Source organism: Dryas octopetala, chromosome 9, assembly GCF_963921425.1.
Source record: "Dryas octopetala chromosome 9, drDryOcto1.1, whole genome shotgun sequence".
NCBI classification, from domain to species: domain Eukaryota; kingdom Viridiplantae; phylum Streptophyta; class Magnoliopsida; order Rosales; family Rosaceae; genus Dryas; species Dryas octopetala.
Window position 1 is genome coordinate 15,045,917 of NC_141374.1, and position 127,384 is coordinate 15,173,300.

Here is a 127,384-nt window from a genome sequence, read left to right on the forward strand (position 1 = left end):
AATTTCATTTCGTAATTCGAGGCATTTTAAATGTGTATACCCTTTGTGCATTTCAAATTGTACCTATTGACATCTCAAGTCTTATTTTAACACTTCTATAGTCATACCCAAGAGTTTTTAAGGTCGTTACTTAAGACATATCAAGTCGTTTCTTAAGGCATCCTAAATCGATCATTGTGAATTTTAGTTCGTAGTTCGAGGCATTTTAAATGTTCATACCCATGGTGCATTTCAAATTGTACCCAGGGACATCTCAAGTCATGTTTTGGGACTTCTATAGTCATAACGTAGAGTTTGTAAAGTCGTTGCTTATGGCATCTTAAGTCGTTCCTTATGGCATGCCAAGTCGGTCATTGAGAATTTCAGTTTGTAGTTCGAGACATTTTAAATGTTTACACCATTTGTGCATTTCAAATTGTGACTATTGACATCTTAAGTCATATTTTGACACTTCTATAGTAATACCTCAAGACTTTCTAAAGTCGTTCCTTAAGGCATCCCAAGTCGTTTCTTGAGAATTTTCAGTTCGTAGTTCGAGGCATTTTAAATATTTATACCTTTGGTGCATTTAAAACTTTACCCAGTGACATCTCAAGTCATGTTTTGACACTTCTATAGTCATACCTAAGAGTTTCTAAAGTCGTTCCTTAGGATATGTTAAGTTGTTCATGAGGACATCACAAGTCGTTTTTTGAAAAATTCAATTCATAGCTCGAGCCATTTTAAATGTTTATTCCCTTGGTGCATTTCAAATTGTACCTAGTGACATCTCAAGTCATTTTTTGACTTTTCATTGTCATACCCAAGAGTTTCTAAAGTCGTTTCTTAGGGCATCTAAAGTCGTTTCTTAGGACATCTAAAGTCGTTTCTTAGGACATCCGAAGTTGTACTTTGATAGTTTCAATTCATATATACCTCGAGTCATTTTAAATGTTTATGCCCTTGTTTATGCCCTTTGTGCATTTCAAATTGTACTTAGTGACATCTCAAGGTTGGTTTTGACACTACTATAGTCATACCCAAGTGTTTCTAAAGTAGTTCCTTAGGGCATCTTAAGTCGTTCGTTGAGAATTTCAATTCGTAGCTTGAGGCATTTTAAATGTTTATGTCCTTGGTGCATTTCAAATTGAATCTAGTGAAATCTCAAGTTAGGTTTTGATTCTTCTATAGTCATACCCAAGAGTTTTTAAAGACGTTCCCTAAGGCATCTCAAGTCGTTCCTTAATGCATCCCAAGTCGTTTCTTGAGAATTTCCGTTTGTAGCTCGAAACATTTTAAATGTTTATACCCTTAATGCATTTTAAATTATACCTAATGATATCCAAGTTATGTTTTGACACTTCTAAAGTCATAGCCAGAAGTTTCTAAAGTCTTTCTTTAGGGCATCTCAAGTCGTTCCTTAGAGCATCCTAAGTCAATCATTGAGAATTTCAGTTCGTAGTTCGAGACATTTTAAATGTTTATACCCTTGGTGCATTTCAAATTGTACCTAGTGACATTTCAAGTCATGTTTTGACACTTCTATAGTTATACCCAAGAGTTTCTAAAGTCATTACTTGAGAATTTCAATTCATAGCTCGAGCCATTTTAAATATTTATGCGCTTGGTGCATTTCAAATTGTATGTATTGATATCTCAAATCCAGTTTTGACACTTTTATAGTCATACCCAAGAGTTTCTAAAGTCGTTCATTAGGGTATCTTAAGTCATTCCTTAAGGCATCTCAAGTCGTTTATGGAGAATTTCAGTTCGTAATTACAGGCATTTTAAATGTTTATACCCTTGGTGCATTTCAAATTATATTTAGTGACATCTCAAGTCATGTTTTGACACTTTTATAGTCATAGCAAAGAGTTTTTAAAATCGTTCCTTAGGGAATCTCAAGTCGTTCCTTAGGACATCTCAAGTCGTTCCTTGAGAATTTCAGTTCATAGTTGGAGCCATTTTAATTGTTTATGCCATTGGTGCATTTCAAATTTTATTTAGTGACATCTCAAGTCAAATTTTGACACTTCTTTAGTTATATCTAAGAGCATTTCAAATTGTAACTAATAACATTCTAGATCAGGTATTTGTGTATTTCAAATTGTCCATTATTTTAGACGAAGTATTGTTAATGGATTTCTAAATTATATTGAATATCACTGAGAAAGTATTGTTTACAAGGCCAACTGTTAGAGTGACAGGGACAATATGCTGCTTGGAATTGATCATACTGTCTAGCCATGGCACACTAGTTTTACAACACATTATCAAATGGGCTTTTGTAGGCCCCTTTAACGAGGGAACTAAACGGTGTCGTGCGCCCTTTTTTTCTTTTTTATTTCTTGGGATTTTAATACACATTTTCTCGCTCTTATATTAATCTTTCAGCCTACCACACTAGTCATTTTATACCAGCTCACTGCTATCTAAAACATGCTCAAATTAACCTTCAATCCCATTTTCACGACCTTTCCCGCCAAACCGATATCGCCCAAACCATTGGGTCACGTTATTTTTTGTGCTTTCACACACACTACACCAACCGTTCGACAAAATGCCTCACCCAACACCCCCACCACCATTTTTCCACCACCTACTTCCGCTTACATCCACCTCCCTTTCTGTCGAAAACGTTGTCACTATTGTGACTTCACAATCGTTGCTCTCGGCTCTGCTTCGAACCAAACCGACGACGACCCACGAATGGTGAACTATGTCCAATTACTTTGCCGAGAAATCAATGCGACGAAAGCAGAAAATAAGACCAACCCGCCTCTGGAAACGGTCTTTTTTGGGGGCGGCACGCCTTCACTTGTGCCACCTAAGCTTGTTTCTTCCATTCTGGAGACGTTGAGATTGAAATTTGGGCTGAGTTTGGATGCTGAGGTATCTATGGAAATGGACCCTGGGACTTTTGATGCCAAGAAAATGAAGGAAATGATGGAGTTGGGTGTGAATAGAGTGTCATTGGGAGTTCAAGCATTTCAAGAAGAGTTGTTGAAAGCGTGTGGGAGAGCACATGGTCTTAAGGAGGTTTATGAGGCCATTGAGATTGTTGAGTCCTGTGGGGTTGAGAATTGGAGCATGGATCTTATCTCTTCTCTACCTCACCAGACCCCAGAAATGTGGGAAGAAAGCTTGAGGCTAACTGTTGAAGCACATCCTACCCATGTGTCCGTATACGATTTGCAAGTGGAACAAGGCACAAAGTTTGGATTGTTGTAAGTCATAGACTCAGTGATCAAATCCATAGTTTTAGCTTTTTATGAATATGATGTTGAAATTGGAGTCTTTGCAGGTATACACCAGGGGAGTTCCCATTGCCTTCTGAAGCAAGATCGGCTGATTTCTATAGAATGGCATCTAGGATGCTATCGGATGCAGGCTACAACCACTATGAAATTAGCAGTTACTGCAAGAGTGGGTATCATTGCAAACACAATCTTACCTATTGGAAGAACAAACCTTTCTATGCTTTTGGCCTTGGCTCTGCTAGCTATGTTGGTGGTGTAAGGTTTTCAAGGCCAAAAAGGATGAAAGAGTACATGGGTTATGTGGAGAATTTGGAAAATGGATTGGTGGGTTGCTGTGAGAGTAATCATATTGATGCTCAGGACACGGCCATGGATGTTGTTATGCTATCTCTTAGAACTGCAACTGGTCTGGATTTGAAGTCTTTTGGAGAAGCATTTGGTAGCTCCCTTGTTCTCTCTCTTTGCAAGGCCTATAAACCTTATGTTGAAAGTGGGCATGTGGTTTTCTTAGATGAGCAGAGAAGGGCCATGACTGCAGATGAATTCAATGCCTTGCTATTACACGAGGATAAGATTGAAAGAAGTATTGCCTACATTAGGCTTAGTGACCCGGACGGTTTCCTTTTATCCAATGAATTGATATCCCATGCATTTGCGGCTGTAGCTCCGTAAGCTCAGAGCTCCTTGGAAGTGAATGGATAGTCAACTGCAGCATCTGGTAGACTGGAAAAAGCCTGAAAGACATGGTTTTATAGCATCTTCCAAAGTGGTTTGTGGAAGGCCTCACTACTTTCATTTGCAGAGTAGTCAAGTTGAAATTGGTTAACTCGGGTTCAAAAATGGGTTAGAACACAGGTCTGTATAACGTAAAATTAAGTGTTGAACCAGGGAATATATTATTATGCAGCAATTTGCATGACATTTTCATCTGAGGAATATGTATATTTTATACAAGTTAACAATAGCCAGACAAGCAGAAACAAAGTACTTATCCTCTTATGGGTTATAGCAAATCTTAATCTGATAGACAATCAATGTAGCGCTCATGGTAAAACTAAAATTAATATGCATCTGCAGGTAAATGAGGCAGAATGACAATAAAGTTTTGAGGATGAATTACAACAAAATTTATCCATGTTCATCAACCACCAGAGCCTTTATCGAGGATATAAATATCTGTAGCAAATTTGGCTCTTGCAGCATTCTCGTGCAGCATACTCCTCTGTGTGTTGCACAACATGCAGATTTACAAGGATATATGTCCAATGGAAAGTTTGCACATGCAATCCTTTATCTGTTCATTTAAGCAATGACTCCAAGGGCCTGATTTAAACATAAGAAAAAACAGTTACAAATTCTAGTTATAATTTTTGATGTACTTACATATCCGCCAGTGCTGTGATAAAGATATAAAACACATCATGATCCAGTCACAAGAGAAAAAGGATACCCAATAAATGAATAAATTATAGTTTAATTTTTTTATTTGAATATAGCAGCACATTACAGTTGTCAATAACAGCAATTTTCCGTCAGTCTCAACTCTCAACCAATAATGATTATTGATATAGTTTATAACATCTTTCTTTAGAAGCAAAAGTACTAATTTTCTATATTGTAAAAATAAAGAGGCACTAATAACCATTCTAACAACTTTTTGAATCTTTCAACTGAAAAATTAGCAGACACTGTTATAACACCAAGGGGCATATCTATTGTTTTTTGGGATAAGTACCAAAGGGCATATCTTAGGTCTTGCTTCAACTACAAAGCACCTTATGAGGGTTTTGCTTTCTTCCAACTTTTGGGATGCGCCTTATATAAATGAAATTGTAGATAGATTACCAACTACGAGGGTTTTTTTTTCTGCCCAACTTTTGAGATGCGCCTTAGCTCTTGTGTTCCCATTCTCATCTCTCTGCAAAAGACATAAATTAGGAAATTCTTGCAACTAATCTAAATGGAAATTCTAAGTGGCTAAGAAAGTGATACCTTTGGTGCAAATAAACTATCAGATAGAAAATAGGGAGCAACATCAGAGTCAGTATTGAAATAGCCAGGTAGAATACATTTATTTGCTTCTGCACAGACAAGACAATGTGACAACATATATTTTACTGAGGAAAAAATCTTCAAAAGAAAGAAAAAAGAAATAAAAACAAGATTATAGAAAACCTTTGCAACAGACTGCAGGGGAAAATAACCCAGGAGATATTGAAAGTATGGCACATAAGACTATTGGTAACCACAGTCATTTGACATTATTAGAAGTGCGTTGGCCATCAAAAGAAACAAGCCAGTAGAAAGACAATGTGAATGTAAATGTAAACAGGTCAAAGATTTTGACATGAACAGAACATGTATGGGAGCTGGGAAATGAAAATTGCCAAATCTTTGTTCAAGCACAGTTAATTCTAGATTGCAAAAGCTACCTACAGTAGGAGATTGAAACTTTACCTTTCCTCCTCTAGTAAAAGGTTTCTGTTTCCCTGAGCAAGTGTGAGCATGACAAAATTGGTGCAAGAACAATTCTACAATTACATCAAAATTAAGCATAAGTAAAATAAACTATAACCTATCTGAAGTAGTATTAATACGAGCTTACCACAAGAGAAGGGAGAAAAAAAAAACAGTCAAATAACATCAGAATAGAAATGGAAGAACATCTGCTGGTAAAAAGAAAATACCATTAAGACGGCGTGCTGAGGGACCCTGTTTAATGGGAAAACAGCTATCAGCAAGACCCTGCACAAAAAAAAAAAAAAAAAAAAACAATAAATAATTCAAACAAAGTAATGTATAAGAATCGACAACACAAGCAATTATAGTATTGTTAAGCAACCTCACATAGGTGGTGATTTCTTGCAGCAGCTGCAGGATTGCATTTGGTTTTGCTTGACTTAGTATTCATTACAACATCACAATGCAAAGCTCCGCATAAATCAGCTAAGCACTTGCTGCCACTCTGCATTCATTAAAATTTTTTCATGCAGACAAAACAAACATCAAAAACAAATATGGACATGGTCAACTGAAAATGAAATTAGATGTTTGACATTTACCAATGCACAAGTGACTTGATGCAATATGCAATTGTGCAAAGAAGAAAGGAAGATGAACAAGTTTGTCAAATGATGACAAATTTGCATTAGCATCTTGCATGTACTGAACTAGTGCTCCTAACATATTAAAACAAGAAAATGTGATTCACATACTACATTCAGAAGATTGTAGTGTCTGTTGTCCAAATGCTGATCAAGAAACTTTTCAGCACGGAAGCTTTTCTTACAGTATCCACACTGCCACTCATTTATATCCAAATAAATCTTGTGCTGTTCCTGATCTCTAAATAGATCATTGTCAGGATGAAGCCGACACTTACTTGGAATCTCATAGCGCTCTTGTTCCACAAATGGCATCAAATACTGCATAATTCAAAATCAGAGATGCCCTTTTAGTACACTATTAGACATTAGACATGGTATGATTTTTTGATACCACTCAATTTTTGCCCATACCTGCTCGATAATTCTCCATGCTGCCCTACTTCTTTCTCTGGAACAATGTACTTCATGAGCATGCTCTTGTTCTTGATTAAGAGTTCTAACAAAAAAGAACAAAAAAAACATGCAATAAGAATATAGGGCCAACCGTAAGAACAAAACATATAATCCCAGTTGCAATGTTTAAGGAACCCAACTTTTTTCTCTTAATCTGTTTATATCTCATTTTACAATAAGTAAGATCGACATAACCAATTAGTTGCACCACTTTACTAATTAGTCAAGCAATTAAGCTTATTTCTTCCAACTTTATCTTGAAATCCCACTTTACCATTGAATTGATCATATATGTTCGGAATAATAACTAATAGCTAATGAAAAGTTGTCAAATTAATATAGAGAATTAAAGCCACATTACCTTGAAGCTGCAAAATTTTCAAAATCCTGGGTCACAAAATGCAGAAAATAATGTTACCTTAGAAGGTCCAAAGTGCAAAATATATAACTAAACTCACAAAATAAGTAAAAGTTAAGCAACAAAGTCTTACACATTATGATATGAAATAAACCAAATAATGGCTCTCAAAAAAAAAGACATAAAATTGTGAATATTTTAATAAGCACACTGAGGTAAATTCATTCTTTCTCCATTGATCAAAGCCTTTGCTTTGCTCTGTTTGATGAGGTTCAAAATCTGAAAATTTCAAGCTTTTTACTTGAATAAAATCATTACCGAATACAACCCATAATACAATACACAAAATTGAAGCTGCCAAAGACATCCCAGCATATAAAGAAGAAAAGAACTATATTATATGTACACACACATAAACAGAAGTACCTGGTCAGAGGAGACGTGGACTATTTGTTGAAGGGAAAACGATAGCAAGAAAAGAACTGAAATCCATAGCCGGGTGTTCTTCATCTCTTTCAAAGATTAAAGAGTTTGATCATTTCTCAGCAAAACCATTACTCGGAAAACTTTCGGGGCACCTGGGTTTGCTTCCTGAACGACAATATCGGTCTGTTTGTCTTCTTGGAGCACGAAGCTCTAGCAGGAGATAAGTTTTTCTTATACCGGTCGAGAATAACTTTAGGACCAAGTATATATTGGGTATTTGGGTATTATGTCACTGTACATGTCATAGTTTTACATAATAACATTTAGGCTCGATAAAACCAAAAAATTAAACAAAGTATTTTAATTTTTAAAGAAAAATAGTTTTTAAACTAAAAAACTGAAATTTTATTTCAAATTATTTTAATTTTAATTTTGATTTTAATTATATTTTATTTGTTTTCATTCCCTTCTTTTGGGTTTAAGTTGGAATTGGATTACCCACTTTTATTTGTTAATTATACTTATTTATGGGTTCCATTGGCAGTTGTCCCAAAAGGCAAACAACCCATAACTCATAAGCAAACAATGCCAAGCGATATCAATTATATGCTATAATTTTTCCAAAGCTTGGTTACATATAACAAAAGTAAACAATAAAGTGGGGCATTCAAACTTGATCTTTAAATTGGGGTTCAAGTGCAAAAAAAAAACATTAAATACCACAAGTGCAATTTTTAAGTTGAACTACCGTGTTGTGTGACTTGTGTCTCAATGAGGTTACGGTTTAAGTGAACAGAAAACAATAAAATACCACATAAGTACAAAGAGCCATTGCCATTAGAGACCATCAATTTAAGGATAAATCTTGTATGGGACATGCCCCAGTGGGCCATTTCTCACATGAGCTAGGATCCACATGGTTATGGGTCCCACCTCATGTGCGAGATGCCCCACTGGGGCATGCCCCATTGAAGACTCTCTCCCAATTTAAAGGCGTTCCCACGCGTTCTCTTCTCTCCCCTCTGCCAAGCACATGATCATTTCAACTTTGAAATGCAATCCAAGCAAAATGAAACCCCCATTAGGAACAGGTTTTTCTCCACAAGTTGCACTACCCCCATTGGACTTGCTCTAAATGCCTAATGTGGTTCTTATTTTGTTCATAATTTTCCTTGTTCTATTTCCCCTCTTTTCGTGTTATGCTTATCATGTGTTTCTGCTTGGCTCCATTGTTGACAAAGCATGTAGCAAGGTCTCTGATGTTTTTGTTCTTGCACAAGATTTCAACCCAGCAATTTATTTCAACAGAAACACACCACATTAGTGCGTAAATCTAAAGTTAAAAACAAGTCATTGTAGTAAATTTCATCTTTATCATATTCTACAATCATCTAAAAATACACTCGATGCAGCACTCCATGTGCATGCATGTTTGTCAGCTTACATTCATATGATGAACTAATTTAAATTTTACAACCAAAACCTACAAAATTGTCTTGCATTTCTTGATGGCACATTCTAGCACAAGTATTATCGTTGGGCTCAACACTTATCTTTTCTTCTTGCCTCTCTTTTTCGTACTAGTTTCAGCTTCTTCCTCTACAGCCTTCTGCTCTGCCTCTAATATGGTCAGCTGCAGCATACAAAGAATAATATAAAAATTCAAAATAAAATGTCAATTTAACAATTCAGGGTTTCAAAAAGAGCCCTATATAAAACTTGAGACACAAACCACAGAAGTTACCTCATCAAGAATTGGTTTAAGCTCTTTGTATCGAGCCTCAGCAAGATCAAAACCATCCTTACGGAGCTCCTGTGATGCCAAGACCACACTATGTCACATGACATACACAAGAAAACAAATACCAGTACAGAATGAGAAGTTTCAAATCCTCCATGAAATATGCAGCCTGTTATTTGCTTCTTTGTTTCTTCATTCTTTTTTTTTTTTTTATCTAGTTCATTTGGTCCTCAATAAGTCTATTAAATTAAGGGTTTCTTTTTTGATGAAAAAGAAGAAACAGACCTTTCCAGTGTGTTGAGTATGTTCATGGGCTGCCATTTGCCAGTACAAATTTGTACGCTTGTAGAAATCCCTCAAAGATTCACCAGGCTTCACATAAGACATACGGCAATATTAGCTGAAAAAGTGATGTGATGAAGAAAAGGCCTAACGAGAGATTAAAGCTTAAATAGATCATGTGAGGAATGGTCATAATAAGCATTGCAATACAAGCACGAGTCGAACCCATATATTATGCCATCATGTCATACCCACATTCAATTTAAAAGATAAGGATTGTTCCTTCTATATTTTGTTATAGTCTTAATAGCAATAAAAGAATTTAAAGAATGAAGTACCATTGGGGTTCTTTGTGAATCTGAAAGGCCAAGACTGGCTCTTATCTGCTCTATTCTTGCCCGTTTCTCTTTCCTCCGAAGACTCTTTCCCCCACCCTTGATTAAAGCAACAGCATCCCCCATTTGAAGCGTTCCATCTTTCCCACTCTGTGCACACAGAAAAGTGAAAACCAAATTAAAACAGATAGCACAATAACTTTTCTCTTCCAAAAAGTCAAAGTTCAATAATTTTCCATATGATACAGGCATGGCCAAATAGATGAACTCAAAAAAGATGGTAAAGGCAATCCTTATTACTAACTCCCTCAACCAAAAAATATAAAGAATCAAAATAAAACCTCCACAACTTCAACATGTCTCATAGTATATCAGTTAGAAAGATTGTAATTGGAATCACAGTCTTCACCAGACAAAGACAGTAATAGTTGTTAATCTACAAGGATATATGCAACACTAAGTTTAAATTCCTTTGTTCCCAAATTGAGTTGGCTGAGGAGAGAAGGAAGAAAAGAGCTGACCGAATGGAGAAATAATTTGAAACTTCATGTAAAGGTCAAGAAAGTGTATGATTAATATTTATCTTGACCACAAAATCAGGATGCATTTAGACATTAAAGAAAAGCACATGCACGCTATAGAGGTAAATAAAGAACCTCTGCATCATTATCATCATCGGTCTCATCACTGTTGCTATCTTCATCGCCTTCATCTTCACTATCATCTTCGTCTTCGTCTTCATCTTCATCTTCATCTTCATCTTCATCCTCAGAGGCCTCCACCCATTCAGATCCTGATGCCTGGGAAAAGAGAAAAGCAGAGTCGGGATTAAAAAGATGAAATTTAAAAAGCATAGATTCCCAGCTGTCTAAATTTATTCAGAAAAAGTCACTAATGTAGAATCTTTGGAGAAAATTGATTTTTCTTGATTACGGAATTGCATGACAAAATTGACATATGGGTGAATCTTCATGCTTCCTAGAAGTTATAATAGCTATGTCTAGTGATGCTAAGAGAATTAGCAAACAAATAAGACGATAAAGACTCTCTTAAAAGTATCAAGAAGGCATGATCATTTATATGTAGAGAACAATCTGTTACAAACCGGTATGATGCACTTCCATTCGTCAAGTTTGCTAAGATTTAGGGAATACAAATCATCGAGTGTAATTTCTTGATCTTTAACCTCCATCATTCCCCCATAAACATATAAGGTATCTCTTCCAACGACCATGCAGGAATTGATACGTCCACAGGGCTTCACTACCTAACAAAATAACCAAATTCATAAATCAAATGGATGAATCTTAATGTTTGAGAAAGAAATAAAATTAATAGAAATAAAATCCAGCATGACAAGACAAACCTCTGGGAAATCAGAAATTTGTGAATCCAATTTAACACTAGATTCATGAGGCTTTTCGTCAGATTTAGCAGCTAACCCTCCATCATCAACAGTCATGGTTGTTGCCATTTGCTGTGATATACCACCAATCTTGCCCTCCGAGTCACCTGCTTCTTCATCATACCCAGAGTTCTCATCTTTGTCATTTTCTGCACATTCCTCTGGTTCAGTTGAATTTATCTTGTCATCATCATTGTGTTTTCGTCCAGAATTTTTTTTTAGCTGCAAAGATGAATACAAGCACAGCTATATGTTATTAAAACAATGGAATCTTAAAAGAATAGCTTCCATATAATTCATTCATAAAATCTGAAAGATCAACGGGAAACTACTTCTATAAAACAGTGAAATCAGTACAAATACATGTATAAATCTATAAATTGCAAAACCTTATCTCTGGTTGACTTCCCCTTCCGTAGTTCCAATGGGTACCTGTACCAAAAAGAAAACTGTGATTCTCAAATGTGGCTTGAACAACAAGATTGCATGTTTAGAATAATTTCCTACCTATATAACACAGTCAAACTTCATAAATTGCTGAACAATAAATGAGAGAGCAAAAAGTAAACTGGGTTGGTAGAATATCATCATACTGGAACACTTCATAATGTGTAAACTGCAAAGTACTAGTTGCTTTCTAAACAAAAACATATTAGCTTGCAGCTGACTGTACAGACAACCAGAACTTAATTACAACCTTCTGAAAATACCAAACTGAAGTCATACAAACTGTCTGCCAAAGGGCATGGACAATAATTAAAACAAACTCAAACTGTTCAAAAGAAGGAATACCATGAGATGGGGCTTACCAGCGATGGTTGTCTAATTGGAAGCCATAAAGTTCATCCAAGAACAAGCTCATTAGTACATCACCTGCATGGATTCGAAAAGAAGAAAATAAACCCTCCCATGCTCCAACCGGAAGAAATCCTTATTAGAAGCTTGAAATTCAATGTACATACTTTACAAAATTAAAGTAGAACTCAACATAGAAGTTGGCACAACTAAAGAAAACCCTATCTTCTTCTGCTCAGGAACAAAGCCCTCTCTCTATCTTCTGATACCAGTGACATTAATCAAATTTTACCACCATGACACATGGTCTTGGTCTTGGTCATATATACCAGAAAAAACTAACCTTTAACTTCCATGTCCACCACACCCCCAAAGAGCAAAGCTCGCCTCTTATGAACACACATGGAAAACCCAGCACGAGGTCCAGGAGGCATCCCACTTTTCTTTACCTATACAAAGGAATCAATAATAATGAAAACCATGCACATTGACAGTTATTAAAGAAAATGCTCAAACAAAAAGTTGAAATATATCAGTTGCGTACTCATAATTAAAAATTCATGTAAAGAAGATATAAATACAGTTACCGATCAGACACAAATGTGCAAATTTTGGAGCATAATAATTGTACTGAAAGGAACATTTTTTTTCTCTGCTTACAAGATACAATAGCTTCAGCATTTCCTAATGATCAACCCACAACCATGACATAGCTTCTAAAAAAGTAGTAAAACCCGCATAACTGTTATTTTATTCAAAAATAGTATAACAGGCCTTTTTATTAAGCATAATGGGCAATATCTAAATAAAGAAGAGGAAGTAAAACTTTAAAGCAGAAAATCATATTTTGTTCCATAGCTTGATTGATGAATTTTCATAAAAGAAAACAGTGGTGTGAAGTAAGAACCTTGTTCCATTCCCAAGTTCTAGGATCAAGGGACCACATGTCAGAATGAACAATTCCTTTCTCAGAGCCAGTTTTATCAGATGAAACTTCTTTGGAATAGCCACCATATAAAAAAATCTGTAATGTCAAAAAAAATAGACCACAAGGTCAAAGCCATTGAGAAAGTAACTATATCATAACATTATGAAGTTATTTTGAATCACTCACCTCATCTTGGTTCACAAAAAACTGAAAACCACTTCGGGCACTTGGCCACATGGCCCCAGGCTTAGGAGTTATTTCTTGCCACTGAAATGCAACATTGCACAGGTAGTAGTTAAATATATATATATATATATATATATATATATATATATATATATATATATAGAAAACAGATAATACTGCTCAACACTTGATTAACAGAACTGAGCCGAGATATATTTACCTTGAATTGATCCAGGTCAAATACATAGAGATCATTATGATACCTGCATAAGAGAGTATTATGTTTAAATCCACACGAATACCTCAACTTCAATTGTTATGCAACAAGACATTTCTCTCTGCCAGCTACAAAAAACCATAATACTTTTTTTTTAAAAGAGAAACAGCTAGCCTTAATACTAATACACAATAAAAACCAAATTATTAATTAATAAATTAAATGATTGCAAGTTCAATCCAAAACACAATCTCTGTGGAATCAGTCACCGTAAAAGACCAATAATAGTAACTTATGCTTTCGCTGCTAGTGCTGACAAAAATTAAATATCAAAGAGAGCATAGATATCCTATTCAGTAAAAGAGAACCCTCTTCTACTGTGGTCACTGAAAGATTTGTCATGAAAATCAGTCACAGGCCTTAAAGGACAGTAAATATGTCAAGAAACTTTTCGAAGAAGAGAGATATAATAAAATCAACACAAAATCCTGAGTTAAATAATTATGAAACCGTTAAGAATGTTTATAAAGTTCCATCACCAACCTCACTTCTCTAAGAGTGTCGTAGAAGCCGCCAAAAACAATAATCTTGTGCTTGTACAATATCTGTATTATAACAAAAAAAATATACATCTATAAAAATCTCTTTAAAAAAAAAAGTATATATGAGATGAAAACTGGATTAATGATGTAATGTAAAAGTCTCAACACAAACACACAAATGTATATGGAAATTAGACAGTTCAACTTCATAATCCATACTAATTAAGTAATGGGCACATCAATCTAAAGCAACCTGACTTTACCATTCGATGACCTGAGCGTGGACTTGGACTCCCTTTTAAATTTTGTTGTTCCCATTGATTTGTTTTGAGGTCCAACATCCAAAAGTCCTATAACAGGAAAACAAAAAGTAATATTATATTTACACACAAACTAGACTGATATCTAGATTAAACAGTCAAATCCCAATCTACAATGACTATGCTTTTAACAGGTTTCACCTTGTAGTGATGGAACCTCTCTTGGTTTGGGGAAGTAAACTCACCACCTGATCACAAACAAATGAAATCGTGTTCACGATGCAAATAAATTAAAAGTGTCTATGGTGCACATGTGTTTGTACATTGGAATGAAGTTTTTACAGTATACCAAATATGTAAAGATAGTTCTTCCACGTGACCGCCTGGTGAGCACTGCGTGGGGGTGGACTATTAGGGCTTGAAATTAACTTCCATTCCTGCTTTTCAACATCGCAGCGGTAAAGATCACCATACACAAACGTCTGCAGCAACACAAATTAGCATAACTCAAGGTGAACATTAGGGGGGAAAAAATTCATTTACTTCAAATCAAGCATATAGATTGTAAATCAATCTCAGGACCTAACCTTGTTACCGTTGTAGAATTCACCCCCATAAAGGATTAATTCTGTCTCTTTCAAGGGATTGATGTTCAGCTACAAAATTACCAAGCACAAACGTCTAAGAATTACAAGGGTTAATGCACACATGCATCCACGCACAAAACTAAGACTGGCCCAGTCAATGGAAAATGCTAACAAATACAAAACTAAGAGTGTCCTGAATGGTATTACCGTACAGTTGGATCGCGGAGATGGAGCTGGAACATTTTCCTCGACATGGACTTCCTTCTTCTTGGCTTCCTCCTTTTGTATACTCAACTGTGAAAAATCAAATGCATACCAAATGGTTCAAAAATTGAATTAACACCTCCATTTTCATACTGTCTTGTCAGGAATTGAAAGATACGCATTCAGGTCATAAGTAAAACTTGAATTGAGTAACATCTCTGTATGAACTCCAAAAACAAACAAACACTCCTAATACTCAAAATTTCTATAAATGTCAGCACCCTTTGTTTCTGCATAAAAACCACCACCTAAATGGCTGAGCTAACCTCCCAAAATATCGTCTTGGACTTTCATTTATGCCCAAAAAGCAAATTACAAAACTATGAATGTCTAAAATTCAATAACTAGCAATCAAACGCGTACCAAAATTGTTCAAAATTCCCGGAAACTATTCAATCATTCTCAAATGACCCATTATTCTAAATAACAAGTACACGATGAAAGCATATATCCATGCAAAGTTAGACAATGAAATTACCAAAATGGCGTCGATGTCATCCTCGGGAGATATTTTCTTGGTCTCTCTGCGAGCTCTCTTTTCCTCAGCTTTGGCTGTTTTCTTCTCCGTTTTCTCTTTGCCTTTTCCTGGCTTCTTCATTTTCTTCCCCATTTTTCCGAACACAGATAAAGTATTTCACTTTCAGTGAGTTTCAGATGCTTCAGTTCAGTTCAGAGTTCAGAGCAGACTCGGCGCCAGGAAGAGAGGAGAAGAGAAGCTATCATGGAAGACGGACACTATAAATGACTGTTGCTTTCGGTGCGATGTCGTATTGTCGTTTCTTCTATTACCGGGTCACCAACCCACGTTGTCGTTTTTTACGGCTCTGAGAAACCCAGAAAGCCCGGAGCATAAAATAGGTCTGACTGGACTTGTCAGGCCCAAACTCAATACGGTTTGGACTCAATTAGATTCGGATGATTTTCGAGGTGGGCTAATCGGAAAGGAAAGTGATCCAGCCCAGGTTTGACACATGGCCCTTGCTCTGTCTGGACCAATGGGGGAGACCAGTTTCGTCCAGTTTAATTTTTGGCATAAATTCAATTTTGATACATAACTATATAAGTTATTTCAACGGGGTCCATGAATTTTAAAATATTTCAAATATATACCTGATCTATTATCTAAATTGAAAAATGAATTTCTGTCCATTGATTCGTTGAGAGATCAGTTAAATGACAGTTTGGCTTTTACTGACCGGGATTACTTGGCCACGTGGCGCTATCTCGGCAAACATTTCCCGCCAAATAAGCGACACAGGCTTACAATTTAATAATAATAGAGAGAGAGAGAGTTTTGTGGGCCCGTGTCAGGGGTTAGGTGGACCCGTGTCGCTTATTTCCCGCCAAATGAGTGACACAGGTCCACCTAACCCCTGACACGGGTCTACAAACTCATTATCTCTTTCTCACTCGTTGAACACAAGTGAGGGATTTATATTCGAATTTGGGGAAAAACGTGATGTTTTTTGGAAACTAAATGGCCAGGAAAGCGTTCAACGAGCGAGAAAGAGGTGATGAGTGTGTGGGCCCGTGTCAAGTGGACATGTGTTGCTCATTTGGCGTGAAATGTATGCTGAGTTGGTGCCACGTCGCCAATTAATCCATGTTAGCAAAAGCTAAGCTGACATTTAACTAATCTCTCAATACATTGATGGACGGAATTTCATTTTTCAATTTACATAATAAATCATATGTATATTTGAAATATTTGAAAGTTCGTGAACCTCGTTGAAATAACATATATAGTTATGTGTCTAAATTGAATTTATGCCTTAATTTTTTGTCAAACCAAAAAAATTCTAAATTAAATTAGAGGTTAAATATACTAAATGCCCTTGAATTTTGGTCCCTGAACTCTAAGATTTTCCAATTGAGTCCTTAAATTTTGATTTGTTTTTTTAATAAGGATAAAGATGTTCAAAAACCTGATGGAATAAGGGCAACTTCATCTAGGTGCTACCCGCTAATATATATTTGCACTCCTAAACCTTGCACTTTCCCATTATTTCATCTTCTTCGTCCCACTCTTATTTTTCTTCATGTTAATACCCAAAAGTTAAGTGAAACATGTTGTTTAAGAGACAATAATTTGCCCAAAGTACACATTTCCATGAAGAATCTAAGAGTAAATGAGAAAAAATGCTCTTGTTCCGTTCAAATTCTTGTCCTTACTAAATACCCGAATCAAAATTTAAAGATTCAATTTGGAAAATGTTAAAGCTAATTAAGGGACCAAAATGAAAGTTTAATCAAAGACAAGGAGCATTAGCGTAATTAACCCTTTAAAATATTCAAAGTAAAGCCTCTTCCACCTACAAGTAGTTTGCCTCTCCCTCTAATTGGGGTTGGTTCTTAAACCTTACCTTTTTTTCTTAAGTAATTAATGCCAAACTCTAACACTAATTCTCAGTCTTTTTCCTTTCTAAGATCATCTTAAATCTTCACTTTTCCTCTCCTCTTAGTCTCTCAAAAGGAGAACCCACTGCTGTTTCAAGTTTCAACGTGCATTATAAAATTTGCTCAATTTCTGGCGCATGCGATTCACAAAAAGGACTTGTACTTGTATGAATTGCTTTCGTGGTTTTCTAGTTATTGGCCCTCTTAAAAGAATTGAACACTGAAAATTAGCAGCGTTTGTGCCTCCCCAACTAGCTTATAAATCTTTAATTAGTACCACGTACTCCTTTCTTAATTTAATTGGTGAAATTAATGGAATCTTACAAGTAACAAGATGATGAAGTACGTAGCATATATTAGACTATTAGAGGATTTACAAAATCATGATTTCCTGGTGCCCTCTGGGTATAGTGTACTTAATTTACAAAGTCTTTTTGGGTTCTTATGCTAATGCGCAATATGACTGAAAATGTGTGGCGAAATAAACACTTTGGTTTGCGAGAGATTTTGTGTCGGTCCAACGTAATGTGTCGAATTTTTATTAGACAGTCTTCAATGAGGTAAGACGTACATATCCCTTTAATTCATAATCATTTATTTTATACGTAATATAAAAGAGAAAACATATATAATATATACACAACTGTACTATCTCATAATTTTTTCTCACACTGTCACACATAAGGTGTACACTCATATATAATTAGTAAGTCTTATATATATATATATATCTATCTATTCAATCTAATCATAATCTATCACAATGTGCCGTACACAATAATTTTTGGAGACTCTAATCCCTTGATTATTAGTTTTATAAACAATTGATGGAAAGTCAAGTATAAGCAATACTTTGATTCAGCTCACCTTTTAATTAATTGAAGGATGTGAAGGAATTGATTAAGAGAACAACTTACATGCCCCTCTGATATTGATATTATAGGGAGAGAGAGAGAGAGAGAGAGAGAGAGAGAGAGAGAGAGTGAGAAGAAGGAGAGGAGAGAGAGAAAGAGAGAGAAGGAGGGATACATGCATTTGTTGTATCCCTGACATGCAAGTCCCTCTCACTGATCAATGCACTAAAAGGAAGGCTTTCTTTATTTTCCTTGAACTTTTATATATTAAGGTCGAACTACTTGGATTCCTTTTAACAAGTGGACAACAAGTGACAATGGCTTGGTACCTTTTGCATCTTTGTTTTCATTTATTTAATTTGCATGCGCTTAAGTTAACACATCTTTTAATGTATTTCTACTTTAACAATTTTATTATTGCTCCTATGCTCCCGAACCACTTATTTATAATTAAAATTCATCGTCTACATTTATTTTTTAAGGGCTAGCTATATATGCCACTATTTGCTTGAATTTTTATTGATAACATATATATACGTCACGATTAAGGTACCTTTCACTACAATTTAAAGGCGCAAACCCAATGTTATGTCCAAATGTTGGTTTAAGAGTTGCGAACCCAACACCTAAAAGGGTCCAGAAGAGACTCAAGATTCTGCCAAAGTTTTAGAGAATTGTATTATTAAATATTTTTAGATCATGCAAAAGATTTTGGTTTTGGAATTTTCAAGGGGTACTTGTCAACAAACCAAAATTATAAAGCCATCTATATATATATAAAGCTGAAATCGACACAAAATCATATATATATATATATGTTTTTTTTTTGTCTAAATTATTAATTATATAGATATGAGATTTTGTAGCAAGATATATTATATTTGGATGGTGCAGCTAGATCTACGCCACTCTGAGCTCATATCGTTTAGATGTCAAAAGTTTGAAATTTGAACCTTCTGATGAACCCCAAAACTTTGGGATATAATCAAATTAAAGGAGACTAATTTAATTAGTTTTATATATTTTCGGTATAATATATAAAAAAGAAGAAACTTACCAAAAGATTAGTAGTCTCTGCATGGCTGCATGCTATGTGCAATGTTGTTAATTATGGTTTTGCTCCTGTTGCTAGAAGGCTAGCTAGCAGCACAAGACATTTTAACTCACAATCTAAAATATATATGATTAGCATTGTCAATAAATTATATGTAAGTCACAAGTAGTAATGAGTTTCCTTTTTAATCCAAAACCAGAGGTTGCCATAATTAACAGAATCACCCTCCAAAAACCAAACTGCAATCAGTTTTTCATCCTAAAAGTGGAAAAGTTATTGTATATACATGTGATATTATTCTCACAACACATGTATATATATATATGACCTATATTTGTATAATACAATGTAGAAAAAACTTAGATGTGACTGTTACGTAATATTATTAATCAATATACTATATAATATGAGTGAACGATGAGTTTATATTTTAAAAATATTATGATGGCGTTGCAGATGAATTCACAATCAAACTTATAATTATTCCACAATGTAACTTAAATGAGAGATGATTCATATGCATGTGAGTATGTGACTCCAAAATGGTTCTTGTAACGCCGACTCCCTAATTTCAGGTCTCACTTTTGATGACCCTGCATGCGATGCCCATTTATCCATAATATATCCAAGAAGATTCCCTCCACTAGCCACCCCAAGCATATATATAATTAAGTGTAACCACCACCACCCTAGCAAAAACGTCACACTTTCACACCCACATAGCTAGAGAGAGAGAGAGAGAGAGAGAGAGAGAGAGAGAGAGAGAGAGAGAGAGAGAGAGAGAGAGAGAGAGAGAGAGAGAGATGGGGGTTACTGAGCTATGTGCAGGAATGGGAAATGGGTTAACATTCATCACAAGGATAGGAAAGTCATGGAGCAAAATGGAGAAAGGGTTAAACGATGCCGTTTCAAAGAGCATGGTTGGGAAATACTTCAAGTTGGAAGCAAGGAAGAGCTGCTTTACCAAGGAACTACGTGCTGGCCTGGCCACTTTCCTCACCATGGCTTACATCATCACCGTTAACGCCACCATCCTCGCCGACTCCGGCGGCACATGCTCCATAGCAGACTGCTCCGCCCCGGCCAACCAAACGGCCACCCCAGATTGCATGTTCAAGCCAAATGAAGGTTACCAAAATTGTCTTGCAAAAACGAAGAGTGACCTTATTGTGGCCACTGCTCTATTAGCCATGATTGGGTCCATTGCTATGGGGGTCTTGGCTAATCTGCCCTTCGGCTTGGCCCCAGGAATGGGCCCAAATGCCTACCTGGCTTACAACTTGGTGGGTTTTCATGGATCTGGGTCCATGTCTTATCAAACTGCACTAGCTGTGGTCCTAGTTGAGGGATGTGCTTTCCTTGCAATATCTGCTCTTGGTCTTAGAGAAAAGCTTGCCAAGCTCATACCTCATCCTGTTAGACTGGCTTGTGCAGCAGGAATTGGGCTTTTCATTGCATTTGTGGGCTTACAAGTCCACCAGGGTGTTGGCCTAGTTGGGCCAGACCCATCCACATTGGTAACAATCACAGCTTGTGCTAACACAGACCCAGCAACTGGTGCATGCCTTGGGGGAAAAATGAGAGACCCAAAATTCTGGCTAGGCTCTGCTGGCTTCCTAATCACATGTTATGGGTTAATGAAGGAGATCAAAGGTAGCATGATATATGGTATTGTTTTTGTGACACTGATTTCATGGTTTAGAGGCACACATGTGACAGTCTTTCCCAACACAGCACTTGGTGACACAAATTACTTGTACTTCAAGAAAGTGGTAGATTTTCACACAATCCAATCCACAGCTGGGGCTATCAGCTTTAGCAACTTCAACACGAGTGAGGTTTGGGTGGCCTTAGCAACCTTGCTCTATGTTGATGTGCTTGCCATCACAGGCACATTGTACACCATGGCTGAAATGGGAGGGTTTGTGAATGATGGAGGGTTTGAAGGTGAGTACTTGGCCTACTTGGTTGACGCCGGCTCGACCGTTGTGGGGTCCACATTGGGAGTGTCCCCCATTGCAACATATGTGGAGTCATCAGCAGGGTTGAGAGAAGGGGGTCGCACAGGGCTGACAGCAGTGACCATTGGTTTGTGTTTCTTTATGTCATTGTTTTTCAATCCTTTACTGTCTAGTGTGCCTCCATGGGCTATAGGGCCTTCACTGGTCTTGGTTGGGGTGATGATGATGAAGGTGGTGAAGGACATAAATTGGGCAAATGTGAAGGAGGCTGTGCCTGCTTTCATTACCATGCTTCTCATGCCACTCACTTATTCTATTGCAAATGGGATTATTGGTGGCATTGGGCTCTACATTGCTCTTAGCCTGTATGACTATCTGGTAGTGTTGCTAAAGTGGTTGATCAAGATGAGAAGAATGGTGGTCAAAGAACACAATCAAGTGTCTGCTACAGCTGCTGTAGAGTACTCAGCAAATGAAATTATTGAAGTTAGAAGTTGATTAGTCGTGATGAGGTGATTATAGGAGGACCTTATCGTGATGGGCAGTTTTTATTTGATCTTAATATAGCAGGAAATGCACAAGTGACATTAGAGGTCAGAGTCCAATTTTATGGACAATGCTATAAGGACTCTACTTTCTCGCTTTTTTTTTTTTTTTTTTTTCTTGTACATGGCATTCTTATATTGAGTTCTATAACATCGTTTCTCCAATGTAATAAAGTAACATGCATATTAGTGCCACATAGGTTGAAAAAAAAAAAATTGAGAAAAAAAGTTGAGAAGAGTAATATTTTCCTAATTTTATTGCGACGAAGCAAAGTAGGCTTGGTGAACTCTGGCAGGGGGGCCCAATGCAACTCCTGGGTACATGGGTAGTTTTTCATTTTAATATTTCATCTTAATTCTTTTGTGTATGATATTTTACTCTCCATAACCTAAATGAGAGAGATCAATTTTGTTTTCATATCTCAGATGGATTTGTGCAAACTTAAAAGAATAACTGATTATAGCTTGAAGAGGAACCAAAAGAGTATATGCCATTAGTGCTCATGGATCAACATCTTTCCTACGCAAGCTAGGTCAACAATTATATCATGGACATAGATTATGTTCCAGAACTACTGTAAAACCAACAGTCAAAAGGCAAAGCTACTTGCTCATGAAAGGAGCACAAAAACTAGGTAGCTTTCTACAACCTAATACACGATTCATAAATGCTGGTTTTACAGTTCCATATGAAAAGACTGTACATACAGACTAAAGATTGCCATATCATCTTATCTTCTAATTATATTGACGCTACATATACCTTCAGATGGATTTTCAACCCCAAAAACACACTCATCTCCAGGTTGGATGTTACTTGCCTTGCTGAAAGCTTCCCAACCACTTGTCAAAACTCTGAAGATAGATCTCTGAGTGTAGAGGACTGGCCACAATCTATTTGATGGGTCTCGAAGGAAAACTACCCTACTATCCATATATGGCCTTCCCTTGGTGTACAAGGGTAATGACAAATTCTCTGGCAACTCCTGCATGAGCATCAAAGAGAGACAAAATATGTTAAGAAAAACCAAAAGAATGCTCAGTATTCAGTCAACAATGATTACATAGACGAGGTGAACAACAGGTTAGGACCCCAATCAAAAAGAGCACATCCATTATAGCAATCAGCTTAGTCATGAACAATGTTAATTCCAATGTCAGCCATATAGACATCTCCAAAATTAAGAAGGAAAGATGAAGGACAGATTGATTTGACCAATCAACAAATATGTCATGTCAACCAGACTAAAAGCCAATGGTAACAATGAATATGAGACGAGACATGCTAAATAGGGCAATTAATCAACATACAAGAAAAGATTGACTGCCTGCTGCCACCAAACAGGAGATTTTGGAAGAACTTGGCAAGCTTTCAACTGGATCAACAGGTTCAATTTTTACCACTGGAGCAACCCTGTCATATTCTCTTATAATCACATTAGAACTCTGAAAATGCACCCTGTTAACAACCTTTAATGATTCCCCTGCATTTCATTGTATTACAGTTAATTCAGAGTTTGAGATAGCCAACAGAAGTTATAGTTAACACACTCATGCATCCTGAATCTACAGGTCTGCACACACACAAAGCTTTCCTTGAACAGATGGTGTAAAAATAATATAGTACCATTTATTTCTGGTTTGATCTCCTGACTACATGGATCTGGGGTAATCTCAACAGGCTCTTCTTTAACGATCTTCATCATTTTATCTGTTCAACAAATAATTTTGTTATTAGAGACATCACATGAGATATATCAAAAGAATAATACTAATGACACTTTGCCAAAAACAGCAAAGTGCTCCAACAATAACGCAGGAACATATAGCTACTGGAAGGAGGACAAACCAAAATTTTGGGTTCCAACAGTAATGGGCCCTGCATTTCCAGTAAATTCCTCATTGGCTCTTTGGCAACTGTCGTTGATCAATTTATGTTCCTTTTGGGATACTACCACCTGATAATTGCCTGATAGTGATTCTGAGAGTACAAAACAAACAAAATGAAGATGCTGATCATAAAGAAGACAATGCATACTACAAAGAATATACACTCAAGAAACCCCACAATGAAACATATAGGAGCATCTAACTTAATTGTGTCTTGCCTGATCCATCTGCAATCACGCATTGGTTTATTGCTCTGTTTGCAGAGATGTACTCATTTTCGTCAGGATTTACATCAGGTGTTGGGAAGAGATCCCCCAGGGTCTTCTCGGTGCATGAATCTTTATCAGAAATTGATGCCTCTTTGACATTGCCTTCAGAACAGTTATTTTTCTCAATCCTTTCAAAGTTAAACTCAGGTGTATCTGAAGAAATTGCTCTAGCCTCTAACTCTTTAATCACCGGATTTTTATCAACTAAGCCAGCCTCATTTCTCAATCCCAGTGATGAATCAGCATGATGAGAACATGTTTGGTCCATTGCAGCAGATTTGTTGCTTCCATCACTGCCAGACTTATTTTTCAAAATTTCAAAATTAGACAAATCAAAAATACAGGTTCTCTCCTCTGCTTGTTTGTCTCCCAAATCTCTACCGATCATAACCATTTCTTCAATGTATTCTTCTTTGGGCGTCATTTTTGACCTTTCATTACAATTATCACCATTTGGAGCATTTTCTGTGACAATTGGAGCTTTCTCCATGTCATCTGAGCCAGATACAACAGAGGCGTTTGAAGGCTTTGAACCCTGTTTGTTCATCAAAGGTTTATCAATTGTGTGGCACAAGTTTTCTTTGACAGTAAAATTTAGGTTATCCCTCGTCCTTTTCCTTGGATTTGTGGTCTCAGGAAAACTTAGTTTCTCACACGCAGATGTACCAAAAATCTGAACAATAAAATGTGAACTCATGATGTAATGGAATACCAAATAATCTCCATAATGTATACCATGGGCTGAAAAAAAAGTAGTCCACCCTTGCTGAAAAGCAAGGGAGCCATCAATGCGGGATATTGTAACTTCCCAACGCATCCCCTGTGAATCCTCAAGAAAAACTTTTTGACCAACCAGTGCTAACACATTAGGAGCAAAGTTAGGAGGCAACCACTGCAATGAGATGACATGGTTAGAAGAGCCAACCTCTGGTTCATCATAGGAGAAATAGAGTTGCAAAGTCACATAATTACCAAGTATAGAATACTTAATTATCTCCATGAGGAAAAAGGAAAACGTAGTTTACCTAATCCTTAAAAAAAGGGAGTAATATTGATATTTATATGACATTATTGTCATACAAGGAAAAGCTACAACCAAGAAAAAAAGTAAGGTCTTCCAATGGGAGTGCTATCTCCGTAGCACTTTTTACCAAATTAAAAAAAAAAAAAGAACAAAAAGAACAAAAGGAGAGCTACAATCTGGTTTGTTTATCAAATTGAAGCCACTAATTTGTAAATCTATCAAATATGTCGTAGATTTTTGACAAAGAGAGAGAGAGAGAGAATCCACATAGGTTGTAGAAGATAAAAATGAAATGGATTAGAATTTTTTTTTTTTTTTTTTGTGTTGGGGGGGGGGGGGGGGGGGGGGATTTATCATACCAAAACTTTGTTGAAATCATCTCCAACCATGGGTTTGATAAAGGAGATAACATCAGATGAAGCACTTTTCTTTTTCCCATGAACTAGCAAACATTTCTGAGTGCATTTGGCACAAGCTGCATTGCAACCCATCTCCTCTCCCGCTCTGTTGAATATTTTAACCACTACAAGAAATCCATAGATAAATGAGTAAAGATAGTTTAATGGCATAATAATGTCATTTAAAGAAGAGAGGGAAACACAACCCCAAAGCAGATTATCTCAAAGAGCTCAAACAGAAAATAAAACAAAGCTTGAGGAAATATCCTAAGCTTCAAAGTGATTCCCTACTTTGCCAGAATGTCAGCTGCATAATAAAGAGGCCAGCAAATAATAATACAAGCAAAGAACCAAACAGTGCAGAATATTCATCTAAATGACTCCATAAACAAGGGGAGATCTATGTGATTTTCTTCCAAACAAAACAAAGCAAAGCAAAGTGGTCATAAATTCTGGCATTCACCTAATTCATTAGCCTTCATATTAATCATTCTTTTACAGGGGCAACTTAAATAAATAATGTAGACAGCCTTTAAAGCTTCATGTATAAAGCAAACATGCATCATCAAAAAGAAAAAAGAAAAAAGAAAAAAAACAAAGAAGCAGCTTTTTCACCCATTATTTTGATTCCCGTTTAACCAGATGAAGGCTTAAAACCCATAATTCTTGTAACCAAAAGAAAAACCCATAATACTTGGAACAAAAAAAAAAAAAAAAGAAAAAAAAAACCATAATTCTAGTTAACCAAACACTTAAACTCACTAAAATATAATTCTTTAGAAGAACCCAAAAAAAAGGGCTAAATTGCGAGGGAGAGTTAAAAGGCTAGTCACTGTTCAGCATCAAACAATCCCAAATAATAATAGAACAAAATAGAGAATTAAGGCTAGTGAATAGACAATGTAGATAGCCTGGAAAGCTTCATGAATAAAAAAAACATGCAACTTGGAACATGTATCATAAAAAATAAAAAAGTTTTTTTTTTTTCACCCATTATTTTGATTCCCCGTTTAACCAAGGCTTGATGGTTCTAGTTTATGTACATTGTTCATTTGTTGCCTACATGAAAACCCATAATTCTTGTACCAAAAAAAAAAACCCATAATTCTTGTACCAAAAAAAAAAACCCATAATTCTAGTTAACAAAACACCTAAACTCAGTAAAAAATAATTCTCCAGAAGAACCAAACAATGGGTTAAAGGAAGCGAGACTTACACCAGTTACTGAGAAGCTCTTTTACGAAAGATTTGATTTTTCAGTGAGTTTTGGGTTTAGTCCTCTCTGAAACCCTTGGTCGTTGGGTTTTCAAAGCTTTGGCAAGCAAGGCCTCAGTTTGTCACTCACAGTCACACACACAGCACACCCCCTTGAGACAGCTTAAAAGTGACAGTCACACACACACACACTCAGTTTATGGCCACGTTGTCCAGTGTCCACGCTGTGTGGACACTGTGGGCCCCTTGAAATCTAATGGGCCTGTAATTAAATTCCAAAAGCCCAAATAGAAATTGGCCTAGCCCAAATAGAAAAGCATAAACTAAGCAAGTGGTCCTGTTACTGCATTGTACTTCTGACCAAAGTAGATGGTTTTGATTGGAAGCAGAAAATACCTACTCATAGTCATGGTCATAGCCACCCAACCAATGAAAGCAGTCAAAGGCCAAAGTCAAAAAAATCTAACTAAATTTTAAATGGATAATAAAATAAATTTAATACAAAATTAACAAAAACCAAAAATCAAATTTCAAAAGAGTACAGAAGACCTAGCCTATCTCCCTCTGCACACTGTTGTTATTATAGTGTTTGATGGCGATTAGGTTTTGATGATCAGGGTTGTCCCACTTCTGGCCTCACAACCACTTTTAAGCTCCAAAAAGGACATTTCTTTGCAAAGACCCAAGAATTTTATTGTGTTTTGTGGACAAAGGATCATCCAACTCATTTGGGTTTCTTTTCACTCTTTGATCATCTCTCTGCCTCTCTTTGTTTTTGCTCTAAAGGTTGCAAATTTGACTGAAAAAGTGTGAAATGTTGGACTACTATGAGCAGCTCGCTGCTAGGCCGTCTTACCAAGATTCTCTTAAGGTTCTCGAGGCTGATATTCAGCATGCCAATATACTGTGAGTCCACCCCCCCATTTTCTTCTTCTTCTTTTTTTTTTATTTATTTATAATTTGATTTTTTCTATTTAAGTTAAATTTTGAAACTGTGTTTGTGAAATGTGAAACACAGTGTAGGCTTCTGAATTTGTTCTCTTAGTCGTGTAATGTTTTGTTATGGTTTTCTATATTCTACATTTACTATTTTGAGGGTGAAATTCTACTCAGCAATATCCAAAAGGTTCAACAATGGCGCATGAACTTCTAACTCTGTATTAATTTTGGTTTTGGTTTTGCTTTTGATGGCTTGTTTCTTAGACAAAGCAATGGACACACACACAGAGGGTTTAATTATATTGCGTTTCACGATTTTTCTTTTTTGAGACATATATCCATATGGGTCTGTGTACAATGTGTATCTAGTGTCTGTTGTTTTTGCTTTCATATTTATGCTATACGAATTCCAATATGTTGACCCGAATTCGCAAGCTTTAATATTGATGTGTATAATTAGAATACTTCAGTGAAAGTTTGCAATTCTTCTGCATATAACCTTGGATATACTCTGTTGGCTTCTCCCTGTTATGTTTTCATTAGATTCTCTGTTGCTGGTTAGAATTGAATGTTGGGGGGTTGCAGAATACTTGCAATCTTTAAAAGAAGAGTGAGGTTCAGCCCACAACCATTTATAATTTTAAGTGCACACCATCAGTTTAGATAATGTTCAGCTTCTGTTCTTGCTTACCATTTTTTTTTTTTTTTAATTTGCAACCTTATTTTGAAATATTTGCTGACCCTTTGAATGCTTTGTTGGATTAATAGACCAAGATAATACTTTTGTGGTAACAGTTTAAGTGATTTTTGATGTTACTTGAATAAAAATATGTATGCAGGGCAGCTTCCATCCCCAAAAGCAAGGGTAGTACCTGTCTTCAAATGAAATTGGTTTACAATCACTTGACACCCATTTTCCTGCTTTTGCTTCAATGGATTGATTGCTCGTGTTCATGTTTACTTTCCAGTTACTTAAATCTTTTCCACATAGTTGTATATAAGGTTGGTTTCTGCTTGCCTGTTCATATGTTTCTGAAGTGATTAGATAGTTCAATGTTTTTCCCCTTGTAAGAATGAGATCCAAGTTCTTGAATATATCCGTGTTTGTTGGTTTCATATGTCTTCAGGTGCGCTCAGATGGGAGGCCAAATATCTCTTCATACGGAAGGAAAGCTACCATCAGTGAATTCTACAGTTTGTAACCTATTTTCTAATCTTTTTGGTAGTTTGACATCTGTTTGAGAGGCTATTTGAACATCATATAGAGATTAGATGTTTGCATATGTTTTACAGAAAGCGAGCCTGTCTATTGCGTAGCTTCATTAGGTTTATAGATAATGACTAATTCTTTAAATGAATCTCTTTTGCTTGCTGTGATTCCAATTTTCTTAATGCATTTCATTTTGGGGAATAGGGTTCTGGTCTTAAACTTTAAATGGCATAAAACTTTGTATAATCGTATAGTATTTACATTCTTCCTTGTTTCTGCAATTTATCTTTATTCATGTCTTCCCCAACCTAAAACTGCAGATGTCATATTACCATCCCTTCAGCGTCTCCATGGTGATTCATTGGAGCTGGATATCACCCAAGAGGAAGCTCTAGAGATGGTTGCTAATAAGAGATATGAGGATAAGATAAAGCTTTCAGATGTGGACTTGGAGAGAGAAAATGAATGTGGGATCTGCTTGGAGCCTTGCACCAAAATGGTCTTGCCAAACTGCTGCCATGCCATGTGCATCAATTGCTACCGCGACTGGTATAAATACTCGTTCTTTCTTTGTTTTAGTCTCATCCAGTGTTAGCACATGATGATGGGGGTTCATTACTTATAACCATTGCCACATCTTTGCATCTTTGTGTGATAGGAACGCAAGGTCAGAATCTTGCCCATTTTGCCGGGGAAGTATAAAGAGAGTGAATTCAGGGGACTTGTGGGTTCTGCCATGCGGCAGTGATGTGGTTGACACTCAAACTGTGTTGAAGGAGGATATGTTGCGGTTCTATCTTTTTATTAACAGCCTGCCTAAGGATATCCCGGATGCTCTATTTATAATGTATTATGAGTACTTAATTTGATCAAACATACAAAATGGTGTATAGAAAGAGAAAGTTGCCAACCATCACATGTATAGAGTCTGGTGATGCTTTCACCTCGAAAATTTCTTTTCCACTTCTCGTCGTGCAAAATAATGTACATGCTTTGTGTAAGAGACAAATATATAAATATCAGAAGAATCACCTTTTTCCTCATGCAATTTTGATTTTGTGATGTTGGCCACGTGCTCCCTATCTTGCATTTAGTGAGGAGTTCATTTCCAATGGGATAACAATATTTTTTTTTCTTTTACCTTTGTTGCCTTCAAGCTATTTCTTGGACAATTAAATGGCATGGAAATATGGCATGTTTATTAGGCTACTATGTGCAATACACTTCTCATTGTCACGACTCTGGATGCTTTCTAATTGTGTCTATATTGCATGAGGGACAAAGAGAGTTAGTTCATCTTGCAATTAGAGTGTCAAGCATTTTGTAGTTGCATTAGTTCCACACATTTGTATGTGTCACAATAATCAAGATTAATTAATACCTAATTGCTGTCTGGTTGGCGAATAGGTTGAAAAGCTGATGGGAAAGTTTTTCCCCTGTTTCTACTAATTAGACAGGTCATTAATCCATTCTGCTTGACACTGGTACGAATGCATTCATCTGAAGTGTGTGCTCTGGAGCATTAAAGATTTTTGCACTCTGGTGTATATATATATATCAAGAAGACATCAGACATCAGATTACTTTTGATAGATTGATTATTGTACACGAAAAGGTCCCAAATTATGTCCCATTTCAAAAAGGGTCATATTTCACACCATGTAAATTTTTTTAGAAGATGTTCTAAATTTTGGAAGCTGATCCAGAGGAAAAGAATACTCATCCATGACGCTGTTTCATGTCCAACAGGTAACTGAAGGGAGGGTGAGTGGATTTTCCACTGAGAAACATATTAGAAAGCACCTTGTACATGGCTTCAGTGAGGTGAACTCCATCCCAATTTATGTACTGAGAAGGGATTGGACAGGCACTAGCAGAAGGCGTGCCACACGTAGCAAACACATCGAAGTTGTAAGGGTCACCTGTCCCACAGCAGGCCTTGAAGCTCTCCTTGAAACCATACTGGCCTGGATTCTTCATGACAGTGAAATAGGCATTCCAGTAATCAGCATAGGTGATGACAGCATGGGGAAACTGTCTCCTGAATTCTTGCAACTTGGACTGGAGGACAAGGTTGTGGCTGTAGCTTTGGTTGTTCACACTCTTCACACATCCTATACCGTCTCTGTCGTCTACAGGAGCTAATGTCATGGCCAGTGGCAAGCACCCTGACATTGGCAGACCTTGGACAACAACATACTTTGCACCCTTCTTTAACAATGCCTGCAAAGCACACAAACATTGGTCCATATAGCTAAAATCTAGGTGAAAACAAAAAGAGAATTGAACTAAGATTCCACACTATTTGGGACAGAAATTCTAGCCCTTAAACACAATATGAATATTATTAGAAGGCAATGTCTCCCTTTCATCAAATCTCATTCATTCAAAAAGGAGAGGATCCTTCCACAAATGAAAATCTTACCTTCAAAAAACTAGTAACACTACTGATACCAAGCTTTTGAATGGTGTCACCTGGAATATCAGATCCAAGTGTGTAAGCATAATCATTGACCCCAATTTCACCAACCCAGAAGAGTGAATCATCAAATGCTCCTGCTTTGCACTCTGTTCCACCCACTTTGCAGCCCTGACTTTCCAAGAACTTGTCAAACCAAAGGAGCTGAGTTTGGATAGACTGAGGAGTGATATCAAGGCTGAGATTGTTCTTGACAAAGAACTCATGGTTTATGGCTGTGGAGCCAGCAACAGCAAAGTTAACCCCATGAGATGCACCTGTAGCATTTCTCACTATGGCCTGGTAAGGCTGCAAGTAAGGCAAGGACAGTGACTCAGTTATGAAGTCTATCACTAACCGGCCATCGGAGTATCGGTTTGTGGGGTGGTGGAAGAAGGTGGTGCCATATGGGGGGTTGGAGACATGGCCAAAACCACTTGGACCAGAGACAGACCTTGTGTTGCCAGTGTCTGTGAATGAATCACCGAAGGCATAGATTTTCTTGAAGGGATGTGGGTTTACTTTAGTTGTGTCAGTAGAGGCAGAACAAAAAGAAGAGGAGGAGAGGATGAAGATGAAGATGGTGGTGATGGTGATGGTAATGAGTACAGAAGCCATTTCTAACTCTTAAGGCTTCCAAGTTCCAAGCTTTACTTGCTAGCTTATACTCTGCAGGTACACTTTGTGGCTTATATACTTTTATCTTTTTCAAAATGGCAAATATGTCCTTCACCTCACTAGTAGTAAAGAGTAAGGCTTTATTTGGACTGCATTTGATTGCCATGAATGTAGTTTGGCTTAAGAAAGGCAAGAATAAAGAAGTAAAGAACTTTATTATTAAAGGCGTCAGAGTCTGTTGAAAACTAGCTTACATCTATTGGAAAAATTATAAGACAGCGTATGTGAATTATTCTTACATGCTATATTGGTAGCGATAGCATCTACTTGATGGATTAATTTAGCAGGAAATAATAAGATTTATCCTTGATAATTCAAAACAAGGGGCTCCATCATATTTTTATTTTCCTTGGGTCAAAGATTGTTGAACATATATATATATATGTATGATTGTTTTTATGAAGGATATTTGTTTTAGTATGTTAATATATAGTACGGAGCTAGGGTAAAAGTTATTAGCATAATCCCACATCCATGAAAATTTTTTCCGTATGAATGTAACACCACATTGACATTATACCTATAAGATACATGGTGTGAATATATATGGTATCAAAAGTACCGCATGAATAGACCAAGCTCCTATCATATACTTTGTGTCGAGAGAAAGAGGTTGAGTAGGTTGAGTGACTCTAACCATAAAAACATGAAAACTCTTTTTGTATGAGTCGGTTTTTAAGGATAAGTAATCTTAGTGTTACTTATGTTATAATTTTAATTTTAAATTATTTAAAATAAGGCGGGTGAACTTTATGTAGCATATGTCATATTATTTAGAATTCAAATTGGATACATAAATTTGGAATCTTTAACGTTATTATTTAAGAAAAAGTAGAACTCAAAATGCCATAGTAAATGCTGAAGGTATCGGTTGAGGTAGGATTTGGGTTGAAAAATACAAGTTAGAAAGATCAACGAAGTGGTTCTCTTTTTTTGGGCCTTGGATCCCCAATTCACCAAAAGAAGACAGATCAATGAAGTGGTGGGTGATGAACATTACGGCAACTCAAGATGAATAGTTAAACGTTGCTGTATTAATAATTAGTGTGAAAAGGGAGGTGAGAGTAATAAATGGAGCTAAAGATCTTGAGGTAGTTGAAGGGAAAATAGTTGGGCTTTAAATGAGCATGTGCCAACACACCACACACCCAACTGCCATTCTCTTCTAAAGATAGTGAGAGAGAGAAAAAAAAATGAACACAGAAAATGGTTTTCTCTTTTCTTTTTATATTAGAAGGTTTAGTAGCATTTGCATACACTTTCACAAAGACTTTGGGCGGTGCTTTGAAGCCTTTGTACATCTTTAAATATTGCAACCACCTCCATGACCTTACGTTCTGTGCTAAATGCCATGTGTGTAACGGATGTAACCAAGTCCACAAGAACATCATTTATATGTGTAGGACTCATTTTAAAGATTGGACTCATGTGAGTCCCACATAAATGCTGTTCCATTATTCACATACAATAAGAGATGTAGGTATTAAAACTGTAAAAAACATGGTATCCACTATGTAACCTGTAAATGGGTCGGATTTTGATCCGAATCCGATGTCAATTATAAGATATGAATTGTGAATTCAGTGTTATTGTCACCGACCGTAACTTTAGATAACATCAGTGTTTTGATGACTCGGATCTAATCTGATCTGATTCAACCAGCATGCATGTCATGCATGACATGGCCCTCAAAAAGGATATAAAGACTCGATCGAAGACATGACAGATCACTTGTAGTGGGAACAGCATCAACAAGACCAGGCTACATGCAGGCACTTGATGAAAGAAAATGAAAAATAAAGGACAATTAACATTCAAACATGGATAATTTCTTCTGAGATCAATGTAGAACAAAAGTTCAGCCAAATCAGGAAGTGACAACCTGAAGAATCCAAATCAACTATGACAATTGCAAGTTCATTAGCCTAGCCTCAGAGGTTCAAATACCAGAACTGTGACAGCGTATCTATGCACCTAATGCAAGACCAAAGAAACACAACAACAATTCTAGCACAACATTCCAAGTCTGGTACTGATAGTTCACAGTCTTCATGCATACTGGCTATGTCGTCTGCAGAGAATGATGTGACTGCAGAAGTTGCAAGCTTTACTTCCTCAGTTCCTTGCTTTTAGTTTTACTCTGCAACGCATGTACACTCGACAACTTTTTTCTTTATCAAAATGTCAATTATGTCCTTCACCTCTCGAGTAGAATAGGGTAAAGCACTAAGGCCCTATTTGGAATTTTGATTGTTGGATTGCTTTTGCAAGTCAGCAAGTGGCTTTTGAAAGCCAAGAATGAAAAACGACAATTCGTATAGCAAGAATGCAAGATACAATCTTGCTATGGCCTCAAAAGGATTGAGGTTTGTGACGCAAACCATCCCTCCACCCAACTTTCATGCTGTCGTTCTCAGCTAGAGACTCTCATGATGGATATCAGTGGAGCATATTACGATTCAAAACATGTATTTCCTATATTAGCAAATCTCAAGCATTTGGGATTCATAGCTCAAGCATATTATCTGGGTCTTCATCATTTAGCTTCTTATATGCCTGTTAAAACAAGTCAAGGGGTGTGCACTAGTCCTGTTCTTCACTTACATGAGTGTAGAGCTTACATTGATTGATGATGTTATTCCATTTCTCTATGTTTTGGTTGATTGAAATGAATGAAATTAATTTTATGCCTCGGTGATTTGATTTCTTCGATTTAAGCAAGGGGGTGCAGTTAAAGTTCGATTTTATGTTGACCATTATGAGCAATTTAGATTGAACCTTTGTTTCTTATGTGCTTGATTTTTCAAATAAGCAATAATGGTTGGTATTACTTTACAAAATGCAGAAGATAATGCGTACTCAGAGGGAGTTGATCTACCACTGGAGTTTGTCATAACGTCCCAAGACATAACAGCCACAGGGGCTCCTGCCACATGCTGGTTGGATGGTCCACCACGAAAGGCAACAGGACATCAACACCAAAACTACAATGCACCAAAAATAGACTTCCTTACCACCGACACTCACCAACACCACAATGCACCAGTGAACACCGCTAAGAAAGTTGAAGAATAAAGAACCATATTTCAGTATAAGACTAGAAATTTATCAAATGTAGAGCAAAATGATTAGCCAAATCAACTATTACAATTGTAGATGTACAGTTAGCCCAGTTCACATACCAAAACAAATCTGCACCTAATACAAAATCTACCAAGTCAAATTCTGTCATCAGGTCTCAAAGATGACAGCTTTACTATACAGCTTGCTGAACAATACTGCCACCTTGTTGAACCCGTGACTCGAAAAAGAGTCTTACAGTAGAGTAAATTAAAGAAGGTTCAGCCATTGCACCATTCCCGTAATCCCCGCAAGCCAACCTCTTCGTGACAGGTGGGATGAGTGAGACTCCAAGTTCATCTATTGACATGAGATGTCGCTCTGTGAAGGGATTGTTCCACATTAAGGTGTTCATGGACGGTGCAACAAAGAAAGGCTTGTTGTAGTCCCATGCTCGTACAACACAGGTGAGTAGATTGTCACACAGTCCCCCAGCAATCTACAAGAACAACATGGGACATTAGTTAAATTGAAATTTAAAAATAAAGGAGTCAAATTATAGATTCTGCACATGATCAAACCAGATAGAGGGGATGAGCAATAAAATGGAAGCTTGAGTGACATGCATTTTCTAGTGAAATGAACTTTCACCTATATCCCTATTGCTTTTTCTTTTTGGATAGGAAACAGACATCATCCTGTTTGCTAATCTTTGTATATACTAACTTAACACATTTCTTTTTCGTTTTTTATTTTATTTTTATTTTATTTTTTTAAAATAAGAAACAAGCTTAAAACAACTTTCTAAAGTAACAAGCTTTCCACAGTGCTAAATATTACCTTGCCTAGTGTGTTTGCTGACAATGGGGAAATAACTAGGATATCAGCCCAACGGCGGAGCTCAATGTGAAGCACGCTATCACCTATTTTGTTCCAACTGGCCCATTCATCCTCATCGGTGTAAAGAATTACATCTTTGGGAAGTGATGCTCTATCAATGAAATGCAAAGATGCTCTTGTGACAACTGCTCTCACTTCTGCCCATTCAGAAAAGCTATGGCAGAGGTTACCAAACTTTATGGCAGCTACACTTCCGCTAGCAGCGAGTAGAATCCTTGGCTTCCTCGGAGCACCATTGGTTTGTATTGGCTGGATTTGTGCACTCCCAGATTCAGAGCAAGAAGCCATAACCTATTCAAGAGATATCAGACACCTTAAGCATCCTAGATGCAACAGTGGTCATTCCCTCAACAATGTCTATGGTTCTCCCAACCACTAATACTCCATACAAAAACAGAATATACAAATTGACCAGAGATGATGTGTTCAGAATATCAAAACCCATAAACCCAAAATTTATTCCACTTAGAATATCAAACCCAATAAATATTGCATACATATTATCAAAACCCATGAATCATTTCGCCCTCAATACTCATGAATGTAAAATTGAAAAACATTTGATAAACTACCTAAAATAGGTTGAGAATACACGAACTTTTGACTTGTATGAAGATTTTCAGTAAGCTCTTCTCCTCCTCTGATATCAAAATTAGTGTTTAATATAACTTCCCTCAACTAAACACCTGCTAACTAACTTGACCAGTGTTTTATATATATTTGAACCAAAGAGAACTTGTCAAATTAAATAAAATATATATCAGTGTTTTCAGACGCAAAAGCGTCACGCGAGGTGTTTGCGGTCTCGCAAGGCGAGGCATAAGCCTTTCGGGCATAAAAAATATAATAATAAAAAAATTATATAGCTAAAAAATAGCATTAATTGTCATTCATGAATAAAAATCCATATAACATATTAATCTAACAAGATCATTCACAAAACATAGGAAAAACAACCACTTCATTCATCCCACTCTTCATCATCAATATCATTCAAAAAATATCCCTGTCCAAAACACATCACACATTCACAAATACAATACCAAAAAAAATTTCCAATATTCATTATTCACAATAATTCACAATACTCACAGAATCACAACAATTCACAATACTCACGAGTCACATAATCACAATACTCACAGAATCATAATCCCAATATTCATTATTCACAACAATTCCCAAATATTCATTATTCACAAAAATTCCCAATATTCACAGAATCACAGATGCGCAGAAACAAACATACATATGAGAAGAAAGTCAAAAACAAACATACAGTCGAGAGACGAATGGGCTCCTGCTGCCGAGAATGAGAGATCGAGACTCAACTCTCCAAAGAGGAATGGGCTCCTAGCTGCGCAGAGAGAGATTGAGACTTGAGACTTGAGAGATGACAGAACAGAGATGAGTCCACCCAGCCGCCGTGATGAGAGAATACCCAGCCACCGTGATGAGGGTTGAGAGTTGAGAGAATGCGTGATTCTGAAAGGGGAAGGACTGAATGAGTTTAATTAACTCTCAGCCCAAAACGACGTCATTTTGGGGCTGAGAGTTTTTGAAAAAAAATTCTTGCAGAGCGTCACCCATTCTCGCTTTCCTCGCCTTGCCGTCGCCTTTCAGTACACTGATATATATATATATATATATAAGTTCTCAATTAATGAAACAATATGATGAAAGACTACCGAGAAAAGAAAATTATTTTCCCTTATTTTCTAGCCAACGAAACGGATCAAGCATTAAACAATCTCAAGCATAAGTGAAAGTGTAATTCGTATTCGTTGAGCAAGACGTAAACATTGACTTTATCCCATGGAATTTAGTACTAAAACAAAACAAAATTCCAGTATTTTTGCGTAAGAAACCGTGACTTACTTGGAGTGGTTGAGTTCCCTGTGGTTTCAGTTGCTTTAGGATTTTTGCAGAGAAACTCAGCGAGAGAGGTGGGTTTCAGAGCTCAAAACGCACCGTATTGACCTTCTGTTGCCGTGGACAGGTCTCATATTGTCTCTCCAGAGCACTCCAAAGTCCAAATTTGAGCGCAGATGGGTGACGCGTTCTCATCCTTTCAGACTAGATAGACGACGTAGCTGGGCTTTTTCTTTTTCTCTTTTCCGCCAGAGAATTGGGCTATAAGCCTATAACCCACTCGTATGCGGTCGCACCCGTAGACCCGTTAACAGCCAATTGGGTTTTTTCTTTTCAAAAGTGGTTTTGTTATTTTGTTTCTTTTTGTTTTGGGTTATGAATTTGAGTCTTTTAACAAAATATAAAATTCTAACATTACTCCATTATTTGATTTCAAAATCCACAAAATATTTTTTCCTATATTTTTTCAACTTTACTCCTCTAATTCAAAAACAAAACTCAATAGCCCCCACCCAACACCATCCACCCCGCCGGTGTCGCTGCCTGCTACAATGCTACCAATCCGCATCGCCTTTTTACTCTCTCCATCTCTCTCTCTTTCTCTTTTTCTTTCATTCCCTTTATTTCCCTTTTTTTATATTTCTTTTTCCTCTTTTCTCTCGAGTCCAGTGCAAATAGAGGAGAAATATTATATACAATCTTAGCACAATCACGTGATCTAATTAGATAACTAGTTTATGTATTATAATATGGGTGATCAATGAATTTATATTTATAAAATATAATATTAATAACATCTACTCATATTATAACATATAAATTTTTGACACAACACACCACCAATTTTTAGAATTCAATATTCATATATCTTTGGTATTCACAATTCATACATTTAGTATTTAAAATTCGTATATTTAATATTCAACATACATTTAGTGTTTAACATTCGAACATTTAGTATTCATAATTCATACATATGATGTTTATCATTCGTAATATTAATATTTTTTTTTATATATGGTCATTTTGGTATTCATTATTCGGTTCTTTTAGTATTTATCACATATTATTCAACATTTGTATACTTTTGGTATTTAACATCCTTATTTGTTATACTCAACATCTCGAAGAAAGTACAAATGGTGAGTTTTTTTTCTTTTTTTACTTTTGGCTAAAACTTTTGTATATTCGTGCTTCCATAGTTCTTTAACAGTGGGAACACTTAATCGGGAAGAAAAATATGAGAAAGGAAAAGACGTTACGCGCTTCGCAGACCAAAAGGCTCGATTCATGTTTAAATATTGAAGGGCAGTTTTGTCATTTTGCATCCATCTTCCTCATCTCGCTTTCCTTTCTCCTCTAGTTCCTTAACGATCTTCGTTAAACCTCTCATCAGATCGAAACCCCCTTATTTCATCTTCAGAAACACTCACCACCTATCCGGCTCACTCTCACCGAGTCGGACCATTCAACTCGGACCGATTCAAGATTGTTCAACACTTCCAAACGAGTTCCCCCAGTTCTTCGAAATCTAGAGAGAGCTCGCAATTCATCTGAGCCTGTCTCTCAGACATGGCTAGGGTTTACGACAATTGGGAGCGGCTGGTGCGAACCACGCTGAGGCGGGAGCAGCTCAGAAGTTCCGGCCAAGGCCACGAGAGGGCTCCGAGTGGAATCGCCGGTGCGGTTCCGCCGTCGCTGGTGAAGACCACCAATATCGATGCGATCTTACAAGCCGCCGATGTGATTCAAGCTGAGGACCCCAACATCTCCAGAATTTGTAAGGCTTTTTTTTTTTTTTTTCCTTTTTGTTTTTGAATTTGTTTACATTAATTTTGATTTTTTCAGTGTTCGATTATCGGTGCCATTGAAATTGTTACTATTTCTGTCTCACACAAAGCATTCCTTTGTTAGTGTTAATGTATTAGTATTAAGCTTTTGAGCTGGCTTAGCTAATCGAGCTTCAAATTGATGAGGTTATTTTCATGTAATTGTTTATATATTATTGTGGTAGTGAAACTATGAGCTAATACTACTATGATGCGGAGAAAATGTTGTTGATAAATGACCATGACCGATACCGGGATCATGTTTAATCAATGTTAGCTTCCTGCTAGGGTGTTATTTAGTCTGTTTTCCTGTGAGATTTCTTTTAAAGACTGAGGTGGATGTAATATATCAATCAGAACTAATTTACCGTAAGGATTTTCATGCACTGTTAAATCAAAGTTATTTTTGGCGACTATTTCGTTATTTGCTGGAATATTTGGTTTGATTATGTTATCTTACTTGGTATGTTTATTAGAGTATTTATGAATTCACAAGAGTTGTATTGTTTGGATCATAGTGTGTGAGCAGGCGTATAGTATGGCGCAAAATCTGGATCCAAAAAGTGATGGTAGAGGTGTTCTACAGTTTAAGACGGGTTTGATGTCTGTAATCAAGGTATCACTTAAGCTCTGCCTCTGATTAGATACTGTTCAGCAATTAGTATCAGTTTTATTGATGCAATGGCATCTCAATGATGATAATATTGCTTTTATTTGTTTCCTTTGCTTTGATTAATGCATAAAATAAGCTATGTGTATTTGAAATTTTGTTTCAGCAAAAACTTGCAAAAAGGGATGGGGGGGGTCAAATAGATCGCAATCGTGATATTGAGAATCTTTGGGAATTTTACCAGCGCTACAAGCGACAACATAGATTGGATGATATCCAAAGAGAGGAACAGAGATTGCGTGAATCTGGAACTTTTAGTGCTAACTTTGGAGAGTATGGCCATCATTTTCTGCTTTAGTAAAATCCTTAGTGTTTTCTGCGTCTTATTTCTGTCCAAATATTTTTGTGAGCATGATCTACATTAATGAGCTGCAATTATGCATACTTACAGAGATTAGAATTTGCATGATGGAACTAATGAGTTTGAACTAGTATGGTAAAATTATAGTATCTTTTGTTTGATGGCATTTCATTCTTTTGAGGTCTTTTACATTTTAAATGAGGTGCTTGTCTCTGGATGAAAGATCATTTTTTTTTAATCTCAAAACATATTTTATGTAGATGGCTGACAACTGGAAAATGAAATAAACGACTGCTGGGGGGTTAATTTTTATAGTATGTATCAAAGTCTAATATTTAGTAATTTGAACGCCCTTGTTTATGACCTATTGTTTTGAACAGTAACTTGGATATGCTGGAATGCATAACATAACTAATTTTCTGCTTTATTAGTTGAAGCTGTAATGGGTTTATTTTCTGCATAATTATGTCCATGCACCATATACATCTCTACTCTGTTTGAGGATTATATCGATATCGATCATATAAGGAGTGTTTTATAATCCTCTCATAAGTAAAAAGGGGGGGGGGGTGTAAAAGAGATAATGTGTGTTCTTTTATTGTCATCACTGTTCATATGTGAAGTTTCTCTAAAGTAGTATATTTTCTGTGCTGCAGTATACTGCTGCTTCGTGTCGTGTAGTTTTCTGGTTTACTTTTTTTTTTTTTAATTTTCAACTAAAAAAATTGGTTCTTTTGCTTGTATAAACATTTGGAAAATGGGGAAGTCCTTTTACTTCCCTCTTTTGTGGTTATGATTTGACCAATATGTTATTTGTTAATCGTTTTGTTGTTTCATATTGGAGCTCAGTTACTCAGAGATGAAAAAGACAATTGCTACCTTGAGGGCTTTGGTTGAGGTGATGGAGGCACTTAGCAAAGATGCAGATCCTAATGGGGTTGGAGGACTTATTAAGGAGGAGGTATTTGTTCTTTTACCTACATTTGGATGTGATCCACAACAAATGGTTTACTATTGACAACCTGTTTGTCTCCTAAATCCTTTGCACTTAATTGTATTTTAGAGTTTGTCTTCACAAGTTTGACCATATACACTATACTAAAAATTTGATCTTCTTCCAATGACTTATGTCAGTTGATCTTAGATGATCAGAAATAATGGGGATACAAAATTTGTTTCCAAATTTCTGTTCCCAACTATTTTGAGCATTGCTGTTTTACCTTAGTTTATGATTTTTCTAGGTAATTGACTGTATTCATTGAGGTTAAATCTTGTTCTGTGGGTTTCCAGTTGCGAGGAACAACATTATCTGGAGAGCTCACAGCCTACAATATTGTCCCTCTAGAAGCACCATCATTGACAAATGCAATTGGAGTTTTCCCAGAAGTAAGTTTAACCTGAATTATATATTTCTTGCCATCCGTTCTCCATGCCCTTTAACAGTTCTTTGCACTCACCTTTGTATCTTGTCTTTGATTATGTTTGATCTAAAAATATTTTATTTTAGTATTCATAAATCACAAATAACAAGTACCCTTTGTGCTGTGAAATTTGTCTTATTCTCTGGGATGCAGCTTTTGTATGTGCTGTTTAGTCAAACCATTAAAGGTACTCGTGACTCACAATTTTTAATTTTTGGGTTATCTCTCCAGGTTAGAGGTGCAATATTTGCAATTAGATATACTGAGCAATTCCCCATACTTCCTGCTAATTTTGAGATATCTGGACAACGAGATGCAGACATGTTTGATCTTCTGGAATATGTGTTTGGTTTTCAGGTTTGTGTTTCATTACATTTTCTTTAACCTTAATAATACTGTGGTTAAATGAGGTACGGTAAATATAAATCTATGCATAAATTTTCAATTTTAATTTCTGTTCTTATGCATCTGTAATATAGATAAATATTTTTTAAATTTAATTTTCCCCTCTTTGGTAATTATTCTGGTTAATTTTGCAGAAAGACAACGTAAGAAATCAGAGAGAAAATGTTGTGCTTACAGTTGCAAATGCACAATCTCGCCTCGGTATACCTGCTGTGGCTGATCCAGTGAGTACTCCGGATGGTCTAACTCGTTATCCTTTATTTATGTGAACAGACATGTCATTATTTGTTATTACCTATTCTTATTCCTATGTACATTTATATAAAGTTTGACTGAATACTTTTCTGCATGTAAGGCCATAACAACCTCTAATAGATTGTGAAGAATTAATGAGTTTCTGAAGCATGTTGTGTAAGATCCTAGGTATTCTATGGACTTCTGTTGAAGTTGATATTTATACAATTCTAGTTTCCTTTCATGGAATGGAAATTCTAATATCAAGCATATTTGAAGGAAATATTTACATGAACAAGTATCACCATTTGTGGGTGGTACTTGTATTGGTTAATGGAAACAACCTCTTCATAAGTGGAGTTAAGATTGGACACACCTTATCCTTCCCAAATATGCAATGTCATGAGCCTTGCGCACTAGCCTGTCTCTTTTTTTTTTTTTTTTTTAAGAGAAGATAGTTTTATTATTAACAAATATTCACCGCCAATTTACAAAGTAAGACAATAGCAGCTACCCATTTCTATCAAAACAAACACAATTCAAATAGCTAACGAACAGCTGCCTTCCAATCTAATAATATATCAGACTAGAAAACATCTTTAGATTCCCTTTATACAGAAGCCCAAAGAGCTGACCAGTACCAAAATTTCTCCCACAATTCCTTCACTTTCACACTAGCCCACCTTTTTGAGGGTTAGATCTGGCGCAAAGGTATGGTTGCTCCATTGCAATGTGGAGGTCCCAGGTTTGAAGTGGGAAACAGCCTCTCTGCAAATGGGGGGTAAGACTGCATTCAGACGACCCTCGCTAGACTCCGCAATGGCAGGGGTCTTGTATTGAGCTGCCTTTTTACTTGTGTTTGTTAATGCTCGCTTCGGTCTTATAACATGCATGTGAAATTGTGAATTTGAGATTCATTTTTCTGTTAGAGGTTTAATAATCTAATTGCTTATATTTCCTTCTAGATGTCTAAGTTTACTGATATATTTAAGTTTTGACATCCCAGAAAATAGATGAGAAAGCAATCAATGAGGTATTTTTGAAAGTTCTGGATAATTATATCAAATGGTGCAGATACCTGCGGATACGCCTTGTATGGAATAGGTCATTTCAGCAACCCAATGTTTTCTTGAAGTACTTAATTCGCTGGTACATTGCTTATTGTATATATACTTTTCTACAGTTTAGAAGCAATTCATCGGGACAGGAAGCTTTTTCTGGTTTCATTGTACTTTCTCATATGGGGAGAAGCTGCTAATATCCGCTTTCTTCCTGAATGTATTTGCTATATATTTCACCATGTAAGCCTCCAACATTTCTGGTTAATTCAGTTCGCAGTTTGACCTGCTCAGTTCATTTAGGGAAGCTTTACTTATTTGTTTATTTATTTTTTTAAAATTTATTTAATTTCTTATTTTCAAATAGTCTTGGCATAGAAAAAATAAGAACTTATTGAAATTAAAAATAATAGCGGGAGGCGCTTTGCATAGTAAAAATTGCATAATTTTTGAAATTATTACTCATGAGAGAGATAACATCATCAGTTATCTTTTTGCAGATGGCAAAAGAGTTAGATGCAATATTAGATCATGGAGAAGCTAATCCTGCTGCCAGCTGCATAACTGAAACTGGATCTGTGTCCTTTCTTGAGCAAATCATTTGTCCTATATATGAAACATTGGCAGAGGTCAGTGGATCTTTATTTCAGATTTCTCTGTTTGTATATTCATTGTATCTCGCTTTGTTTTGTTGATATTAGAATTTGATTTGCTGTTTCGCAAATTAATATATGTATGTTAATGGGAAATTAAAGGTTCTAGAATTTGAATCTTCAGGATCTGGAATTGCATTCATGTCAAATTTTGCAACAGGTTCTACTTGGAATATTAAAGCACTAAAACCACTAAATGGAAACTAGATATACCAAGTTTCAACTCTACCGGAGGACTTCTCATTGACCTTTTATTCTTTAGGTGTTTTTTTTTTGCTTGCTTTATATATTCTGAATCAAGATCACGCTTCTTTTAAAGATCTGCCAATAGCTTTCCAGAGTTTGCTTTATTTATCTATATTTTTTAAGGGAGCAATGCTGTATTTCATTGTGTTATACGGATTCCCCATAGGATAAAGTTGACTAGTTTTGGGAGATGATAGAAAGTTTATGTTTCTGAATGCACTGCATCACCCTCATTTTTACCCAAAAAATTAAAAGAAAAACAAGAAGAAACAAGAAAAAGTCTTACTTTACCTTTAGGTTCTTCTAGAAGTCCTTGAGGTAACAATTATTCTTTTCATTTCCAGTCCTTTATTATCAAATATTGGTGATAAGTTATAGACATTTAATGTTTCGTCTTTAGTTTTTAATGTTTTATAGTCATATACTGTATCTGATATACTCCAATTGGTCTTGCCAATTCCTTTTGCATGCAGGAAGCTGCTAGAAACAATAATGGGAAAGCTGTGCATTCAGCATGGCGGAATTATGACGACTTCAATGAATACTTTTGGTTTGTTTGTCTTTTATTTTATGGATGTATGACATGATTCCTTCTGCTTGGCATGTGAAGTATTTTTGCATAATATAGGTCACCTGCTTGTTTTGAGTTGAGCTGGCCTATGAGGAGGAATTCATCGTTTTTGTTGAAGCCTAAAAAGGGGAAAAGGGTAAGTTATACAGATAATCTGTGGCCAAATTGATACATGGGTTTTGTATATCTGATCCTTCTATTGCTTGATACTTGACATTTCATATTTTTCTATTTAGAATTTTCTGTTAAAAAAGTCTTAATGAGTACATTGACAAGTAATATGGCACTAATGCTGACTAAGAGTTGTTTGAAACTTTGAAGGGGCCCATGTTTAGCCTTCTAATGTCATCTTATACAATAGATATTTCTACATTTAATTTCTCTCAAACCTATGGAATTCAGTGCTTATTATTCTCTCAAAAATGGCAATAAGAATCCTATTTCCGTATGTTCTCTATTCTTTTGTTCTTTCTTCCTTTCTTCTTCTTCTTTGAATGTTAAAATTCATTTTGAAGTGTCTCTGGTTTGATTAAGCATGTTGAAATTATTGGATAGGAATTGTTTCTGAAAGTCTTGGCTCACTTTTTCAAAAAGTTATTGACGGTAGATCTCTTTTGGTGATCAACATGTGTATTTCAGGTCTTCAAACCTGGCTGGATACATTACATTTTGATAATTTACATTTGGTAGTTAAGGGGAAAAATAGTTAGGGTGATGGCAACAATTCACTATTCAATTCGCTATGCTTGCTTGTTCAATATATTATGTTTCTTCTAAAATAAAAAATAAAAAATAAATAAACAATTCGCTATTCTGTACAAAGAAGATCTTGGTAGTGCTTTTGTCTTTGAGGTTTTGCATCTAGGACTTGTAAATTGTACCATCTAATTGAGAAAACATCCTTTTACTTAAATCATTTGTTTTCCCTCATTCGGATTACTGCTTTGAATTGGCAGACTGGAAAAAGCACTTTCGTCGAGCATCGGACCTTTCTTCACTTGTATCGAAGTTTCCATCGTCTCTGGATTTTTTTAGTTTTGATGTTCCAGGTTAATTTTGTGCTTCCACATATGGTTACTGATTTAATTTGGATTAAACTTCTTCGTGCTGACATAAGTTGTGTTTTCTTTGCCAAAGGCTTTGGCAATTATAGCCTTTAAAGATGGAAAAATCAATTTGGATACTTTTAAGACTGTACTTAGCATTGGGCCAACATTTGCCATCATGAACTTCATAAAGAGTAAGTTTGTTATTCGGTTTTTGCTTCTTCTTCTTTTTTTTCCCCGGTTTGTTCATCGGTTGATGTGTGCATGTGTAGGTTCTTTGGATGTGTTGCTCATGTTTGGGGCTTACACTGCATCCAGAGGCATGGCTATCTCAAGAATTGTAATTAGATTTTTCTGGTTTGGCTTGAGCTCTGCATGCGTGACATATCTTTATCTGTGAGTTTTCTTTCTTTTACACACTTTACCCAAACTATATTCTTACATGATAATTACTTATTATATTTTTATAATATCTGATTGTAATTGCAGGAAAGTTATGCAGGAAAGAAACTCAGATAATTCATTCTACTTTCGGATATATATTCTTGTATTGGGCGTTTATACAGCTGTACGCCTAGTGCTTGCACTATTACTAAAATTTCCGGCATGTCATAGACTTTCTGAGATGTCTGATCAACCATTCTTTCAATTTTTCAAGTGGATTTATGAGGTAAGTCCTTTTTCTTTTTTTGAAATGGCGACCCAATCATTTTTGGATGCCAATATGGTGATTGATTTATTTTTGCTTTCTGAATTTTCGTATTTCAGGAGCGTTACTTTGTTGGACGTGGTCTTTATGAGAGAATGAGCGATTATTGCAGGTTTGTGGGAATTTTGAAATTTGTATTGTTGGTCGTTTGTGTAACACAAATGGTGTTTTGAGCTCAGTTCTTTTGTTGTCATGAGTGATGACTGGCAATTTTATCCTGTTATTAAGAATCCCATGTGGTCAGGTTGAGCTGACTATAAATATTTTGGGATAAAGGGGGCTCAGTTGCCCTTTTTTATCTGGTGAACACCAATTCTTTAATATAAAGGCTTGGGGGATTTTACTTGATTATTTTGTTCTTGCCTTGTCATGGTACAGTTAGATTATATTCTTTCTAGTTGAATATTTATCATCATATTGGATTTATCATGGTTTAAGGCCTTTAGGTGTCCATATTATTTTATAACTTTTTCACTTGTGTAGATGATTTATCGCATATTTTGGTAGATATGCTGATAATAACAGAGGATAGATTCATGGGACCTTTCCATGAGATAGGGTATGCTTTCCATCACTTAAGAAGAGACTAACCTTTTGACTTGTACATAATTTGAGGTGTAACTTCCTATCATATTCCAATTCTGAGTCTGCCTATATATATATATATATAATATATAAATCTTTGTCTCCACCTTGGACCATTTTGAGTTTGTTAAGGTTATTCTGTCCTTTTTCACTTTTCATTTGTCTCCGGGTCTTGAGAATTTCCAAATCTGGACAGATCTTAGTGATGAAGATTTCTATCGGTATGCCGACCAGTGGATTTTAATAGCATGGTTCAATTGGATTTTTATGTTTGTCTATATGTGCATGTCAAATTGTGTATTGGCAGATATGGTGGTTGAATACAATTGAGTTCTGCATCTCTGTATTTAGTCAAATATAATTCAGATGGACCATATTATATTGGATGCTTGTGGTCTTGTTGGATCAGTAACCGTGTTTCATACTTGATGACTATTAGATGTTTGCATGGTCTTGTTGGATTAGTGACATGCACTTCTATTTTTGAGATCTCCACTCCTATGTTTTTCATTGTTTTTTTCTTAAAAAATCTTAACTGCTGCAGGTACGTGCTCTTTTGGTTGATGATCTTCACGTGCAAGTTCATGTTTACCTACTTTCTGCAGGCAAGGCTATTCTTAATCATTCTTGAGTTTTATTGATCAATGAGTATATTTTCTTGTTGAACAACAAGCCTAGTTTTTTCTTATAGTTTATTTAATACGACACTTTAATTTTATATGATGTTTGGTTGGAGAGAAGCGTGAGGTTTTTGAGGAGGAAATATCATAATATATAATGTTCACTTCTACTGCAGATTAAACCCCTTGTTGAACCCACACAAATTATTGTGGACCTTCAATCTTTGGAATACTCGTGGCATGATTTGTTCTCAAAGAGTACGTAACTTCAATTTTTGATAAAAATAAAATTCAGCTGTTATTATTGTTTGTTTGGTGGATTGACAGTGCTTGAAATAGAGTGTTGCTTCATTTATTGATGTATACCTGTGTTTTGGCAGACAACAATAATGCATTAACTATAGCTAGCCTATGGGCTCCTGTTGTGGCTGTGAGTATCTTCTTTCTTTAGCTTTGGACTTCATGTAAATGAGAGGATTCAACTCTTCTTCACATCTGAAATTGTATTATGTTAGACTGAAATTTTTGATTTTGTTGAATATGACTTTGGAAAGGTTGTAGATGTCAATAAAAAAACATATTAAATTTGTCGTGCCTCAAGTGCTATGCTTTGCCTTTCTCAGATTAAGGACTTTCTCCTTTGTTACCTTTTGAATCTGAAAACCATAGTAAAAAAATCCATTAGGATGTACACATTGCATCCACTAGGAAAATTCTCATTTCTAATGTTTTTTCAATCTTCCAGATCTATCTCATGGATATTCACATATGGTACACTCTCTTGTCAGCCGTAATTGGTGGTGTAATGGGTGCAAGGTCTCGTTTAGGCGAGGTATTTAAATACTCTGAATAGTTGCAAATTCTTTCTTTCACATATTGGTAGTTCCTGCTCTTTGTATGTACTGCTTAATATAGACATAATTAATGGTGTTTTGTAAGTCTATGGTGATTATTGGAAAATGTTTGAAGAAATTGTGCCATAACAACTCTATTCTTTCATCTCATTCAATTGCTCTCTCTCTCTCTCTCTCTCTCTCTCTCTCTCTCTCTCTATTTCTCTCTCATATTCTACTTATCTCACTATTCATGTCTTGTGCTTATTCCCATTTCATCACGATTCTTGTAGGGTAATTAATTGTCTGTTGTTTGCTTGTGGCAGATACGCTCAATTGAAATGGTGCATAAACGTTTTGAGAGTTTTCCAGAAGCTTTTGTCAAGAATCTTGTCTCGCAAACAAAAAGGTGGTATTTTGTTTACCTATTTATACTTGTGCAATTTATGGTGTGAGGCTTAGAGGTCTTGGCATTCTTAAAATATGTGCTACATAATTAATGAAAAGGCTGACTCTCCAAAGAGCACCGGAATGATACTTGCTGTTATTCTTTTAGACTCCACAGTGTATTTAAATTTGAACATGTAACACTGTTGTGCATTTCCTTGTCCACTTTTAGATTCATGCACATTTGTCCTTTCTTGACATAAAATTTCCTTCCCTCCCCCCTCCCCCCGAAGAAATAAAATAGAATGAGCGTATAAATTATAAATGTACTTGATAATAAAATGGCCTGCATCATGAATGTGCTTTTGCATAAAGAGAACAATTACTGTAATGCTTTACTTGCCATTCAATTGATATAAGTTTCACCAATTTCTGAAAGTGTAATCATTGAGGGTGAAAATGAAGTCAGGGAAGCACATGGGAAAATTTATCCAGTCCAAAAGAAATGCAACATACTCTTTTCATGCTTGATTCTTAATTTATAAAAAATCCCGATGAGATTTTTGTTCTTATGGCATAATGAGACTGCACATTGATGCTTGATTGTGTAATATGTAACTTGATATCTATGTGATGATACTGGCCCTTGATAACTCTAATCCAAATTATCTACATTTTCCTTTACCATTTTACTTAATAACTTGCATCTTAATTCACTTTTTCAGGTTGCCATTTAACAGTCAGTCATCTCAGGTGAGTGTTTTTGGCTGATTTAAGGCTTTTGATATGCAGAATACACAGATACACATGCTGATATGTGTGCATTTTCTCCCTAATGATGCTGATTTTATTCTATTACCAAAAATAATAATAATATTAATTAGTGTTTTGCAAGAGAAAATTGCTTAAATATACGCTGTGGGCCCTTGTGATTTGGAATTTTTTATTTATTTATTTTATATTCTGGACATTCATCTTATGGTTCTGCAATCTTTCCTATTCTTTTAATTGTTGTTGCTACAATTTTTTTCCCTTTTTTTTCTTCTGCCTACTATAACATTCTGGACACTGAGGTATGAATTTTTTTCATTCAGGATTCTCAGGACATGAACAAGACTTATGCAGCCCTTTTTTCTCCATTTTGGAATGAAATAATAAAAAGTTTGCGAGAGGAGGATTTTATTAGTAATAGGTAATCTGCTGGGGATTGCTACCTGATAATGAGAAGAAAAATCTAAATCACTGTTCTTTGTTATGTTACTCTAATTCGTTTTTTTCCTATGGTTGGTGCTTCTTGAACCTTCAAGTTTTATCCTTCCAGGGAGATGGATTTGCTCTGTATTCCTAGCAACACAGGAAGTCTAAGATTAGTTCAGTGGCCTTTGTTTCTTCTAAGTAGTAAGGTACAACCGTATGGTCTTACCTGGTAAAAAATAAAAGCCAGCAGCTTTTAGTAGTACACTCAATATCCCTGTTACTTTCTTATTTTAATTTTAATTTTATATTTTACAGATCTTGCTGGCAATTGATTTGGCTTTGGACTGCAAAGATACACAGGCAGATCTCTGGAGTAGAATATGTAGGGATGAGTACATGGCATATGCTGTTCAAGAATGCTACTACAGTATTGAAAAAATATTATATTCTCTGGTTGATGGTGAAGGAAGACTTTGGTATTAATTTTCCTTGACCTTTGAAATATTTAGAATATTATTCATCTGGTTTAAAATATGGAATGTTATATAAAATCATTATCAAATTGTTGTGCCATTTGTGCAACCTTCTTTTTGGTAGGGTTGAAAGGATATACCGTGAGATCAACAACAGTATTATGGAGGGCTCCCTTGTTATTACTTTATCCCTTAAGAAGCTTCCACCGGTGTTACAAAGATTTACAGCTTTAACTGGGCTGCTGGTATAGTCTTTGACTTTGACCATTTGCATCAATCAAGTTGTCAAAATATTGCATATTTTAGAACTTTCCCTTCTTTCAGCTACTTGTGGTGGTAGATTGGTTGGCCATCCCTTGTAAATGGTTGTTTTATTTACAGTCCATTCTGGTGCTATATTTTTGGTAACTCGATTTTTTCATCCGCTTTCTTTCCCTGTTACATCTTCCTACAGTAACAAACCACAGCATATGTTTCTATCAGACATTAAATATTTTGTGTCAAGTTCAATAAATGGGAGTCTGTAGATGTCTATATAGAATTTTGATCCTATTTAATGGTGTCTATTTTTTGAGTGTATGTCTGACTGCTGTTGATGTGGTCATTGTATAAATTAAACAGTTTGTTGGATTTTTAGGTTCTATCAGGGGAATTTAGAGATGTGTCTCTGTCAGATATTTTATTAGATTGGAGGGCAGCTGTTCAGTAGTTGTGTTGTGTTCTTTTCTTTGATAGGAATCTGGGCACTTTGTTATAGTATCTATAATGTAAATCTGAGGTGGATGCCTTATCCACTATTATTGTACTGTTCAATCTGTTAATAAAAGTATCTCATTTTTTTTATAAATATTATTAGATATCATGTATTCTAGTGTTTGTGTCCTGTCAAAAAAAAAAAAAAAAAAAGATATCACGGTTTTTTTGTCGGTTTTAGATGGTTTTTTGATATCTTGTTATTCAAATGGTTGATTCGTGTCAGATACGTAATGAAACTGATGAACTTGCAAAAGGGGCTGCCAAAGCTGTATTTGATCTATATGAGGTTGTTACTCATGACCTACTGTCATCTGATTTGAGGTATATGATTTTTACACTTTAATTTTTACCTGGCATTTGTTACTTTGTTGAGATTCTTGTAATTTCCATTATTACCTTCTCCCTTTTAAATGCTCCAGGGAGCAGCTTGACACATGGAGCCTTTTAGCAAAAGCAAGAAATGAAGGACGGTTGTTTTCTAGGATAAAGTGGCCCAGAGATCCAGAAACTGTAAGCATCTTTGAATGGAAGACAAAAATGAAAAAAAAAAGAAAAAAAGAAACCAGGCCCTTTTAATTATGATTGAATTTTTTAGGGTTTTATATTTATTTATATGTATATGTTTTTTCTGTTGCCACAGAAAGAGCTTGTTAAGCGGTTACACCTGCTTCTTACTGTAAAGGATTCTGCAGCGAATATTCCAAAGAATCTTGAAGCAAGAAGAAGATTAGAGTTTTTTACAAATTCGTTATTTATGGACTTGCCTTCAGCAAAGCCAGTTAGTGAAATGGTGCCTTTCAGGTACACATGATTTTCTTCAGACGAGCTTAAATTTAAGAACTGTCGATATAATCATCTTTTATTTATTTATTTATTTTTTAAAATCTGTTGGTTTGTTCGAGAACAGTGTCTTCACCCCATACTACAGTGAGACTGTACTTTATAGTTCCTCTGAATTGCGGGTTGAAAATGAGGATGGAATATCAGTTCTTTTCTATCTTCAGAAAATTTTTCCAGGTATGTCGTCTTGTATTTATGTTTATAATGTTCCTGCTTGTCCTAGAGCAAGACTTATATTGCTCTAGTTCATATTGTCCTGACACTGTTTCATGCCAAAATTAGTACTATGGTATTTGAATCCAAATGATGCTTGTTTTGCTTTATGTACTTGTTTTATTTGATTGCATTTCTCTCTCTTTATCATGTGGACATGTAGTTTACAGAGACAAATGCTTATGAATTTTTTTCCTTCTTGTTGAAAGTGGAGAATCACTTTCTAGATGCTTCTGTTGCAGCTGTAGAAAATTCTATACATACAAATGTGGGTTTGATTTTTTTATTTTTTATTTGTGTGTTTTGATGTTTACTTTGATAGAGTTGTATGTTTTCCCTGGTGTGCATAACATATAAATTTTTCTCAAAAAACATTAAAACACAAAGAAAACAATAAAAGAAAGGCAACCAAAAGAACAGAAACTTACCTCAGAAGAATCTTCGGCAATGGATGAAGAAGCTTACTGTTAGCATTTTTTTTTTTTTTTTTTTGAGAAAGAGGTAGGGGTACGGCTGGGTGATAGATATTGGGTACAGAAAGTAAATGGTAGTATCAAGTGGGTTTGGGTGTTATAGTGGTACTTTTGCAATTAGGATGGGTATATTGAGCAATTGCCTAAAGTTTAAACTGAAGGGGGTGCAGAGAGTAGAGGGGGTATAGTTGGCAAATAAGAGGGTCTAAATAGAGCCCCCTCTTTGGTGTTATTGTCCTGCTGAAGATGGACATGGCATTAATTGCTCAACATGGCAAGCTCTTACATGATCAAAAAATGTTTGTTTCAACTTACACCCTTGCTTCTTTGGGTCAGATCCCAGTTCTACGTCTTGCGAATCCAATCCCAGTGAAAATTTTATGCATTGCAGACAATTAACTGGCTCTAGTTTATACCTGATTGATTTTCTTTTGGTTAATATCCCTCTTTATTTTATGGTAGATGGCTAAGAATTTTTCTTCCATTTTAGATGAGTGGGACAATTTTTTGGAACGGATTGGTCGGGGTGAGTCTACTGGAGATGAGCTTCAGGGAAACTCAAGTGATTCTTTGGAACTTCGGTTTTGGGTATCTTATCGTGGGCAGACTTTAGCCAGGACAGGTTAGATTCACTTGCTATTATCAATGGAATTGTTTTGAAATCTTAACATGCCATGTTAGGCCATCCATATACCATTATATGGAAGTTCGGTTGGTCTCTTATCTGACTTGCACCTGATGATTTTGATGTCCTTGGGATTACAGTGCGTGGTATGATGTATTATAGAAAGGCTTTAATGTTACAGAGCTTTATGGAAACAAGATCTTTGGGAGGTATTTACTTTGAATTGCTCTCAAGTTTTTATTTGGTGGAGCATATGAATTATGAATATACTTTTAACACATTTTCCTGTACTGATAGTGGACGATTATTCTCAAATTGATACCTTCACAAGTCAAGGCTTTGAGTTGTCACGTGAATCACGAGCACAGGCAGATTTGAAGTTTACTTATGTGGTGTCATGCCAAATTTATGGGCAACAAAAGCAGAGGAATGCACCGGAGGCTGCTGATATCTCCCTTTTGTTGCAGAGGTATATGATCTTTAAAATATAATGAATTCTTTAAGTTTTGAGTTCTGTTAACCCTTTTGTAGATTGCAAACAATGTAAATCATAATTTATTTTGTTGTAATGTTTGCTCTAAGACAAGGTCCTTTTTATATCTTAATATGGACAGTAGACTAGTAGCATCCTTGTGTTAGTTAGGTCTGTCATATCAAGGGAATCATATATTCACATGATCATATAGCTGCATATGTCTTATAAGATTTTAATGGGAGTATAATGAAGAAACAAAATCATGATAAATGACATCAGAGTATTTTGGTGTATTTCGCGAACGTGGTTCACTTTTATATGATGGCTTTCAACGCCTCTTCTTTCTAGATCTGTGATCATACCCATATAGGGGACAATTGGGTCATGTCATATTGTGTTTGGGTTTTATCATTTCACATTCGTCTCAAGTACTAGTCACCCAAGTCCCACCTGTTTAAATAATCGTGTTAGATGATTTGTGTCTAATCCAACTGTTAATCCTGTTGTGTTCGGGTCGTCTACCATATCATGTGAATTAGAAACTCAAGACTACTATCTTCTTATTTCTAAACCAAACTTATTATTCATACACTCATCAAATATTTAAAATCCACTTAATCATGATGCCAGAAAAACTATTAAAAAATCAATAATTCTAGAAGGATTCATACAATACGACCTTATCAAGAAATAAAAAAAAAAAAAAATCAATATCTTTATTCAATACCAGTTAAAATTTGCCGTGCCAACATCTGATTTTGTGTTAGCAGGTCGTGTTATTTATGAGTTCATGCCAAGTAATCAACGTTAACCCGTTAACTTCATGTTGGATTCGATTACTGTTGACACATAGTTAAGTGTGATTTTTAAAATTGCTCCTTGGTTGCATGAGTTTAAATTGCACAATTGATATCTCCTAGTTCCTTAGCTAAGGTTTTATGCCTGCTCTTCTCCCATACATATTGGACTTGTGCATAAATTTCTTCAACTCTTTTGAGGAGGTCAGGTCTGGTAGTGGCAATAAGATAATCTTAGACATGAAAGAATCAAAATGAAAAAGGAGCCGATCCAGTCGGGAGTAGTTCCCCCTGAAACCTTAAATTTATTTTTGTGAAACTTGGTGTTCCCCCTGAAACATTTTCTTTCCTTTCATACAATTAGTATATTTCAACTTACATTTGATTCTAGGAATGAGGCACTTCGCGTTGCATATATACATGTGGAGGAGAGTGGTGCAGCTGAAGGAAAGATTTCAAAAGAATTTTATTCAAAGCTTGTAAAAGCCAACATAAATGGAAAGGATCAGGTAATGTGAATTTCTTTTACTTACTTTTTTCTCCCTGCAGTTTAAGTTTTCAGCTAGTTTAGAATAGTTTTGATTTTGCTTCCCAATGTATCTCTCAGTCTTCTGTTTCTGGTTATAAAATTATCCAACTTATAAACTCAAGTTATTAGGTGGACAGGTTGAACGTTTAACTATCTCAGTCGCTTGGCCTAACCAATGTGAGATAGTGTTCAATAATATCCCACATGTAGTACCCCTCTTTTGGGTGGTCATATACGTGGCATGAGTTCTTATGTACGTCCCCTAGGTGACCGAAACATGATGGCTCTGATAATTTATTATCAGAGAGGCTTAAGTATCCTAGCCAAAAGCTTAAGTTATTGTTCAGAGAGGTGCTATAGTTATATATTGTTAAATTAGGCACTTAGCCCGACAATTATGGGACTAGTGCTCAACATCATTCAATGTCTTAATTGCATATAATGCAAATAATTTTTTAAATGCACATGATTTATGTCAGTGTGCTTATGCATTTTTTTTCCTTATCTAATATATTCATAGGAAATATACTCCATTAGACTTCCTGGTGATCCGAAGCTAGGTGAAGGGAAGCCTGAAAATCAAAACCATGCTATAGTCTTCACTCGTGGAGAAGCTGTTCAAACTATTGACATGAATCAGGTGACAGGCTGTTCAAACAATTAAACCTCCTTGTTTTGTGGGTTGTTAATTGGCTGGGTGTTTTACTGCTTTGTTTGTTGTTCCTTTTTTCTTTCTTTTCTTTTTCTGCTTTTGGCTAATTGCCTTGTTAGTTGTTGGGGTGTATGTTCTTCAGGCTCTTGTTGCCTGCTATTTTTGGGTGTTTAAATCAGTGGATTGTTGGTCCGCTCACTTTGGTTGTATCACCACAATTTTTATCTATATAATATTATCAGCGTCCCCTTGAAAAAAGAGAATTTATATTCAAATAATCATCTATCCTAGTTTCTTTTCTGACTTTTTCCAGAGCAATTGGATGTTTGTTGGCTAGTTCTGCAAGCTTCTTTATAGCTTTTTCTAGCTAATGACAGGGAGGATCTTATTTGGTTTGCAAAATGACTCAGTTTTCATTTTGTTGCAAGCTTTTGGTGGCATATACTGCAAAAGAATTGTACTGTGGAAAATAAAAGAACTTTACAGTTGAAAACTTGATTCCTAACCACTCAAGTAGTTTTTCCTCCTAACCACTGATGTCACAAATATTTATTGGCATGAAATACTGAATATGGTGGTTGGGGGAAAGGGGGGGGGGGGGGGTGTTACATAAAATAATTGTTATTAATAACTATCTATGTGATAAAAGTGGTGAGTTAGACCACTTTCATCATTTCATGCTAATGAAAACTTGCCATGTCAGCAATCCGGAGGAAGTTCCTTCTTACTGGTCAGGAGGCAAGTATTGTCTGTTGTTTGAATTTGAGGACCTGTTGAAAAATCATTGGCTTGACCCTGTGTTTGAGCTTGAATTATTTCTTCCCATAAGATGCTTGAGTTTTTCTTGATCCTGTTACTTCTCGGATTTTTCTTTGGTCCTACTTAGTGAGGGAGGACCTTGTGTAATGACATAAAGGTAACACATGAAAGGTAGCTGAAGTGTATATGCATGGAGAAGAGAAAACATGGAAAGATTCAATATGACAACTTGACCACAATTGAAGAATTAGATAATGAATGATTGATGTATGCTCTTCTTTTGTTCTGTAGGACAACTACCTTGAAGAAGCAATGAAAATGAGAAACCTTCTTGAGGAATTTCGCAGAAATCACGGTCTTCGACCTCCAACTATTCTTGGTGTGAGAGAGCATGTATTTACTGGAAGGTTTGGTTAGCTTTTCTATTTTTTATTCATATGATGGCTAGCATAAGTGGTTGCTCTGATAATTGCTTACATGTATTTTGCATGTATCTATGCAGTGTCTCATCTTTAGCATGGTTCATGTCCAACCAAGAGACTAGCTTTGTAACTTTAGCCCAACGTATTTTAGCAAGTCCCCTCAAGTGAGTATTTTTTAATTTGACTGCATCTGCACTGATCATTATACAAATTTGGTTTTGTATTTTATATTTGTCTTGGTTACAAATTACAATCTTGTGGCATGATTTGGGTTTGTTTTCTGTCTAATTGCTATTTCCTGGCATGGGTTTGAGTTTGTTTTCCTTGAGAAATCCATTTTGTGCATTAATTTTTTTTCTTTTTCATTTTACTAATTCTTGAAATGATGAAGCATTGGTCAGTAGTAGTTGGTTTTTCCTTTTTGGCTCTTTTACAAATTTGTTTTAGTCTCCTCAGAAACTTTTTATTATATGATATCCCATTAACTGCCGTTATCTGTTGTTTTACTGGTGTGATTTCTTAAATTCATTTGATATATGTGCACTTGCTTTTGCACTACACCCATGAGCCAAGTAGGTTCAAGATAGATCTCTTTGAAACATTGCAGAAAACAAGAGTATCGTCCGCATATAACAGACGAGTGGTGAAAATAGATGATCTGCCACAATTGTAAAATCCCAAAAGTTCTTTTTGTGTGGCTTCTCTGTTGGACATTTTTTATGGCTGGCACCAAATGCTCCCATAGACATTTGTAATAATGACATTCTGTTTAATGATATCTATATTTCCTTGGCGGAGCTTCCAAATTAAGTAATAAGTTCATGATTTAAAAGTACTATTGAAAACAAGTGATGGATATATATATATATATATTTTGGTTATTGCTCCGGGAAATACAGGGAACAAAATTGGAGCATCTGTTAATTTATTATTCTTCATATGCAGAGTTCGCATGCACTACGGACACCCTGATGTATTTGACCGAATATTTCATATTACTCGAGGCGGCATTAGTAAGGCTTCACGTGTTATTAATATTAGTGAAGATATTTTTGCAGGTAAGCATATAGGATACTTATGGTTGCTTTTTATTTCTGCAAGTAATAACTGATTAGCTTTGGAAAATGGCTACACTATTACATCTTAGTTACTGACCAAATAAAAAGATTTTACCTCCACTGAGTTGTTTTAAAGCAGTATATCTGTTTTTCTTTTTCTTTTGTTTTTTTGTTATGAACATTTTGTTTAGGAAAAGGAAACAAAATAATTTTCTGTTCTGGATTTTAGAGTTATTCCTAAGATGTTATTTTTCTTTGCTTTGATGGTAAAACTAGATTTTCCATTTGCGTCATTTTTCTAAATTTAGTATTTTTTATAATTACATTTATTCTGTAAAGAAATCTTTCAATTTTATATGTGGCCTACTTACAATGCTGATGGATAAATTACCTGAGATGGTATGCTTTATTCTTTCTTTGTAATAGATTTTACCTTGATTCTTTCTTTTGGCTTTATGTAATAAATTTTGCCTTGATTCTTACACACCACAAATACTGCAGGGTTCAACTCCACATTGAGGCAGGGTAACATTACACACCATGAATACATTCAGGTTTCATACTTAGAAAATGCTGTTGTCCATTTAAGTGAAACAAATACTTATTTCTGGTATTATGACAGCCTGCCTTTTTGTGTAGGTTGGAAAAGGAAGGGATGTTGGCTTAAACCAGATCGCATTATTTGAAGGGAAAGTAGCAGGTGGAAATGGGGAGCAAGTCCTTAGTAGGGATGTCTACAGGCTTGGACAACTTTTTGACTTTTTTAGAATGTTCTCTTTCTTCTACACAACCGTTGGTTACTATGTGTGTACAATGGTATTTTGCTTCTATACTCCTGTATATTTGCAATTCATTTTTTCATAAAAATTGTATCGCTCCTTTAATTTATGTTTTCTGGAATTTTCTGATTACACTTTGTTCATGATGCAGATGACTGTCCTCATAGTGTACATATTCTTATATGGAAGGGTTTACCTGGTAAGTGGTAATTTAAACCACCTTGGAGAAAGATAATTTTGTCAAATAGCTAGGCAAGTTTAGATGTTGACTTGCTGCTTGTGTGGGATCATCTTGCATGACTAGTTAAAATGCCTTTAAAATGCTTGAGTGCTGGAGAGCTCAAAAATGTAAAATGCCTTTAAAATGCACGAGTGCTGGAGAGGCCGGTGATGCTAAGGAAACGCATCAACTGTTTGTGTTTTTGCCTTAATATTAATTAGATAGTGTACATACAGAGGATGGAATGTAGAATAAGTTCTTCATTTTCCATTGCATGCAACTTTTAACATTTTGCAAATTATTACCAAAAGATAAATTTTGTCAACATTTTTTTTTCTTATTCTTGTGACTTGTCTGAATCACTTTAACATTTGGGTTGGTATTGCCACCATGTTTGGTGCTCCATCCAAATTCAGCCACCTTATAAAAAGTCTTTTCCATTAATTGTAAAGCACCACATGCGATGGTATTATTTGTCACTGGTTACAACTTACAAGTAAGTTGTATTGCTCTAGCATTTCATTTTCCTTTTCCATAATCTAGGCAATGACTAGATGTGGGTGTTCTTAGAAACCCTGTTACTTTCTATCTACTGAAAGAAAACATGTTAGGTGGTGAAACGACTCAGTATATATATAAATGTGTTATACATGATATCTTTTTGCTAAATCGTATAGGCTTTCTCTGGACTTGATAATGCGATTTCGAAGCAAGCAAAAATGTCGGGTAACACAGCATTGGATGCTGCTTTGAATGCACAATTCTTGGTCCAGATTGGAATTTTTACTGCAGTCCCAATGATAATGGGTTTTATACTTGAATTGGGATTGCTGAAGGTTAGTCTCTTTGATTCTCATCAGTGTCATGTTCATATTTAACTTCCCTATGTGATGTTCTTCAATTCTATCATTCGATTGAGCTGTGTACATTGCTTTGACTGTTAACATATAGTTCATCTTGTAGTTTACCATGGTGGTAATTATTTCTAGGCTTAGCCTTCTAGCACTTTGGCTTTATATTCATGGTTTATGGCTATCAATGGGTTCAATTCAGTGAAAATCTCATAGAAATCCTATTTTGAATCTAACTATTAATATTGATATCTGAATTTGAACTGATATCCAACAGATCTTTACTTTAAAGTTTGAGTTCTAATTTGATATAAGATCAATTGTTTAAATGCGATTTTGGAATTTTTAATATCATCAGTTTTTCTAAGTCTTTTATTGCATTATAATCTTTTAAAAGAAAACAATTTTAAAAGGGGGGAAATGAAAGGAAAACATATAGTTTCTCACAAAAACATTAAATTAGTTGTACTTTGATTTTTTACCCACAAGGATAAACATGTTTTTTTTCTATGCTCTTGAGATTGTAAATATAGAACAAGAAAAAGAAAAATTGTATCATTTACATGGCAACGTGTTTGATAAAAGTTACATTCTTAGTGTTAATGGTGTTAATGTCCAATATTTACATGGCAATCTTGTCCAACTTTGAATCAAATTTGACCCAATTAAATTACAATTTACAGATTTGATGGTTAAGGTCCAATACCGCAATACAAAACAAATTATGATCAGGTCGAATTCATTATCATCAAGATTTGATCTAATTAAGATCTGAAATCCATTAAACAGAAATATAAAAACAAAAATTTTACATATATATTGTTTTCTACATCTATGAATTGTGATATTGGACCTTAACCATCAAATCTCTTAATTTGTAATTTAATTGGGTCAAATTTGATTCAAATTTGGATTTTAAGCCAGACATATCCGTGATATGACCCTGGTCAACTTATGAGTTATCTTATTTTTATTATTGAAGCCTTTTGCTTCGATAGGCATTGCCCTAGTGGATAACCTTTTGTTAAAATTCTTTTATGTGTTGCAGGCGGTTTTCAGCTTTATCACTATGCAGCTTCAATTATGTTCTGTCTTCTTCACATTCTCATTAGGGACTAGAACTCATTATTTTGGACGCACCATCCTCCATGGAGGTGCAAAAGTATGTATTTGCTTTGCTTTTCCTTCTTATAGAATCTGTTATTTGGCTATTATTGCTTTTGTCTTATTTTATGAAATCAATTGGTTATATTTTTGTTTTTCATTTCACCAACAGTACCGAGCAACTGGTAGGGGCTTTGTTGTCCGCCACATAAAGTTTGCTGAGAATTATAGGCTCTACTCAAGAAGTCATTTTGTCAAAGCGTGAGTGATATTTTTCTGTGATGAATACATAATTTATTTTCCCTTTTCCTTTTTGATTTCGTAAACTTCCATTTTTTGGTTGATTGCTATGATGTAATTTTTCCAGGTTTGAAGTGGCTCTGCTTCTCATAGTCTACATTGCATATGGGTCCACAGATGGTGGAGCCGTTTCTTTCGTTTTACTAACTCTTAGCAGTTGGTTCCTTGTCCTCTCCTGGTTGTTTGCACCCTATATCTTTAATCCCTCTGGTTTCGAGTGGCAAAAGTATGTTTGTAGTATTTGTATTTAATTTTTGCGAGATCATTGTATCTAGTTTCTATATGACGTTTTAATTTTGGGTTTAGCTTTCTATATTGTGTCAGTATGGTACATATATCTGAAGCTTTTCTTCTTTTGAAACCACTGAGCTGTTTTACTTATCAATGAAACAGGACGGTAGAGGATTTTGATGATTGGGCCGGTTGGCTTCTTTACAAAGGTGGAGTAGGAGCTAAGGGAGACAATAGCTGGGAGTCTTGGTGGGATGAGGAGCAGGTTTGTAACTGAGAAATGATTTCTGACCTTTGACAAATCTCTCTCTCTCGTTTGTTTTTGTTGTGTATTCAAAAGTATTGTTTCTTTGTTACTACTTTTATTTATTTCATGTGACAAGTTGTTCTGCTTATGCAGATGCACATTCAAACATTGAGAGGTCGTATATTGGAAACAATTTTGAGCTTGAGATTCCTCTTGTTTCAATACGGAATTGTGTACAAACTCCATCTGACTGGAAAGGATACATCACTTGCGGTACACTTCACATCTTTTTTTTGTTCGTTATTTTTCTTATACAGCTTGTATAAGTCCCATATTTTATTCCCAAGTCAACCTAAGTATTTCACAGTTCACCTTGCCAACAAAGTATTGCTGATCTTTGCTTTTTTGAAGTGAATTTGTTAATGTTGGGGTTTCAACTCAGATTTGGTTGGAATCTGTCTACATTTGGCCTTAATAGTATTGAGCTTAATAAAGAATTTTGTGGTTATTTTCTGCCATATTTTACTTGAGAAGTATTTCTATTCTAACACAGAAAGGACAATATACAGGATGGGTAGAAGAAGTTGTGATACTTGGCTTGATCCACGATCCAAAAACGCAGGATCAGGATATAATAATATATAACTATAATATATAAATATAAAAATATTATAAAAATAATATAAATTAAATAATATTATGATTATAAAAGAATATAATATACTAAACTAATATAAAAAAAAAAATTATAAGAATAATAAGAATACACCAATCCTAAGGATCCATAGGATTAATTGTGGATCCAACACAACAATAAAAAAAAGCGTTTGATCATTACTATGATAGTTCCGATTTATACTCTAGTGAATAGTTGAATGCGCATACAGCTTCAGTTGCTGATGTTAAGTTGTTGAAATGCATAAGTTGAACCTTTTTGTGATTTGGGATTGGACATATGCTTTTAATTGCTAGGATGTCCATTCTTTATCTTGACAGTGACATTTTTCTGGGTGCAGATTTACGGATTCTCTTGGGTTGTATTGGTAGCTTTTGTCTTAATATTCAAGGTTTGTGCCAATAAAGTTATCTTCCCATGTGCCTCGTGCCCTTGAGCATGCTTGATTTATGTTAGTTGGACTCGTACTCTTCGTGACTTATTTTCTTGTACATTGCAGGTCTTCACCTTCAGTCCTAAAAAGTCGGCCAACTTTCAGCTAGTGATGAGATTTATACAGGGTGTCGCATCCTTAGGATTTATTGCAGTTATTGCTCTTCTCGTTGTATTTACTAGTCTTTCAATAGCAGACCTATTCGCAAGCATCCTTGCCCTTATTCCTACTGGATGGTCCATAATATGTGTAAGTTAAATCTTTTACCCTTGCATTTTCCTATTACATGTGAATTTGTGTTATTCAATTAGTGTTATTTCTATCTGGCACTTAGTTCTATTTCGTAACTTTCTTTTAAGCCGTTTTGGTCATGCCTAAAACAGCTAGCTATTGCTTGGAGGAGGGTTGTCAAGACTCTGGGCTTATGGGACTCCGTGAGGGAATTCGCCAGAATGTATGATGCTTTTATGGGCATGCTCATCTTTGCCCCAATAGCGTTCTTGTCATGGTTCCCGTTCATCTCCACCTTCCAGTCCCGGCTTCTGTTTAACCAAGCATTTAGCCGTGGGTTGGAAATCTCGCTCATCCTTGCTGGAAACAAAGCTAATGTTGAGGGCTGATCACTATGTTCCCTCGGAAACTTCCAGCTGCTGCAATTTTCCAGAGATTGTCTATTTTCGGCTGACATTTCTTGTGTATGATATTGTATATTGTCGACTGACATTTCTTGTATGATATGGTACTTTTGTTTCTGTACGGCGAGGTTAGAACATGATTGTTTCTGTAAACACTAAATAGAGAGATAGTTGTAAAAATTGTAGCTGTGGCTCTGAGAGTTGTTTTAGTGAATTCTTTGACGGCAGTTGTAGGGAGGTCATTTGGGATTTGGGACTACGTCTCTGCTTATTGGATTACTAACCCTGTTTTCAAATGACAAGATAAGCTCTTATTATGATGCTGTTGTTCCAAGTCCCAACGGAGCATTACCAGTTCAGAAATTGGATCAATCACTAAACTATTTAGAAGATCAACTCAATTTTTAAAGATCAATCACTAAGAAAAATGTTTTCATCCTAGGATTTGGGGAGGTGAATTCGAACTCGGAATTTCAAGTAAATGCTCTTTATAATTATAGTATAAGTTCCGATTGGTCAAACTTTTTGGGTGGTGGGGAATCCAACTCTTTCTTTCGCTGTTGTTATCCCCTTCATTAAATCACTTAACCAATGAGATAATCCAGTGTGAAGTCCCAAAGTTTCAAGATATAATCAGATGACATATTACTATAATATTGTGGTTTAAATCCAAAGTGGTTGTACTTATGTCAGTTATGTGAATGATCAATCCGGGCTGTATAAGTGATCACCAAGTCTTTTGGATATCAAGTTGATGTGATGAACACCTACATTAAGTTAAGACACCAGAATGTCATGAATTTCAGTGAGGAAGATTGTGACATTCCAGTTCCTAATTTGAGAATATATTGAATACTAAAAAGTTTCATTAGTTACTAGTTCTTTGGATATCAATTAAAAAAAGAAGATAATTAGGCTTGGGTTTTTTAGAAATATAGTCATTAGATGGAGATTGGAGGTGTTTTAAAATTTATAAGAAAATTATTTTAATTTATAATAAAGTCATTTAATTTATAAGAAATTTTTTTTAATTCATAATAAAGTCATTTTAATTCATAATAAAGTTCTCCGCCCAAAATGGAGATTAGGCTTTGTAGAGACTACATGTTAGGTTTTAAATCCGCCCAAAATTCTGAAGTTAAAACCTAACATAAAGTCGTCAAAAAGAAAATAAAAGGATTTAATTAAAAATCTTAAATCACTATCGGTTTTAGTCAAAAAAGACTCATAAAATAGACTGAACTTTAAATCTTCTTTAAAAGAGTTGTACTACTATACCTAATTATTAAGGTGACGGTCGGAAATATAAAGTCTTCCCTTTTGATTTTTTTAATAATTAGATTTTCTAAGACGGCTGAGAATAATGGGTCATTGTAATTCATCCAACTTGGTGCGAATCTGTACGGTTAGTACCGGTGAGCGATGTACGTTTCTGATTTATACGTAGCTACATGCAATTACAACAGATTACAACAAGAAAGAGAACAACAAACATTAACAAATAACAACAATAGGGCTCCGCTCCTCATTTTTTTTCTCCTACATTGCCTAACAAATCGCTCCTTCTTTCTCTCTCTGCACAAATCCCTTTATATTTCCTGTCTGGTAGCCTTTACTCTCTCCTCCAAACCCTCCCCAGCCGGCAGCTCCTCCTGCCACCCTCCATTCATGGCTTCGGTAACATTCTCTTTCATGTCTAATAAATTCATTCATTTTTCTTTTTTGTTTCCCTCATTTTGTTTATATATGTATATGCAATATGCATTCCTGTTGTTAATTAATTCCATCATGTGATTACATGACAAACAATCATAAGAACTTTCATTTTTCATTTTTAATTTTTAATTTGTTTTTGGTTATGAAGGAGATATAATTCCCATTTCTTGTTTGTTTTGCTTCTTGTTTTGTATCTTTGACAATTTCTTAGGCCATAAAGGTGGAATAGGAAAGAGTTTTAGGTAATGTTGGAGGGCTCAAACTTAGATTTGAAGCAATCAAGGTTTTTTGTTTTCCTAAAGGCAGTTTCTTTCTAACATTCTTAGGATGACATGTATATGTATAAATGTAATGTGTCAAACCTATTCTCTTTCTGATGAAAAATTATTACCCTAATTGATCTAATTGATACCAATGTTACATGTGAAATTCCAGCAGATCAAAGTAGATTGGGTTAGAATAGGAGATATTCATGTTCCTTTCAAGTTTCCATTACAATTGTATGAGTTGAGTACAGTCAAAATTCTTTTCTTCAGTTCAATAAATTACTAAAGCAGCAAAAATAGATTCATTATTAAGTAGAAACTTAAATGGGAATGATGTCCAAGATGTATTTATTTAATCACATGCATGTATGCCATTATGTATGAAGCAGAGGATTACTGTGAAGGAAAGGTGAAGGTTTAGAGAAAATGAAGAGGTGAAGAATGGAGGCAGATTTGTGGAGAGAATGGGTTTGAGATATGTATTATCAGAACAATGCACGTATGTTGTCAAATCTTTTAGGTGGAAGTCTTTATAGATTGAGTAGTATCTACAGGAAAATATCATCTGCCGGACATTATGTTGCTAATTAGATGAATGACTCTTATTTGAACGTGTGGTGCTAGATTCACAGTCTAACAACATAACATGTTTGACTGTCTGATAATAGAACATTTACTGTATAGATAATGGACAATCAAACCAACATGAAGATGAGACTGATCACCGTAGCCCAAAAACAAAAGATGGAGACTGATCACCAAGGCTTAGCTTAGATACTAATGTAATGGGTGTTGTTTGGATATTTCAGCAGGATAAAGGTCGGCCATTGCCCAAATTTGGGGAGTGGGATGTGAACAACCCAGCATCAGCAGAAGGATTTACTGTGATATTCAACAAGGCCAGAGACGAGAAGAAGACCAGTGCGGCTCAAGTGAAGATAATCACCCCACGAAAAAATGACGGCAGCATGCGAAGAAATGCTCCTAAATACAGCAATGATCATTATCCTTCATATCCTCCCCCAAAGGTATACACACACAGACTCATTAGTCATGAATTAGGAGATATGTATGAGAGCTTTTTTTTTATTTTCCTAATTGAATATTGATATTGCAGAAGAAATGGTTTTGCTGTGGTTGAACCCACACTGCTTTGGGGCCTGGTGATAATGCTATTGTATTAGGTGGGACTGTGGGAGGAGCAGCTACAAAGACACTTTCTGGTGCCTGCCAAACATGTGGATTGTGGAACAGCAAATCTAATATATAAGTTTTCTTTTTTCCTTTTTTTTTCCTTCCACTTCTGCTTGATTTTGGCTTCTTTTGCCTTCTATATATGTATTGAAAGCTTTTGCTTATATTTATAATGTAGAATGTAAAAGAGGAATGGTAAACATAACAAATTTGTGATATAGAAATTTGTTGTTCTCGGTTCTATGATTGGACACAAGAATGTCACTATTTTAAATAAGAGTAAATTATATTACTATCTTACCTGGACTGGACTTCACTGCTTATAGCTTCTATAATTTTGTTGTGGAATTGCACTGAAAAATACGCTTGCAGCAGTTGCTTTTTGCAGGACCTTGCACACATTAATATTGTGACTCCAAAGTTATCAATAACAGAAGCGGCCAACAGAACTATGTCTGTTGGAGTCTGTTGGGTGAGATTATCACCCAAAACAATTAAAGATACTCAACCACGAAATTCAAAGGATATTCCCAATTAAACTTGTATATGTTGGTAAAATGATATAAATAAGAAATAATTACACGTCCTGTTTCCCTTGAGTACCCACATCTGAAAAGATTGTGGCAGCTGGGTGAAAAAGTTCGATAGGTATCCAAGATTAAAAAGAGAACAAGAAAAATTACATGTCCTTGGTGATGCAAATCCTAAGCTCTACCAGGCATTTCATGCAAAACTTATTACACAGGTTGTGGCTGAATTGTTGTATCAGTTCCACTTCTGCTCCCAGCTGTTCCTGCCCCATTAGCAGTCGCCAAGTCACTGAAAGGAAGTTGATGATCAAGACCAGATGTAGTTGAAGTTATATGTAACGGATGGTCAAATTTACAAGCTGGCCCAAATTTGCAAATGCCATAGCGACTGTAATGTGTGCAAATGTTCTGATCCTGGATTTTGAAACAAATTTAGGATCAAACTTTGTGTGACTCAGGAAAAAATTTACTTTCAGTAGGGTATTTCAATTTGTTTTTGATCCAAGTATCACAAAGTCAAAAACATTTCCAAGATCATATTCCAAAATTGTGAATTAATTGTAAAAACCACGGTCCAAAGAAAGTGAACTCACTGGTCTCAAAGGGAGGCCCTTGTCACTGAGAGCGCATGAGGGGGACACTGCAGCCTGATTTTTTGGATGGTGATACTTGCAATTAGATTTAAACTTACAATCCCCCCTTCTTAAGAAGTAACTGCAAACAGGTTGGCCAGGTCGTTCTGGGAATTCTTCAATTTGATTTGGCTGTGGATATTGTTTATAGATGTTGGTTTCAGTCACTGAGTTGTTCATAACATATGGTAGAGGTGGAGGTGGAGGTGCAGGCATGCTTCTTTCTGGTAGATATACTGAAGCCTAAACATGCCACAAGAGAACAGCAATAATTCTATATATTCCAGAGAGCCATGGATTAAAAAAATTGTTCGGTGCATATTGAACAACATTGTAGTTACTAAGTAGCAAAGTTCAAGATCCTATTATTAGTTTTAAGAGCCAAAACTGAACAAAAAAAAGGGTTGACATACAAAAAGATCTTATGTGCTCTCTTATTCCTTAAGAAATTGATTGGTATATCAAAGTGATGACATTTATTCAAACCCAGACTACAACATGGGAGTGACAGATAAAAGTACCTGATAACCATTCCATTCTGTATTCTGGGAAGGGACCCCTTGAGATGGTGGAATCATCATTGGCACATAGAGTGGAGTCTCATTCAATGATCTTGGTGCAGACCATGATGCTACTGGTGATTGTGGTGCACCTTGTAAAGATGCAGGTCCACCAGTACCATATCCGGATGGAGGTTCAGATCCTCCTGCAGCTGTAGGGTCAGGGTGATTAAACCTGCAGTTTGATCCATACTTGCAGGAACCATTTCTCATATAGTAGGGACACTCTCTCTCCCCCTGTAATAAGTTAAAAAATTATATATATATATTCGAATAACTGATTGAAAGATGACAATAACTCCAAGCAGAGATAAAATCTCAAATCTTAAACATCATGAACAGATATTCATTCCTCAAAACTTTGTACATAGAATTTATACCGGTCGGATTGGGAGGCCCAGAAAGTTATGTTCTAGAATTGGAGCTACTGAAGGTTTCCCTCTGCCGTGGTTGTATCTACAAGTTTTTCCATACTTACATCCCCCTGCCCTCAAGTAATACTGCAACAAGCTCAAGTGTTATAATATCATGAAACTGTCAGTAGTCCACCATGCACATTGCAGAGATTTGAATATAAGGTGCAAAGGGAAAGAAATGTCATTGGCTCTGAAAGCATAATTTTAATTACTGTATAAAATGAAATAATTGATTGTCATGAAAACACATTCAATAATTAACAAACTATTTATTATAAGTCGACCAAAACAGATGAGTCACTTTCCCATACACTATGGACATATAAATTCAAGACATCGTGATTCTATATTTAGTTACAAGATAAAAGATTTCAGCAATATTATTCAGTTATGCACACTAACCTACTAACTTTCAGATAACCAGACCCTGAAACCCCATCATCAAAACATGGAAAACTGAGATACTAGACACTGAATACATGAACTAAAACAAAATCTAATGATTTGAGACATGATGATCAAACAATTGCAGTAAAAATCGTAACTTCAAATAGAAAATTTCTGAGAATCATGACAATAATAACCTTGCATTCTGTCTGGCCAGGATTCTCTGGCAACTCTTGCCTTTCCTTTGGTTTGTCCTTAAACACCTTCAATACGATAGAAGTCAAAACACCAACATACAGAAACAAATCAGAAATTTTTCAAATCATACAAGGCCAGAAACATTAATGTCTCAACACTATAACACCCAAAGTCGCCATTTTTTTACGCAATAATTTCACCAAAAGCAAATACATGTAAAAGAAAAGGCCAGTTTCAGCTAAAACCAAAGCAATAAGCAATAAGCATTAAAATGAAAATTAATCATTTAATTAACGCAAAAATCTCCTCTATGGCAATATCATCTTCAAATACGAAAGTGGCTTTCATTTTGAGTCAATTCCACTGAAAAACCCCATCATCACAGCATAATATACCAACCCCTACTTTCTTCACAATGTAACACATGCACACATACATAAACACAGACATGATGAGGGCAACATAAAAGCCCCAATCTTTAACTATGACATACATACGCATATGCATTTACATTAACATAAACGTGCACATATCACATATCACATATACGTGTGTGTATAGGCGTGTATAGATGGATGTAAATGCGAAAGAAGAGAGGTATACGGTATACCTGGTTGTTTTTCTTTTTAACAGGGTGATTAAACTTGCAATGGGATCCAAACTTGCAAGTACCAGTCTTCAGGTAATACGAGCAATCTTCAGCCTCGGGCCTCACTGGGTACTGATACCTTCTGCTACCTTCCTCAACCTTCTTCTCCTCCACGCCACCACCATTCTCACTCTTATTTTCTCCTCCTCCTCCATCGCTCTCTTCGCTCTGCCTCTCACTCCCATTTTCCTTTTCAGTTTCTCTCCCATTAGAGCTCTTCTCAGCCTCTTCCTCTTCCACTCCCTCTCCCTCTCCCTCTCCCTCTCCCTCTCCCTCTACCTCTACCTCTACCTCTCCCTCTCCCTCTCCCTCGTTTTCTTTCGAACCCAGTTCCCGAATCTCATCACGAGCCGAAAGCTCGTCGCTTTCTTTCAAATCCAGCTTCTGAATCTCATCATAGAGCTCGTTGTCGAGATCAGACGGTTCAGGATCGGTGGCATAGGCATCATTGGGATCGAGAAGAGGAGTGAGTAATCCTATTTCAAATTGATCGTGGTTTTGGTGATCGATGTTGTTGTTGCCGTTGCCGTTGTCGTCGTCGAAATGTTGGGGAAGGGAAATGGGTTTAGGGACTTCCATTCTCCCTCCACATTTCAAAACCCTAATTCACAAAACAAAGGCTGACAGAGAAAGAAAGGGTTGGTGTGTTAAAAACCGCTTTGAGCTTGTGTGAAACGAAAGGCACGTTTTAATGTAGTGTACTGGACTCCACTGGAGTGAAGCATAATACAGTCATTAAATACGTACTTTGCTCTAATTTGAAGTTTTCATTTCCCGATAAAACGACGTGTCGTTTAATTAGGTTCTGAGCTCAACATCATATGATTCATATCACATGTTACATGACATGATTCTTTTACTAGTGCATATGGTATATTTCTCACACATTTGATTGCACGCAATCAAAAAGAATTATAAATTCATCACTCTTTCAGTCGCACACATTTTCTCAAACACATAAAGAGTTGGTACAAATAGAACAATCCTATAAATCATACGTTCAAATAACAATTTACAAGATGAATGATTCTGAATAAGCTTAGTAGTGGAATGAAAAATGCGAGGTAAGCGTTCGTTGCACTGTGAGCATTGACTCACTCACATAATGTCACATTCCACATTAAAGAAGGCTTCCTTAACAACATAATATGATAAATTATTTGGTTGGTTCAAAAACATTTTCGCATATAGAGCCACCACCTGCATCATCATTTGAGTGCTCCAGATTGGAATCATCTCATTTAACAGTTGAAGTGATAGTACATATGACTAATTGACCATCAAGGTCCGGCATCTCCTGCTCCAGAAATATTACATTTTTTGAACCTGGGCTTTGTAAACAGAGGCTTTAAATCAATATTCTAAATCCACATGCTAAACATGTTCATATGCACTACTTGCAAAGAGACGGTCTAAGCAGAGCTACGTCTTTGGCATTCAGCTAAAACAGGATTAGCAATTGACCCTTGAGAAAAATGTTCTTAAGATCCAAGCAATTGCTCTTGTTGCAGTAAATGAATGGCCAAATAAAGGCCCACGGAAAATCAGAATCAATAGTTACTCGGAATAGCAATTACAGGGGAAATCCTAGTCCTATCCTTCACCTAGCACTAATTGTCAATCGAACAACAGATTCATTAGTCATGTTACAGGATAACATCTGCCTTCTATCATCAAGTTATCCCCTACCTTTCTTTGTTGAGTGGCCAGTCTTCCGCTTATGACGGCTGAAATCTGACACAAACCGGAAGGTCTGCCCACACCCTGGCTCAGCGCATACATAGGGACGAGCACCCGTGTGAACCCTAATGTGTTCAGTCCGAGCCCACGCCCACTTGAATGTCATCTTGCATCCCTTCCAAGGGCACCGAAGGGGGCGGTCATCCATGTGAACTCGACGATGTTGCACCAGATACTTGTGCGAGAAGAATTTCTTTCCACACCCCTTGACTGGACATACGTTTCTTTTATGGAGGGCAAGCTCTTGCTTCAACCCAAAACTCATGGTGCACCCCTCAATATCACACAAGAATTCTGCTTCCTCTTCCCTCAATTTTGCATCATTTTGGCCAGCCCGAGCCTTCACAGCTGAAGCATTCTTTGCCTTCTTCCTACCAGTTTGCTGCTGCTCTTTTGGTTTGGTTGCAGGCACTTTTAAGGGCTTAGGAGCTCTTTTTCTAAGGCGTGTGCTAGGCCCACCTTCTGGCTCCTCCTCGGCATATACATCAAAGTTGTTCTTCGCAGATTGATTATTCCGGAGCCTAGGAGTCTGTTGCTTCACTTGCCGAGGAGTTTCTTGTTTTGTTAAATGTCGGGTGCCTTGTTTCACAGGATGAGCAGTCCCTTGTTTCATCCGGTGAGGGGTTTCTTGTTTCTTTTTCCGCACGGTCTCTGGTTTTGTTTGCTTGCTTCTGAGAATCCTCTTATTCTGCTGAAGAGAACCATCATCAGGTGTTTCGTCCAGAGCAGCATCTTCTCGCTCAATGATTTTGGCCTGCTTGCTTTTAGAAACCCTCCTTCCCTCCTGATGAGAACTAACCCCATGAAGATCTGCTGAAATCAAATTTTCTCTCCCAATGCATTTAGCTTTCCTACTTCTAAGGATCCTCTGATGCAGCTGATGAGAATTATCCTCAAGGGAATCATCTGAAACCACATCTCTCCCAATATGTTTGGCTTGCTTACTTTTAGCAACCCTCCTATGCTGCTGATGAGAATCAACTCCAAATGAATCATCTGAAACAACATCATCTCTTTCGATATACTTGGCTTGTTTGCTCCAATGAATTCTCCCATTTTGCTGATGAGAATCATCTTCCATTGAATCATCTGAAACTGCATCTTCTGGCTCAATACACTTGGCTTTCTTGGTTGGACCACTTTCAATATATTTGGCTTGCTTGCTCTTTAGAAACTTCCTCTGCTGCAGATGAGAGTTATCATCAACTGAATAATCTGAAACTGCATCTTCTTTCTCAAAACATTTGGCTTTCTTGGTTATCCCACTCTCTACAGTCATTTTCCTCTTCCTAGCATACTTTTTAGTCACCATGGGGTTCTCAGTTTTGTGTGTGCTTTCAGATTTTGCCTCAAGCTTGTCACCTGGCCTTGCGGCCCTTGGCCAAGTAGGGAAGCTCCTCTCTTGTTTTTCTTCTTCTTCTACTTCTTCTTTTTCCTCTTCTTCAGGATCCCTTTTTGCTAGAAAGGGATGAACTTGATTCGACATCCAGACTTTACCGCACCATTTCCCTGCCACTACCTTTTTCTGCTTGCCGTGTCTCCTCCCATAGACATCAGGTCTTGCAGGCGAGATAGCTGGAGAACTACGGCCAAATGCATTGTATATAACAGAATTGTACGGCATCTGCTTACTATAAAGATGAGAGCGGCTAAGGCTGGCACTATAGAAGAGATTCATCCCCAGCTTTACAGCCCAGTCCCCATTCCCAGCAATGGCTTCCTCACTATCCAGAGCTGACTGAATCCTCTCCTCATCCTCCCTGGTGGAATCCCTGAATGTCATATCATTCCACAGGTAACTTATTCCCAGCTCTTCTGCCATTAGTTTTGCTTCATCCTCTATCCTCGGGTAGTCTGCAAACGTTTTTATAGATAATCATAGGAATAATTAGATGATGAATGATTGACCATAGCCATAGCCACAAATGATATTGGCTTCTTAAAAATTTGAGAGATGCAAGTATATAAAATAAACCAGCTTAAGAACTTCTTGGTGTAAACACCATGAACCATAAGTTTCCCCTTTCACAAGACTAATTCCACCAAGCAAAAGAAATATTATGGACACATAGTGGCTGACATATGAAGCTTGTATCCTACTACATTAGTGATACACTACCTAGAAAAACTTTTTCATCCATTGTGTACTGCAGCATGGAACCAAATCCCACCTAAGTTATGGTGCCTCCACGATTCATCTTTAAAATTCAGAGCACACAAATTTGGCACCTAAGGAACTAAATCCAAACATAAGCAGCACAAGGTTTTCATACTCATGCTACTCAACAACATCACACGCTACAAAAAAAAAAAAAAAAAACCATGAATATCCCCCTTGGACAAACTGATTAGAGTGTAAACTGAAAATACAACATAACTCCACCCATATTTCTATAGCTGTTTCTTGCTATTTCCTATATTTATACTCAATGATTTTCACCACACAATGCGCTTTCAAAAAAGTCAAGAACTTAGTTAAAAAGAGAATGAACAAAATAAGCAAAGAAAGTGTATACTTCTTTTATGAACTTCTAGGGCAGCAACAAACCTGGATGACAAAGGAGTGATATATGTACACCTCCAATTGAACGAAGCTGCTGCTCAACCTCTATGGCATGCTCAAGGCAGAAGACATGCATTCTAGAAGAGTCCTCGTCACATCCTGGAGCAAATGATGTGTTTGAGTTTTCCAAAGTGGCTTTACCAAATCCCGTTGTTTGAGCCTCATGGGCATCTGGGGAGCAAGAATGTGAAACCTTCATTGGATCCATAGATGTACCCACCAAACCATTTGTTTTTGTGGAAGCAAAATTTTTAGTTTCAAAATCAACGGAGCAGTCAAAATTTTGATGACTGCTATCCTTGAAATTATCTTTTTTAAGCCCATTTTCCACATAGCAATCAACAGTTGGGAGAGGAAGACCACTCCGACAATCAAATCCTGGTGGCGCGGGACAGTGAACTCTGCTTGTGCCATCATAATGGTCTCTCAAAGGACGACTAGCACTCTCATACTGATATCTACTTCCCAAAGAACAATTTGTCTCATCACCACACACAGGAACATCTGGTTCAACTTGATCTTCCTCTGAGTCAGATGAATTTCCATAGTTCAAAGCTAATAGCCCAAGAGCTGAAGTACCTCTCTGCATTTCAGTATTTGAAACCACTTCATTACTTTGATCTGCCACCTGAATTTGATAATCAGCAGATTGAACAGGCACATCATATAAACCAGCAGGGGCAGTCTTTTCCATCAATCCTGTTTTCAGAGCCATAAACATATAAACGTTCAGAAACTGGGATTCCCAATTAGGAAAACTAGAACCATTTTATAGAGAAAGGTTTGCCAAATAAGTGAAATAATGAGATGCAGGTCAAACGTATTTAAAACTCAAACAACATTCTTCATCTTTAGTTTGCATACAAAATAACAACTCTAGGGCTTCCGTGCATTTAAAAAAAAAAACAGTTCATGAGGAAAGCATAAACCAAAGGAATGCCAGGATTACTCATATAATAATACATGCAAGTTGGGGATTTCATCCCTGAGATAGCATAAACTAAGGGAAAAGCCAGGATTACTCTTAACGAAACCTAATTTTGAAAAAACAGAAATGTACAGCAAAGTGCAATTAACAGCTGAGTTGGCTGTAGTTCACAAGGTGCATTTATCAAGGATTCGGTGGAACAGTAGTTACAGTAATAATGATTCCTTTTTAAAGTCTTTGCGCACAAAGAAAATCTCAAATGGACCACAATGTCAGATCATATAATATGGCTGACCAACAACAGAAGAATAATTTCCAGATGAAACCAACCTGTACAGGGATGATTCTTTGAAGTAATTGGATCTGCATTTGCAACCTGGAACGCCTCACTAGCTAATCCAGAACCAACAACCCAATCATTGAAAAAGCTACAATCTGCTGACATGAGATATCTGGCGGCTGGTTCTCTTGGTTGAATTATAGCAACACAAGCAAAGCTCAAAATTCCACATGTAACACAAGAAAACAGTCTCTGATCTGACAACCCCTCACCTACAACATTACTTTCTCTTTCAATGTTCATGTTCAACATCTTAGAATTCCGATCGCGTACATTGTTATTTCCACTTAATGAGGGAAGCTGGTTACTTTCACATAAAGATGCAAGTTTTCCTTTCACTGAATAGAAACCTTTAACCTGCTTGATTGCCTGCTTCCTGTCTATCATGAGATCATCAGAAACAGAACTTGATGATTTCATTTCTTCCCTGAGATTGCATAAACCAAGGGGAAAGCCAGGGTTTACTCTTAACTGTGACCCAACACGTAATTTTGAACAAACAGAAATGTCTGAAGAACTCTGCGGTAGAAGTACAATTGACGACCCTTTTCCAAGAAGATGAAGCAGGTCATTGTTCTGAATGACATTCTGCACAAATAGCTCTTTAACAACTGTTTCTCCTTCACCCTTTTTCTTATTTTTTAGTCGAGAACTCCGTGGTTCAGCACTAATGTGCGCAGGCATTCTGCAGGGAGAGCATAAGGTAATTCAGGGTATCTCATTTAACTACTCTAGAATTCACGGAACAGATTTTGTGGACTTTCTGCCACGTTAGCAGTAGAAATTTCTATCCTTAAACATTTTGGAGAAAAATAAAATTCTCTGATGAAACCAAACGGGTAAAAAGAAAAAAGACAAATTCATAATACTAATAAAGAACTTTGCATATATTTAGAATTAGCAATTGATGCTTTTTCCTGAAATTTTCCAATCAGTGTCTTCAAACTCGATAAATAGTCAACCATAATACGCGTGTTAATTGTATAGTTAAGTGATTAGGCAGAAGGGAAGTTACATAAGGTCGTGAACAAACCTTGAACATAATGCTAGAGCAAGATCGTAAAGTAATTGAAAATGAGACACCATAGGAGGATAATTGATTGAAGCTCGCCGAATAGCAGCATCTTTAGCAACCCTCAACCACTCAGGAGTTGCAATGTTAGCTGCCTCCCCACAATTAAACCCTACATTAAAAATTCAAATAAATGAAATAGTTATTTTCATTTTAGATAAAAACAAAGACAACAATGATGAAATCAAACATATAATAACTTCATCTCTCACCATGACTGAATCCAGTGTGATAGGCTCTTGGGAAAGTCACAACAAATTCTCCAGCATTTTGCACTAGCCTGGTTTAAAGCAATCAAGGGTGTAAGAAATACATGAATGCATTGACAACACAACTCAGGATATTCCAGAGAATGCTACAAGCAACTTCTAGGGGGCAAAAATTTCCTCAGAAAAGGTAATGTGATTTGTCATGGATCAAAAAGGTTGGTGTTGATTCTTCTTTTAAAAACTAGGTCAAAACTTAGCCAATAGCATCACTAATTCTGAAGGCAATCAAGCTGAGGAACTTAAATAGAAACAATAGGGCATTCAGAAGTAGACAAAACAGTGACCAAGGAATTACCTGCAGCATGGAATCCCTGAACTAATAAACACTTCAGGTGACATCACAGTGGTCTTCTCACCAAGAGTCGCAAAAGTAACTAATGAAGACAAATGCTAATGAAGGTTAGTTTTTCGGAAAGTACAGAGAAACAAAATTCAAGTATCAAGCCTTTAAACTCTACAATGACAAGTCACACCATCACATAGCAACTTTTACCATTATAAAGAAAAGGAACTAAAAACCAAATACCATAAATTAGTCCACTCACAACTTCAGGCCTCTGTAAACTTTCAGTTTTAGCATAAACCCTTTTATAAATGAAAAAGAAAGCAGAGAGTGGAACAACATTAACTCTCAAAATCATGCCTCCAAAACCTCAAATTAAATTCTGCAAATCCCTCTAAACTTTTTAACAATCCATAACTTAAGACTGGGGCTGAGCTTACAGTGCTAGTTGGCACATAAAAGTACCACCAAGAATCCACTCTCTGTCACCAAAATCTTAGGTGTTTCAATCATCCATCCTAACAAGTAGTTCTTCCCACTCTTACTTCCTAACACAAGACAACTCATTCAATAATGTCCAATAGAACTAAAATCTGGAATGGACAAAGTTTGTACACTGCACAGTACTTCACATAGATGAATAACATCACACAAACAGTGGAATGCACATTTCCAACAAAGTTCAAAAAAAGCAGAGTACAGAGTATGCACAAGGTTCAGTCCTATAAAATCAACATTGCTCCGAACTCACCAAGAGGATTGATCTCTCCTCCATAACCCTGAACCCTGACCACCTCCTCGAACGCAACCGCCGCTTCCCTCGGGACTCCATACCAAGTCTTCCCTGCCCCCATATGCAAATAATTCAAGCTATGCAAGTCATGGTCCTCCACATGCCAAGCAAACCAGCTGAACATCATAGCTACGTAAACCATCGGCGACGTAACCCCCGGAATCTCCTCCTTCATGAACCTCAACAAAGACCCTTTTGACCTCGACACCGCCCTCATATTCCACGCAGTCTCACCAAGGGTCACACCCTCCCCTGCCTCCCTACCACTACTACTAGACTTCTTGGCACTCACCGGCACGAAAGCCGAGCCGGGCATGTCGTTCGCGTACTCCACCGAAAAGGGTTTGTCCACAGTTGCTTTCCAATAAAGGGTTTCGATTTCCAGAGCCGAAAGCCCTCCTTTCTTAGTACATTTCCTCAAATAGCTCTTCTCGAAACTTTTCGCTTTGGCTTCGAATTGCTGGAAAGTGTAGTGCTCACCGCTCTGCCACACCGGTCGCTGCACGGGTCGGGGTTTCCGGGGGCAGAACCCGATCTGCTGCTGTCGGGTAGTGAATGTGGGCTGGGATTTCGCGCATGCCGACCCGGAAGGCCCGGCCCGAGCAGCCAGAGACCGGTTCAGGTTAGCAATTGCTGTCTTCTTCAAAGAAGGCGGCACCGGAGGCACGATTTTGCAGATTCCGTACTTGGAAGCCTCCTGCTCGATCTTGAAAATGTAAGCAATCGGATCTTGGAACTCGGCCCAAGTTGGGTGGTACTCTGGAGCTAAAGGTAGGGTTTTGAGCCATGGAGGGACCTCCTGGTTCGGCTCTGCGGCTAAACCTGAAGAAGCTGCCATATTAAGAACTGCAGAAAACAACAATTTGGGTATTTCTGAGATTTGGATTTTGAAGATTTCTCATTCAAAACCCATTTTGTGCACAAACAGAGAGAGAAGAAGAAGAAGCTCTTTAGATTCTTCTATGCTTCATTTTTCGTCTATGCACTTTTTTGGGGGTTTTTGATATTTCCTCTGTTTTCTTTAATATGCTACAGAGGAGAGAAAGAGGAGGAAAATAGTAAAAATTGGGGGCAGGGGAGGAAGGGGCAAGAGTGACTGAGTGAGTGACTGAGTGACTCAGAGCCTTGAGAGCTGAGGTAGACATGTGAGTGGGGTTTTATTCTGGGTTTGCGTCCGCTCTTTCAAATGCCATTGTTTTCTCAATTATATTACTGTTGTGCCATTTTCTTTTTCTTTTTGCCTCCCTATTTTTTGGATAATGTGAAATTGTGAATTTATTTCTTACCTTCTTAGGTAATTTAGAGAGGTTGAACATTTCATGGCCAAAAAATAAAAAAGAACATTTCATTGAACATTTATGCTCCAACTGCCTCTCTATCACGCCACCCATTTTGTAGAAGCAAACTTTGACTAGCCTAAAGAAGAGAGAGAATTGCTACATTTAAAAGGAAAAATACTAAAATATTAACTAAAATAAAGAGCATTATTAGGCTACCATTTTAAAAATGGCTAGCTAAAAATAACTTTTTAGTCATTTTACCTAAAATATAGCAAAACTTTTAAGGACATTAGCCATTTAAGTGGATTTTTGACTTGAGTCTTTGACTCTTGTTGAACGGGGTCGAAAGGGGGCCAACCAGGTGATGACACATCAATACATATATAGTTATTGAGGACCACGTGTCATGATATGATTGGTCCATGGTAGGGCACATAGCACCCTATCCGATACAGTATTTGCAAAACTGCAATCTGCATATCGTGTCAGCGAAAAAAAACAAAAAATGTCAGTTATGATTTAATGGCTGTGATCTGACAGAAAAATAAAAAAGAGTTTTAATGGTTATGATCTGACCAGCATCAAAAAATAACCATCACATTTTGACGTGGCTGAAAAACGCCGCCGTATTCCGGCACACATCTTTGCGTTGACCCTTAAAAACTATAAAAAAAAAGTCAAACTATTTGAGGCCATGATTTGTAAATTGTAACCATAGTCAATTGTGTTGATGTTTCTTCTGATTAAAGACTTTATAGGAATGATGGCCAAAAAAAAAAAAAACTTTATAGGAATGCAACTGGTGGGGTTAGGTCAGAGTTGTCATTTCCACCATTAATATCACTATTAATTTTAAGCTAGAATTATGTTTAGTGAAAATTCTATAATACAAATATATAATAACAATTATCTTATGCTATGAATAAGAATGAGATAATATTTGGGTCACTCCGTCCCTCCATATTTCGATTTCGGCAATGCCAGTGTATGATCGGAACTGTTCACTTTTTAAATAACCAATTAAAGATTATCTTTGTAAAAAATCAAATCAATTGGAAATCGTTTGGTTATATAACTGTTGTCAATTAAGTAGAAAAAATTGATAGTTTTCAATTAAAGAGTGATTTTTTGACCAAACCATTAATTTTTTTATTTATTCAACAACAGTTATATAATAAAACGATTTCCGATTGAGTTGATTTTTTACAGAACTGATCTATAATAGGTGATCTAAAGAGTGAACGGTTCCGATCATATGCTGGCATTATCAAAATTACAATTTTGGGGGAAGGAGTGACCTTGGGATACCCCCTGGGGGTGACCCAAGTAGTGTCCATAAGAATGACTATAAAAATGGACAAATAAGAGACTATCTCAGACCTCAAAATGTTAGGTCTCCAATTTTGTAGATCCTTTATATATAATCACCTTATATATTTGTTCACTTTGAATCTTCATACTCTCTTGGTCAGCCTCGATCATACAACCAATTTTTCACTTTTGAATATTGATTAGTTCATTTTTCACTTACTGAGATATAGATTCTCCCTTCTTAAATTTGTTTGTATCACATTGGCTGCACTATAGATTTTCTACCCTTTTAAGTATTGAAGCTTTGATTTTTTAAACAAAATTCATCGACTCACAATGAACTTTATAACAAAGAAAAATGCTATTTGTATCACTTTTTTTTTTTTTTTCAAATTATGTGCCATATAAGTTGAGAAAAAACAAATTTAAGCTATATAGTATCGTCCCAAAATTAAAAGCTTCGAGTTTCTATGAACTTGTGCACTTGTCAAATGACTGGTTTGTTTACACACAGGAAACTCTTTATAGTTAGAATCAATCCAAGTTGCAATGTCACATTACATGGGTTAAGTTTAATTAATGGATGACCAAGGAAACCAAACAGTACCATGAAGGCATGAAGGCCATAATAAGCTACTTTATAATTGTAGTTTAATTATCTATTTGATAATACAACAAAGCAGATTTTGTAATCATTAGATTCCATTACGACCACCCTCTACCAATCATAGCAATATGCCCTCTCTTTTCCCTCCCTGCGATTGCAATTGGCCCCACAAAAAAGAAACATGTAAAATAAATAACATGTAAGAAGTTGCTCATCACAAGTGACAAAGGATGAGAAAGACAATGCCATAAACATAAATACAAATCTTGTTACGCTTTTAAATTGACTCTACCAAACAACATATATAAATATATATATATATTTTTTCTAATAAGTTCTAAAAAGAGTTGGTACCCATTTTCATGATATAAAGAAGTAAAGAAGTCATCCAAACTCCTTTCTAGTAATTCATTGGGACTTTGCATGAGTGTAGGTTGAAGATACTCTAGAAAATGGCTCAGTATGGCCAGAGGAGCAGAGGCGGATGAGTTGGTCCGTCAAATGTTATCAGTTACAGACCCTTTTTGTTCTCTATGCTGCTATCTCATTTCCTTACTGCTAAAGTAGATTTCCATTTTTCACCTCTTGGGTGTCATTTGCTTTCCAATGCTCAGGGCATAGAGAAGCATAAGCAGACCAAAGTCCAGCTTAACTTGGACAAGCAAATAATAATAGGTGTTGCTAAAATATTAGAGAAGCATTAAGAAAAACTTACATGGTATCCATATTGTACACATAGTAAATTTTCTCTAAAACATGACAGTGGCATTGTAACAAATGGATACAATTTATGCAGATCATTCACTTTCTTTAGAATCGAGGCCTGCTTCTGAAAGCACGAGGGAGACTGGACAATGATCACTTCCATAGAATCCTACAGAGTTTAGAATCAATGTTGGTTATTTATATATTGGCAGCTACAAGCCTACAACACAGGAAAAAGTGACATGGAATGCAAAATATTGACATTATGAAGATAAGGCTATTTCATTTTATCTTTTGAAGTCACAACTCCATAGTTTGAAATGGAATTGCCAGAACATTTGATAGTAAAATCACAGAGCAACATGTGTCAACCATTAGAAGAAAATTGATGCCTTCATAGTTCATACAATGCTATGATCTCCACCAGCTAGCACTTAGGGATGATATGATTGGCATATTAAGTGGAAATGAGAGCCTCTTTTATATTTTAAACTACATCTATGTAATTCTTACCCAAAAAAAACTATATTTACCTACCGGCTCCAGGTATTACAAGGAAATGCATAGCCAACATAAGTAATATTCAAAATGTAATAAGACACCTTGTAGTTCAATCCCTTGCCCATGCATCTCACATGCAACAATCCTGTCTTTGAGTTTCTCTGCAACTACGAAATAGTCTATTCTCATCCTTTTGCCTCGATACCTGCCAGAAAGCCATCAGTATTTTTATCAAGGTGGTGTGCACTGTTTACCAATATATGATTATTCAACTACTCTCCACTGTATACATCTAAATTTTTTTGCAAATTCAAATGGCATGACAAAGATGTACACACACTGCAATGGGTCAGATGCAATGAAAATTATTTCAACATCAAGTTCCTATGCAAATTGATCATATAATACCAAGTTCTTACTTTCCAATCGGGTGTCCAGACCAAGAGAAGCCACGCTCCATGTCTTTCTCCTTGTGTAAGAACCGATATGCATCTATTAGCTTTCCCCTGTAGAATAATCCACAGAACCCAAAGCAGTTAATGTTCAAAACTTCATGAAGGAAACAACATATAAGCAGACAGAAAACCCATCTCTCAAAATTATTCTTTATGAAAGTAACAATACAGCTCCTGTAAGTAAATAATTTTAAACTTAGAAAATGTGTATGCAAATTATTTTTCAAGATGAGTAAATAATTCCTCTTAATAAATGATATTAATTCAAATTCTATACTGGTGAGATCTCTTCCTTCTCCAATCTCTCCCATCCTCCCTCTATATGCGCAGATACACACATGAGTGCATGCGGGCACACAATGTAAGATAGAAAGTAACAACTAAAGAAATAGGAGAACAGGTTAGTTGATGACAAACAAACCCAATTTCTCATGGGATAGAAGGACAAGAAGCAATAACACTTGTTATATAAGTTGGCATCAATCACTTTTCTGACAGACCTCAGTTTTTGGGGAAAAAGAGAAACAAATATCAATAATTTATGGGTTATCCTTTCAACATACTAATTGCCAAGAAAACCATCGAAGCAAAGTTTTCAAGTGGAATCACGTACTCTTTCAATATGTTACCAAAACGCTTCCTCTCAGACAAGGTAAATCCAGGCTGCCCACAATCCTGCAAAATCAAGAAAACAAACCATTTTCTTAGTATTTAGAAAATATACCACACATTTAGGGCACATTTGCAGTTGAAATAATTTAACAGCACCATAATCCTGCATCCTTTCATTATACTAATTGTCTAATAGACTAATACTAAAACTTAGTACACAATTTCATAAAATGAAACAGGGACAGCATTGAATATGGCGACCATCAATATATATGACAGAAATTCTTCATAATGAAGTATCTCATTCCCACAGCAATTACATGGCTTCAGTTCTTGTACCAAGTTCAAAATTTCCTCAAAGGTAAAATACCAAATGATGGATTAAAGCCTCCAAATTCTATGTAAATAGGAATGGAGCAGTTCAAATCCATGAGACCACCAAATGCTTCCTGGCAAAGAAATGTATAGGCATCCAAAAGAGTGGTCCCTACTCATTCAGCAGCTCAACCCTTACATTTTAGCTATTTAGGTAACATATGGCTAGTTAACAAGAACAAAGTACTAATTAATATGGACATGGTAACTTTAATTATGCTCTAAGAGGATTCAGTATCAAATATAGCACCTCCTTATTTGGGGGAACATAACCATTAAGCTTTGCTGCACTGAAAAAATCTGGATGACTCACATCAATATCTTCATGGCTGCATACAAATTTAGATTAATAAAGAACAATATAAGTTCCTCCATAAGAAAATTAATACATTCAATGAGGGTGCATAAATGACCAGACCAAAACTTAGATCATATTACATAAATGATTTCATGATAAGTCCAGAGCAATTTTCAATACGTATTCAATTTACATAACTGCCAAAACTTTTTATTTTGAATTGTCACCAGGTATTAAATATATTATTTTGAATGAAAAATAAACAGAAATTTGTGAATAGCTTGAATAGTAGAGAACATAAAGAAAGGAAAAATAAGAGGATAGAACATCCACAAAAAACACTCGCCTAACATTCAGATCACCACACCATATGAGAGGCTTATCAGAAGATTGCGAAACGAACTCTAAAATCCTCTTGTCCCACTTTCTTCTCCTTGGGAATGAGTTTTCTTCCTCCTTCCAACCATTGTTTGGCGCATATGTATTCAACAAATGAAATGTCTCAAATTCAGCTAAGATGACCCGGCCATCTGGTTCATGCTTTGAAGCTAACAACAAAGAAAACTGTATTAACGGACTGTTTTTCAATGTGCAAGTGAATAGAAAGAGTACTTTCTTTTTTTGAGAAGAATAGAAAGAGTACTTGGGGATAGATATCCAAGCACAAAGATGATTTCCCAGTACACGGATGGGCCACAATATATCCATGCATGCATTCCATCTTCTCAGTTGAAAAATATTGTTTTCCAAGAAAGTTTAAATTAATTTTATACAATTTCTAAAAGAATATAGTTCACATTCTTTACATAATCATTTTGGCACTTACATATATAAATACACAGTCAAACAAGTGAACGAAACAATGAATAACTTATATTTAGGTAGCAAAGATGTTCACAACTTGAAAATAGGGCAGTCAGATTCAATATAGACTTGCAATGGGTGTTTGCTAGTAACAAGAACAGATTATTAACCAGCAAACCTTTTCTGTCAAGATTAAAATATACTTTTTGTGGTTGGAAACACTTCTTTACAAACAATCCAGTTCCTGCATACTTTGAATCTGAAAGGGACCACCAAACACGATAATTTCCAAAGGGTGGACTTGATAGGGCACGCATCATTATCTGCATAATTTGAATAAGGAAAAAGAAAACCAACATATACATTAGTAGTAATCATAGTTTTGAGCCTCGTTGCATGAGAATGACCAAACTTACAAGTGGAAAACTTAAATATGTGAAGAGTATGGAATGAAGGGATGGTGAATTCAACTCAATTGATGAAGCTTAGTAGTATGAGAACCACTTAGTAGTATGCTACCCTGTGAAAACCAACAACTCTCAAGAGAACAAACTCCTTGGCGTAGAACTTGCACGAAAGGTATAAAACACACTTACACTAATCAGCAACTCAAAGCTATCTAGAGTACTAATTGGGTAAAGTATTAATTTTTTGTGGTGTCATCATATAAAGTTATATGCTTTGAGCATGACAATGATCAAGATAGGAATGGAACAGTTCAACAGGCACAATGGCAAACTCCCACCTAAAGAACTTAATTCATAAAAGTATCACAAGTGTAAACCTGCTTTTCTTCACGTGATGAGCTATTGTCATCTTTCAACTCTCCTGGGTTTTTAGGTGCACCCTTTGAACCAGCAGCCGGCATCCTTACTTCCTAATATTAATTTGCAGTTAGAAGGTTCTTGCACATACAATTTCCACGGTGATTGCTTTTAGAATCAATATTTAGCAAAGAAAAGAATATGAACGAAAATATAGACAGAAAAAACAAACTAAAGTAAAGAAGTCCACTAACATGCTTGAGTTGCTTGAGTTTGACTCAGAAATTAGATCACGATAATTACAAAATATACATCTAGGAATACATATGATTTGGTCTACAAAATATAAACTAAAAGCACCAATCTTTCAATCCACCTTATTCCTCCTTCAATGAAAAGAATAAAAATGACATGATAAAGTCCACAAACGACCCTAATAAAATCTTATGAACTAAAACATAAACAGAATGACTTAAACCTTTAAACCTAAAAGAAAAACAAATTACCAACTGTGACCCTTACTGCTACAAGTTCATCAAATTCCCAAAAGCCCAGCTACAAAACTTCCCCTACATCCCAAAACATAAAAAAGACCCAAACATCAAGTACCCATATCTCATTACACCAAAAATAAACGAAACACCATACACAGTTGCCATCACACACATCCATCAATGCCTCTCAAACCCCCAAACGAAAACAAGCCAAATTTTGAAGTGGGTACATATAACTAGAGAGAATGGTTCACCTGTATTGCAATGATATCGGGGTCAAAGCTGGTGATGAACTTAGTGAACTCAGGCCAGTTGTTCTTAACCCGAAGAAGAAAGCTGTTGGCATTCCACGTTACAAACTTGAGTGGCTCTTTCTTGGTGTCCTCCCCCGATATTTCTCCATTTTCTGGAGATGATGAAAGAGCCAGTTTCTTGGCAGAGCCATCTTTCTCCACTGGTTGAAAGAACCGTTTCATCGTCTCCCAACAGTGTTTGCTAAGCTCTGAGCTCTAACAGTGTTTGTTCCCCCATTAAAGTCCCAGTCCTCGTTTATATATTTTTTCGGTAAATAAATACACCGAAATATCGTTACAGCGTAGAGAATTTTTTCAATATGACCCTAAGGCCATGTGAAATGTATATCCATCGTAGACCTTTGAATGAAATAGTTTAATAGTTGGTACTTTTGAATGAAATAGTTTGAAACTATTAAGAAATTTACAAATGACAAAATTTAAAATGATATGATTTAAAATTTTATAATATGTATATTCTTTTGTTTAGATAACTTGTCAATATAATGGAATTTATAGTAATTTTTTTTTTTCGACGCCTCGATTATAAAAGAGTGATAGTAATTGTGGCAACAATAAAAATGATATTTATGGTAAGTTGACGATAGTAATAAGGGTGATGACCCATGGACAGTGGGAGAAATGGTGGCGGCAAAATTTGAAGTGTTGGCGGTGGCTATGACGATGGTGGTGATGATTTTGGTGGTGGCGGTGGTATAGCGGCAGCATGGTGGTAGTGATGAATTTGGTGGTATAGCGGCAGCATGGTGGTAGTGATGGTGGTATTGTGATTAATTGGCAAGGTGATGAGTGGACACAACTTATTTTTCTTTTGTAAAAATTAGAATTTTGAAAATTACATCGTGAAATTTAAAGTTAAAATTTACAGCGCTCAAATTCCAAATTTTTTTCCATATAGAATTTACAAAATTCTATTTATATGCTGAGTTTTGTTTAAATTTCAAGTTTTTTTTCTCCATCCAAACACATCAAAGTCTCATGTACAATTATTAATATATAATTATATAAATATATAAATATCCAATCCTAAAATTTTACCCTTAATTATTATACACATGCATGTTATTATAATTTAAGTGGATTGCTAACACAAAATGAAGAGAAATTTTTTAATAAGGCTATATGATTGAGAAATTTTTAAATAGGATTGTCTAATCACGCATATGGTACAATCACCCAGTAATATATCATTGGATGTCGCACCATACACCCTGTTGAAAAATTTCTTCAACAGGTTTGTGTGAAGTTTTTGGGGAAAAAACCATGATCTTGCTAATGCCTTGTAAATGGAAGGTGGTGCTGCAATCTATTTCCCATTAAAAGAAGGCTATGCAATTTTGATTTTCCTGTAGAAGAATGATTTATTTGCTGTTAATGAGCAAATTCTTATGAGCATGATCTATATATAGGATTCTCTTCAAGTGCATGGTGAAGAGTATAATATTATTCCTTGGATGGTGATTAGGTTTGAGTTTAGATATTTGAAAATGTACGTGGTATATAGATATTCCTGTTAAAGTACAAACTGGCTATTCACAAGCAGACTAAGTTCTCATTGTTGATCTCTGGATGATGAATTATATTATGAGGGATTGAAGGGGTTCTATTTCCAAGGCAAGCTTTTGAATCATAATCTATGAATCTCTTTCGTACTGGATTTATGTCTATCACAACAGGTTATTGTGTGACAAATCTCCATATATAGCCTTTGCACTATAGTATATATCTCAAGAAGACATAGATTCCCATTTGAAGTAGAAAATAGCAGAGGATCCAGGTTTTGTGTGCAAATTGCAACGGCACCAACTTGTTCTTCATAGCCTCTTTTCTGGCTAGAAGGCTCATGCTGCAGTAGGGTAGACTAGGGTGTTTGATGACTTGTGCATAAAATGAAGTCGATGAGATCGAAATGGTCTACTATTCTAGAAATTACCATGCATTTACAAGACATGTGCTAGGCATTTGGAAACAGTGGGCATAGCTTTTCCAATTTCAATCAAACGTTTAAATGCTATGTTACAGCTAAAAAATATGAAACTTATGAATGATATATGTTAATCTACATTTATTAAATAAAAGTTAAGCAATTCTGAAGAATTAAGTTTTTCACAATATAATTTAGCCATTCATCGTTTTCTATTCGAACCATGTTTCACATGTCTTTGACACTTTGTCATCACCCTAATAACAAACAAGACAGCAGATGAGGCCAACAATCTTGCATCACCCAAATTTGAAGAAACTATTCCTAGTTTTCTATTCGAACCATATTTCACATGTGTTTGTCATCACCCTGATACCAAACAAGACAGCAGATAAGGCCAACAGTCTTGCATCACCCAAATTTGAAGAAACTAATAGAGAGGATCCCATCCTATTAGTTTGATTCACAGCAGGTTGAAGAATGTTGTAGAGCACCCAAAGAAGTGCAGGAGTGACCACAAACCACAAAAGTAAACCCTGGTGTTTGATTCACTTGATGCTTCACCAATCATTGCAACCTCACTTGCTGATGCATTTGGCACAAGGAAAAAGCTTGATGCAGCCAGGCCACCAAGACCAAGTCCCATAATGACTAGCTCCTTTCTCAGTTCGCACTAATTACTAACCATATGCACAATCATTTGTATGCATATGAAGGAAGCATGCATTCTTTTCATCTTTAAGGTACAAAATAAGCCCCTTCTTCATAGGAGTATGAATGTAAAACAACTATCACTTTTATAAAAACTTAAAAATAGGAGTGTATGCACATTAGAACAAGATTGTTAATCAAAAAGTGCAATATATGAATCTCATTCTAAACTCAACAAATCCCATACTCTATAATTTTATCAAAGCAGGCCAATAAATCCATTCAAACTACTAAGCATGCAAAATGCATAATGCTTCTCACTGTCAGCCCAAACAAATAAATTAGAGTCCGGCCAGAAACGTATAAACTAAGCCTAAACCTCCACTACTACATCAAGCTCTGGACTTGCGACGAAGATGCTTCTTGAGCTTCCTATACGTACTTATGCTTGTTCAGTTTCTTCTTCCTCTTCTTCTTAACATCAGCCCAAAAACTGAAAAACAAAAGAACAGAAGATCACTTCCAAAAATGTGTCGGACTCTTGGTTACTTACTAGGAAAAAAAAAACATAAAAGTAGTTAACAGACCATGAACGCCTTGTATAAAATCATTGTTATAAGAAACACTTGATCAACCGCATCTTCAGAGTTCACCATCGCTGTTGTCCTTGCCAGCTGGTTGAGTTGATCCACGTCTTCCCCTAAAAGTACAACTTTACCATTAAGATTGAAAGGAAAGCAAAGAACAAGATTTAATAGTTGCATTAAAAGTGTTCCAAGAGACCAAAAAAGATTTTCTTACATTACAATTGCAGAAGAAATTTTTGGAGAACGAGCAAATTCCAGAGTGTAGCTTTTCGTAAAAAGCAGATTTGCACTGAGTTCTGGAATGCCTTCCCTTGGGGTTGACAGTTTGAAAATCCCCATGCAAACCTCTACGTGTTGCTTTCTCCGTTCAGAAGAACCACCAAGCAATATGCAGATATGGCCCTTGTCATCTATAGGGGTAATTAAGATTGGCTCCCAAAATCTATCCCCCATATTGTCAAGGTCTAAGAGCATCTGCTTGTGCTTAGGTATCCCATTCTCATCGACCTTGCAAGCAACAAGGGCTAGGGAATCATCAAGAGAGATTCCAATCAGATGTTCTTCGAATGGTACAAAACCACAACCAGCAAGACCAAGAATGTTCGATGCAGCCTCCCATGTTTCTTCCGTAGTGTCAAACATGTAGGTGTTTAGCCCAGGATAAATGAAAAAAACAATCTTGTTGCCCCAAGAATAATGATAAACATCATAATTACGATAATCCCTAAAACCATAAGGGGATGGTGGATTCGGTAGAACCTTCCACACTTTGGTGACAGAATTATACACTTCAAAAAGCGCGGGCCTATGTTCTTCCACGTAGCCATAAAGAGATGTGGATAGAACATACACTTTGTCCTCAAGGGTGACAACAATGGGATCAATTTTGAGCCCATACATACTTGGAAACTGAGTTGGGGATATGATGATAGATTGTCCATGTTCATCTGGATGATCACAGGAATACATTTTCAAGTTTGCTGCACCCCCGAGCATATACAACTTGTTATCACAAGTCATAAACCCTAGTCCATTAGGTAGTCCTTCTGGATAATCGTAGTTGTCCAGCCTCGAAAGACCCGAAGACCCTTTTTTTAGTACATCAAGGGCCTCAAGACAATACAGACTCTTATCAGTCTGTAAATAAATTAAACAAGAACAATCCTCTTCCATTCTCTGTGGATCAAAGGTAAAAGTACTCAAAAGGAAAAAAAAAAATTTAATTTTGCAAGAGCAAGTACTCAAAGTAAAGAAAAGGAGAAATTGCGATTGCTAAGAATTTGAAATCAACGCATATTGGGCTAACTAAGCACGCAATTCCAAGAATACAGTCATATTTTCATGCTTGGTCCAAAAATTTCAACAGACACGAAAAAGGGAAATTTTCCTGAAATCTTAAGCAAGCTTACCTGTAGATCAGAAACAAAGAAATCCAACGCGGAGATGAGACCAAAATAAAGAGAATTGAGAGATCGAGGCGTGTTTGGCCCTGTTTTTTGAAAGGTTTTCTTGAAGAAGCACATATATATTTTTATAAAAATTCTAAATGATTCATATAAAAATACTTAAAAGCTTGACTCAAAAAATCCTTTAAAAATATTTTTATTTATTTTGTCAAAAACTACCAAAAGCACTTTTATTAATTTAAAAGTGTTTTCGACAATTCTAAAAGTAATTATAATGGCAGAAGAAAATGCTGCAGTAGGGTTTTTTTGGTCTGACGAGATACTTATCTGTTTTTTTTTTCTTGGGAGTTTTAAATGTTTTATATTTTGTTTTTTCAGGTGGCTTTTTCCTTTTTGTTTTGTCTCTGTCTTTTCTTTGTAATTAGCCCTCGTGGCTCCTGTTTTGATTAATGAAAGGGAGAAGCGTTTGTCTAACAAAAAAAAAAGGGAGTAGCGTATTCTATTGCGCATGTGTCAACATTGTCAAATGTTATCGTTGTTGCAAATTGCTCTAAAATTAGTTCATGTGTGATAGAAAGCTTTAATTGTTTTTTAAATGTAGATGTAGCCATGTAGGCTAGGATTCTTAATAAAGAAAATAGTTTGTGAAGGGATATCGCTGTTGTGGCAATGGCAGTCCTGCTAAGTGAAGTGGAATATTTGGAATTTATAGGAGGCTTGAAGGAAGTGGAAGTGAAGCTTTTAGGTAGGTCTTTGCGGGAGTGAAGGGATATCGCTGTTGTGGTTGGTTTACAAGTGTTCATATTTTTAGACTTAATGGTGAAGCCCCGCCCCAACTCGAAGAAAATCAGGGATGGGGTGGGAATGGGGAAAATTTCATTCCCCAACTGACCGTTAGAGAACATGAAAATTAGCACTTATTTTCACTGTCGGCAACATTGAAGCATGAAAATTGTGGGCAAGTATATGTGCATATGGTTAACAATGTAGCACTTACTAACTATATGCACAATCATCTGTATACATATGAAGAAAGTCTGCATTCTTCTCATCTTTAATGCACAAAATAAGGCCCTTCTTCATAGGAGTACGAATGTATGATGACTATCACTACTATATAAATACAAGTGTATACACGTTATACACAATTATGCAAACCAAAAAAAAAATAGAAAGCACATATAATTAATAAAACAAGATTGTTTGTTAATCCAAAAGTGCAATGCATCTCATACTTTTTTCTTTTCTTTTTTTGTCCAAGCAATGAATCTCATTCTAAACCCAACAATTCTCTATAATTTAATCAAACGGCTGATAAATCCATTCAAATTTCTAAGCAAAATGCATAATACTACTCACTGTTAGCCAAACAAATAAATTAGAGTTCAGAAACTTATAAGAACACAAAAAACTAAGCTTAAACCTCCACTAGCACATCAAGCTCTGGACTTGCAACGAAGACGATTCTTGAGCTTCCTATACTTATGCATGTTCATCTTCTTCTTCCTCTTCTTAACATCAGCCCAAAAACTGAAAAAGAAAAGAACATCACATTCAAAGAATGTATCGAAATCTTGGTTACTTACCAGGAAGAAAGAAAAAAACATTATGTAGTTAACAAAGCATGAACGCTTTGTATGAATCATTGTTATAAGAAACACTTGCCTTCATCAACCGCATCTTCAGAGTTCACCAAAGTCGTTGTTCTCGTCAGGTTGAGTTGTTGCACGTCTTCTCCTAAAGTACAACTTTACCATTAAGATTGAAAGGAACAAGCACAGAAGTTTTTCTTAAATGACGACTGCAGATTGAATCCTCCTACGATTCACATCTGGGAAACCATATGATTCCCGATTAATGAATTCTGCAGATAGGAATGGATTCCCTTCTAAGTCGTACGAGAGGAATACTCGAAAAGTCGCTACTCGTACACACCCACCAAAAGTATTAAATCCAGAGTACACTAAGCACATAAGTCCATCGTCGTCCAAAGGCAAAATGAAGCTTGGATAGTATATTTTTTGCAGAGGATCATCGAAAATCTTCGACAAATTGCATAGGATGGTATCACTGGTGGGTAGGCCAGTGTTGTCCACCTTATACACATCAAGTCTTTCCATCCCATATGGCATGCCAATTAGATGTTGGTCATCAAACTTTACAAATCCGGAGACTGAAGGTTGGTCCAAGTCCACTGAGTTATTTGCACACGTCCATTCCTCTTTATGAGTGTCAAACAAATAGAAGGATTGAAACTGCCATAAGTGAACAAGCAGAAAGTGGCCCCAACTGCAGTACTCATATATGTGCCTATTTGCTGAACGATCATCTGAAAAAGAGGAATATGGGAAAGGTGGATTTGGGAGAATTTTCCATATCCCGTTATGCAGGACCTCGAAAAGAAATGGTGGTTGTTGTTGATTCGCAATCCCGTAATGCCTGGTGGACAACACATATGTTTTCCCCTCAAGATTGACCACAATGGGATCAATCTTGGGACCCAAAAAATTGGGAGTTTCAGATGGGTAGCAGTGGATGGATTCATCCTTGGGTTCACATACAAGAATACGTGTGTTACCCAAATCTGTATCATCCATCCTTTTCAGGCCATTGGCATCTACATAGCACCACCTACCCCCCAACAGATATAACTCTGAATTTAGTACAACTAGCCTCGAACCAAAGAGTGATATACTATCTATTGTTAAGGGAAAATTATCCAAAAATTGAAACTCAGACTTATAACTTTCCAGTATTTTTCTTTTTATCTTCCTTTCCAGTAATTTACCGATATATAGACGGCATATTTTATCATCAATCTGCAAGTATAAAAGACTGTCCTTGAGTGGTTGAGATGATTTACCCACACCCCCAAGCCCGGAGCTTGACTCCCCCCTCCTCCCAGACATAATAACATCACGATTTTCCATCGTAAATTTTCAGGCAATCTGAAGCAAGCTTACCTGTAGATCGAAAACAAAGACAACCGAGAGGCATGAAATGAGACCAAAATCAAGACAACTGAGAAGCGATATGCGATTGAGAGAGCTAGTGTAGACCGATTGAAGAGTTAGGGTTGTGCAATCACTTAATTTTTATGTCATTTGATAAGTTGCTTTATTCATGAGCCACACTGTACTTCGTAGATGTGTGTGCAATCTTTAAAGAATAATACTTGGGTCACAGGGTACCTCAAGATCACCTTATCTCTCTCTAAATTCTAATTTCAGCAATATTAGTGCATAATCGGAACAGTTCATTTTTTAGATAACATAATAAAAATCATTTCTACAAAAAATTAAATCAATTGACAATCATTTTGTTATATAACTATTGTCAATTAAATAAAAAAAATCAACGATTTGGTAAAAAAATTACTCTTTAATTAAAAAATATCTATTTTTTCTATTTAATTAACAACAATTATATAATCAAACGATTTCCGATTGATTTGATTTTTTGTAAAGATGATTTTTAATATATTATCTAAAAAATAAACGGTTCCGAATATACACCGACATTGCCGAAATCAGAATTTGAAGGGGTAAAATAACTCAAGTATTGTTCATCTTTAAGTATGTGGTTTAAAGAAGCATAGAGTTCACGAGGCCGTTGGTATCGTCTTCCATATGCTGCGTAAAGGCATTGTTCCTGAGGTTGTTGAAGAAGGGTCATACAAAGTATTATGCCTATAAACTTCAACATGACGGAATTAGAAATAAAAAGTTAGTTATGGGCTTTAGTTGGGTTTGTCAGGCCAGGCCTTGTTGGGCATGAACAGGCCGGGCCTCATTGTGGTATCAGGGTTTCGGATTAGCAGGCCCAATGATGATGCCCAAATATCAAAGAGGAAAACAAGAAACTGTTTTCAGAAACGATACCAAACAAGCCCTAAATTATCCCATACACCATAACCCATCCACCTTAAAAGAGTACTTTAAACAGTACAGAGAGAGCTCATGGGCAACAACAAACATGAGAGAGAAGCAATCTAAAAATACATGTTCTTCTCAAGAAGCTGCAGCCTGGGTCAGAGAGCCATCCGAAGCCAATGATCCAAAGGAGGGTAGGAGCCACCCCTTCTCCTGTGCGTGCTCCACGTAGAAGCGGAATTTCTCCCTCGCATTTGGAATGTCAAGAGCCAAATCATCTAGCCCGTCCTTGATCCGGGTGAAGCCCTTGGTCATCTGGTTGATTGTGATCAGCCCTTCGCCAAAGCACTCCTGAAGCAGGTGTAGCATCCTGTCATTCTTCTTCTCCATGGCCATAACCAGTGCCTTCTTCACCACCTCATGGTTAAAGAAAGGCATCCCGAGATCACGAATACACTGGCAGGCTTCAGCCACAACACCTCCGCTCTCATACTCCTCTAACAGCTTTGCTATCTTGTCCTTGGCATCCTCCACAGCCCAGCCGGTCCCACCTCCCCAGCATCTCAGGATCCTCTCACCAGCATGACGAGCAGAGATGAGTGATTGAGCCATTCGCACAGTTTCACTCCCACTGCAATTTGGTGGTAACTTGCTGCCAATTTCTTCCAAATTCAGCGGAGCTAAGACATCATCAATCACAGCCCTGGCCAGAAAAAGGGCAAGCTCATTTGAAGCATCCAGTATGTCCAGTTCTGTATCCTCTGCAGATTCCAGAAGCAAGACAAAACCATTAACTATGTCCTCGGTTGAGAAGATCTCAATATGAAGGGCAGAAAGCAGAACAGATGCCATTTCCTTTTCACGGTTCTTGCGATCCATTGCAAGGGTGATCAGCTTCTTCAAGAACATTGCATTAAATTCGGGTACCCCAAGATCTTCAAGGCTCCGGATAAGCTCAGGAATGTCATCAGATAGAAAATATTCATGAATTATGGACACAATCTCTTGCTTGTACCGCTTCACCTTTCCATCTTCATCTTGTACCTCACCATCTTCACCAGAGGATTCTATAAATGAAGCATCAAGCCAGCCTTCGGATATTGCCTTGGGGACCAGCGACTCGAACAAGGTTTTTGCTGATGGAATGTCAAGAGCAAGGTCATCAAGGCTCTCTGCCAATCGAGAAAACCCCTTTACCATTTGACTGGAACTAATCAGGCCTTCTTCAGCTGCTTCCTTTAGTAGCTTCATTATTAGTGGTTCTGCAGTTTGAATCTCCATGGCAAGAATCAAAGCCCTCTTCACAACCTCATGATGAAAGAATGGAACTCCCAACTCCCTTATGCACCTACAGGCCTCAAAAGTGTCTCCATTTTCCACGTATTCCCTCAACAGACCAGCAATTTTTTTCTTCATCTCTTCAACAGTTATGTGCGTGCTACCACCCCACCTCCTTTCCACAAGTTCTGCATGGTGTGGAGCTGAAAGATAGCTCTTCTCAGCAGTCTGGATTACCTGAACCCCCTTTGAAGATTCTGGGAGTGCTTTCTTTGCCCTGGAAAGGAAGGCTGGAGGAAGGATGTCATCGACCACTGCACGAGCAAGGAACAAAGCAAGGATGTCTACTGCATCCAGTATGTCCACTGCAAGGTCATCAGCAGATTCAAGAAGCATGAAAAATCCATCTCTAATCTGGGAAGGGCTGATGACATCAGCATACAAAGCTGAAAGCAAAACTGAAGCCATTTCCTTCTCCTTATCATGCCTGTCCAGGGCCATGGAAACAAGCCGCTTAATGAAGTAAGGAAGATATTCACTCGAGCCAAGTTCTTTGAGGTCAGATGCTGTCAATGCCACATCACCAGTGCTGAAGTATTCCTCAATGATGGAAACTACAGCTTTCTTGTATTCATCCAAGGGATCCGTGACAGTTGTCCCAACAAGTTGATATGGTTCCTGTTGAAGCCAAGGGAATCATAAATTTCCAGTTAAACCAGAGGAGGGCAAAGTAACTTAAATATGATAAAAATTATTTTAAACTAACCCCTCCCAAAAAAAAAAAAAAACACACAAGTCCACAAATGGGTACTCTGCTAGTAGCAAAACTGCTGCCTAAACACAGAATATTCAATCCACCTGATCAGAAAATGTAAATTGTAAATGCAAGAAATATACTGGGAAAAAAAATACCTCGCCACTGTCATAGTTAGGGTCGTTACGATCAATATGGGATTCCCCGTCAGTGTCAAGCAGTTTTCCCCATGTTCCCTTACCACCACCTCCCTCTGTTGACATTAAACAAAGAGGAGACATCAATCCCAATAAATAATATAACCTTGAAGACCTTCTATGTAACCTAGATTCCAAGACAATCAAAAACATCTATTTCTACATGTGAGGGGTCATAAAAATAATATAGAGAAAAAAAAGTGGTTATATCTATAGGTGAATATAAACCATATAATACACACACATGATTCAGGGAATTCAAGTGAAAATTACTAATGTTTTCGTGTGAGGAACAAGGACAGCTCACTCACCCAGCTACTAACATTAACACCTCCGAAGAGGAAAATGATACTTGTAACCAATAAAAAGTTTCAACAATTAGTTACAATTTCTCGTAAATTACTAGAATCATAAACAATAACTCCCCCAACCAAGTTAAACTAGAGTACCAATGATTAAATAAAAACAATAATGCTCAATTAATTGAAATAAGAAGTACTAGTATACGTGCACAATGTTTCTTAAGAGCATCTGGAAGACAATAATATATAAGAGTCACATAGGTAAAGCAGCACAAGGACAAATGTAGTTATAAATAAAACCGTAAACATCATCACATGGAAATCAATCTTCAACCACAAACCACCTAACATCTGAACGGAATCCCAATCTCTGCATATTAGCATAAGCTAGCATAAAACAACATAAGCAAGTGCCAAATGGACTTACCCTTCTTCACTCGAACAAACTTCCCTGAGTGTGACCGACGAACATGCCTCACAGCTATCCCAGCTGTTGGTGCCTTGCCACCAGCAGGGGCTTTTACATGATGTTCAGAAAGAAAAGATGTAGGGGATTTTGGGGATGATGACAAAACCTCCACATTTTGGCTGGCAATTTTTAACGTTTCCCTCTGCTCTTCCGTCAGAAATCCCTCACTTGAGGCCATTTACACTGAAAGATCCTATATAAATATTGGTATTAAGTAATTATTTATAGAATTTAATCTTGAAACGCAGAAAAAAAAAAATCAAATAGTTCAGCAACTATACAAAATAATTCGGAAAAATATGAAAAGCTAAGAAATGTGTCTAATTCTCTAATGAACCTTTTTTTCCTTCATATAATATTATCAATAGCGAACACAAAATAACTTCCCATAAGAAATATAAATTATTCTAGTCTCCACTGTTTTCTTCATTAATTAAAAGCTAAAAAATGTTAAGCTAAACGACGGAAACGCCTATAGGCAAATTTAACCTAAGAAATATTAATCTAATCCAGCAGTAAAAACGGATTAAGTGAGTACTAACCATAGAGAGGTAAAAGTATTATTAACTACAGTACCGATACAACTATATGCTGTTTGGCTACTGAGAAACTGAAGGACAATCAAGAAATAAACAATCATAAATACTGTGCAAATAAGAAAAAAAAAAGAAACAAAACCAAACCACAATGTCGTATCAGTCACAGTGAAGCACAAATAATTAATTTCTTGAGTCCCAAACAATGAGGAAACCAACGACCAAATGCATCATTTTCTTTTCGTTTCGTTTCCTTTCCCAGCTTTTCTCATCAACCAAACAAACAACTAAAATACTAGAAGAAATATCCTATAAACACGTCAACAATATTGAGAGAAACAAAACAGAGTACCTGTCCGTGTGAAGCCGAAGAGTGCCGAATCCAGAACCCGAACCCGTTTCCTCTGTTCTTGGCCCGGATCTCGAGCCAAGACAGGAGTAGCAACCGGATAATCCAAATCGGAGCTCCGAAGTCCGCAACACCGACGCGACCGAAACGACGACGATCTAGTAGATCCAGAAGGAGGTCCGGTCCCGTTTTATCACAAACCCGCGCGGATCCGAATCTGTGAGTGTCTGTGTCTCAATCGGTTAGAGAGAAAGAAAGAGACTGGAAATGGATGAGAATGAAAGAAAATCGGGAAGAAACGGAGGCTTTTATAGGGAGGCTACGGTTACGGGTACACGTCATCATTGGGGGTTTGGGACCTTTGGGTATATTAACGATAGGGGCGTCCACGTGGCGTTCGCGCTAAAGCCCACCCCTACTGTTGTGCCCTGTCTTTTGCTTCCACCCGGCTCCGCTACACCCGGTTTAGGGTTTTGGCTGGGCTGTCATGAGGAATTACTGAACTACCACTAGTTTTGTCCTTTTGTCCTAATATTTTATCCCAGATTTTTATTGATGACTTTTTATGCTAGCAAATAGCAATGGAATGTTTTTGCATTCATTTAATTTTGTGTTTGTAAATTTTAGAGCATACTTAACCCTTTATTTGAAAAGAGATTAGATTTGGAATATAGTTAATTAGGAGTGAATTGAGGATTGAAATGTTTGGGATAATGAAGTGTCTAATGCTCCATTAATGTTGATAGAAGAATTACCATAGTAGTATATAGTCAATTAAATTTAAGAAACTCAACAAGTCGGTGTGAATAGTTGTCTTAGTTGAGTGACAAAAAAAAAAAAAGTTGTCTTAGTTGCGTTGCTTGAAATTCCACCAAATTTTTTGACAATCAACCTTATAGTGTTCATGTTTCTAAATGAAGCAACTCGACTTCCATGAACTTCAAGAGTGAAAAAGTGGTAAATTCTAAGTTCAAATTCTATCATTTGTAAAGAAAAAAGTATTGAGCTTTTATTGAACTGAATTAAGAACAAGTTTAACGAGCTTAAAGTAGGTAGGAGAGCATTAGCAAAAAGGTAAACCGGAGCTAATATAGAATAACCATAAAGTTGTTGATGATGAAGAGTGCACGTGGCCAATATTCAGACAAGGAAAGTGGCAGAGGAGGGAGTTGTTGGCGTATGAGAGCCATGGTTGCTCTGCTACTACGGGGCAGTGTTAGAATTAGAACCGACATGATAGTTTGACAACTTTGATAGGGGAGATAGGCCTGAACAAAACGCAGCGTATACAGGTATCTCTTAAAACTTTGTTTAAACGGTGCGCTTGGGTTTCGGCAATGGCAGACAGAAATGGGCAACGGCCCGCCTCACTTTTGGTCTACAATGGTAAAAGCCCAATTTAGTCTCTTCAAAACTTTTTTAAAAACGAAAAATAGAATGTTAAATGTAGCAGATTGATACCACATCTCTAATATAAATGAAACTCACATGAGAAAAATATATAAAAAATATAGTACAAAAAAATTTATCCTACCACATAAATTGCGAATAACTAAGAAACTCTCAAACCATATTGGCCTTCCTCATAGAACAAAGAGTCAGCAATGGACCAACAAACTGAACTTTTGCAATAATAACACTATGCAAATTACATCATATATGAAAGAACAAATGGCAATTACTGGTCATTGATAATACCTTCTAATGTCTCCCTTCACTAACTAGAAAACTGTCTTTTTGTTCTATAAGTTGAGAGTAGCAAACTGGCATCCACTTCTCCCTAATACAGTTGTGTATAAATTTGATCATTTTTGTATAAATCAAACCATGTTAGGCCTCTGTGGAAGCAGAAGATTATAGAACTTTTCATGTAAGAAGAAACTCTTTCCCTTGCTATCAACAGCCTTTTTCCACCCACACCATCCACCGTTTACAATTTTCTTGAGTTCATCATTGCCTGTGTAGTGAGGATCGAGTATTAGAAACGCACAATCTCCACTTGCTTCATTGTAATCAACTCCCAAGAGGGTATATGCAAGAACTCCACCACCTGCATTCATATACCAAATCATAAGAGAAGTTCTTTCCTTTATATGGGAAGAAGAGAAGTTTCCATTATTATTATAATCATTATTGTTTCTTTACAATTTGCACGCAATCTTTAATCAAGAGAAGCATCAAAGTCATGGCAGATAAAAAGAAACGAAAATAAGAGGAATCATATGTCGTCTTGCCAACCAATCATAATAGGAGTTCCTTGATTCTCAAAGTGCAAGGCCAGCTCACGACATTTTTCGGGAAGCTCAGCTCCAGATCTGACATTTATGACTTTGCAACTAACCTGTTCAATAACAGAAAGTACTCCTGTTAAACTCCAGTGCATTTTATTTGAGAAATATTAGTAAACTTCATTGATCATACTTACACCCAATAATTTGTCCAGAACAAAGCTCAACTCAATGGCACCGATCCATTCACGTGACCCAATGAAAGAAGGATCCTTATCACCAATCTCTACAAGTGACTGCTGTATTTCCCTAATATCAATTGGCTTGTTAGATCAAATCATATGGCACTGATAATTAGCACCAAAAAAGAGAGAAAGTAAGAAGGAAAAGAGGAAAGATTATATGATGTTAACAGGTCAAACAAAAGGGTTTTTAATGTTGTGAATTTCCTTTTAGATTCATAATAACTATCTTAATAAAGCAGGGAGTCACAAATTCAATACTGTAATAACTTCAACATACATTAATTATCAAAACCAATCTTTAAACACAGTGGTCACTAGTCATGACGATTTCAAATATCTAATACCTGAGGTCCAACTATCAAGAAAGAATTCAGAAAGAATTAAATACAAAGTATATCATATACTCTAACAAAGTCTACATGGTCATTTCATACCTATGTGATGGAACTTCTACCGACGCATAGTGTTGGAGCCTGAACCATGAAATGATGGTTTGCAGAGAACGGTAAGCACAACCCCATCCCTAGCAAGGAAACAAATTAACACTTAGGAGAACTGCAACTGCTAATAATCATTATTATAAACACATTTCATTTCTGACAACTCTCCAGGCAATGACTGAGAAGTTGACAAAAACAAAGAAAGCAATTCAACGTTGACATCATGCAGAGAGACGGTCCTCTAGAGATACGCAAAAGTTCACAATAGAAAAACTAAACACAAGAATCCCAAAAGTGAGAATCTGAACTTTAATCCCATCAGAAGGCAGCGATGGGCACTCCTAGAGAAAACTTAATTGACAGCTTTAGTTCAATTCATTACGAAATTGAATCAGGTGACAGCTTAACATGTATTCTCAACAAGATAATGTAGCTACTTGGTATAGGAGATTGTCCATTACCGAATCATTAAATCCATCTTGTAGATAATGGTAGTATTCATAAGAGCCTTGCACCAGAGACATAGTGCCCCCTGAAACTGCATAAAGACATCATGGTTCCAATTAAAATTCCACTAAAAGGAAGCAGGGAAAAAGGATAAACAAAGAACAAGAGCAGCCACCAACCCCCACTGCTTGAAATCCCAATGTGTACATCTTTGAGCAAAGTAGTACCTGATATTACCATAAAAATGTGCCAACATAGTTAATACCAAAAAAAAAGGGAAAAAAGTGAAGAAAAAAAAAAATCTTTCTGGAGAGGGGATATGGGGACAATAAACGCCTTGCACAGACTACTGGAGTTGCCTAATTAATGAAAAATGTTTACCCTTCCGTGTTGGGTCACTCCTTATGCCATCCTTCGTTGTAGATAAATCCAGAGCATTAGCAATTCTTAAAAGGGGACGATCGAAAGGTAAACCCAGCCTTAAATGTAAGGATTTCCTAACTTCAACTGCAGAAAGCAAACACAAGACTAATAAAAGACTAACCCATGACCAAATTACATGGGATAAATGTATAATCTGAGTTTTAAATTCTCTGCTTAAAAATCATAGTTTTGACAATAGAAAGAAATAACCTCTCAAAAGCTCAGCAATGAAGCCAAACATCTCAGTAATTAGGTTTGTATACATATTACTTGAAGGGAAAGCAGAATACCTTAATCTTAGTTAACATAGCTGAACCAAAATTAAACTATTTACATGTATTTAGGATCCTGACAACCATGTAATGCAGACATCCAGTGAGGTGCCGCTTGAAAATATTCTACCCTTTTCCATTTAAAAGTAGTACTTTTTCAATAAAAAGATTGTGCCCTGAAGGAAGAAAAATTCAACTTTACCACTGCCTACCTTGCTTCATTTCTGTTTCCCCGTAGTTGAGTTCATAAACAACAGTAATTGGATGCAAAACCCCAGGAGGATTGAAGTGATAGGGATGTAGCTGCAAACACAATAAACCAAATAGTAACTTGAAGAATTTTCTATTTTTTATTTTTAAAAGGAAGGAAATGGGAACAGTAGTTTATAACCATATTATTACACAACAAAAGAGGTTGGGCAATTCTAATGTGTGCACATATGTAGTCCATAATAATATGAATAAATGTGAGAACTAGCACACTGTGAAAGGTAATATATGTGTTAAAGGTTCACGAACCAACAATTGGCCTTAAACCACATGATATACTTGTGTTTCTGAGTGTTGGGGTTTAAGTAGTAGTCAGATGGGTAGAAACGTCAAGAAACAGATATGATATCATACAAGAAATAGTTTGCCTTACCTGAGGATGTTGCGCTAAGAGGTTGGGCAGGACTGTATTTCCCACTAAATTAAACTGATCAACTAACCCTGGGATAATTAACTTTGAAACTGCATACATCAGTGGGAGACCCTTGGCTGCATAGCAGAGCACTTCGAGCTTAAAATCGACAACCAAAATTCTGGCCTCTTCCAAAGCTGAAACCACATGTTTTAGATTCCATTAAACTAAGTAGAGGTATCATCTCCACTACGAAAGCTTTGAACTCGGAAATAATATAACATCATTTAATTAAGATTGACAGCATTACCTGGAAAATATTCTGCCACAGGTGCAGTAGATTTTTGAGATTTATCTGAACTATTAAGCAGAACACTTACTTGGATTCTATCTGCATGCTAAGAAAGAAAGCTATTCAAAAATTGAATTCCCATATTCACTCTTATTGCTGAAAGAATATAAAAACAAACTACCCGAATAAAAATTTTGAAGATGTCACATAAGCAAATTGCATGTCCCAACAAATCTCTTACACTTTTTTTCTTACCTCAGCAGAATACACCAATGAGCTCTTTTTACTTTCCAAACAGAAGTGTGAACAAGATAAAAACTTTGTATCAGTCTCTTGGGCACTTTCACCCAAAAGTTTGACATTTGAGAGATCTGTGTCAAAATCCAAATCTGCACCGCGAAGGATGACAGGTTGAGGTACTTCGGCAGGAGTTTTGCCTAATGTTTCTACCATGTATGCAACCTTTGGGTCTTTGAACTTGGCAACAACTGCTTCGGTTGCACACCGGAATATCTTTTCTGAATCTGATATAATAGTACATTGAGGCCTCAATATAAACATATACACTTACATGTGTAGTAATTATATAAATTCTGTGAATCTACCCTCTACTGCATGCATTTAAGCATTTAACCATCAAAAAAGCCATTGCAGACTGAACTTTTAGATTTATATAAAGGTTACTTCAGCAACCACATCATGCACTCATTTTAGTGAGTAAAAGCTCCTGTATTGAACTTCCCACTTCTGCTCTGAACCATCAGTAGCTCATATAGAAGCCAATAAAATCGCACAAGCAAGCATAACAAGCTATAAACCATGAACCACCACAATTGCACAATCATATTTCCAAATGCAAATTACGCAATTGTACAAAAATGTACCACCGAAACAACTTACCAGACGGCTTGTTTACTGGATAATAGATCGGCAACTTAATCGGAAGCTCACATCGGAGCAGACAACCCCTCTCCCAAACATACTTCTCAGGATGATCTTCATACAATACACCAACACCTTCAAAGCTAGTCAAACTCTCGGATTTCGACGCGAAAATCTGAATGTCGCCGCCATTAAAATCTGCAACAGCTCCAATTAATTTTCGATCATCCGATTTTTCTTTTTCGCCGCAGAGAAGCTTCCGTAAGCTTCTCGCCGCAGCAATCGCCTCGCCGGCATGCTTTTTGGCATTGGAATTTGCAACAGTTAGTGCTCCGATCACATCAAATCCTTTCAGTAGTAGCGTCCGAAGCTCATCTACTCAGGTTACGGAAACGAATTACAATTTGAGATAAACGATGTTCGAGAAACACGATATTATTGAATCTGTTTGTTTGCCATCTCGGAAAATCGGTACCTGATTCTCTGTTGAAGTCGGGAGAGTTGGAACCATCGGTGTGGATGCATTTGAGGGTGGAGACGATGGTGAGTGGCGGGAAGAATGGGGAGCCTATCAGCCATTGGAGGCCTGGTTCGTTCTTGTAAAGGACGAGCTTAGGACACAGAACTCGAACGACGCTTGTATTCTCCTTCTCCATTCACTGGCTCAGAGCTTTGCCAAGCATTCAAGCAGAGCTGCTCTAATCAGTTTCAACTTTCAACGCTCATTTTATGGGTTTATGGGCCTAGGATGTGAACTATTAATGGAACTTGGGCCATTGGGCCCAAATGATTGTTTACTTTCTCATCCTTGGATCTGTACTGCATTTTGACATTTTCCTTCATTTCTTATTTCTTTGACATTATCATTTTTACCCCTTTTTTTTGTCGAATTATTATTTGAACTCTGATGTTAACGTTATATCATCGATTAACTATTGGTCTATTAATATTACTCTTCGGGAATCAGAATAAGAAAAAATTGGAATCACTTTGCTCCTATTAATTACACTTCGTGGAAGTGTAGTTTATGAGAGAGAGTCGAAATGAATTTCGAGCACAAAGTGAGATACAGAGTATAATTCAAGGACGCATGCATAACTAAGCCTCTTCTTTTTACACTAATATTTGAATTCAAAATTGGTTCCTATCAGTTGCTAAAAATCAAAGGAGGCACAGTAATAAAATCACAAAAACCAAAGCTTGCTATATAGGTTATAATGTTATATGGAATGGAACCCTGAATCTGGGTCCCGAAATCATGTATAATATTAATGGCAATGTCTTGCAATATACATACAAAAACGAGCAAGGTATGAATTTCTTTGAAGCTCCTCTGCAGCCATCATAAAATACTGTTATTTGTTAGGCACTACTTTGCAGCATGACTACTTAGCAGTTGCACAGGGAAGAACCCACCCAACTAGGTGTGAATTTTGTCGTTGATGCCTCGACTGCCAAGCCTGCAGGATTTACACACCTGATTTAGTCAGAGCTTCACATAGATGTTAGATTTAAAAAGCAAGCTGCTTGCAAGCAATTTATTTTTATAAGCATTCAAGATATGGTCCAAAGCTCTAACAAAAAATCAATTCATAAAATAGGCAGATAAACTTAAGTCCTTACTCATAATTTGCATAAGCGCATGCGTATATAATCCACGAATTAGGACACACAAATAGACTATAAAAAAAAAAAAGAAATTTATACCCCAAGCTTCAAGAAGCAGCATGCCACTCAGGCCATTACAGACTATTATTATTATTTTTGGATACAATAATTATTATTGCTTCTTGGTTTTTGGTTCTATTTCTTTCATTTCCTCTATCCGTTTTCCAATTCTCAATACTATTTAAGTAACTTCTGAGACATTCCCATACATATTTGGTATAGCTACCTTTCCTAGGGGAAGCGTGGGGGTTCTCCAACAAAGCACACCCGAATTTTCCTTCAACCTGCAATTGAGACATCAGGAAAGTCAATTGCCTCAGAAAGCACAGGAGAAGTAGCGTTCTTACTTCTTAATCAAACATGCGCATTGAAGCTTCAACATTATCAATTTCAGGACACATAGGAGAAATAAAGTTCTTAACATGTTATAATGAAACAGTTGTAAGTTCAAGTCTGTATATATTTACATTGTAGCAAAAAAGAGGATATGGACAATTCATACTGCATGTGCACATCCAAAATGCCAACAAACAGAAAGAAGATTACAACACTTACCCATTCTCATCTTTACAGTGGTCAGTGTTGTTATTAGAGCCACTGCAGAAAACATATGAATCATTTCCCAAGAGACATGTTTCAAAAGATGTCCTGCTTGGGACAGACAATGCAAGCTTGTTCTGTAGTTTGGTGCAACAGGTCATCTGAGAACCATCTGAGGAACGCAACTTCTTTTGAAGCCTCATGCTTCGAGGAAAACAGTTTGGTTGATGTTCAGGTTCTTGAAAAGATAAAACCTGGCATTCATGGTTGCATCCCCCTTCCTTCAAAGAATCAACCATTAACCCAGGAGCCTTTGGTGTCTCATCTTCAAATGATTTGCGGGATGAGGCAGTCCTTGTGCTGAGTACATTTCCTTCTCTATTTCTCAATGTACTAACCACCACCATTCTGTCACAGCAGTTATGTGGCATTTGAGAACCACAATCAGAGGAATGAGGTAAAATAGGTCTCTCACTTATCATAGGCTTTTCAGATGTGTAATCAGAATAGTCTGAAACACTTCCACGTTCAGTACATGATTGTAACTTCTGCTGCATTCTGCGGGAACAACTGAACAACCTGAAAGATGGCTTCTTCATTTTTGCATACTTTGAATCAGAATCAAAAGGTACAAGATTGATCCTGATCTCCACATTACAACCAAATAGAGATTGAAGTGAACTTGCAATGATTTTCCATGACTTCTCAGCCTTAGATACATAATCAGGATGGCAGAATTCCAATTCAGCTATTGCAAGACCTAAAATTGACCATTACTCAGTTAATACGCATGAGTGTAAATCCCATCTATAATAGAACAGTCTGCATGTATGGAAATTCCTCTAACAAATGCAAAACAGACTATACAGTAGTTGATGCAGATTATCTTGGTTTTTTTTCTGCCATGATTTTTTTTATATTTTTGTCTTAAGTGGTTTCACCATAATTGCAGGAACGATGACAAATTACTAGATGGATGTACCTTGGTTAACAAACAAAGAAGACAATTTTCCTTGTTTCTTCAGAAAATTCTTGAGTGAATTGGATTGGCATAAATCTGTAGCTCTCTTCCATATGGATTCCAACTTTCCATCACTATCCTTCTGCATTCCCAACTTGGCATTGCATGTACAAGTGACACGGTTCTTGAAGCTCTCCCCTGTGGATGAAGTACCACAAAAAAAGTCATCTGCACCCAAACAGAAACAAACTTTGATATCTAAGTTTCACCAAACTAAACTACTTGAATTTTAAGGGAAAAGAAAAAAGGTATGCATGACTAGAATCAAAATAGAAAATTATTCATCACAGTCAGCTAATGTAATTATTCTCACCTCTATCTTGCGTATTTCCCAAACACAACTTTTTCTCATTTGCATTCAAGGAAGAAGACTCCATAGAACTTAGCTGCAGCAGAGCTACAGTAAGCCATGTTGTTTGACTCTTGGACACCCTTAATTGCTTCTCAGTTTCAGAGAATATTTTCAATGCATGACTCAATTTCTGCAAGTCCCCTTCAGCTGTGACACGTAAGATTGCAACAACAGCACCAGAGTATAAGAATTTCATTGTAAGATGACACAGAGGATTAAAGAAATGAACTGCAGGCACCATGCATACTTACAGCTATGCCTACTAGAAAACTTTTTTCGGACTTCAGAATCACCTTCCTGGCATTTACCAGCAAGAATGTCCATAATAAGATTTGCCAGCTGTGATATAAGCTGCATGGGATCAATCCTTGATCTCATCAACTCCCTGGCCCTTATTACTGTATTAGAAGTGTCAGATGACAATGCCAGATCTAGCAAATCGAGCAATTCATCATCAGAAACAACTCCAATCTGCAGAAAAATAAAAGGAATAAATACTGGATAACTACAGGTGCGCTATATATAAAATAAATTAATGAGTAAATAATAACTCACAAGCTCATATGCCAGGGCCATTGTGATTTTTTTACCAAGCAAACTTAGCTGATCAAGCATCATCTCTGCATCCCTAAGTGAACCATTTGATTTGGAAGCAATGAAGTCTAAAGCAACCTGATCAAAGTCAAGACCCTCTTCCGCACAGATTTTTCCTAATCTGCTTGCAATATCAGCATCCTTAATCTTCGGAAAGTGATATTTTTGGGACCGTGACACTGCACTTCGTGGCAGTTTATCCAGATCAGGAGTGATCATCACAAAGACAACATGTTGGGAAAGGTTATCGATGCTATTCAAAAGAGTCGCCCATGTTTCCCCACGCAACAAGTGGCACTCATCAATAATGAAAACCTTAAAACGTGAGGAAACTGGAGGTATAACTGCATTTTTAATAAGGGCTCTAACCCTGTCTGCCCGATTGATTCTCACAGAATCCACTTCCTTGATGTCCCTGCTCCTTCCAGAAAAGAACAAAAGACATTCACGGCAGAGACCACATGGCCTATGCTCCTCAAGTGAAAGACAATTTAGTGCTGCAGCAAAGATCCTTGAGGCAGATGTCTTTCCAGTACCACCCGGACCATAGAAAAGATAGAATGAGGTTATTCTTCCTCTAGAGATAGCACCCAAAAGAGACCTCGCAACTACATTCTGTCCCACTAATTCATTAAAATATTTTGGCCTGAATTTCTGACTCAGACTCCTAGGAGTTTGAGGTTGTGGACTAGTTTCATTACCAATGTGTTTCAAGCTTCTCTGCTCATAATGTGCAACTTCATCTACATTCTTGTAAAACAAAGGATGGTCGTCTACATCAAAAGAAAGGTCAGCTTCTCTGAATGTTGGGGTTTTTGACCAGCAGCAGCTGATCCCACAACCACGATGATTACGATCTACAGCATCACCCTCTTCGTTTGGAAATAAAGATGTACTATGGCTTGAAAGAGCATCACTTGCTGAGGGGCATGGACTGCCCAATTGACTAGTGACATCACCACCTGCCACAGACGGTTTTACATGATTTTTGCGTTGTGATTTTTGTTTTGATGCGATCTGATCTACCCTTTCTTCTTGTGATGACCTGACAGTTTCTTCATAATCCACATCCTCCAAAGGATTGCTGATAGGCATGAAGCATGTCAAGGCCAAGCCTTTGTCCCTATGACTGCTGCAATATCTATCACTGAATGATTTATTTCCATAAACCTCTTCCTTATTTGATCTAGAAAAATCAAATTCTTCAGCCTGTTTGCTCTCACTAGGACTCCCTGTGCTTCCAACCCACTCTGCATTCTCATGCAAGATCAACCTAGATTTTCCTAAACCACAAGTTAGTTCAAAATCATCTAAGCAATCCTCTCTTTGTCCGTGCAAACCCAAATTCTTTGGTCTCAGAAAACGATGTTTATCAAAGCCACCTTCTTGGAAAGTATTCATGAAATGCATAGAAATCTCATTACTCGAATTTGTATCCCAATTTTCATTCTCAACCGGAGTGGAGAATTTGCTCATAGAAATAGTTGAAGGATCCCTTAGAGACCTCACCCTCCTCAGTGCCACAAGCGTTTTCGAGATAGGAATATCAACAGAATGCCGCCGCCCATCCATAGTTTTCCCGAACCAAAAAAGATAATAATAATCAACTACAATAACTCAAAGAAACGTCAGAATTCACACTGCAAATTCAAGTTTCAGGACCCCAAAAAGCCGTGCATTCTCAACCTGAAAGAGACAAGGCAGTAACAAAAACATTAAAAGGATCACAGGAGAAAACCTCTCTGTCAAAAATAGGCAAAGAATAGTGGTGGCTTTAATCTTCCAGAGAACCCAAGACCACAAAACTGGAAAGGAACAAAATTCTCAAAAACAAAATAATCCAGTCAAAAATTGAAAACTAGTGTTGGGTTCAGTCACTCACAGCCTGAAAGACCAATAACAGTCTGAATACTCTGATTTCTCCTCAATGGCATTTCAGCATTGCCATTTTAGGGATAATGAAAAACAAAACTTGAGCATTTGCAGAAGTATGGAACAATGTAGAACCTTTTTGTTACAGAATAACATCATGGAATTCATAAAAAGCAATTTCTTCTCACCTCAGGATAATAAAAACAAGAACCCACAAAGTCGTTCCCAAGAAATAAAGAATCAAAACTCACCCACATGCAGGAAACAACTCAACAAGCATTACTGATTACTACAATCCAGCAATACCATTCACATTTGTCTAAAACACCATCATACAGCTCAACACCACAGTCTAGAATCTAGATAGAGAAAATAGTCAAAGAGAGAATCTAGAATTCAAAAATCAAACAGTAAAAAATACTAAAAATAATCAAATGCAAACAAAACAACGCGAAACGACAAAGTCGATGAAGCCCAAAGTCCAAACCTTCGGAATAGAAATATTCCAAACCCCTTCGAAGTTGACGAAATTTCAAATGGGTAGCGTAGAAAGAGGAATAGAATAAAAACCCTAACCCTAAAACAGAGGTGGTCTTGGTGGTTGAGCTCCGTGGTCGAAGTGGTAGAGAGAAGCATAGGTAGGGGAGGAAGATAGATAGAGTGAAGTATCGGTCAGTGGCAAAGTAGTAAATGCAATAAATGCGAGGGGTGGTTAGACACGCCATTGCTTGTGAGAGCGAGCGACCGAGCCGACGTGTACAGTACAGAGAAGACACAGCTAAATTTGGTCAGAAATTCTCTGTTGGTTGGCAGAGCTCTATGTACAGAGTGTCTCGGATTCTGAGCCTCAGGGGTGTTTTGGACCTTTCGCAAGCTGCGACTCGGCGGTTTCAGTTAGTTTGCCCCGGGAAAAAGCTGTGTACTGTATCTATCTATCGTTTGGTTTAGTTGGGTGTCTTGGCCCACGCGCATGAGTGACGCGTGTTGGGGAAATTTTAAACTCCTTCGCTGGCCTGTTTGTATACCGAGAAACCAGAGGAAAGGTCAAACGAAGTTAAATTATTTGTGACCGTATAGTAAATTAAGCGTTAGAGTAAGAGTTAATTACACTTACACTCCCTGGAGTTTATCTTCTTTTTATATACACCCTTGAGGTTTATCGTCTTTTCACATACACCCCTTGGAGTTTCAATAATTACACATACACCCCATGAGGTTTTAAAACTGTTACATATAACCCCCTATAAGAAAATAAATAAATAAAATAATATTTGTATTCAGGTTATACTTTACACCTTGAATAATCTTATTAGGTTATTTAATCCCTTAGCATGCTTTTTTGCATAATTTCTCATCATTTTCGTCTCACTATAGGGGATTATATGTAACAGTTTTAAAACCTCAGGGGGTGTATGTGTAATTATTGAAACCTTAGGGGGTGTATGTAAAAAGACAATAAACTTCAGAGGGTGTAAGTGTAATTAACTCATCAGAGTAATGTATTATTATTCTACTGGGGCATCTATTCCCAAAATATTATACTATTCAATTCATCAACAAATTCAGAGAATATAACTATTTGGATCAAAATTACATTATATACCACATTTTCAATGACAGTATATTAGGAAATTTCAAATAAGGTATCATTACATAGTGGGTGCTTACTTATTGTGAAATAAAAGAAGCTCTTTAGTGGGTCATTAATCATTATGAACAATAAAATTATGAGACTCGCACTGATAAATTATTTAAGATTTAAAATTAGGTTTTCTAACACTATTTTTTTATTATAAAGGTGGAATTCACCCTATCCACATGAGTCTCACATTTATTATAAATACAATATACAATGTAATATCAAAATATGGTACTTTCATGTTAATAATTTCAAGATAATTCTAAATCTTAAACATATTCTCTGGTGTCGGGTTTAAATGCGAGATAATATGAGATGTGTGCGAGCTTTTGATATACAAATCACTAATTAGTCGTGTTAAACGGGTTGACATGAACACCATTATACCCAACACTAGCTTTGCTCACCCCTAAAATTTTTTAAAGAACTCCATTTTGTTGCTGTTGGGAGCTGCCCATAAGAAGGACAATCACTATAACTTGTTGAAATTCCTAGTGATGAAGACTGAAGAGCAATCAACAATCTGCATCTACTGTCATTGTTTTCTGGTGGGAACTGGGAAGAGCTTGGAACCTTTAGAGTACCCTGTCAAGTAGTACTTGCAGAAAAAGCACATGCACTTCATTTTATAGCTTCACTGTCGAAGTAGAACTGGTATCTATGCACTGCGGCTGTTAAATAACGTGTGCAAAATGCTTCGGAAAAACAGTGACTTGTCATGGTGACATTACCAAAAACCCACATTAATTCTTTTGCAAAAGCACTTGGGAAAAAAGTGAAGACCAGACTTACTTCATTGCATTGCATATTTACGAGACGTATATGACTTTAAGCTTATAGGTCAAAGAAGTAAAAAGCTTAACGCACTTCTGACATGACTGAGACTCCAATTGGCTCATTGAGACATAACCTGTGGCGCAGACTCTACAGAGTGGCAGAGATATATAATAGAGGGTTGGTGTCCATAGTTAGTATTGGTATTTATGAATCCATAATAATGCTCAATGATGCTACATTGCAAATTGCCACTACGTGGAGTTCTAGTGTTGTACATTGGACTGGGCCATTGTCGGCCCAACGAAAATGTTCAGTTGTCCACTACAAGTCTCTGCCTTTGCCGAACAAACTCAAAATTTGGGCTGGGCTACATCATAACTGTTTTGGCAAGAAAGAGGCCCAAGGCCAGACCATGTTTATATTTTTTGGTTAAATGGGGGACCGAAGCCCAACAAGAACAACTACACAAAAGGATTAATTAACATCAACAATACGAGGCATTAAGATCTCAACTAAATCATCAAGCAACACATACTGAACAAAAGGAAAAACTATTATGTATAACTATAATGTAGTCGCGTTGAGTAACTAATTCATGTGTTATAATATGAGTGAACGACTAGTTTATACTTCTATGGCATATTTACTAATCCGTAATCGGATTATGAGGAATTGAATTGAGGAAGAATTAGATTGAGGAGTTAGAATATAGATTCTCATTGAAGTTGTTTACTAAACTATATGAAATCAGAGTAGAAATGATACTTATTCCATATAAGTCATTTACTAATTCACTTGAATCGGAATTAAAACTAATTTGATTACTAAAATGCCCTTGTTCTAAATAAATTGAACGGGCTAAAGTGAATGAGCAAACTTGAAAATTGTATAAATAATGTGAGGGTATAAAAGAAAAAAAAAATGGACTCCAGATGAGTTGTTTCTCCAGCAATCAGAATACCACACCCACCCAAGAATCCAATTTCTCCAAAATAAAAAGTTGAATTTCTAATAACATATTGGTTCACTTGTGTTTTTATTCTCATATGGTTAATAAATACATGAGTAATCCGTAATTAGAATCCAACTTTTTATTTTGATTTCGATTATGGATTAGTAAACATGTCATTATGGTATAATAATAATAAAATCTACCCATATTATACCTAATAGATTAGTTATATTACATAACGGTGTTACGATTATACATAATAATTTCTCAAACAAAATAAAAAGGATATAAAAAATTACACATCCCAAATTAAGACTGTGACTGAAGTTTGCAAGGTTGTCAACAATAGACCATATCTATGTTCAGGAAGAAAATTTGAAAAAATTATTTAAACCATCTTTATTATTGAGGCGGAACTCACTACATAAATAAATTTCTATCTTTATTAGAAATATAATATACAATAATACAAGATAGTTAGTTGAGAATTGAGATAGTTGGAGTGGTTGACAAAAATTTGGCATGACAAGAAAAAAAAAAAAAGTACTTGCAAGCCCCAAAAAATGGATGAATTTAAAATGAGGAAAACTGGAAAAGGGAAGAGGAGACATGTGAGTAGTGTCATGGTCTCAAGGGGATTGTCTTGAACGTCGGCAACATAGTCTTTGAGAGTCACAGCGATTGGTGAAGGTTGAGGTCCATCCAGCAGCATTGACTTTGAGAGATGAGATGTGGCGAGGTGCTCCAGGACTTCACATTCCTCGCCAATTCCCCGGGATTCCAATTCCTGCTTTTCCAACTTATACACCACCAAATATTCTATTTTTTATTTACTCTCGAAAAAAAATAAATCTATTTTATTTATTTTTCTTATATCAATTTGTCCGTGCATGGAAAGCCTTTTCCTTTTGGATTCTTTTTTCACAAGAAAAATAAAATAATAAAATATATCTTGATTTGACTCATCAGAAATTAATTTGCATGGGAGTTGAAACCTACATTTAGGTAAAAGCAATAACAACGTTTGTGTTGTGTGGCCATCTATAATTACACATTCAAGTTCATTCAAGAAGATTTCAGGTTTTTAGTTGAATCCTTCAGGTTTGAAACACAGAGTCGGCCCCGGGATTCTCGGGTTAATCATATATATTTACAGAAATAAAGTACAAGGATGTCTTAAATATATAATCATTTTTTTAATTTTAGTATTAAGATTTATTTACATCAATTACCACCACAGCTTTACTTGCCACAACAGCTTTACTTTCCACTATTAAAGCTTGTGATCTACCTAAATTGTTATTAATAAGCACATAATATTGTATGTAGATGGAACTCTACAATTGTTCTTACTTAAATTTCTTTTAATGTAATTTTCCTCTTTAGAGTTTTATTTTCTCTTATGTTGGCATTTTTTTTCAATAAAGTTACAATAATGTTTATATCATATAACTGATTTGATTTAATTAGATCTGGACCACCTATGGTTGTGACGTTGTGTGGGTTACTAGGTTGGACAAATTTGCATCATTATTTATGTGGTTATTAATTAGTATTTAGCTTCCTTTTTAATTATTATTATTATTATTTAGTTTCTTGATCGATCCCCGACCCCATAAAAAAAGAGTACAAATATATAAAAGTGGAGGACAGAGTTTACCTATGAAAATGGCGAAAATGGTGCCGTTGCAAATCTTGGAGACACGAACAAAATTGTACAGCCTGTAAACGAGTGTCAAGCTAATCTTTTTTATTTTTTATTTTAAAAGCAATTTTGCACCTCCCCCCCCCCCCCCCCGCGGGCAATCTTTCCTCATTGTATTGTACATGTATATTTTATTCGTTGACGAGAAATTATTTTATATAACTGAAATATTGTCGATAAATTATTTTATATAACTGAAACATTGTCACATAATATTACTAATTCAACATGTCATAATATAGATAAATGTTATTAATATTATATCATATTAATATAAATATATATTTTAATAATAACTTTATAGGCTGAATTGGTTACACCACGTGATGGTGTATCAGATACACCTAATAAATTTTCATCTCGAAAATTCTCATTTATGGCCTCTCTTATAATATTCTTTCCCCTTTAATATTCCCATGATTTTCTCTTTGATATTCTTTAATTTTCGTAATTCTATATTTTTCTCCCTTTAATTTTGGCAAGGTTCCATAGAATCTTGCTTATAACAATTGTATAATTGTGGTATAATTGTGTAATTAAATGTAATGTACCAAATATATGGCAAGACATTCGTATTTGAATGAATTGTCATGATATACATACTAAATATATATATCTTTATTATTGATCAAGTAATTAAGATCGCATTTAAATATAACGTCCTAATTTAAAGTTTGACAATATAATATATGAGCAATAAATTTGTTCACCCTATTTTATATAACCAAACCTTTTCTCCACCTTTTTCTCAACTCTCAACTTTTTATTGTTACATACCAACTAGCTTTAGTGGTATTTAATTTCACAAAATTAGAGAACTCTCAAGTTTGAATCACCTATCGAATTTAGATTATTAAAAAAAGAAAAGAAAAAACTATGTTTGATACATGTATAAAATGATTGACATGAACCAATTTACATTATGCAATGTGGGTACGAATGCAATAAATAAACATAAATTGGGGCTTAAACCTTTTTTTTTTCTTTTTTCTCTTTTAGATCTAGAATGAGAATATGAGAATTCGATCTTGAACCTCACCCCACAAAGTCCACATCTTTTTTTTTTTGGACACAAAGTCCACATCAACCACACTGTTTAATGCCAAAAAACAAAGAAAAAGAATAAGGAAATGCAAGAAAATAACAGGACAATGATACAGCACGTGAGCATGACCATGGTCTTACGACAAGCTGCATGAGAGGGTGACTGCTCAAGTGCTCAGTATATCATTGCCAGTTTGCCACTAGTGCCTTTTTTCTTTTTTTAAATAGTTATTTAGAAAAATAAATAAATTTAATGGATTTGTTTTTTTTTTTGGAGGAGAAAATTTAATGGATTAGAATTTAGAAATTAGAAGAAGAATAAGAGGCTCTCTGTCTTTCTTTGTTTCTTTGTCCCAAAGCGAGAGAGAAGACAGTCACTTTTCACTTCAAAACACTCTGTCTTTCACTCGGCCAACAGAAAGTCATAAATACTTAGTAGAAACAAAGAGGAATGCCAATTTGCTTCTGATCTTCAATCCAGAGAGAGAGAGAGAGAGAATGGGTGGGGTTACTTCATCCATGGCTGCCAAGTTTGCCTTTTTCCCACCAAACCCACCATCCTACAAGGTAATCAAAGACGAAGCCACGGGACTCTTGCTATTGCACCCTCTTCCCCACCGCGAAAATGTCGACATTTTGAAGTTTCCCACGCGCCGCGGCTCGGAGATCGTGGCCGTCTATATACGCCACCCAATGGCCATTTCCACCCTTCTGTATTCTCATGGCAACGCCACTGACATCGGTCAGATGTACGAACTCTTCATCGAATTGAGCATTCACCTGCGTGTCAATCTCATGGGGTAAGTTTGTTCTCTCTACCCTTTACTCCAATTTTGAAGCTTTCGTCTGTGATTGGTTTTTCCATTATCTAGTGGGTGTGTAGATGAAATTTGGATGAATCAGCAATACCCATTTGAGAAATTTGGGGAAGTTTGCTTTCTGTGTTGATTGGAATTGTGAGTGTGACAATTTGGGTTCTAGGGAAGTTGATTTAAAAGTGTATTTTTTTGGGTAGGTTTTAGACTTTTAGTGTTAGTTCTACTATCATGAGTTGTTTACTTGCTAAACGAGGTGGACTCTGCCTCAAGATTCGAAATTGTTAATCTTGACTGAAACTAAGGAATTGGGTTAAGATGTTTTTGCTTTTTCTTCGTAGACATGTTCTTCCACATTTCAACTGTGTGATGTTATTTTTTGATTGTTTTGGGTCCTTAGTACAACCAATCCAGGTGAGGAACTGGTGATTTGATTTTAGAAATATGAATCCTCTTAATAATCATGATTTAGAAATAGGATACTTTAAAGAGTTTCGATTAACCCAATTAGTGTTTTGGCTCAACCAATCAGTTAGCAATAAGGTTGGAAATTGTATACAGAATGTTATATTGCTATTTAGAGATATCAGAAGAGGTTATTTTGCCACATTGGTTGTGTTTGTTGTCAGTTCTGGGATCCACAGTTCATCTGGAAGAGGTTTCATAAATGAATATCAGAAGTAGTTGAACCTAAATACAGGTAAATTTTTAAGTGTAATGGTTATAGCAACATGGAACTTTCAAGTAATTTTGTTTACAATTATTGTCACACCTCTTCCTTTACCATGTAGTTCTATATATATGACTTGTAGGCCATAGGTCATTTAAAGCATACATGGATACCTCACACATGGTATACATTGTTAGAACCGTTTGTTATATGTAGTATTTCTTTAATTCTAGACTCATCGTTTAAAAGTCTTCATGGTGTGAAAGGAAAAAAATGTTGTAAAGTTGCAGGATGTCTTCGGGAAGGGGGGGGGGGGGGGGACAAAAATGGACACGTGTGATTTACTGGGTCCAGTTTTTGGGAAAACTAATTTTGAAGGTGCTGACTCCAAACCAACTTTACTCTAGTAATCAGAGAGTACTCTAGTAACCAGAGAGTGTAAGGCAGGTTTAACAGGCTGAACTGATTAAATTATCCTTCCAAGTTGACTATGATTATTTGTCGGAGGAGGAAAAAAGAATTTGTTGGTTTTGTGGAGAAGACTTAAGAAGTCTCTTTTGCATCAGAAAAGGTTTTATGGTGGCAATTAAATGTGCATAGCCTTTGCATTATAAGTGCAAAGCACATTGTGGACTGGAGTGCTGAGTCACTGATGCTGGATCACCTCCCAAAGTTACATCTACTTGTCCAAAATCTATCACTTCTGATAAAGCTTGGAGACCTGCTTTTGCATCCTAAATTATGTTTGATTAGCAATTGTGTGGACACACTGTTGCAAGCCTAACACCAGCAGATATATTTTCAAGAGACATTTTATTTTGAAAATAAATACAGAAAACATTCTGAACCATATTATTTCAACGTGGGCAGGTATGATTACTCTGGCTATGGGCAGTCATCAGGCAAGGTAAGTGCAGTATGAATCATCAATTTGTTGTGATTCAAATTGTAATAGAAAGGTTTTACTGAATCCCATTTGTATACCTTTCTGCAGCCAAGCGAACATAATACATATGCAGATATTGAAGCTGCATATAAGTGTCTTGAAGAGAGGTATGGTGCTAAGCAGGAAGACATAATCCTCTATGGTCAATCTGTTGGAAGCGGTCCTACTGTTGATCTTGCTACCCGTTTGCCTCGACTAAGAGCAATTGTTCTGCATAGTCCTATATTATCAGGTTTGAGAGTCATGTATCCTGTGAAGCGCACCTACTGGTTTGATATCTATAAGGTTAGTTTCTTGATATCAATTGTTATGATGACTTTTATCCAATTACTTTATCTAGTGAATGTTGATGAATGTGTATGGGTCTGAACCTGATTTACATTAATGTGCAGAACATTGATAAAATCCCTCTAGTAAAATGTCCTGTGCTGGTAATACATGTAAGTACTCATGATTTATTATTTTTCTTTTGCTATGTAATAAAGTGATTGTGAGAATGTTACTATTTTCCGTACGTGTGGCTTTCCATTTATATTTTTAGTTTTTCATAGATGTGACTAAAGCAGAATATCATGCTAAACATGCATGAAATCTCACCCTGGAGATGCTTGGCTCCATCTGAACTCGATTATTTCAGATGACCTGACAGTTTCTTCATAATCCACATCCTCCAAAGGATTGCTGATAGGCATGAAGCATGTCAAGGCCAAGCCTTTGTCCCTATGACTGCTGCAATATCTATCACTGAATGATTTATTTCCATAAACCTCTTCCTTATTTGATCTAGAAAAATCAAATTCTTCAGCCTGTTTGCTCTCACTAGGACTCCCTGTGCTTCCAACCCACTCTGCATTCTCATGCAAGATCAACCTAGATTTTCCTAAACCACAAGTTAGTTCAAAATCATCTAAGCAATCCTCTCTTTGTCCGTGCAAACCCAAATTCTTTGGTCTCAGAAAACGATGTTTATCAAAGCCACCTTCTTGGAAAGTATTCATGAAATGCATAGAAATCTCATTACTCGAATTTGTATCCCAATTTTCATTCTCAACCGGATTGGAGAATTTGCTCATAGAAATAGTTGAAGGATCCCTTAGAGACCTAACCCTCCTCAGTGCCACAAGCGTTTTCGAGATAGGAATATCAACAGAATGCCGCCGCCCATCCATAGTTTTCCCGAACCAAAAAAGATAATAATAATCAACTACAATAACTCAAAGAAACGTCAGAATTCACACTGCAAATTCAAATTTCAGGACCCCAAAAAGCCGTGCATTCTCAACCTGAAAGAGACAAGGCAGTAACAAAAACATTAAAAGGATCACAGGAGAAAACCTCTCTGTCAAAAATAGGCAAAGAATAGTGGTGGCTTTAATCTTCCAGAGAACCCAAGACCACAAAACTGGAAAGGAACAAAATTCTCAAAAACAAAATAATCCAGTCAAAAATTGAAAACTAGTGTTGGGTTCAGTCACTCACAGCCTGAAAGACCAATAACAGTCTGAATACTCTGATTTCTCCTCAATGGCATTTCAACATTGCCATTTTAGGGATAATGAAAAACAAAACTTGAGCATTTGCAGAAGTATGGAACAATGTAGAACCTTTTTGTTACAGAATAACATCATGGAATTCATAAAAAGCAATTTCTTCTCACCTCAGGATAATAAAAACAAGAACCCACAAAGTCATTCCCAAGAAATAAAGAATCAAAACTCACCCACATGCAGGAAACAACTCAACAAGCATTACTGATTACTACAATCCAGCAATACCATTCACATTTGTCTAAAACACCATCATACAGCTCAACACCACAGTCTAGAATCTAGATAGAGAAAATAGTCAAAGAGAGAATCTAGAATTCAAAAATCAAACAGTAAAAAATACTAAAAATAATCAAATGCAAACAAAACAACGCGAAACGACAAAGTCGATGAAGCCCAAAGTCCAAACCTTCGGAATAGAAATATTCCAAACCCCTTCGAAGTTGACGAAATTTCAAATGGGTAGCGTAGAAAGAGGAATAGAATAAAAACCCTAACCCTAAAACAGAGGTGGTCTTGGTGGTTGAGCTCCGTGGTCGAAGTGGTAGAGAGAAGCATAGGTAGGGGAGGAAGATAGATAGAGTGAAGTATCGGTCAGTGGCAAAGTAGTAAATGCAATAAATGCGAGGGGTGGTTAGACACGCCATTGCTTGTGAGAGCGAGCGACCGAGCCGACGTGTACAGTACAGAGAAGACACAGCTAAATTTGGTCAGAAATTCTCTGTTGGTTGGCAGAGCGCTGTGTGCAGAGTGTCTCGGATTCTGAGCTTCAGGGGTGTTTTGGACCTTTCGCAAGCTGCGACTCGGCGGTTTCAGTTAGTTTGCCCCGGGAAAAAGCTGTGTACTGTATCTATCTATAGTTTGGTTTAGTTGGGTGTCTTGGCCCACGCGCATGAGTGACGCGTGTTGGGGAAATTTTAAACTCCTTCGCTGGCCTGTTTGTATACCGAGAAACCAGAGGAAAGGTCAAACGAAGTTAAATTATTTGTGACGGTATAGTAAATTAAGCATTAGAGTAAGAGTTAATTACACTTACACTTCCTGAGGTTTATCTTCTTTTTATATACACCCCTGAGGTTTATCGTCTTTTCACATTCACCTCCTAGAGTTTCAATAATTACACATACACCTCATGAAGTTTTAAAACTGTTGCATATAACCCCCTATAAGAAAATAAATAAATAAAATAATATTTGTATTCAGGTTGTACCTTACACCTTAAATAATCTTATTAGGCTATTTAATCCCTTAGCATGCTTTTTTGCATAATTTCTCATCATTTTCGTCTCACTATAGGGGATTATATGTAACAGTTTTAAAACCTCAGGGGGTGTATGTGTAATTATTGAAACCCCAGGAGGTGTATGTGAAAAGACAATAAACTTCAGATGGTATAAGTGTAATTAACTCATCAGAGTAATGTATTATTATTCTACCGGGGCATCTATTTCCAAAATATTATATTATTCAATTCATCAACAAATTCAGAGAATATAACTATTTGGATCAAAATTACATTATATACCACATTTTCAATGACAGTATATTAGGAAATTTCAAATAAGGTATCATTACATAGTGGGTGCTTACTTATTGTGAAATAAAAGAAGCTCTTTAGTGGGTCATTAATCATTATGAACAATAAAATTATGAGACTCGCACTGATAAATTATTTAAGATTTAAAATTAGGTTTTCTAACACTATTTTTTTATTATAAAGGTGGAATTCACCCTATCTACATGAGTCTCACATTTATTATAAATACAATAGACAATGTAATATCAAAATATGGTACTTTCATGTTAATAATTTCAAGATAATTCTAAATCTTAAACATATTCTCTGGTGTCGGGTTTAAATGCGAGATAATATGAGATGTGTGCGAGCATTTGATATACAAATCACTAATTAGTCGTGTTAAATGGGTTGACATGAACACCATTATACCCAACACTAGCTTTGCTCACCCCTAAAATTTTTTAAAGAACTCCATTTTGTTGCTGTTGGGAGCTGCCCATAAGAAGGACAATCACTATAACTTGTTGAAATTCCTAGTGATGAAGACTGAAGAGCAATCAACAATCTGCATCTACTGTCATTGCTTTCTGGTGGGAACTGGGAAGAGCTTGGAACCTTTAGAGTACCCTGTCAAGTAGTACTTGCAGAAAAAGCACATGCACTTCATTTTATAGCTTCACTGTCGAAGTAGAACTGGTATCTATGCACTGCGGCTGTTAAATAACGCGTGCAACATGCTTCGGAAAAACAGTGACTTGTCATGGTGACATTACCAAAAACCCACATTAATTCTTTTGCAAAAGCACTTGGGAAAAAAGTGAAGACCAGACTTACTTCATTGCATTGCATATTTATGAGACGTATATGACTTTAAGCTTATAGGTCAAAGAAGTAAAAAGCTTAACGCACTTCTGACATGACTGAGACTCCAATTGGCTCATTGAGACATAACCTGTGGCGCAGACTCTACAGAGTGGCAGAGATATATAATAGAGGGTTGGCGTCCATAGTTAGTATTGGTATTTATGAATCCATAATAATGCTCAATGATGCTACATTGCAAATTGCCACTACGTGGAGTTCTAGTGTTGTACATTGGACTGGGCCATTGTCGGCCCAACAAAAATGTTCAGTTGTCCACTACAAGTCTCTGCCTTTGCCGAACAAACTCAAAATTTGGGCTGGGCTACATCATAACTGTTTTGGCAAGAAAGAGGCCCAAGGCCAGACCATGTTTATATTTTTTGGTTAAATGGGGGACCGAAGCCCAACAAGAACAACTACACAAAAGGATTAATTAACATCAACAATACGAGGCATTAAGATCTCAACTAAATCATCAAGCAACACATACTGAACAAAAGGAAAAACTATTATGTATAACTATAATGTAGTCACGTTGAGTAACTATTTCATGTGTTATAATATGAGTGAACGACTAGTTTATACTTCTATGGCATATTTACTAATCCGTAATCGGATTATGAGGAATTGAATTGAGGAAGAATTGAATTGAGGAGTTAGAATCTAGATTCTCATTAAAGCTGTTTACTAAATTATATGGAATCAAAGTAGAAATGATACTTATTTCATATAAGTCATTTACTAATTCACTTGAATTGAAATTGAAACTAATTTGATTACTAAAATGCCCTTGTTCTAAATAAATTGAACGGGCTAAAGTGAATGAGCAAACTTGAAAATTGTAGAAATAATGTGAGGGTATAAAGAAAAAAAAATGGACTCCAGATGAGTTATTTCTCCAGCAATCAGAATACCACCACCACCCAAGAATCCAATTTCTCCAAAATAAAAAATTGAATTTCTAATAACATATTGGTTCACTTGTGTTTTTATTCTCATATGGTTAATAAATACATGAGTAATCCGTAATTAGAATCCAACTTTTTATTTTGATTTCGATTATGGATTAGTAAACATGTCATTATGGTATAATAATAATAAAGTCTACTCATATTATACCTAATAGATTAGTTATATTATATAACGGTGTTACGATTATACATAATAATTTCTCAAACAAAATAAAAAGGATATAAAAAATTACACATCCCAAATTAAGACTGTGACTGAAGTTTGCAAGGTTGTCGACAATAGACCAATCTATGTTCAGGAAGAAAATTTGAAAAAATTATTTAAACCATCTTTATTATTGAGGCGGAACTCACTACATAAATAAATTTCATCTTTATTAGAAATATAATATACAATAATACAAGATAGTTAGTTGAGAATTGAGATAGTTGGAGTGGTTGACAAAAATTTGGCATGACAAGAAAAAAAAAAAAAAAAGTACTTGCAAGCCCCAAAAAATGGATGAATTTAAAATGAGGAAAACTGGAAAAGGGAAGAGGAGACATGTGAGTAGTGTCATGGTCTCAAGGGGATTGTCTTGAACGTCGGCAACATAGTCTTTGAGAGTCACAGCGATTGGTGAAGGTTGAGGTCCATCCAGCAGCATTGACTTTGAGAGATGAGATGTGGCGAGGTGCTCCAGGACTTCACATTCCTCGCCAATTCCCCGGGATTCCAATTCCTGCTTTTCCAACTTATACACCACCAAATATTCTATTTTTTATTTACTCTCGAAAAAAAATAAATCTATTTTATTTATTTTTCTTATATCAATTTGTCCGTGCATGGAAAGCCTTTTCCTTTTGGATTCTTTTTTCACAAGAAAAATAAAATAATAAAATATATCTTGATTTGACTCATCAGAAATTAATTTGCATGGGAGTTGAAACCTACATTTAGGTAAAAGCAATAACAACGTTTGTGTTGTGTGGCCATCTATAATTACACATTCAAGTTCATTCAAGAAGATTTCAGGTTTTTAGTTGAATCCTTCAGGTTTGAAACACAGAGTCGAAGTGGCCAAAAAAAAAAAGAAACACAGAGTCGGCCCCGGGATTCTCGGGTTAATCATATATATTTACAGAAATAAAGTACAAGGATGTCTTAAATATATAATCATTTTTTTAATTTTAGTATTAAGATTTATTTACATCAATTACCACCACAGCTTTACTTGCCACAACAGCTTTACTTTCCACTATTAAAGCTTGTGATCTACCTAAATTGTTATTAATAAGCACATAATATTGTATGTAGATGGAACTCTACAATTGTTCTTACTTAAATTTCTTTTAATGTAATTTTCCTCTTTAGAGTTTTATTTTCTCTTATGTTGGCATTTTTTTTCAATAAAGTTACAATAATGTTTATATCATATAACTGATTTGATTTAATTAGATCTGGACCACCTATGGTTGTGACGTTGTGTGGGTTACTAGGTTGGACAAATTTGCATAATTATTTATGTGGTTATTAATTAGTATTTAGCTTCCTTTTTAATTATTATTATTATTATTTAGTTTCTTGATCGATCCCCGACCCCATAAAAAAAGAGTACAAATATATAAAAGTGGAGGACAGAGTTTACCTATGAAAATGGCGAAAATGGTGCCGTTGCAAATCTTGGAGACACGAACAAAATTGTACAGCCTGTAAACGAGTGTCAAGCTAATCTTTTTTATTTTTTATTTTAAAAGCAATTTTGCACCTCCCTCCCCCCCCCCCCCCCCGCGGGCAATCTTTCCTCATTGTATTGTACATGTATATTTTATTCGTTGACGAGAAATTATTTTATATAACTGAAATATTGTCGATAAATTATTTTATATAACTGAAACATTGTCACATAATATTACTAATTCAACATGTCATAATATAGATAAATGTTATTAATATTATATCATATTAATATAAATATATATTTTAATAATAACTTTATAGGCTGAATTGGTTACACCACGTGATGGTGTATCAGATACACCTAATAAATTTTCATCTCGAAAATTCTCATTTATGGCCTCTCTTATAATATTGTTTCCCCTTTAATATTCCCATGATTTGCTCTTTGATATTCTTTAATTTTCGTAATTCTATATTTTTCTCCCTTTAATTTTGGCAAGGTTCCATAGAATCTTGCTTATAACAATTGTATAATTGTGGTATAATTGTGTAATTAAATGTAATGTACCAAATATATGGCAAGACATTCGTATTTGAATGAATTGTCATGATATACATACTAAATATATATATCTTTATTATTGATCAAGTAATTAAGATCGCATTTAAATATAACGTCCTAATTTAAAGTTTGACAATATAATATATGAGCAATAAATTTGTTCACCCTATTTTATATAACCAAACCTTTTCTCCACCTTTTTCTCAACTCTCAACTTTTTATTGTTACATACCAACTAGCTTTAGTGGTATTTAATTTCACAAAATTAGAGA

General features: G+C 36.2%; 19 protein-coding genes and 1 long non-coding RNA gene across 26 annotated transcripts; 6 read left to right on the forward strand and 14 right to left on the reverse strand.

Moving 5' to 3' along the window:
• The first annotated feature begins 2,314 nt into the window (after positions 1-2,314).
• On the forward strand, positions 2,315-3,956 carry LOC147274628 (Radical SAM superfamily protein). Its single transcript, XM_086227468.1, has 2 exons — positions 2,315-3,206; positions 3,284-3,956. Exons 1-2 carry the CDS (start codon positions 2,419-2,421, stop codon positions 3,909-3,911), a joined length of 1,416 nt encoding a protein of 471 aa, XP_086083594.1. The 5' UTR covers positions 2,315-2,418; the 3' UTR covers positions 3,912-3,956.
• A 320-nt stretch (positions 3,957-4,276) lies between these two features.
• LOC147274629 (C2H2-like zinc finger protein) lies at positions 4,277-7,808 on the reverse strand. Its single transcript, XM_086227469.1, has 10 exons — positions 7,584-7,808; positions 7,161-7,186; positions 6,758-6,842; positions 6,455-6,664; positions 6,082-6,204; positions 5,927-5,984; positions 5,697-5,770; positions 5,232-5,320; positions 5,085-5,157; positions 4,277-4,562 (listed from the first exon to the last, which is right to left on the reverse strand). The coding sequence occupies exons 1-9, from the start codon at positions 7,665-7,667 to the stop codon at positions 5,088-5,090; spliced, it is 819 nt and encodes a 272-aa protein (XP_086083595.1). The 5' UTR covers positions 7,668-7,808; the 3' UTR covers positions 4,277-4,562; positions 5,085-5,087.
• A 1,128-nt stretch (positions 7,809-8,936) lies between these two features.
• Positions 8,937-15,817, reverse strand: LOC147274630 (Galactose oxidase/kelch repeat superfamily protein). The gene is made up of 20 exons (XM_086257199.1): positions 15,604-15,817; positions 15,069-15,155; positions 14,862-14,930; positions 14,624-14,756; positions 14,476-14,522; positions 14,278-14,364; positions 14,016-14,077; positions 13,476-13,518; positions 13,256-13,336; positions 13,049-13,165; positions 12,485-12,590; positions 12,156-12,219; positions 11,736-11,778; positions 11,308-11,568; positions 11,047-11,208; positions 10,598-10,741; positions 9,945-10,091; positions 9,610-9,696; positions 9,328-9,396; positions 8,937-9,216 (listed from the first exon to the last, which is right to left on the reverse strand). Exons 1-20 carry the CDS (start codon positions 15,733-15,735, stop codon positions 9,133-9,135), a joined length of 2,025 nt encoding a protein of 674 aa, XP_086113325.1. The 5' UTR covers positions 15,736-15,817; the 3' UTR covers positions 8,937-9,132.
• A 4,416-nt stretch (positions 15,818-20,233) lies between these two features.
• On the forward strand, positions 20,234-21,889 carry AZG2 (Xanthine/uracil permease family protein). The gene has a single exon (XM_086228351.1). It carries the CDS (start codon positions 20,234-20,236, stop codon positions 21,887-21,889), a length of 1,656 nt encoding a protein of 551 aa, XP_086084477.1.
• A 535-nt stretch (positions 21,890-22,424) lies between these two features.
• LOC147274632 (B3 domain-containing protein Os02g0598200-like) lies at positions 22,425-26,868 on the reverse strand. Its single transcript, XM_086227561.1, has 7 exons — positions 26,734-26,868; positions 25,479-25,642; positions 24,045-24,987; positions 23,786-23,917; positions 23,564-23,647; positions 23,248-23,420; positions 22,425-22,922 (listed from the first exon to the last, which is right to left on the reverse strand). Exons 2-7 carry the CDS (start codon positions 25,608-25,610, stop codon positions 22,668-22,670), a joined length of 1,719 nt encoding a protein of 572 aa, XP_086083687.1. The 5' UTR covers positions 25,611-25,642; positions 26,734-26,868; the 3' UTR covers positions 22,425-22,667.
• A 397-nt stretch (positions 26,869-27,265) lies between these two features.
• Positions 27,266-29,924, forward strand: LOC147274633 (E3 ubiquitin-protein ligase AIRP2-like). Its single transcript, XM_086227562.1, has 5 exons — positions 27,266-27,638; positions 28,511-28,673; positions 28,799-28,865; positions 29,202-29,430; positions 29,540-29,924. Exons 1-5 carry the CDS (start codon positions 27,547-27,549, stop codon positions 29,748-29,750), a joined length of 762 nt encoding a protein of 253 aa, XP_086083688.1. The 5' UTR covers positions 27,266-27,546; the 3' UTR covers positions 29,751-29,924.
• A 449-nt stretch (positions 29,925-30,373) lies between these two features.
• On the reverse strand, positions 30,374-32,012 carry LOC147274634 (GDSL-like Lipase/Acylhydrolase superfamily protein). Its single transcript, XM_086257334.1, has 2 exons — positions 31,307-32,012; positions 30,374-31,104 (listed from the first exon to the last, which is right to left on the reverse strand). The coding sequence occupies exons 1-2, from the start codon at positions 31,955-31,957 to the stop codon at positions 30,601-30,603; spliced, it is 1,155 nt and encodes a 384-aa protein (XP_086113460.1). The 5' UTR covers positions 31,958-32,012; the 3' UTR covers positions 30,374-30,600.
• Positions 32,013-35,121: 3,109 nt separating this feature from the next.
• On the reverse strand, positions 35,122-38,073 carry LOC147274635 (phosphopantothenoylcysteine decarboxylase HAL3-like). The gene is made up of 4 exons (XM_086257282.1): positions 37,856-38,073; positions 37,257-37,604; positions 35,918-36,268; positions 35,122-35,576 (listed from the first exon to the last, which is right to left on the reverse strand). The coding sequence occupies exons 3-4, from the start codon at positions 36,263-36,265 to the stop codon at positions 35,274-35,276; spliced, it is 651 nt and encodes a 216-aa protein (XP_086113408.1). The 5' UTR covers positions 36,266-36,268; positions 37,257-37,604; positions 37,856-38,073; the 3' UTR covers positions 35,122-35,273.
• A 1,094-nt stretch (positions 38,074-39,167) lies between these two features.
• On the forward strand, positions 39,168-64,482 carry GSL8 (glucan synthase-like 8). 2 transcript variants are annotated; one of them, XM_086256215.1, is made up of 51 exons: positions 39,172-39,629; positions 40,197-40,294; positions 40,455-40,621; positions 41,499-41,610; positions 41,940-42,035; positions 42,302-42,427; positions 42,610-42,699; positions 43,716-43,813; positions 43,893-44,010; positions 44,268-44,396; positions 45,140-45,216; positions 45,295-45,373; positions 46,194-46,286; positions 46,375-46,477; positions 46,556-46,679; positions 46,773-46,953; positions 47,052-47,104; positions 48,122-48,182; positions 48,374-48,455; positions 48,578-48,627; positions 48,943-49,029; positions 49,357-49,439; positions 50,143-50,170; positions 50,512-50,609; positions 50,739-50,820; positions 50,930-51,090; positions 51,212-51,332; positions 52,067-52,164; positions 52,263-52,353; positions 52,484-52,644; positions 52,751-52,860; positions 53,860-53,991; positions 54,135-54,203; positions 54,292-54,463; positions 55,658-55,775; positions 56,316-56,435; positions 57,498-57,613; positions 57,709-57,792; positions 58,574-58,686; positions 59,188-59,240; positions 59,326-59,502; positions 59,617-59,664; positions 60,363-60,521; positions 61,585-61,698; positions 61,813-61,901; positions 62,008-62,166; positions 62,334-62,436; positions 62,572-62,691; positions 63,435-63,485; positions 63,594-63,776; positions 63,911-64,482. In XM_086256215.1, exons 1-51 carry the CDS (start codon positions 39,422-39,424, stop codon positions 64,145-64,147), a joined length of 5,682 nt encoding a protein of 1,893 aa, XP_086112341.1. In that variant the 5' UTR covers positions 39,172-39,421; the 3' UTR covers positions 64,148-64,482. The 2 variants fall into 2 exon arrangements, with proteins under 2 accessions (XP_086112342.1, XP_086112341.1); XM_086256216.1 differs by lacking the exons at positions 56,316-56,435; positions 57,498-57,613; positions 57,709-57,792; ... (2 more) ...; positions 59,326-59,502; positions 59,617-59,664 and having other exon boundaries at positions 39,168-39,629.
• A 1,200-nt stretch (positions 64,483-65,682) lies between these two features.
• Positions 65,683-67,742, forward strand: LOC147274637 (protein NOI4-like). The gene is made up of 3 exons (XM_086255942.1): positions 65,683-65,839; positions 66,954-67,172; positions 67,262-67,742. Exons 1-3 carry the CDS (start codon positions 65,831-65,833, stop codon positions 67,283-67,285), a joined length of 252 nt encoding a protein of 83 aa, XP_086112068.1. The 5' UTR covers positions 65,683-65,830; the 3' UTR covers positions 67,286-67,742.
• A 109-nt stretch (positions 67,743-67,851) lies between these two features.
• On the reverse strand, positions 67,852-71,401 carry LOC147274638 (zinc finger CCCH domain-containing protein 67-like). 2 transcript variants are annotated; one of them, XM_086255941.1, is made up of 6 exons: positions 70,672-71,401; positions 70,061-70,126; positions 69,441-69,560; positions 69,022-69,297; positions 68,462-68,743; positions 67,852-68,157 (listed from the first exon to the last, which is right to left on the reverse strand). In XM_086255941.1, the coding sequence occupies exons 1-6, from the start codon at positions 71,287-71,289 to the stop codon at positions 68,155-68,157; spliced, it is 1,365 nt and encodes a 454-aa protein (XP_086112067.1). In that variant the 5' UTR covers positions 71,290-71,401; the 3' UTR covers positions 67,852-68,154. The 2 variants fall into 2 exon arrangements, with proteins under 2 accessions (XP_086112067.1, XP_086112066.1); XM_086255940.1 differs by having other exon boundaries at positions 67,852-68,282.
• Positions 71,402-71,826: 425 nt separating this feature from the next.
• REF6 (relative of early flowering 6) lies at positions 71,827-79,789 on the reverse strand. Its single transcript, XM_086255939.1, has 7 exons — positions 78,657-79,789; positions 77,918-77,996; positions 77,566-77,633; positions 77,315-77,465; positions 76,272-76,966; positions 74,999-75,712; positions 71,827-74,304 (listed from the first exon to the last, which is right to left on the reverse strand). Exons 1-7 carry the CDS (start codon positions 79,534-79,536, stop codon positions 72,389-72,391), a joined length of 4,503 nt encoding a protein of 1,500 aa, XP_086112065.1. The 5' UTR covers positions 79,537-79,789; the 3' UTR covers positions 71,827-72,388.
• A 2,267-nt stretch (positions 79,790-82,056) lies between these two features.
• Positions 82,057-87,462, reverse strand: LOC147274640 (DNAse I-like superfamily protein). The gene is made up of 9 exons (XM_086227416.1): positions 87,159-87,462; positions 86,431-86,523; positions 85,825-85,969; positions 85,189-85,390; positions 84,795-84,873; positions 84,171-84,232; positions 83,522-83,608; positions 83,204-83,307; positions 82,057-82,770 (listed from the first exon to the last, which is right to left on the reverse strand). The coding sequence occupies exons 1-9, from the start codon at positions 87,378-87,380 to the stop codon at positions 82,694-82,696; spliced, it is 1,071 nt and encodes a 356-aa protein (XP_086083542.1). The 5' UTR covers positions 87,381-87,462; the 3' UTR covers positions 82,057-82,693.
• Positions 87,463-89,439: 1,977 nt separating this feature from the next.
• On the reverse strand, positions 89,440-91,890 carry LOC147274641 (uncharacterized). The gene is made up of 4 exons (XM_086227969.1): positions 91,790-91,890; positions 90,595-91,556; positions 90,381-90,493; positions 89,440-90,286 (listed from the first exon to the last, which is right to left on the reverse strand). The coding sequence occupies exons 2-3, from the start codon at positions 91,551-91,553 to the stop codon at positions 90,436-90,438; spliced, it is 1,017 nt and encodes a 338-aa protein (XP_086084095.1). The 5' UTR covers positions 91,554-91,556; positions 91,790-91,890; the 3' UTR covers positions 89,440-90,286; positions 90,381-90,435.
• A 1,166-nt stretch (positions 91,891-93,056) lies between these two features.
• Positions 93,057-93,523, reverse strand: LOC147274642 (uncharacterized). The gene is made up of 2 exons (XR_015119776.1): positions 93,452-93,523; positions 93,057-93,316 (listed from the first exon to the last, which is right to left on the reverse strand). It is a non-coding gene; the product is annotated as an uncharacterized LOC147274642 (long non-coding RNA).
• A 53-nt stretch (positions 93,524-93,576) lies between these two features.
• LOC147274643 (uncharacterized) lies at positions 93,577-94,773 on the reverse strand. Its single transcript, XM_086228352.1, has one exon. It carries the CDS (start codon positions 94,714-94,716, stop codon positions 93,577-93,579), a length of 1,140 nt encoding a protein of 379 aa, XP_086084478.1. The 5' UTR covers positions 94,717-94,773.
• An 855-nt stretch (positions 94,774-95,628) lies between these two features.
• LOC147274644 (MA3 DOMAIN-CONTAINING TRANSLATION REGULATORY FACTOR 1-like) lies at positions 95,629-99,820 on the reverse strand. Of its 2 annotated transcripts, none has more exons than XM_086227801.1 (4): positions 99,547-99,820; positions 98,617-98,841; positions 97,849-97,943; positions 95,629-97,614 (listed from the first exon to the last, which is right to left on the reverse strand). In XM_086227801.1, the coding sequence occupies exons 2-4, from the start codon at positions 98,834-98,836 to the stop codon at positions 95,797-95,799; spliced, it is 2,133 nt and encodes a 710-aa protein (XP_086083927.1). In that variant the 5' UTR covers positions 98,837-98,841; positions 99,547-99,820; the 3' UTR covers positions 95,629-95,796. The 2 variants fall into 2 exon arrangements, with proteins under 2 accessions (XP_086083927.1, XP_086083926.1); XM_086227800.1 differs by having other exon boundaries at positions 98,617-98,851.
• A 1,158-nt stretch (positions 99,821-100,978) lies between these two features.
• Positions 100,979-106,076, reverse strand: LOC147274645 (Peptidase C78, ubiquitin fold modifier-specific peptidase 1/ 2). 2 transcript variants are annotated; one of them, XM_086256769.1, is made up of 13 exons: positions 105,870-106,076; positions 105,413-105,769; positions 104,768-105,036; positions 104,531-104,618; positions 104,242-104,417; positions 103,811-103,901; positions 103,285-103,410; positions 103,083-103,130; positions 102,918-102,994; positions 102,451-102,539; positions 101,969-102,080; positions 101,782-101,884; positions 100,979-101,593 (listed from the first exon to the last, which is right to left on the reverse strand). In XM_086256769.1, the coding sequence occupies exons 1-13, from the start codon at positions 106,048-106,050 to the stop codon at positions 101,364-101,366; spliced, it is 1,947 nt and encodes a 648-aa protein (XP_086112895.1). In that variant the 5' UTR covers positions 106,051-106,076; the 3' UTR covers positions 100,979-101,363. The 2 variants fall into 2 exon arrangements, with proteins under 2 accessions (XP_086112895.1, XP_086112896.1); XM_086256770.1 differs by having other exon boundaries at positions 101,418-101,593; positions 101,778-101,884.
• A 499-nt stretch (positions 106,077-106,575) lies between these two features.
• Positions 106,576-112,240, reverse strand: LOC147274646 (AAA-type ATPase family protein). Of its 3 annotated transcripts, none has more exons than XM_086257541.1 (8): positions 111,929-112,240; positions 109,531-111,255; positions 109,227-109,446; positions 108,937-109,122; positions 108,585-108,791; positions 107,618-108,362; positions 107,289-107,346; positions 106,576-106,854 (listed from the first exon to the last, which is right to left on the reverse strand). In XM_086257541.1, exons 2-8 carry the CDS (start codon positions 111,139-111,141, stop codon positions 106,780-106,782), a joined length of 3,102 nt encoding a protein of 1,033 aa, XP_086113667.1. In that variant the 5' UTR covers positions 111,142-111,255; positions 111,929-112,240; the 3' UTR covers positions 106,576-106,779. The 3 variants fall into 3 exon arrangements, with proteins under 3 accessions (XP_086113667.1, XP_086113668.1, XP_086113669.1); XM_086257542.1 differs by having other exon boundaries at positions 111,452-112,240; XM_086257543.1 differs by having other exon boundaries at positions 108,585-108,761; positions 109,531-112,240.
• A 5,697-nt stretch (positions 112,241-117,937) lies between these two features.
• LOC147274647 (uncharacterized) lies at positions 117,938-120,477 on the forward strand. The gene is made up of 4 exons (XM_086228353.1): positions 117,938-118,358; positions 119,914-119,950; positions 120,038-120,274; positions 120,382-120,477. Exons 1-4 carry the CDS (start codon positions 118,057-118,059, stop codon positions 120,475-120,477), a joined length of 672 nt encoding a protein of 223 aa, XP_086084479.1. The 5' UTR covers positions 117,938-118,056.
• The last annotated feature ends 6,907 nt before the right edge of the window (positions 120,478-127,384 follow it).

Bases quoted from the DNA above. Each gene is read 5' to 3' on its own strand.
- LOC147274628 (XM_086227468.1), top strand. From the start codon at position 2,419: ATGCTCAAATTAACCTTCAATCCCATTTTCACGACCTTTCCCGCCAAA. The intron at 3,207-3,283 runs GTAAGTCATAGA...GAGTCTTTGCAG, and splicing joins GGCACAAAGTTTGGATTGTT to GTATACACCAGGGGAGTTCC.
- GSL8 (XM_086256215.1), top strand. From the start codon at position 39,422: ATGGCTAGGGTTTACGACAATTGGGAGCGGCTGGTGCGAACCACGCTG. The intron at 48,183-48,373 runs GCAAGGCTATTC...CTTCTACTGCAG, and splicing joins TGTTTACCTACTTTCTGCAG to ATTAAACCCCTTGTTGAACC. The intron at 49,030-49,356 runs GTATTTAAATAC...TGCTTGTGGCAG, and splicing joins CAAGGTCTCGTTTAGGCGAG to ATACGCTCAATTGAAATGGT.
- LOC147274640 (XM_086227416.1), bottom strand. From the start codon at position 87,380: ATGAAACGGTTCTTTCAACCAGTGGAGAAAGATGGCTCTGCCAAGAAA. The intron at 85,970-86,430 runs GTTTACACTTGT...CAAATTATGCAG, and splicing joins CATCACGTGAAGAAAAGCAG to ATAATGATGCGTGCCCTATC. The intron at 83,609-84,170 runs GTACGTGATTCC...ATTATTCTACAG, and splicing joins TTTGGTAACATATTGAAAGA to GGGAAAGCTAATAGATGCAT.
- LOC147274629 (XM_086227469.1), bottom strand. From the start codon at position 7,667: ATGAAGAACACCCGGCTATGGATTTCAGTTCTTTTCTTGCTATCGTTT. The intron at 7,187-7,583 runs GTACTTCTGTTT...TTTGTGACCCAG, and splicing joins TCCACGTCTCCTCTGACCAG to GATTTTGAAAATTTTGCAGC. The intron at 5,771-5,926 runs GTATTTTCTTTT...ATGTAATTGTAG, and splicing joins CTCAGCACGCCGTCTTAATG to AATTGTTCTTGCACCAATTT.
- LOC147274641 (XM_086227969.1), bottom strand. From the start codon at position 91,553: ATGGAAGAGGATTGTTCTTGTTTAATTTATTTACAGACTGATAAGAGT. The intron at 90,494-90,594 runs GTAAGAAAATCT...TTGTACTTTTAG, and splicing joins ATTTCTTCTGCAATTGTAAT to GGGAAGACGTGGATCAACTC.
- LOC147274645 (XM_086256769.1), bottom strand. From the start codon at position 106,050: ATGGAGAAGGAGAATACAAGCGTCGTTCGAGTTCTGTGTCCTAAGCTC. The intron at 103,411-103,810 runs GTAGGCAGTGGT...TGCTTTCTGCAG, and splicing joins GGAAACAGAAATGAAGCAAG to TTGAAGTTAGGAAATCCTTA. The intron at 102,995-103,082 runs GTTGGTGGCTGC...GTCTTTATGCAG, and splicing joins TGGGATTTCAAGCAGTGGGG to TTTCAGGGGGCACTATGTCT.
- LOC147274632 (XM_086227561.1), bottom strand. From the start codon at position 25,610: ATGGGTTGCAATGCAGCTTGTGCCAAATGCACTCAGAAATGTTTGCTA. The intron at 23,421-23,563 runs GTACTATATTAT...AATGAAATGCAG, and splicing joins GATCAAACCAGAAATAAATG to GGGAATCATTAAAGGTTGTT. The intron at 22,923-23,247 runs GTATGTTGATTA...ATGCTCATGCAG, and splicing joins CAGGCAGTCAATCTTTTCTT to GAGTTGCCAGAGAATTTGTC.
- AZG2 (XM_086228351.1), top strand. From the start codon at position 20,234: ATGGGGGTTACTGAGCTATGTGCAGGAATGGGAAATGGGTTAACATTC.
- LOC147274644 (XM_086227801.1), bottom strand. From the start codon at position 98,836: ATGGCCTCAAGTGAGGGATTTCTGACGGAAGAGCAGAGGGAAACGTTA. The intron at 97,944-98,616 runs GTAAGTCCATTT...TAATGTCAACAG, and splicing joins GTTTGTTCGAGTGAAGAAGG to AGGGAGGTGGTGGTAAGGGA. The intron at 97,615-97,848 runs GTATTTTTTTTC...TGGCTTCAACAG, and splicing joins CTAACTATGACAGTGGCGAG to GAACCATATCAACTTGTTGG.
- REF6 (XM_086255939.1), bottom strand. From the start codon at position 79,536: ATGGCAGCTTCTTCAGGTTTAGCCGCAGAGCCGAACCAGGAGGTCCCT. The intron at 76,967-77,314 runs GTTTGTTCACGA...CTCTCCCTGCAG, and splicing joins GCTCTAGCATTATGTTCAAG to AATGCCTGCGCACATTAGTG. The intron at 74,305-74,998 runs GTTTGTTGCTGC...AAACGTTTGCAG, and splicing joins ATCACTCCTTTGTCATCCAG to ACTACCCGAGGATAGAGGAT.
- LOC147274630 (XM_086257199.1), bottom strand. From the start codon at position 15,735: ATGGGGAAGAAAATGAAGAAGCCAGGAAAAGGCAAAGAGAAAACGGAG. The intron at 14,931-15,068 runs GTAATACCATTC...GTAATTTTGTAG, and splicing joins CTCCGCGATCCAACTGTACG to CTGAACATCAATCCCTTGAA. The intron at 9,697-9,944 runs GTACTTCATTCT...TCTTATGTGAAG, and splicing joins ATTCACAAAGAACCCCAATG to CCTGGTGAATCTTTGAGGGA.
- LOC147274643 (XM_086228352.1), bottom strand. From the start codon at position 94,716: ATGGAAAATCGTGATGTTATTATGTCTGGGAGGAGGGGGGAGTCAAGC.
- LOC147274647 (XM_086228353.1), top strand. From the start codon at position 118,057: ATGGGTGGGGTTACTTCATCCATGGCTGCCAAGTTTGCCTTTTTCCCA. The intron at 119,951-120,037 runs GTAAGTGCAGTA...ACCTTTCTGCAG, and splicing joins ATGGGCAGTCATCAGGCAAG to CCAAGCGAACATAATACATA. The intron at 120,275-120,381 runs GTTAGTTTCTTG...ATTAATGTGCAG, and splicing joins ACTGGTTTGATATCTATAAG to AACATTGATAAAATCCCTCT.
- LOC147274638 (XM_086255940.1), bottom strand. From the start codon at position 71,289: ATGGAAGTCCCTAAACCCATTTCCCTTCCCCAACATTTCGACGACGAC. The intron at 70,127-70,671 runs GTATACCGTATA...ATCGTATTGAAG, and splicing joins TTAAAAAGAAAAACAACCAG to GTGTTTAAGGACAAACCAAA. The intron at 68,744-69,021 runs GTACTTTTATCT...TGGCATGTTTAG, and splicing joins CAGAATGGAATGGTTATCAG to GCTTCAGTATATCTACCAGA.
- LOC147274637 (XM_086255942.1), top strand. The intron at 67,173-67,261 runs GTATACACACAC...TTGATATTGCAG, and splicing joins CTTCATATCCTCCCCCAAAG to AAGAAATGGTTTTGCTGTGG.
- LOC147274635 (XM_086257282.1), bottom strand. From the start codon at position 36,265: ATGGCTTCTTGCTCTGAATCTGGGAGTGCACAAATCCAGCCAATACAA. The intron at 35,577-35,917 runs GTAATATTTAGC...TTGTTCTTGTAG, and splicing joins CAGCAAACACACTAGGCAAG to ATTGCTGGGGGACTGTGTGA.
- LOC147274633 (XM_086227562.1), top strand. From the start codon at position 27,547: ATGTTGGACTACTATGAGCAGCTCGCTGCTAGGCCGTCTTACCAAGAT. The intron at 28,866-29,201 runs GTTTGTAACCTA...CTAAAACTGCAG, and splicing joins TACCATCAGTGAATTCTACA to ATGTCATATTACCATCCCTT. The intron at 29,431-29,539 runs GTATAAATACTC...TTTGTGTGATAG, and splicing joins ATCAATTGCTACCGCGACTG to GAACGCAAGGTCAGAATCTT.
- LOC147274646 (XM_086257541.1), bottom strand. From the start codon at position 111,141: ATGGATGGGCGGCGGCATTCTGTTGATATTCCTATCTCGAAAACGCTT. The intron at 109,447-109,530 runs GTGAGTTATTAT...ATTTTTCTGCAG, and splicing joins TGGCCCTGGCATATGAGCTT to ATTGGAGTTGTTTCTGATGA. The intron at 107,347-107,617 runs GTAAGTGTTGTA...TCTCAATTGCAG, and splicing joins CACTGTAAAGATGAGAATGG to GTTGAAGGAAAATTCGGGTG.
- LOC147274634 (XM_086257334.1), bottom strand. From the start codon at position 31,957: ATGGCTTCTGTACTCATTACCATCACCATCACCACCATCTTCATCTTC. The intron at 31,105-31,306 runs GTAAGATTTTCA...TGTGCTTTGCAG, and splicing joins GTGTTACTAGTTTTTTGAAG to GCATTGTTAAAGAAGGGTGC.